This window comes from Bos indicus x Bos taurus, chromosome X (genome assembly GCF_003369695.1).
Source record: "Bos indicus x Bos taurus breed Angus x Brahman F1 hybrid chromosome X, Bos_hybrid_MaternalHap_v2.0, whole genome shotgun sequence".
NCBI lineage: Eukaryota > Metazoa > Chordata > Mammalia > Artiodactyla > Bovidae > Bos > Bos indicus x Bos taurus.
In genome coordinates, this window is record NC_040105.1 from 52,977,432 (window position 1) to 53,101,964 (window position 124,533).

A 124,533-nucleotide genomic window follows, 5' to 3' on the forward strand; every position below is an offset into this window, starting at 1 on the left:
GAAGGACAACAGGACTTTCCATTCTGTTAGGAAAGGGGTCAACCGAGAGGACCCAGGACACCGTGTAGGTGAGATAAAGACCATCGCTTTGTCACCATCTTGTCATCCCTGTATATGTCCCTAGCAGAATCTTTAGCGTGTTTAGCTATGCCTCTCTCAACAAGTTTAAATTTGCTTTTTCATTCCGACATTCATTCATCCTCTCCACAGTTTCTGTCAAGCACAGCTATGTGTGTTAGGAAAGAGAAAATCAACTTGGCTTCATTGAACTTACATTGTGTTGGGGTCATACAGCCCCAAAGATAAGTAATTTATCAGGTGTTCATAACTGCTGTGATTAACATTAAACCGGGATAGTGAAATAGAGAGAGGGGATGATATCTAGAAAGAGTGGCCAGGGGAATTTCTTCTAAGATTGTGACATTTGAGCAAAAGCCTAGAGGAGATGCCTATCTGGGAGAAAAGTATCCCAGACAGAGTTAAGCCAGTGGAAAAACTGGGAGTGGAACTCAGTGTAGTGTGTATAAAAAGAATGAGGAGGGCTATGTGGCTGTCACAGCATGATGGAGGGAGAGCCAGGAGATCAGATGAGAGCAGTGGTGATGAGGGGCCGTCCCCTAGGGCCTTCTGGCCATAGCGGGGACTTCGACTTGAGCCCACAGGAGGGTTCTTACCAGAGAAGCCCCAGGGTTCTTTCAGAGGCCCAGATCACCCAATGCTTGTTGAGGAGCTCTAGATTCATCCCAGGAAAACCACAGACCCTCTGCAGCTGAACATGCCTTTCCTGGAATCCCCTACACTCAAGGGGAATCCCCCCTACTGCTCCCAGTGAACAAACCGTGTCAATTGGTGATACCCTCAGGAGAGACAGAGGAAGAACCTCACGGTAGTGTGAGGTCACGGTCAGTCTCATAAAGGCAAAGAGGGAGGATGTAACAGGCACAGAGATGGCAGGGAGAAAGACAAGATGGAACATTGGACAGGGACAGAGAGACTATTTCTGGCAGCAAAGGATCCCCAATTAGCACCCACATGTGGGCCCCCAACCCTGCTACTGGATGATGTACCTATCTCTAGAGGAGAAAAGAAACTGCTCCCCCTGCCCCCCCCCCCAGGGACTGTCTCTTGGAAATGACTCAGTTGCCCATGGGCTGGGTCTTAATTATGCTCCCTTGGCACACATTAGGTTCCTCTGCTCTGATCAAGACATGGAGATGTTCCAGTCATGGGGAGGCTCATGCTGTACACAGGGTCCCTCACAACCTGTCCAGCCCTCTCTGCCCTCCTGCTGACCTCAGTGCCAAGGAAGTGCTTGAATGGGGGAAAGAGAGGCATGGATCTCTGCATTTGTGGTGGAGCCTCATGCAATTGGTGAATGTGAGGTTTCTCCCCACCTGCTTGGAGGCTCACCTCTGTATTTTCCACCAACCATGGCCCCAGGGAATGTGCAGATTACATTCCAAACATCAGGTAAGAAGCTGGGTGTGTGAAGGGAGACCACAGAGACATATCCTGACAGTGAGACAGTCACGAGGTCCTTGGGGCCCTGTACCAACGCCTCCCTCCCCCACTACCTGCCAGGGTTCTGCTGAGTCTTCCCTGCCTCCTCAAGGAGCCCAAGCCTGCATCCAGTTTCTCCTGTCCTCATGAGCCGCGACCTTCCGTCTGCATCGGGCCTTGGGCTCCCATCTGCAAATGGTGGCCTCTTTGTCGTGGGTTGGGCAGATTGTCTGAGTGAGTGTGTGTACACAGTGTTTCACAGGGCCCCTATCAAGGGTGGTAGTCATGTCAGGAAGTATTGTTCTTATCAGTATTGTTACCGCGGGCTGCTGTGTACTGCACATGACTTTCCCTCCCTGAGGATGGGGCCACAAGCTTTTATCTCTGTAGGGAGGCATGGTAGAAATCGTAGCGAATGTGATATCACAGGTCTACTTCTAAGACCCATCAGAGTGGGGTCCATCCAGCCTTCCTCTTAAGACTACTCTCATATGCGGATCCATGAGCAGCTCAGAGACCAACCCTCTGGACAAAAACCCTCCCAAATAGTTCAGAGACTTCATGCCTGGGGCAGAGATCCATGAACAGTTCAGAGAGCACTCATCCTGGAGAGCAACACAAAACAGCTCAAATACGTCACACCTGAGGACACAGACCCTAACCATCTTAGACAATTCCAACTCTCAGTTCAGTTCAGTCGTTCAGTCGTGTCCGGCTCTTGGAGAGCCTGTGGACTGCAGCATGCCAGACCTCCCTGTCCATCACCGACTCCCGGTGTTTACTCAAACTCACGTCCATTGAGTCAGTGATGCCATCCAACCATCTCATCCGCTGTCATCCCCTTCTCCTCCTGCCTTCAGTCTTTCCAGCATCAGGGTCTTTTCAAATGAGTCAGTTCTTCACATCACGTGGCCAAAGTATTGGAGTTTCAGTTTCAGCATCTGTCCTTCCAATGAATATCTAGGACTGATTTCCTTTAGGATGGACTGGTTGGATCTCCTTGCAGTCTAAGGGACTCTCAAGAGTCTTCTCCAACACCACAGTTCAAAAGCATCAATTCTTCAGTGCTCAGCTTTCTTTATAGTCCATCTCTCACATCCATACATGACTACTGGGAAAACCATAGCCTTGACTAGATGGACCTTCGTTCGCAAAGTAATGTCTCTGCTTTTTAACATGCTGTCTAGGTTGGTCCTAATTTTTCTTCCAAGGAGCAAATGTCTTTTAATTTCATGGCTGCAGTCACCATCTGCAGTGATTTTGGAGCCCCCCCCCCCCTGCAAAATAAAGTCTGTCATTGTTTCCACTGTTTCCCCTTCTATTTGCCATGAAGTGATGGGACCAGAGAGAGAAGGCAATGGCACCCCACTCCAGTACTCTTGCGTGGAAATCCCATGGATGTAGGAGCCTGGTAGGCTGCAGTCCATGGGGTCGCTAAGAGTCAGACACAACTGAGCGACTTAACTTTTACTTTTCACTTTCCTGCATTGGAGAAGGAAATGGCAACGCACTCCAGTCTTCTTGCCTGGAGAATCCCAGGGACTGGGGAGCCTGGTGGGCTGCCATCTATGGGGTCGCACAGAGTCGGACATGACTGAAGTGAACTTAGCAGCAGCAGCAGATGGAACCAGATACCGTGATCTCAGTTTCCTGAATGTTGAGTTTTAAGCCCACTTTTTCACTCTCCTCTTTCACTTTCTTCAAGGGACTCTAGTTCTTCTTCACTTTCTGCCATAAGGGTGATGTCATCTGCATATCTGAGGTTATTGATATTTCTCCTGGCAATCTTGATTCCAGCTTGTGCTTCATGCAGCCCAGCCTTTCTTATGATGTACTCTGCATATAAGTTAAATAAGCAGGGTGACCATATACAGCCTTGAGTTACCCCTTTTCCTATTTGGAACCAATCTGTTGTTCCATGTCCAGTTCTGGTTGTTGCCTCCTGAGCTGCATATAGGTTTCTCAAGAGGCAGGTCAGGTGATCTGGTATTCCCATCTCTTTCAGAGTTTTCCAGAGTTTCTTGTGGTCCATGCAGTCAAAGGCTTTGGCATAGTCAATAAAGCAGAAGGAGGTGTTTTTCTGGAACTCTTCCTTTTTCTATGATCCAAAGGATGTTGGCAATTTGATCTCTGGTTCCTCTGCCTTTTCTAAATCCAGCTTGAACATCTGGTCTCAGGTAAATTCAGATCCTGAAGACAAACAGCATTACTCACAGCCAATTCTACAAGTGTTAAGTTGTAACCACTGTGGTTGCTGACCTAAAGTGCATTCTGAAGGAATTTAGGGTGAAAAACAGTGTAAGGCACACTGTGCTTTGGACAAGTTGGCTCAGGAAAAGGTTCGGTGACCCTAGAGTCTTGCATCTTCCACACACAGAAAAGCATGAAAATAAGGAACTTGTGACATCTGATCTCTGTGTTTCACAGTAATCTTTTACCAGTATGCACGCTTGACTGCATGTACTTCCTAGGCAAAAATCATACTGACTTCTCTGCTACCTCCTCCAAGCCATTTCCTCAGAGCTAACGGAGGAGCTGTGTCCTGGGTTGTAGTTCCCAGGAGACTCCAAATCCAACTTAAACTCATAACTCTCCTGTTGTATGCTTTTCTTTTCTTTTTAATTTTATTTATTTATTTATTTTGCTGTTGACTGGTTTTTCTTAAAGTCCGTAAATAAGAGAGTAATTCATACCCAAAATGTTACAGACATTGTTTACATAGTGAAACTCTGAAAACTGATTTGGTGTTTTCTGCTCTTCTCTACTTTTCAATTTTTGTTTAATGAGTATGGAGTTCTTTCATATTTTTTTCTTTTGAAAGAATATATTTTATTCATTTATTTTTTTACTTTACAATATTGTATGGGTTTTGCCATACATCAACAAGAACCCGCCACGGGTGTACACATGCTCCCCATCCTGAACCCCTCCTCCCACCTCCCTCCCCATCCCATCCCTCTGGGTCATCCCAGTGCACCAGCCCCAAGCATGCTGTATCATGCATGGAACCTGGACTGGCGATTTGTTTCACATATGATATTATACATGTTTCAGTGCCATTCTCCCAAATCATCCCACCCTCGCCCTCTCCCACAGAGTCCAAAAGACTGTTCTATACATCAGTGTCTCTTTTGCCGTCTCGCATACAGGGTTATCGTTACCATCTTTCTAAATTCCTTATATATGCATTTGTATACTGTATTGGTGTTTTTCTTTCTGGATTACTTAACTCTGTACAATAGGCTTCAGTTTCATCTACCTCATTAGAACTGATTCAAATGTATTCTTTTTAATGGCTGAGTAATACTCCATTTTGTATAAGTACCACAGCTTTCCTATCCATTCATCTGCTGATGGACATCTAGGTTGCTTCCATGTCCTAGCTATTACAAACAGTGCTGTGATGAACATTGGGGTACACACGTTTCTTTCAATTCTGGTTTCCTCAGTGTGCATGCCCAGCAGTGTGATTGCTGGGTCGTATGGCAGTTCTATTTCCACGTTTTTAAGGAATCTCCACAGTGTTCTGCATAGTGGCTGTACTAGTTTGCATTCCCACCAACAGTGTAGGAGGGTTCCCTTTTCTCCACACCCTCTCCAGCATTTATTGCTTGTAGACTTTTGGATGGCAGCCATTGTGACTGGCGTGAAATGGTACCTCATTGTGGTTTTGATTTTGTATAGTTTTAAGTAGACACTACTCTAGCTAACAGCTCTCCTTTAGCTCGGAGGCTTCACCCCCCTCCCCCAGAGCCTACAGCCTGCACCCTGGGACAGAGAGCCCCACATCTTTCCCTCTGGGCTGCTGTGTTGGCATTTGCACTGAATATCTGTTCCGTCAACCCCAAGGGAGCGAGCCCTCCAGTTCTGCAGTCCCTGCAGTCTGCATTCATCAGCATGTCATCCTGAGGAAGGCAGATTCATCCCAGGGGTGGGGATTGCCTGAGAGCTGAGGGGTTCTGAAATTGATTTCCCATGTCTGGGTCCTCGGAATGGACTTAACCCACCCTGGTCACCTCTGGTCTTGGCAACATTGTATCCTGCCCCACGGGAGGTTCAGAGTGAATCCCAGATTCACAGAACGAGTCCCAGGGACCTGCTCCTCTCTGTCATGTCTCAGCACACACTGTGGGCCACTGAATTCTGGAGATAGGAGAGGTCTTCCCCTCACTGTGCCTATGACAGCTCCCTTACATCCCTCTAATCAGCTGTCATTTCCCAGAGTCCCTCTCCTGGTGACAGCTGCCACAATTCCTCTCTATCCCCAAATCCCCACCCTCTCCCCTCACCTTCCACCAGGCCTCCCTCCCACTCCAAGAGCCTCTTTAGCCCCTCTCCTAGCCCTGCTCACAGGGCCTCAGGTACATCCTCACCCCATTTGTGGCCTCTCACCCAGCACCTGCACTGCCTCAGACGATCCCCTGAGGACCTTGCCTGGTCCCTGCATTCTGCAGGACACCTCTCTCCTGCTCACACACAGGTGTCTGTCTCAAAGTCCTGGTGAGGGCTGAACTGAAAATCTCTCCAGAATCCAGAGAAAATCCAGACCCAGACCAGGCATCCAAGCACTTCCCTCAGGGCTGGGGGGAAAGGGAGGGGGTCTCTGAGAGAAAGAGCTGGGCTCAAGGTCCTGCAGGGGTGACAGGGTTTTCTTCAAGTGAGATGGCACCTTAGAAGTGCTTAGGGCACTGCAACTCAGACGATTGATTGCCTAGAACTCAGAGATGCGCCCATAGATGCCAGCTGACTCCTAGAGTGACCTCACTAAAGTAGCCACTGACTGGGGAAGCGTCTGCAGCGTGTTTACTAGGCGGTGAACACTCCTGGAGACTGGGTTCCACTGGCCCTCCAGTGCTCAGGCCCAAGACCCCCACAGTGGACTCTTGCCCATAAACTTCAGCACCTAACTGTGTGAGCCCTGGTCTGATCTGGGGTCTCTGTCCCTGTACCCCGTGAGAGCCTGAGCCTGTGTTTTCCACGTGGACTCCCCAGAGTGGTCTAGGATTCCTTGCCTCCCATGCCCCACAACCAATGGCTGCTGCTTGTGAATTCAAATCTGCAGTGGGCGGGCATGGCCAAAATGGGGCTGGAGCATCCTCCTGGACATCTGAGAAAGGGGACTCCCCTTGGTCCAGGTTTGAGGCCTGGGTCGCAGGGTAGCAATCTCTCCATCTGTGTCAAAGGCTGCAGTTGGTCACCCTGGGCAGTGGGGGACTGTTTGTCCTTCCATATGCAGTACTTGCATTGGTACCAAATGGAACCCTCTCCCCTGTAGTGCCTTCTGCTTCCTGTGGTTGTGCTTCCCATCTCTGCGGGCACAATGGAGTGTTCCAGTCTCACACCTCACCCTCCAACACCCCCAGGAGGTGAGACCCTTGGGGAGCCATTTTGCACTCAGGCTTGTTGGTATTGGCTGGGACCTGACTATTTGCATGTCTAACCGTGGTGTGATCACTCACCTAGAGCCAGACATCCTGGAATGTGAAGTCAAGTGGGCCTTAGAAAGCATCAGTACGAACAAAGCTAGTGGAGGTGATGGAATTCCAGTTGAGCTATTTATATACTGAAAGATGATGCTGTAAAAGTGCTGCACTCAATATGCCAGCAAATCTGGAAAACTCAGCAGTGGCCACAGGACTGGAAAAGGTCAGTTTTCATTCCAATACCAAAGAAAGGCAATGCCAAAAAATGCTCAAACTACCACACAATTGCACTCATCTCAACACTAGTAAAGTAATGCTCAAAATTCTCCAAGCCAGGCTTCAGCAATACATGAACCGTGAACTTCCAGATGTTCAAGCTGGTTTTAGAAAAGGCAGAGGAACCAGAGATCAAATTGCCAACATCCGCTGGATCATCAAAAAAGCAAGAGAGTTCCAGAAAAACATCTATTTCTGCTTTATTGAATATGCCAAAGCCTTTGACTGTGTGGATCACAATTAACTGTGGAAAATTCTGAAAGAGATGGGAATACCAGACCATCTGACCTGCCTCTTGAGAAATTTGTATGCAGGTCAGGAAGCAACAGTTAGCACTCGACATGGAACAACAGACTGGTTCCAAATAGGAAAAGAAGTACGTCAAGGCTGTATATTGTCACCCTGCTTATTTAACTTATATGTAGAGTACATCATGAGAAACGCTGGGCTGGAAGAAGCACAAGCTGGAATCAAGATTGCCGGGAGAAATATCAATAACCTCAGATATGCAGATGACACCACCCTTATGGCAGAAAGTGAACAGGAACTAAAAAGCCTCTTGATGAAAGTGAAAGTGGACAGTGAAAAAGTTGGCTTAAAACTCAGCATACAGAAAACGAAGATAATGGCATCTGGTCCCATCACTTCATGGGAAATAGATGGGGAAACAGTGGAAACAGTGTCAGACTTTATTTGGGGGGCTCCAAAATCACTGCAGAGGGTGACTGTAGCCATGAAATTAAAAGACGCTTACTCCTTGGAAGGAAAGTTATGACCAATCTAGATAACATACTGAAAAGCAGAGACATTACTTTGCCAACAAAGGTTCGTCTAGTCAAGGCTATGGTTTTTCCTGTGGTTATGTATAGATGTGAGAGTTGGACTGTGAAGAAGGCTGAGCACTGAAGAATTGATGCTTTTGAACTGTGGTGTTGGAGAAGACTCTTGAGAGTCCCTTGGCCTGCAGTCCATTCTAAATGAGGTCAGTCTAAATGATTTCTTTGGAACAATGATGCTAAAGCTGAAACTCCAGTACCTTGCCCACCTCATGCGAAGAGTTGACTCATTGGAAAAGACTCTGCTGCTGGGAGGGATTGGGGGCAGGAGGAGAAGGAGACGACAGAGGATGAGATGGCTGGATGGCATCACCGAATCGATGGACATGAGTCTGAGTGAACTCCAGGAGTTGGTGATGGACAGGGAGGCCTGGCGCGCTGCGATTCATGGCGTCGCAAAGAGTCTCGCACGACTGAGTGACTGAACAGAACTGACTGAACCATGCTCAGCCTCCCTCCTACACAACTGGTTAAGTCCATGATGAGCAGAGGTCTAAGTATCTTGTTTACTGCAGCAGAGTGTCTGCTCCAAGAATGATGTGCCAGGGTAGTAAACAAGCTTTATTTCTCCTGCCTTAGTGATGGGCATCAGCTTTACTGATGGACAGCATTTGGGAAGCATCTATGAAAGTGAAAAATCCTTACAAAATCTTTGTCCTTGTTGATTTAATATTAAGAATCAATTAATTTAATATACCACATCAGTAGAATAAGGGAGAAAAAACCACATCATCATCTCAGTAGCTACCTAAAAAGCACTGGACAAAATTGAGCATGCGTTCAAGATACAAAGACTCAAAATAGAAGTAGAAGGCAACATTTTCAATCTGATATAAAACATCTATGAAAATCCCACAGCTATCACCGTACTTAATGATAAAAGGCAGAAGTAGTTCCCCCTGAAAATCAGGAACAATAGAAGGATATCATCTCTTACCACTTCTATTCCACATTGTCCTGGAGGTTCTGGACAGGGTAATTAAGCAAGGGAAAGAAATAAAATGAATCTACATTGGAAAAGAAGTAAAACTATTCTATTTGCAGATGATGTAATCTTTTGTGGGAGCTCTCAATGACCTTTTATATATTCCACAGACACAGAGTCTGCCTAGTTGATTGTGTGCATTTCATCTGCAGCTTGTACAGCTGGTGGGAGGGTTTTGGGTCTTCCTCCTTAGTCACACTGCCCCTGGGTTACACTTTGGGTTTTATTTCCACCTCTGCATATGGGTCGTCCACTGGGGTTTGCTCCTGAGGCTGCCCTGGAGGACTTGGGTTTGCCCCTGTGAGGGCCAGGTGTGGAGGTGGTGCAGCTGCTTGAGTCACAAAGGTTCTGGTAACACCTGGTACTCAGGGGAGTTGGTGGCTATAATTCCTCAGCAGGAATTATAGTGCTGTAGAAAGGTATGGCAACCAGTATTGGCCAATACGCTCCAGTATTCTTGCCTGGTGGACGCCTCTCCCTGACAAAGAAGCCTAGAAAGCCACAGTCCACAGGGTCGGTGAGAGTCGGACACTACCGAAGTCACCCTGAATGCTTAGATGTAAGACATTTTTTTGCCTGTGGCAGCTCTGCCCCAGTGGATGTTGAGTGTGAACGTTGCACAGCAGCTTGGCTTGTGGGGACCCTGGCGGTGCCAAGTGTGCGGGGACACGGACTGCTTCCGCCGCAGGAGTTATGGCCCTGAGAGTCTTTTTTTCAAGCCTCTTGTAGCTTGCAATCAGAAGGCCTCTTTGGCCAGTCCTTCACCATAGCTCCGCCCATTCAGGCACTTAGAGGGCTTCCTTACCTGGGGTCCTTCTCTGTTGTTTGCCCATCAGGCACTTAAAGGGGCACCCTCGGTGGAGTCCTACTCTGTAGTTCAGTGCATCAGGCATTTGATGAGCCAGCCTCTCTATTGTTCAGCTGCCAATGCTGGCATGTGGGGGTTGAGAGGCTATGGTGATGGCTCCACCCCCTACACATGACTCAGCAGTATCACCTTACTTCCACGGCTGCCAGGATTTCCTCCACAAGCATTTCCCACCACAGTCTCCTCCCTCACATCCCCTCCATCTGTCTCTCTGCAGTCAACAGCAGCCCTCGCCCTGGGATTGCTCCACAATCCCTAAACTCCAGCTACCAGCCACTGTGCCATCTAGGGCATGTGTAGCAACAGCAAGGATGTCTGATTCTCATTCCATTTAGGCTGCCACAGATGGGCTGTTTCACTCTCAGCCTTAAATGTTTCTCCTCTGACTCAGACAATTGCCCCGATGTGGGGATCCGACCCCTGCTTCAGTTCCTCCACCCGCCGAGAGTAGGTCCAGCCCTACTAACACTCCCGTTTTCCCCCCTAGTTTCTTCATCCTACTAAGTTTTGCGTGGGTCTATGTATTCTTTTCCACTGGTCAGGTACTCCTGTCCGCACTCAGCTGGTGTTCTGCATGCACTTCTGTGTCTGAGGGTATATTCCTGATGTATCCGTGGAGAGAGATGTATTCCCCATCCACCTACTCCTCCGCCATCTTGTCAATCCATGATATAACCATGCGTATAGAAAATCCTAAAGAAGCACCCTCTCCCCACAGAGACTATTAGACCTAATACAGGGGCTGCACAGGTTTACAGAATACAAGGTCATATACAAAGAGCAAATAGATCTCTATACACGTTCAAGACTTGTACATTACAAACTACAAAACGTTGCTGAGTGAAATCAAAGACCGTCTAGATAAGTGGAAACTTCAGTTCAGTCACTCAGTTGTGTCCGACTCTTTGCGATCACATGGACTATAGCACGCCAGGCTTCCCTGTCCAGCACCAACTTCTGGAAACCAGATTTTATGAATTCGGGAGATCACATTTATGGGTTGGAAGACTTACTATTGTGTTAAGATGGCAGTACTCCCCTAATAGAGGCCTATCAAAATTCAAACTGCTCTTTTCCCCCAGAAATCAACAAACTGATTCTAGAATTGTAAGAATTAAAAGGGTCCTGGGAGAGCCAAAACAGTGTGGAGAAAGAACAAATACTTACACTTCCCAATTTCAAAACCCACTTCAAACCTATAATAATCAAGACATTATGGTACTGACATTCAGATCAGATCAGTTGCTCAGTCGTGTCCGACTCTTTGCGACCCCCATGAATCGAAGCACGCCAGGCCTCCCTGTCCATCACCAACTCCTGGAGTTCACTGAGACTCATGTCCATCGAGTCAGTGATGCCATCCAGCCATCTCATCCTCTGTCGTCCCCTTCTCCTCCTGCCCCCAATCCCTCCCAGCAGCAGAGTCTTTTCCAATAAGTCAACTCTTCCCATGAGGTGGGCAAGGTACTGGAGTTTCAGCTTTAGAATCATTCCCTCCAAAGAAATCCCAGGGCTGATCTCCTTCAGAATGGACTGGTTGGATCTCCTTGCAGTCCAAGGGACTCTCAAGAGTCTTCTCCAACACCACAGTTCAAAAGCATCCGTTTTTCTGCGCTCAGCCTTCTTCACAGTCCAACTCTCACATCCATACATGACCAGAGGAAAAACCATAGCTTTGAATAGACGAACCTTTGTTGGCAAAGTAATGTCTCTGCTTTTGAATATGCTATTTAGGTTGGTCATAACTTTCCTTCCAAGGAGTAAGGGTCTTTTAATTTCATGGCTGCAGTCACCATCTGTAGTGATTATGGAGCCCCCCAAAATAAAGTCTGACACTGTTTCCACTGTTTCCCCATCTATTTCCCATGAAGTGGTGGGACCAGATGCCATGATCTTCGTTTTCTGAATGTTGAGTTTTAAGCCAACTTTTTCACTGTCCACTTTCACTTTCATCAAGAAGCTTTTTAGTTCCTCTTCACTTTCTGCCATAAGGGTTGTGCCATCTGCATCTCTGAGGTTATTGATATTTCCCTGGCAATCTTGATTCCAGCTTGTGTTTCTTTCAGTCCAGCTTTTCTCATGATGTATATAAGTTAAAGAAACAGGGTGACAATATACAGCCTTGATGTACTCCTTTTCCTATTTGGAACCAGTCTGTTGTTCCATGTCCAGTTCTAACTGTTGCTTCCTGACCTGCATATAGGTTTCTCAAGAGGCAGATCGGTGGTCTGGTATTCCCATGTCTTTCAGAATTTTCCACAGTTTATTGTGATCCACACAGTCAAAGGCTTTGGCATAGTCAATAAAGCTGAAATAGATGTTTTTCTGGAACTCTTTTGCTTTTTCCATGATCCAGCAGAAGTTGGCAATTTGATCTCTGGGTCCTCTGCCTTTTCTAAAACCAGCTTGAACATCAGGAAGTTCGCGGTTCATGTACTGCTGAAGCCTGGCTTGGAGAATTTTGAGCATTACTTTACTAGCATGTGAGATGAGTGCAATTGTGTGGTAGTTTGAGCATTTTTTGGCATTGCCTTTCTTTGGGAGTGGAATGAAAACTGACATTTTCCTGTCCTGTGGCCACTGCTGAGTTTTGCAAATTTGCTGGTATATTGAGTGTAGCACCTTCACAGCATCATCTTTCAGGATTTGGAATAGCTCAACTGGAATTCCATCACCTCCACTAGCTTTGTTCGTAGGGATGCTTTCTAAGGCCCACTTGACTTCACATTCCAGGATGTCTGGCTCTAGGTCACTGATCACACCATCATGATTATCTGGGTCGTGAAGATCTTTTTTGTACAATTCTTCTGTGTATTCTTGCCATCTCTTCTTAATATCTTCTGCTTCTGTTAGCTCCATACCATTTCGGTTCTTTATCGAGCCCATCTTTGCATGAAATGTGCACTTGGTACCTCTGATTTTCTTGAAGAGATCCCTAGTCTTTCCCATTCTGTTGTTTTCCTCTATTTCTTTGCATTGATCGCTGAAGAAGGCTTTCTTATCTCTTCTTGCTATTCTTTGGAACTCTGCATTCAGAAGTTTATATCTTTCCTTTTCTCCTTTGCTTTTCACTTCTCTTCTTTTCACAGCTATTTGTAAGGCCTCCCCAGACAGCCATTTTGCTTTTTTTGCATTTCTTTTCCATGGGAATGATCTTGATCGCTGTCTCCTGTACAATGTCACGAACCTCATTCTGACATTAGGATTGTATATAGATAGATAACGGAATAGAATGGAGAGTCAAGAAACAAGCCCATATCTCTATGGGCATTTGATTATTGTGAGGGGTGTAGAGGCCATTCAGTGGCTAAGAATAATGTTTCAACAAATGGTTTTGGGATAACTGGATATTCACATGCAAAAGAATCAGTTTCGACCTATACCTCACACTGTAGATAACAATTAACTAAAAGTTGATAAAACACCTAAATATAAGAGCTAAAACTATAAAGCACTCAGAAGAAAACAGAGATGTAGATGTTAATCTTGGATTAGGCAATGATTTCCTAGATATGATACAAAAAGTGCAAGCACCAAAGGAAACAAAAATAGGCAATTTGGAATCATCAAAATTAAAACTTTTATCCTTCAAGCGATACTATCAAGAATGTGAGACATCTAGGGCAACTACTGGATGCTGGCCTGGAGCCTTGAAACCCAGGCGGACCAGAGGAACACCAGAGCAACCCTGTATGATGTGGGGGTGGGGAGCGAGGGGGAGTTGTGGAGGCTAGTTGGGGTTACTGTTCCTGACGGTCAGCTAGGGGAGAAAAGGGTTTCCTACGCCTGCAGAGGCACTGAAGGGGATCAGTGGGGATGGCGAGAGACCCTTGGGTTTTTTTTTTTTTTTAATTAATCTATTTATTTTAATTGGAAGCTAATTACTTTACAGTATTGTGGTGGTTTTTGCCATACATTCACATGAATCAGCCATGAGTGTACAGGTGTTCTCCATCCTGAGCCGCCCTCCCACCTCCCTCGCAATCCCATCCCTCATGGTCATCCCAGTGAACCAGCCCTGAGCACCCTGTCCCATGCATCGAACCTGGACTGGCGATCTAATTCCCATATGATAATATACATGTTTCAGTGTTATTCTCTCAAATCATCCCACCCTCGCCTTCTACCACCAGGTCCAAAAGTCTGTTCTTTACATCTGTGCCTCTTTTGGACAGAAATGTTATGGACCTAACAGAAGCAGAAGATATTAAGAAGAGGTGGCTAGAATACAGAGAAGAACTATACATAAAAAGATCATAATGCCCCAGATATCCACGATGGAGTGCTCACTCACCTAGAGTCAGACATCCTGGAATATGAAGTCAAGTGGGCCTTAGGAAGCATCACTATGAACAAAGCTAGTGGGATAGCTTTTGCACCAACTCGATGGACATGAGTTTGAGTGAGCTCCGGGAGTTGGTGATAGACAGGGAGCCCTGCCATGTTGCATTCCATGGGCTCACAAAGAGTGGGACATGACTTAGCGACTAAACTGAAGTTGTTTAGGGTAGACTATAGGTAAGGAAATAACTTAAAAATAGTGGGAAAATCAGTAAAGAATTTTAAATGCTACGTTAGAAAATACCCATTTAATGCAAAAGAAAGCTGTAACATGAGACCGTAGAATAAAACAGCATGAGACAGAAAAATATATTGGCAGATGTAAATCTGTATCAACATTAAATGTGAATAGATACAATAACACAATCAAAAGGCAGACATTGAGATACCAGTTTAAAAATCAAAACAAGATCCAACCCTATGTTCTCTACAGAGGACACAGTTTAGATTTTAAGATAATAAATTACTGTGTGTGTGTGTGTGTGTCTGTGTCTGTGTCTGTGTGTGTGTTCAGTTGCCCAGTCGTATCCAACTCTTTGGGCTCCCATGGACTATACCTGCCAGGAATCCTGTTCATGGAATTTTCCAGACGAGAACACTGGAGTGAGTTGCCATTTCCTACTGCAGGGGATCTTTCAGACCCAGGGATCATACCTGAGTCTCCTGCATTGGCAGGTGGGGTCTTTATGACCAGCACCAATGTGAAGCCTTATATGACCCAGCAATTCTACTCCTAGACCATTTTAACCAAGAGAAATGAAAACATGCTCACACAGTGGCCTGCACTCAAATATTCCACACATGTATTCCCAATAGCCACATGTAGAAAGAGCCCAGTTATTCAACAACTGGTATACAGATGGAAGAAAAACAAAAGAGTATACCTGGACAAAGGAATACTACATGGTTAAAAAAAAAAAAAAAGAAAGAAACTACTAATGCATGTAAGAGCAAGGATGTGTCTCCACTGTGCAAATGAGAGAAACCAGACACAGAAGGCTACATATTATGATTTCACGTCAATTGATTTGTGGAAAAGGCACAACTATTCGCACAGAAATGTATCTGGGGTTGCCAGGGTACAGGAGTGGAAGAAGGAGTCTGAATGCAAACACGCCAAGGGAGCATTTTTGAATGATGGGCCGTTTTCTACATTTTTATTGTGGTAGCATTTATACCACAGTATAAATTTGTGAAAACTCTACAAACTATAATGTTTAGTTCAGTTCAGTTCAGTCGCTCAGTCGTGTCCGACTCTTTGCGACCCCATGAACTGCAGCACACCAGGCCTCCCTGTCCATCACCAACTCCTGGAGTTCACTGAGACTGACATCCATCCAGTCACTGATGCCATCCAGCCATCTCATCCTCTGTCGTCCCCTTCTCCTCCTGCCCCCAATCCCTCCCAACATCAGAGTCTTTTCCAATGATTCAACTCTTTGAAGGAGGAGGCCAAAGTACTGGAGTTTCAGCTTTAACATCATTCCCTCCAAAGAAATCCCAGGGCTGATCTCCTTCAGAATGGACTGGTTGGATCTCCTTGTAGTCCAAGGGACCCTCAAGAGTCTTCTCCAACACCACAGTTCAAAAGCATCAATTCTTCAGCGCTCAGCCTTCTTCACAGTCCAACTCTCACATCCATACATGACCACAGGAAAAGCCATAGCCTTGACTAGACAGACCTTTGTTGGCCAAGTAATGTCTCTGCTTTTGAATATGCTATTCAGGTTGGTCATAACTTTCCTTCCAAGGAGTAAGCATCTTTTAATTTCATGGCTGCAGTCACGATCTGCAGTGATTTTGGAGCCCCAAAAAATAAAGTCTGACACTGTTTCCATTGTTTCCCCATCTATTTCCCATGAAGTGATGGGACCGGATGCCATGATCTTCGTTTTGTGAATGTTGAGTTTTAAGCCAACTTTTTCACTCTACACTTTCACTTTCATCAAGAGGCTTTTTAGTTCCTTCTCACTTTCTGCCATAAGGGTGGTGTCATCTGCATCTCTGAGGTTATTGATATTTCTCCTGGCAATCTTGATTTCAGCTTGTGTTTCTTCCAGCCCAGCGTTTCTCATGATGTACTCTACATATAAGTTAAATAAGCAGGGTGACAATATACAGTCTTGACGTACTCCTTTGTATACAAATTATACGTTAATACTTTCTTTTTAAGGAAAAGGAACATTTAAGTTTTAAATATTGGTTATTGTATCCATTTAGACCATGGGCCCCAAAACATAAAAATCTTATTTTGGAATTCTTCCCAGACCTGGCCAACTTCTAGGATTCCCCATGACATTTTCATACTCCTATGACAGAACACATAAACGTGTTCTTAACCACGTTTACAACTCCCTCTCCTTCACCTCAAGTCCAAATTCTTGCTGAGTTCTGTCCATTTTATTTCGTAAACGTCTAATGTGTCTCCTTTTACCCATGTCCATCACATCTGCTCTAGTCCAAGCCTCCCTCCATTTAATTGTCAACCCCTCTTCTCACTGGTCTCTTACATCCACTGAGTGTGTCTGTCTCCCTATTCCCGCCCTCTCCCTCCCTCTCTTACAGTTGCAGAGCTGTCTATGTGTTTCTAGATAAAGGCTACTCTCCTATACAAGGACTTGAAGGCATGGTCTAGCCCCTGTCTACCTTGCTAGCAACATCGAAAGTAGAGCTTCAGTTTCTTGTCCCTCTTATCAGACTTCCTTCGCATCTGCCAATTTCCTAAGCTTCGCCACTTAGATTGTCCCCAAGTTCTGAAGCCTCCTGGTTTGTAAACTCCTTCAAACTAGGCTTCAACAGTACGTGAACCGAGAACTTCCAGATATACAACTTAGGTTTCGAGGAGGCAGAGGAACCAAAGATCAAATAGCCAAGATTTGTTAGATCATGGGGAGAGCAAGGGAAATCCCACAAAACATCTGCTTCTGCATCATTGACTACGCTAAGACCTCTGACTCTGTGGATCAAACAAATTGTAGAAAATTCTTAACCACAGCGGAGTACCAGACTACCTGACCTGTCTCCTGAGAAACCTGTATGCGGGTCAAGAAGCAAGTTAGAACCAAACATGGAAGAGGTGACTGCTTTAAAAGTGGGAAAAAGTATGACAAGGCTGTATGTTACCTGGTAACAGTGGCCTCATAATATGAGACAAAGGAATTAACTTCCTTGGGACTTCCCAGGTGGCGCTAGAGGTGAAGAACCTGCCTGCCAATGCATGAGAGAGTCTGGTTCAGTCCCTGGGTCAGGAAGATCCCCTGGAGGAGGCCCTGGCAACTCACTCCAGTATTCTTACCTGGATAATCCCAGGGACAGAAGAGCCTATTGGGCTATGGTCCATAGGATCGTAAAGAGTCAGACACAATGGAAGTGACTTAGCATGCACACACATGAACTTAATAGATAGCAAGGTACTATTCAACTTTATTACTTTGTTTTTTTTTTTTAATTTTCTTTTTTTTTAATTTATTTTTAAACTTTACAAATTGTATTAGTTTTGCCAAATATCAAAATGAATCCGCCACAGGTATACATGTGTTCCCTATCCTGAACCCTCCTCTCTCCTCCCTCCCCATACCATCCCTCTGGGTCGTCCCAGTGCACTAGCCCCAAGCATCCAGTATCGTGCATCGAACCTGGACTGGCAACTCGTTTCATACATGATATTATACATGTTTCAAAGGAAACTATTAGCAAGTTGAAAAGACAGCCTTCAGAATGGGAGAAAATAATAGCAAATGAAGCAACTGACAAACAACTAATCTCAAAAATATACAAGCAGCTCCTACAGCTCAACTCCAGAAAAATAAATGACCCAATCAAAAAATGGGCCAAAGAACTAAATAGACATTTCTCCAAAGAAGACATACAGATGGCTAAGAAACACATGAAAAGATGCTCAACATCACTCATTATCAGAGAAATGCAAATCAAAACCACTATGAGGTACCATTTCACGCCAGTCAGAATGGCTGCGATCCAAAATTCTACAAGAAATAAATGCTGGAGAGGGTGTGGAGAAAAGGGAACTCTCTTACACTGTTGGTGGGAATGCAAACTAGTACAGCCACTATGGAGAACAGTGTGGAGATTCCTTAAAAAACTGGAAATAGAACTGCCTTATGATCCAGCAATCCCACTGCTGGGCATACACACTGAGGAAACCAGAAGGGAAAGAGACATGTGTACCCCAATGTTCATCGCAGCACTGTTTATAATAGCCAGGACATGGAAGCAACCTAGATGTCCATCAGCAGATGAATGGCTAAGAAAGCTGTGGTACATATACACAATGGAGTATTACTCAGCCATTAAAAAGAATACATTTGAATCAGTTCTAATGAGGTGGATGAAACTGGAGCCTATTATACAGAGTGAAGTAAGCCAGAAAGCTTCATTACTTTTTGAGGGAACTTTGCTCCTCAACATTTTTAAAGAAATGTTCTCGTTTTATGTAAGTATCCATTTTTTGGAGACCATTTTTCTGCTCTCCTTTTTTACATGTCTTTATTGAAATAGAATTGATATACAGCAAATTGTATATTTAATGTGTACAATTTGATGGGTTTGGACATATGCAAATAATGATACTAACATCACCACAATCAATGTAATAGACATACCCAACACCTCCTAAAATTTCCTTGTGTCCCTTTAGTTTTATATTAGACTTTGTGTGTGTGTGTGTGTGTGTGTGTGTGTATGAGTGTGTATGTGTGTAGTGAGAACACAATATTAGGTTAACTCTCAACAAACGTTGGGGCTACCCAGGAGGCTCAGTGGTAAAGTATTCACCTGCCAGTGCAGGAGATGCAGGAAATGGGGGTTTGATCCCTGGATAGGCAAGATCCCCTAGAGGAGGAAATGGCAACCCATTCCAGTATTCTTGCCTGGAGAATGCCATGGACAGAGGAGCCTGGTAGTCATGACTCAAGAGAATTGGCACACACTTGGCATGTATGCACAAGCACTTATAAGGTACCATTTCACTTCATTTCACTAGGACCCTGGAAGAAAACCCTTTCACCCCTTCAGGATTCTGAAACCAGATGCTCCTCTCGGAGACCCTCTCCTTTTCCTTCCAGCCCCACACGAACTGCCCTGGACTGCTGGTCTGCGTCTGAATTTTATCTGGATCCTGAACAGATTTTTCAGTTCGGCCCTCACACGGACTTTATGACAGACCCTGTGTGTGGGCAGGAGACAGGTGTCCTGCAGAATGCAGGGAGCAGGCAGGGTCTTGAGGGGATCTTCTGAGGGAGTGTGGATGCTTGGTGAGAGGACACAAATGTGGTGAGGCCCTGTGAGTAGGGCTGGGGGAGGAGCTAAAGAGGCCCCTGAAGGGGGAGGGGAGGCCTGGTGGAAGGGGAGGAGAGGGGTGGCAATTTGGGGAGAGAGAGGAATTGTGGCAGCTGTTACCAGGAGAAGGACTCTGGAAAATGACAGAGATGATTAGAGGGATGTAAGGGAGTTGTCATAGGCACAGTGAGAGGAAAACCTCTCCTATCTCCAGAATTCAGTTGGATAGAGTGGGTGCTGCAATAGAGAGGACCAGTCCCTGGGGCTTCTTCTGTGGATCTGGCATTCACTCTGAATCTCCCATGGGTCAGGATACAGAGTTACCATGACCAGAGTTGACCAGGGTAGGGTTAGGGCCATTCTCAGGACCCAGACATGGGAAATCAATTTCAGAGCCCCTCAGCTCTAAGGCACACCACACCACTGGAATGAACCTGCCTTCCTCAGGATGACATGCTGGTGACTGCAGGCTGCAGGAATTGCAAGACTGGAGGCCTCTCTCCCTTGGGGTTGACTGAACAGAGACTCAGTGCAAATGCCCACGCAGTAGCCAAGAGGCAAAAATGTGGGGTCTCTGTGTCCCAGGGTTCAGACTGTAGGCTCTGGGGGAGGGGTGTGAAGCATCTGAGGTAAATGGGAGCTGTTAGCCAGAGTAGTGTCCACTTAGAGAAAACCATACAACAGAGGAGTTGTGAGTTTAAGTTGGATTTGGGGTCTCCTGGGGATTATAGCCTGGGACACAGCTCCTCCGTTAGCTCTGAGAACACTGCTCTGAGGAGGTAGCAGTGAAAACAATATGAGTTTTGCCTAGGAGATACATGAAGTCTAGCATGAGTACTGGCAAAAGACTACTGTGAAACACAGAGATCAGACATTGCAAGTTAATCATTTTCATGCTTTTGTGTGTGGGGCAAGGATCTGGGGTCACTGAACCTTTTCCTGAGGAAGCTGTGTGACTAAATAAGGGCCAGTTTGTCCAAAGCACAGTGTGCCTCTTCCTGTTTGTCACCCAGAATTCCTTCAGATTGCACTGTCATGCAGGAACTACGGACGTTACAAGTTAACCCTGTGGAACTGGCTGTGAGCAATGCTGTTTCTCTTAGGGATCCTAATTCATCTGAAGCCACAGTTGGCATTTCTGAGCTGGAGTGCATCTGTGTCCTCAGGCGTGACCTATTAGAGCTGTTTTGGGTTGGTGTCCAGGATGAGCAGTCTGAACTGTTTGCACATCTCTGTCCCAGGGCATGAAATCTCAGAACTATTTCGGGGGCCTTTGTCCAGAGGGTTGGGCCTCTCAGATGTTCATGTATCTGCACATGAGAATAGTTTTAAGAGGAAGGCTGGATGGACCCCAGTCTAACAGGGAATAGAAGCAGGCCTGTGATGTCACATTTGCTACGATTTCTACCATGCCTCTGCACAGAGATAAAAGCTTGGGGCCCCATTCTCAGAGAGGGTAATAATGCACAGTGCACAGAAGCCCAGGTAATAATCCTGTTAAGAACAATACTTGCTGATATGACTACCACCCTTGATAGGGGCCCTGTGACAGAAACTGTGTACACACACTCCCTCAGTCCATCTGTCCAGCCAACAACAAGGAGGGCACCGATAGCAGATGGGCACCCGAGGCCCAGGGCAGATGGAAGGTCTCAGCTCATGAGGAGGAGAGACTGCATGTAAACTTGGGCTCCTTGGAGGAGGCAGGGAAGAATCAGCACAACCCTGGCCAGGTAGTATGGGAGGGGGGCGTTTGCACAGGGCCACAAGGACCCTATGACTGACTCACTGTCAGGATATGTCTCTGTGTCTCTCCATCACACACCCATCGATGTGGTGGGGGAAGGTACAGAGGTGAGCCTCCAAGCAGCTGGGGAGAAATCTCACATTCACCAATTTGCATGAGGCTCCACCACAAATGCAGAGATCCCTGCCTCTCTTTCCTCCATTAAATCAGTCATTGGCAGTGAGATCAGCAGGAGGGCAGTCTGGGCAGGATAGGTTGTGAGGGACCCTGTGTACAGCATGAGCCTCCCCAGGAATGGAGCATGTACTTGTCTTGATGGGCAGAGGCCCCTGATGTGGATGAAGGGAGCATGATTAAGGCCCAGGCTATGGGCGACTGAGTCATTCCCTAGAGAGAGTCCTAGCGGAGGAGCTTCTTTTCTCCTATAAGGAAAATGTACTGTACATCATCCAGTAGCAGGGCTGGGGGCCTGTAGGTGGGTGCTAACTAAGTGGGGACAGGTTGCTGCCAGAAGTAGTCTCTCCGTCCCTGTCTAATGCTCTATCTTTGTCTTTCTCCCTGCCATCTCTATGCCTCTTATATCATGCCTCTTTGCCTTTGTAAGACTCAATGTGCCTTCAGTCACACCAAGATGGTCCTTTCCCTGTCTCTCCTGAGAATACCTTCGGTTGACATGGATGTTCACTAGAAGCAGGAGGAGGCATTCCCCTTGAATATAGGGGATTCCAGGAAAGTCATGCTCAGCTGAAGAAGGGGTGGGGAAGGGTTTTTCTTCAAATCAACCAAGAGCTCCTCAGCAATCATGTGCGAACTGGGCCTCGGAAAGAAGCCTGGGGACTTCTTTGATAAGAACCCTCCTGTGGTTCAAGTCCAAATCCTCCCAATGGCCAGAAGGCCCAAGGGACCTGGCCCTCATCACTTCTGTCACCCAATCTCTTCACTCTCCCTCCATCATGCTGTGCCTGTCACATTGCCCTCCTCACTGTTTTCATACACACTACACAGGGTTCTACACCCCAGCTTTTCCACTGGCCTTACCTCTGTCTAGGATACTTTTGATAGGCATATCTCCTCTAGGCTGTTGCTCAAATGTCACAATCTTAGAACTTCCCTGACTACTCTTTCTAAATATCACCCCCTCTCTCTATTTCAGTATCCCGATTTAATTTTAATCACGGCACTTACAAACACCTGATACATTACTTGTATTTGGGGACCACATGATCCCAACAGAATGTAAGCTCCATGAGGAAAAGGTTGATTTTCTCTGTCCTAACACACACAGTTGTGCTTGACACATACTTTGGAGAGAATGAATGAATGATGGAATGAACAAACAAATTTAAATTTGTTGAGAGAGGCATAGCTAGACAGGCTGAGGATTCTGCTATGAAACATATTCAGGGATGACAAGATGGTGACAAAGCCATGGTCTTTATCTCACCTACGTGGTGGTGTCCTTGGGTTCCCTCGGCGTTGACCCCTTTCCTAACAGAATGGAAGGTCCTGTTGTCTCTTCCACATATTACTCGCAGTGAGCGAAAGAGGGCTTTACCACACCAGGCCTGCAGATTCCAGTCTGAAGCTTTATCTATCCTGCCCCTTGGGGGACTGCAGCTGGCTTTCCCCCATGAGACCTATTTTGTATTGAACAGGAAAGCACAAACAATCACAATGCCCAGCAAAGATAAAGTGTTTTCCATGCTCTGTTACGACAGTGATCCCCATAGAGACGTTATCTTCAGTTTACGGAGACTTTTTTCTGAGTCCCAAATTGCAGGAATCTGTGGGGTTTTCCCCCTAACCTTGCCCTTCCGGCCTTTGTGGATCCTCCTGGAATGGTCCACGGGCATCTATATCTGCTGTTCCCCAATCCCACCAGCAAGGGGCGCGCGAGATGAAACAGTTCTGTCCTGGGATGTACCACCGAGGGTAGCGGAAAGACCACCCACTCTGGAAGGTACCATTGGGAGAGGGCGTGTGACAACAGAGAGGGTCCCCTTACACCGCGTCGGGCATGGACCACAGTTCCCAGCAGCGGCACTCATGGCGCCACTAGGTCCATCCCCACTCGCTCCTCTTCGTCTTCCCACTGCTTTTGAATCCGAGTGGACACAGGTATTAAGCGGAAACTTTTTCCGTCTCTTTTTCAACTCCACCCCTTCGTTTGTGGGACGACTACAGAGCGAGAGACTGGCTGTCGGTTTGGGTGTGGAGTCAGGGAAGCGTTCTGGGCAGTGATTGGCCACCGCGTGATTGCAGGCAGTGTGGTCGTAGAACAGGAACTGAGGGCGAGAGGCGCCTGTATACACGTGCTCCTGCGTTGGCGTGCGCGACTTTTCAGAGCATACAATTTCCCTCCGAGTCTTATTGCTTTTCCCAAAGGGGTCGAATAGCTGCCCTGGTTAGTGGCGAGGTTTGGCGCAGTCGCTGGTTGTGTATGGTGACAGCGTTTCATTCTTGTTTAGCTCTCGCTCAATCTGGATCGTGTGGCAGTGCACGGCCATTCACACAGCTGCTGCTGCTAAGTCGCGTCAATCGTGTCCGACTCTGTGCGACCCCATAGATGGCAGCCCACTAGACTCCCCGTCCCTAGAATTCTCCAGGCCAGAACACTGGAGTGAGTTGCCATTTCCTTCTCCAATCCATGAAAGTGAAAAGTGAAAGTGAAGTCGCTCAGTCGTCTCCGACTCTTAGCGACCCCATGGACTGCAGCCTACCACGCTCCTCTGTCCACGGGGTTTTCCAGGCAAGAGTACTGGAGTGGGTCGCCAGTGCCTTCTCTGGTCATTCACACAAATGCATGCAATTCATGTCCAGGGAGAGGTCTCTGAGTTTGGTGTCTCTCCCTGGAGAATAAACTGTATCTGGCAGCTTGGGATTGTGTATTGCTTCGTGTGACAACACAGGTGTTGTTTGGGTACATTTGATCTTCTTGAGGCTTTTGGCAAGGTTCTGAGTGTTGGGATATTTGATGTGAGTGGATTTTGTGAGCCATAGTACAAAGCCTCTAGGATGTGTGCCTGTATACCGGGATGTGCATCTTTGGAGCTTGCTGGCTTTTCAGTCCCTGGGTGAGAGATCTCTGTGTAGGCGTCTGAACCCCAGAATGTGAGATCACTGAGCTTTTGATTCTGCGTTCCAAGCTGTGATGCCTCTGTGCTGCTTTAAGGATGGGTCAGTGTAAAGGTGTAAACTATCAGCTGCTTGGGGATCTATGCACAGGTTGCAAGTTTTTCATTTGCCTGGGAAATTAATCTTAAGATTACATGATGTTCTTGAGTTATTATTAAAACTTCTGTCTTTCTGTTAGAGGGTTTTGTATTGGGTCAGTAAGCATCCCAGTGGTTTGGGAGTCAGTCTCCATGATGTGAAGTATCTGTGCAATTCTCATTTGTTTCTGTCTGGAAGACTTTGGTCTGTTTGGAGGGTCTTTGTCACAGTGTGTATGGTTATGGTTTCATTGTGTTTGAGGATCTGAGTCTCGAGTTGTACACTCTCTGTGCAGAGATTCAGTGAGCTCTTTTTGGTGTCTCTGGGTATCTATGAGCTGTTTGGAGTCTTTGTGTTAGAAATAAAACCTCTTATGTTCTTGGCTGTGAGGTCTCTGTCCGGGAACTGAGGATTTGGAAGCTGGCAGATATGATTCTGAAGCCTGGAACCTGACATGCTGACTGTGTGTTGTTGAGTGTATCACTTGTCTCCTGAAATCTCAGTTCATATCATAATTAATACAGTGGGGCCAGTGCCCATCTTGGAGGGTACCTGTGCATGTTAGCAATGTGTGTAAAGGGCCTGGCTCCAGACTGTACTTCAGCAAATGTTTTCTGAGCACCTGCCATAGACCTGAGCACTATTGGAGGAGTTTGGGACAGGACAAAACCAACCAAGTCTCTCATTTCATAGACTTGGTGGTCAGTAAATAATCAAGGGTGGCAGGCGCTATGAAGAAAGATATTGCTAGATAGGGGAAGCGGTGTATGTAGGTATGATGTTATTGTTTTATTCAAGATAATGAGGGAAAGACTTCCTGAAAGATGGCAAGTAAGCAGAGATCTGGAGGAAGTAAGGGGAACAGGCTGTGGGGTTACCTAAGAGAAGAGCATTCCAGACAGAAGGAACAATAAATGCAACAGTCCTGGCATGGAAATCTACTTGGCGTGCTCCTGAATGTCAGGAATCCTGTGATGTGCTGGGTTTGGCACGTAGCTCTCATCAAAAGGGGCCTTGTGCTGCTATTTCAGTTTCTCCCACAGTTTGTGGTCATCCGCATCTGTAACCTATTTCTTTCCTGAAAGTGGTAAGTTTTGTCTTTAGTTATCTTTTTTTTTTATTCTTCTTGGTGGAAACTTATGAATTCATATTGACCTTTTGAAAGAGCCAGCTTTGGGTTTTGTTGATTATCTATATATTTTTTCTAATATCTGTTCCGATCTCTACTTTCCTTATTTTGCTGACAATCTCACTACCAAAGGGGTTTAATAAAGTCCCTGAGAGTTTCCCAAGTGTAGTGAAATCTCACAGATTCTAGGGCACTGTTGTGGCCACACTGAGTGAGATTCACTGAGTGTAGATCATGGAATCTGCACTTTTTAAAAGAATTCCTCAGTTCTGATTAACATGGACAACTTGTCTAGGCACTACCAGAGCAGAGGCATGGTCTGATTTTGCCTGCTGCCAGGGTCTGTCTCCATTGAGAGCATGTGACAGGGGTTTCCTGCTTTCTCTGATGCACAAACCCAAGACCACCAGCCTAGGAGACTCACTGACATGCTGTCTGCTGTTCTGAGGAGGCTCTGAGACCATCGTGTCTACAAAACATCCTGATGCCAGTCTTGTCAAGCCTCCATTTGAAAGATTTCTGAAGAAATCAGATTTCTATTTAGTGTGCATTTCTATGATGTAAGATCAATTTATGTTATGTGGTAGCTGTTATTCTATATATTTTGCCACAGCCATTGGATCTTACTCTTGACTGATAAATACAGAACACACAGTTTTCCACAGTGCATCCAGACCTCTGGCTCCCTTAATGCTGGAGACACTGAACAAGTTACGTAGTGCGTCTGTACCTCATTCCCCGTTTAACCACATGGAAACACTCAGTTGAGTTCAGTTCAGTCACTCAGTTGTGTCCGACTCTTTGCGATCCCATCAATCACAGCACACCAGGCCTCCCTGTCCATCACCAACTCCCACAGTTCACTCAGACTCACGTCCGTCGAGTCAGTTATGCCATCCAGCCATCTGATCCTCTGTCGTCTCCTTCTCCTCCTGCCCTCAATCCCTTCCAACATCAGGGTCTTTTCCAATGAGTCAACTCTTCGCATGAGGTGGCCAAAGTATTGGAGTTACAGCTTCAGCATCATTCCTTCCAAAGAACACCCAGGACTGATCTCCTTTAGAATGGACTGGTTGGATCTCCTTGCAGTCCAAGGGGCTCTCAAGAGTCTTCTCCAACACCACAGTTCAAAAGCATCAATTCTTTGGCACTCAGCTTTCTTCACAGTCCAACTCTCACATCCATACATGACTACTGGAAAAACCATAGCCTTGACTAGATGGACCTTTGTTGGCCAAGTAATGTCTCTGCTTTTGAATATGCTATCTAGGTTGGTCATAGCTTTCCTTCCAAGGAGTAACCGTCTTTTAATTTCATGACTGCAATCACCATCTGCAGTTATTTTGGAGCCCCCAAAAATAGTCTGACACTGTTTGCACTGTTTCCTCATCTCTTTCTCATGAAGTGATGGGACCAGATGCCATGATCTTCGTTTTCTGAATGTTGAGCTTTAAGCCAACTTTTTCACTCTCCTCTTTCACTTTCATCAAGAGGCTTTTTAGTTCCTCTTCACTTTCTGCCATAAGGGTAGAGTCATCTGCATATCTGAGGTTATTGATATTTCTCCAAGCAATCTTAATTCCAGCTTATGCTTCTTCCAGCCCAGCATTTCTCATGATGTACTCTGCACAGAAGTTAAATATGCAGGGTGACAATATACAGCCTTGACGTACTCCTTTTCCTATTTGGAACCAGTCTGTTGTTCCATGTCCAGTTCTAACTGTTACTTCCTGACCTGCATACAGGTTTCTCGAGAGGCAGGTCATGTGGTCTGGTATTCCCATGTCTTTCAGAATTTTCCACAGTTTATTGTGATCCACACAGTCAAAGGCTTTGGCATAGTCAGTAGAGCAGAAGTAGAATGTTTTCTGCTACTCTCTTGGTTTTTCGATGATCCAGCGGATGTTGGCAATTTGATCTCTGGTTCCTCTGCCTTTTCTAAAACCAGCTTGAACATCTGGAAGTTCACGGTTCACGTATTGCTGAAGCCTGGCTTGGAGAATTTTGAGCATTACTTTACTAGCATGTGAGATGAGTGCAATTGTGTGGTAGTTTGAGCAACTTTGACATTGCCTTTCTTTGAGATTGGAATGAAAACTGACCTTTTCCAGTCCTGTGGCCACTGCTGAGTTTTCCAAACTTGCTGGCATATTGAGTGTAGCACTTTCACAGCATCATCTTTCAGGATTTGAAATAGCTCAACTGTAATTCCATAACCTCCACTAGCTTTGTTCGTAGTAATGCTTTCTAAGGCCCACTTGACTTCACATTCCAGGATGTCTGGCTCTAGGTGAGTGATCACACCATCGTGATTATCTGGATCGTGAAGATCTTTTTTGTACAGTTTTTCTGTGTATTCTTGCCACCTCTTCTTAATATCTTCTGCTTCTGTTAGGTCCATACCATTTCTGTCCTTTATCGAGCCCATCTTTGCATGAAATGTTCCCTTGGTATATCTAATTTTCTTGAAGAGATCTCTAGTCTTTCCCATTCTGTTGTTTTCCTCTATTTCTTTGCATTGATCTCTCAGGAAGGCTTTCTTATCTCTCCTTGTTATTCTTTGGAACTCTGCATTCAGATGCTTATATCTTTCCTTTTCTCCTTTGCTTTTCTCTTCTCTTCTTTTCAGAGCTATTTATAAGGCCTCCTCAGACAGCCATTTTGCTTTTTTGCTTTTCTTTTCTATGGGGATTGTCTTGATCCCTGTCTCCTGTACAATGTCACGAACCTCCGTCCATACGTCATCAGGCACTCTTATCTATCAGATTTAGTCCTGTAAATCTATTTCTCACTTTCACTGTACAATCATATGGGATTTGATTTAGGTCATGCCTGAATGGTCTAGTGGTTTTCCCTACTTTCTTCAATTTAAATCTGAATTTGGCAGTAAGGAGTTCATGATCTGGGGAGTTCCTCTTTCAGTATCCTATCATTTTGCCTTTTCATACTGTTTATGGGGTTCTCAAGGCAAGAATACTGAAGTGGTTTGCCATTCCCTTCTCCAGTGGACCACATTCTGTCAGACCTCTCCACCATGACCCGCCCATGTTGGGTGGCCCCACACTGCATGGCTTAGTTTCACTGAGTTAACACTAGCTTGGGGTAAATTTAACTACTTCACGGGGCAATGTAGACTACTGACCATGTTAAGACATGGGAAATTGTCAGGACAGTATGTGCCATATGGTATATTCCAAGGCAATTCTAGCTGTTGTCATTTCTGTTGACAAGTAGTAGTTGGAGGAAGCTGCAGCAGTTGCAGGAGTTTGAGCAACCATTTGCAACTTAAAAGCCTTCATGTGGCTAGAAACAAATCCAGCTACACAGTTACAGGTGCAGGGAGCAAACAGCAAAAACAGAACAATCAGAATTATTGTAATCAAGATAGTTTTCCACCATGGGGAACTAGTTAACATCTCCCAAAGTGAGGAAATTGAGGCTTCAGGAGCATCCATGGCCTGAATCATCTTGTTCATGTGTTTAGTAAAATGAGTACCATTAGTACTCATATCAGGTATATATGTACAGCACTGGGTATGAATAATGGCACAACTTCCTCCTCGTGCAGCTGTCAGAATATCTAAGGCCAATCTGTTTTGTAAAACCACCTTTCTAATTTGTATTTGTTCAGCATTAAGAGATGAAATGTGGCAATAAGGAGCTCATGATCTGAGCCACAGTCTGCTCCCGGTCTTCTTTTGCTGACTGTATAGAGCTTCTCCATCTTTGGCTGCAAAGAATATAATCAATCTGATTTCGGGGTTGACCATCTGGTGATGTCCATGTGTAGAGTCTTCTCTTGTGTTGTTGGAAGAGGGTGTTTGCTATGACCAGTGCGTTCTCTTGGCAAAATTCTATTAGCATTTGCCCTGCTTCATTTCATATTCCAAGGCCAAATTTGCCTGTTACTCCAGGTGTTTCTTGACTTCCTACTTTTGCATTCCAGTCCCCTATAATGAAAAGGACATCTTTTTTGGGTGTTAACAACCAGTCCATTCTAAAGGAGATCAGCCCTGGGTGTTCTTTGGAAGGAATGATGCTAAAGCTGAAACTCCAGTACTTTGGCCACCTCATGCGAAGAGTTGACTCATTGGAAAAGATGACTCATTGGAAACTCTGGTGCTGGGAGGGATTGGGGGCAGGAGGAAAAGGGGACGACAGAGGATGAGATGGCTGGATGGTATCACCGACTCCATGGACGTGAGTTTGAGTGAACCATGGGAGATGGTGATGGACAGGGAGGCCTGGTGTCCTGCAACTCATGGGGTCGCAAAGAGTTGGACACAACTGAGCAACTGAACTGAACTGAACTGAACTGAAGAGCTGAAATAGCTTTTTGAGAATCTTGTAATGCCTGTTGAGTAAAATTAGTCAAAGCATCCGCTCATAGCAGAATATCTGTAGTTCCCAGAGAGGGAACAAACACTGCAGCCAAAAAATCATACCAGTGAAATACAGACCTTGCCCACAGAGTTGTAAGGTGTGGTAAATTAGCAGGCTTTTCTGGAAGCTCTGGAAATATAAAGCCGTGAGTAAAAGCTAGACCTTGGGTGCATCTCCGTATCCAGCCAGGGGGAAGCCTTGCCCATAGGTAAGAGCCACATATCCAGTAGGTACCGTTTGGAGCAAGCCAGTGTGACTGAGATATCCAGTCCCAATCAGTGCCTGGCCAGGCAAAGGGAGGACCTGAACTGGGGTTGGAAAATACGGGAATGATTACCTTGCATATTTCCTGAGGCAAAAGTCCCAGTTGTTTCCAATCATTACAATTAAGTTGTTGGCTAACTTCTGGGGATGGCTCTATTTGTCCCCAGCATATATGGGCAGTAGACATTAGACGTCCTTTTTCAGGAGTTAGCCATATAACCTCAATCATCCCATATTTGATAAACGTCAGGTAAAAAGCCACTAGATCTAGACCCATTTACCTTCTGTGTAGCAAAATAGTCATTAAACCAAGACAATGTATAATCAAAATTAAAAGCCACGTTATGTCCATAATTAAAGTACAAAGTGTTGCGCCAGTCCATCTTAGGGTTGTTAGATGTCATCAGATTAAGAAGAGGCATCACATACGATTGTTGTCGAAGGTATTCACAGAGTTGGAGAAAGTCTTTTCCTTGAAGTGGAGATGTCCACCATGGGAAGCCTTCCACTGATGAAGAGGGGAGCACTCTGCACACCCAGCAGTTAGACTGATTGTGGAATGCAGCATAGGAGTGAGCCCAGGACAGGAAGGCATTGTCTTGAGGATCAAACGGCAAACTCAGGATTTTTGGAGTCAGCAGAAGTAGGCTCACATAGATTATCAGGGCCATCTGAAAAGTACAAAGTCAGAGCATAGAAAGTAAAGACATAAAATGACGTGACTTAGTTCTGGTCAGGATGCCACCTCTTAACTTGAGTGTGATGCACCCATGAATCTATTCCTGGCACTTTGACGGCTGTGGGAGAAGAAAGTATAACCTGGTAAGGGCCTTCCCAGAGGGGTTCGAGGGATTGGCCCCCAGATCCCAGTGTTTTTATCAGGACCTCTGTTCCTGGCTCAGATAGAGGCTTGCTTAACGCAGAGGCTGGGTCAGGAGTCACCTGCTGGAATTCCATTAATGTCTGCTGAAAAATTGAGAGCTGAGTTACATAATTAGTTAATCCTAAGGCTTCAGCGTCTATAACAATGTCCTTGCATAATAAAGGCCTTCCTATAAATACATTAAAAGGGGGGCAATCCCTCCTTTTGGGGGGCAGTCCCAGCCCTCATTAAAACTATGGGTAGAACTTTAATCCAATTGTCCTGTGTCTCTTGAGTTAATGTGCACAGATGTCTTTTGATAATGTCGTTAGCTGTTTCAACCTTTCCTGAGGATTGGGGTCTCCAGGAACAGTGTAAGTGAGCTTCTATTCCTAGAGCTTTAGACACCCCCTGAGTTAGAGCAGCTTCAAAGGTGGTGCCATTGTCACTCTGAAGCCTCCATGGCAGCACAAACCTGGGGATAATTTCATGGATTAAAATTCTTATAACTTCCTTAGCCTGTTCACTGCAACAGGGAAAAGCCTCAATCCATCCAGGAAAAGTATCCACCCAAACTTGTGAGCAAGAATATCCCTTAGCTTTTGGCATATGAATAAAATCAATTTCCCAGTCTTCTCCAGGATATTTTCCACTTCATTGTAATCCAGATTTTGCTAGCTTTTCAGTCTTTGGGTTATTTTTCTGACAAACCTCACATCTTTTGATAATGTCCTTTAAAGTTTTCACTACATTTTTACCTTCAAACAAATGAGAAGCTATCTGGTAAGTACTCTCTACATCTCAATGAAACTGTGGTGTAAACCCTTAAGAATTTTCCATTGAGTCTTTTCAGGAATTGTTAATCGTCCATCCTCAGACTGTAGCCATCCTTTATCAGTAATCTTTGCTCCTCTTTTCACATATCTTTCTAATTCTTCCTCAGTATATTGCGGTTTTTCCTGTTCCACAGGACCTGTCCAGATCAAAGGCATCTGCAGTGAAGGGGTTTCCTAAAGTGCCACTTTTCTGGCTTGACAATCAGCCAGGTGATTACCTTCAGCTACTTTACTCCCATCCCTGCTGTGCCCTTTGCAATGCCTAACAGCTACTCCTTTAGGACAATGTATAGTCGTAAAAAGTCTCTGGATCTCTCTGAAATAAATGCTAAATAGGTTCTCCTGTTGCCCTTTTAAACTGTTTTTCTTTCCATATTGCAGCATGAGCATGTAAAGTCAAATAAGCATACTTAGAATCAGTGTAGATATTTGCTCGCTGCCCTTCGCTTAACTCTAGAGCTCGGGTCAAAGCCATAAGTTCCGCTAACTGAGCACTGGTTCCCTGGGGGAGAGATTTTGCTTCTAAAACCTGTTCAGCAGTCACCAGGGCATAACTTGCTTTACGCTTCCCATCCTGATCACCAGTATCAGGGTCTTTTCCTGTGAGTCGTCTGTTCCCATCAGGTGGCTAAAGTATTGGAGCTTCCACTTCAGCATCGGCCCTGCCAGTGAATGTTCACAGTTGGTTTCCTTTAGGATTGGCTGTTTTGATATCCTTGTGGTCTGAGGGATTCTCAAGTGTCTTCTCCAGCACCACAAACTGAAAGCGTCAATTCTTTGTCACTCAGCCTTCTTAATGATCGAACTCACACGTCTGTACATGACTACTGAAAAAGCCATAGTTTTGACTATATGGACCTTTGTTGGCAAAGTGATGTCTCTGCTTTATACTATGCTGTCTAGGTTTGACATAGGCTTCCCTGGTGGCTCAGTGGTAAAGAATCCGCCTGCATGGGTGTATCTGCCAGGAGCCAGCATGGGAGATCCCACCCATAACAAGGTCATGGGGAAGAGACCTGACGAGCAAGGTGGATCAGGACTCGAGGGACCCCCTGGACCTGCTCGAGCATCTACCCCCAAACCAGAATCTGTCTGTCTTACTATTTTGTGCCTTTCACCAACTCTTCTGACATTAACAGGGGGCTGTCCCCGACCACCTTTCTCTGGAAAAAGTCACTTAGGGCTTCAGTTCATAAGTCTCCTGGGCATGATAGGAGTGTTTCAATTCAAACCCCTCTGTTGACGTTGCATGACAGGTTTATCCATACTCTTGCAATTAACACACATGATTATTCACAACTCCCCAACCTTGAAAGGCATGGGAAGCCAAAACATTCTAAAAGTCCTAATGAGCATAGAGTCCTTTAAGGGGTGAAAAATTATTAAAATAGTACTGGTAAAGGGCTTCATTGTTGGGCCAATGTTTGCTGCCAAGTGCCCACATCCCTTATCCATTGTGCACCTGGGAGTGCATTGGTTAGCATAGTTGGAATGTAGGAAAACAAGCAGCAGCCTTGGAATTAACCACATCAGACCTTTGAGCTAATTGGTTCTTTCTTTGTTGTAACTCACTGCAGCTTTGCTCCGTGAGAATGTAACTCTGTTTAGCACTTTCTGAGGCTGACATAGATTAGAAATATAAATATTTATAATTTTTTATATAATTATAAAAATTATAATTTTCAAACCAGAAAATAAGTTTTCCGGTTGAGCAGCCCTTATCAAAAAAGGGTCATAAAATGTCCACAGGCCTCCAAGGCCAGAAGATAATGTACACAACATTGTTTATGGGAAAGGTATGCAGAAAAAATCCTGGTTTCGATAAAGACAAGACAGATGTAATGTTTGGGCTGACTCTGCATGACTTTGCATTTTTCATTTCCCTCTATGTACAAGTCAAGGTATAAAAGTTCCTTTTGAAAACAAAGTTATGGGCCTTGCTCACTGAAGCTTGGTCTCCCTGTGTCATTCTTTCTTTCTTTCCTTTTCTTTCATTATCTCTCTCTTCTTCTTTCAGGATGACTCCTTGGGGCCCAGGGGCTCTCTGAGTTCACTATTTTGCTTGGGCTTCTAAGACCTGATCAGATCTAAGACCAGATGCAGGAAGGCGCCCTGCATCTTCACCTGGGAGGGGGCGTCCTGCGTCCTCACCCCACCAAGGGGTGCCTGCGGCCTCCGTGAACAGAGCAAGTTCCATGTCAAGAGGCTTATTGGCTTTCTGTGTAGATCAAGGAAGATCAAGCCTCTTTCTCTCCTCTTTACTTTCCTTATCACCGACGCCATCCTCCTGAGGGAATCCCTGGATCCTGCTGGGTCTGGACCCCGGTATGTATCTATGGCTGATGCTTGTTGATGTTTGACAGAAAACAACAAAATTCTGTAAAGCAATTATCCTTCAATTAAAACATGAATACATTGGCAAAAAAAAAAAAACAAAACCTTCCTGCAATGCATGGGATGCAGGAGTCATGGGTTTCACCCCTGGGTTGGGAAGATGCCCTGCCATGCCCCATGGGAGGAGGGCATGGCAATCCACTAAGGTATTCTCTCCTGGAGAATCCCATGGACAGAGGCACCTGGCAGGCTACGGTCTGTGGAGTCATAAAGAGTCAGACACGACTGAAGCAATGAGCTTGCATGCATACTATCTTTGTCATAGCTGTTCTTCCAAGGATCAAGTGTCTTAATTACATGGCAGCAATCACCATCCACAGAGATTTTGGAGCCTCCAAAATTCAATCTGTCTGTGTATCCACTTCCCCGCTTCTGTTTTCTGTGAAATGATAGGAGTAGATGCCATAATCTTATATTTTTGAATGTTGAGTTTTAAGCCAGCCTTTTCATCCTCCTCTTTTACCCGCAGCAAGAAGTTCTTTAGTTCCTCTTCAGTTTCTGCCATTAAAGTGGTATGATCTGCATATCTGAGCTTGTTGATATTTCTGCCAGCAACCTTGATTCCAGCTTGTGAGTCATCCAGCCCATCATTTCCCATGATGTGCTCTGCATGTAAGTTGAATAAGCAGAGTGACACTATACCACCTTGTCTTAGTCCTTTCCCAATTTTGAGCCAGTCTGTTGTTCCATGTTTTATTCTAACTGTTACTTCTTAACCCTCATACAGGTTTCTCAGTAGACAGGTCCGCTAGTCTGGTACTCCCATCTCTAAGAATTTTCCACAGTTTTTTGTGATCCACACAGTCAGAGGCCTTGAGGTAGTCTAGTCAATGAAGCAGAAGTAGATGTGTTTCTGGAATTCCCTTGCTTTCCGCATGATCAAATGAAGGTTGCACTTTTATCTATTGTTTCTCTGCCTCTTCAAAACCAACTTGTATATCTGGAAGTTCTCGTTCCATATACTGTTGAAGCCTAGCTTGAAGGAGTCTACTAACTGGAGGCTTCAGAAATATGGGACAATCTAAGCTTGAGAAATTGGAGGGTATGAATGAAGCCCAATAAGAGAGACAAAAAGGGAGTTCTCTACTTTCCATGATGTTAGCAAGCTGGGCAAGGGCTAGACCATACCTTCAACTTCTTATGTAGGACAGTAGCCTTTATCTAGAAAGTCATGAACAGTTGTGCAACTGTAAGAGAGGGAGGGAGAGGGCGGTGAGAGGGAGACAGGCACCCTGAGTGGATGTGAGAGACCCGTTAGAAGGGGGTTGACTATTAAATAGAGGGGGGCTTTGGACTAGAGGAGATGTGGTGGTCATGGGAAAAAGTCGATGCATTAGACATTTTTGAAGTAGAATTGACAGAACTCAGCAAGAATATTGACTTGAGGTGAAGGAGAGGGAATTGTAAACCTGGTTAAGACCAAGTTTCTGTGTGCTGTCATAAGGGTACAAAGGTGTCATTGGGAATCCTGAAAGTTGGCCGAGTCTGGGAAGAATTTCAAATAAGATTTTTATGTTTATGAGCTCAAGGTCTAGATGGATACAATAACCAGTATTTACATACTTAAAAGATCCTTTTCCTTTTTTAAAAAAGTGAGAAGTATTGAGATATAATTTATATACAATAGAAGTCAATGCATTAAAGCATTACCATTTGTCGAGTTTTGTCATATGCATTACGGTAAAGATCGCTCAGTCGTGTCCGACTCTTTGCAATGCCATGGACTATAGCTTACCAGGCTCCTTTGTCCATGGGATTTTCCAGGCAATAGTACTGGAGTGGATTGCCATTTCCTTCTCCAGGGAACTTCCCGACCCAGGGATCGAACCCGGGTCTCCCGCATTGTAGACAGACGCTTAACCGTCTGAGACACCAGGGAAGTCATACCATTGTGTAAATGCCAGCACAATAAAAATGTAGAAAACGTCCCATTGGTTTGAAAATGCTCCCTTGGGCTATTTCCTTTCAGACTCCTTCCTCCACTCCTATACCCTGGCAACCACAGACATATTTCTCTGCCTATAGTTGTGCTTTTCCAGAAATCCATTGACATGAAATCATGTAATACATAACATACAATCATATAATACATATGTATCATGGGTTTTGTAGTAAGGTACCAAGAGAGAAGTGGACTGGTTGCTCTGCATGCAGACTCCCCTCAGCCACAGACACTGAGAAAATCCCCATAGTCAGGCTGTAAAGACTGAGCCTTTCTTCGTGTTCCAACTGAATTCCAAGGGAGTTGGGGGAAATAGGTCTGGTGAACAGGAGTGTGACAAGAACAATAGTCCTGAATTTTTAAATTCCTAGCAGTATTTCACTAAATATCTTCATGATGGAGAATTCTGTTGTGAAATCAAACTTCCTCACAAAAATTCAGCCTTCCTGTGTACCTTAAGGTGATTTCTCTGCCAGCATAGCAAAGACAAAAATGGCTTTGCAAGCAACTGTATTTGGTGTAATTGGAATGCATGTACACTCTAACTTAACCAGAATTTTCTTTTGAAAGTATTATCACATTAAAAAAAAATAATAAGTCAACATATGGTCATAAAAGTGATCAAATATAGCTGTGCTCTTAAACACATTTTCTAAATCACTATATTCTACTTTCCAGGAGAAATATCAGTGGGCAAGTAGCATCAACATTGGGACCTATAGATCAGGATCGCCCAAGCTGGATGAACCTGTGGTTGTGAGTACCTTACCATTTGATGTTTTCTCTTAACACAAGTTTATTTTTGAGAAAATCATGTTAAGTAGTACAGATGCAGTGATAAAGGTCTTCCATGCTGATAAAGGGTGACAGTTTGTCTTAGGAAGGAACATTGATCCAGATATATTACAGTCTGGCATTGCTTATGAGTATACTGTTACATTCCCTGGAAATGTGCCCAGTGACTCCCTCCTCCTGCTTATTAACAACAGGCTGCATACTTCCATCCCAACATAGATTTAAATAACTTTCAAAGTCTTTCTGGGTAACTCTTTTGGGAGCTAACTCTTCTCTGTGGGAAGAATAACTTTATTAAAATAAGTACATAGAATTGTGTTGGGAAAATGTTGTTAGGTGTACTTATGATCAGATATATCTATATATTATGTATATTTATGCTATTAGATGTATTAACAACAAAAAGTTTTTATTTGCATGCACACTCTACTAGGACCAGCAGCCCAGTGTTGAGCAACCTCAACAAGAGGAACCACCAGCTGGGATTCAGGATATCATACCTGGGAAGGAGGAAGTAAATGGAGAGGATCCACTGAATCATAATGAAGAGAAGGAAAAGGATGCCTCTGGAGGTAAAGTGTATGTGTGCATCATGTCTTAAGACATAACCAGTAAGAGGAGGAAAGGAAACATTAGAAAAGGACTTCAGACAGTTCCTAAAAAACTGAGCAGAGTATAGTTTGCAGGTCAGTGTGGTCGCTCAAATTTTCCTTTGTTTTCAAGACAAAGAGAGGGGGCAACTAAGTTGTCTGAGGACAACCCTGGGAAAAGAAAATGGTAATAACATTCGGAAAATTCTGCTTTCCTTTTTCTCCAGCAAAATGTTCCTGGAATAATGCTCCTGAGGTTCTTATTCATCACATTTTTACCATAATAGCCTAAGACTTTTAAGTCATAATGCTGAGGGAATCAATATCATCATTCCCTACTGTATGCTTTACAGCTGAATTGATACATTTTTTTTAAAGATTCTGACCTGGAAACTGATCTCCAGGAATTGGCTGAGGCAAAGACTGGGGGTAAAGGTGGAGATGGTCATGATGTCAGGGAGGAGTTTGCATCAAATACAGAGCCTGTTGAAATGCCAGAAGCAGGTATGTCATCCATTCAGAAAGTAATTTATGTGGTTTCTGTTTTTCAGAATATTATATCTTTAACAATATAGAGGGAACATTACTATTATTTTTATAACAGAGTTCACATATTCTTTGAAAGATAGTTCAGACCCCAGATGCCTGAGTGCCTGACTTACAGACTTTCAAATAAAGAAGCAGACAGGATCAAAGCCATATCGAATTGAAAATAGGGAACTATTTTCTTCTCTTGTATTAGTACTTTAAGCAACAGCTAATAATTTTCAGGTTCTTTTATAATTTCTGCTTGTAGCAAATATGGCATTTATTTGTAATAAATATCAGTTTATATGAAACATGCTCGGGCATTCAAGTAGGTTCTAGTACAAGCTTTAACATAACGTGTGTGATTCTGTGAAATCCCTTAACTTCTGAACTCAACTTTACTCATGTAAGTTGTGAATTCAGAACAGATACACTAAAAAGCTAATTTTTCAATGCTAACTTTTGCATTCTCTGATTCTCTTCGATGGAATGCATAGAAGAATACTCTTTTTATGATTTATTTATCATAAAATATTTTCTTGAGTCAAATTATAACAGGGGAATTGAGATTTCATTTTCTTATGGGGGACACATGTTCACCTGTGGCTGATTCATGTCAATGTATGGCAAAAAGCACCACAATATTGTAAAGTAATTAGCTTCCATTTAAAATAAATAAATTAATTTTTTAAAGAAAATGAGCCAACATTCTTCTTGATATTTGTTAAATTCTCTCAAATTCTGAATTCTCTAGCTCTTAAAAAAACAGTTGTATTTTAAATCCTTTCCCCAGGGAAGCATGAAATGACTGAATAATAAAATGGCAAAAGGTAGTCTAGTTTCCTGTTTCTGTGGCTAATCTAGTTGAGAGAGTGCATTTAGTCGGTGATATTCAAGGCAGGTGTGAGTAAGATACATATGCTAAGCACACTACCTGCCCCTATGTTTGGTATTTTTTGGGGGGCAGGGGTGTTGCCTATTTTATTTGGAGGATCATTACTTTACAATACTATAATGGTTTTTGCTCTACATCCCACTTTCACTCTTAAAGAACTAATAAAAATCTAAGCCTCATGATATAATCATCTCTAACCATATCAAGTATGTTATTTTTCCTTTGATACATGAATTTAAAAAGTTCTGAAGGTCAAAGATTGTAACTCTAGTTCTTCCTGCGTAATCAACTTAGTATCTTTCACATACGTGTTTTCCCAATTGCTGACAATGAATTGCATGGTTCTGATTTTAAAGGAAGAACTTCATAGTTAGGGAAGAATTTACTGTGTATTAGCCTTCTAAATATTTTCACTTTACATTTTTGTTCCATTTCATTAGAACATTTAGACAAAAATACAACTTTCAGACTACGTTCAAGTAACTACAGAACATGAGTAAAATGTTCTCATAGAAAATTCTTAGCCCTAAATATGTGTGGTATTTAAAAAGAAAAATACATAAATTACAAGGTACATAAATACAAAATCCTACATCCAACATAAAAGGTAAGAAAAAGAGCAACAGAATAAACCTAAGGGAAAAGGAAAAGATACTTAATAAAAGACAGTTATGAATTGTTAGGAAGAGGAAAATAAACTCAACTAATAAATAAAGACAATGTGCTAGTTTCCATAATTTTTAATATATATATATATAGACACACACAGACACATACATTTTAAAATATTCTTTTCCGTTGTGATTTATCACAGGAGATTGGACATAGTTCCCTGTGCTGTATAGTAGGACCTTGTTGTTTATCCGTTCTGAATGTAATAGTTTGTATCTGTCAACCCCAAACTGCTAGTCCACTCCTCTTAGTTTACATAACTGTGAAGAAAATGGAAAGAGCCCAAGTATACATAATAAGAAATATGAACAAGACACTAACAGTATATTACAGACTTAAAACTGAGTATAATCTGGAACTCAGATATTTTCATAATATTAATGAAATGGCTAATAGGGTAGAAAAACAAGTATTATTTAACATACCCCAGTAACTAAATAACTAAACATCACCAATACTGGTAATATGCTTAAAAAGTCTATAGAATCTCAAGAGGATTAACTGAAGGTAAGCCAAAGGGTCGCCCTTAGTGTTCTTGTTTTAGTCCATTTTATAAAACTACAACTGCAGTGAGCTTTGTATACCTCTCCTGTCATCAAAGTTCTGCTGAGGAACTTTTTTAAGGTTTATATTATAGGTGAAGGGCAACCATTTGCTTGAAAGAAGATAAACTGAAACGATTTATGCTGTTCTTATGTTGTGTATTTGACTGTTAAAGTTCTGTGAATAAAGTTTCATTTTCTACTTGCACATTTTTGTTAAATTTATCCCTGGCTATTTAATGTTATTGAAAATTGATGGTTTGTGATTTTTATTGTCTAGTTGAGGATGTATGTAGAGATGGAATGTTTGTATATGGACTTTCTGTCCAACAGTTCCTCTAAATATGCATATTAATTCCACAAATTTAGATCTAGATTATTTTTGCTTTTCAAAATATACTATTATATTTGAATATCAACAGTTTCTACTGGCTTAAACCTTAAACCTGTCCTCATTTTGCAGCATTGAACAAACCTAGCCAGAATAGTCTTGACTAAAGCAGGTGATAATTGGCATTTTTCCCAATAGGAAATGAAAAATCTTCTCCATTTCAACCTGTTTATGTTGCGTTTTTTGTACATATAGTTTATCAGAGTAAGTTCCATTCTATCCCTAGTTTGCCATCTTGAATATAGATTAATTTTCATCAAACACGTATAATGTATCAATAGTGATGATCATAGAATTGTTTTCCCTCCATTTTTCTATTAGTGTGGTGAATTGCATTGGTAACCTTATACATGTAAACCACCCTTGCACTTCTAGGGTTAAAAAAATTTGGTCATAACATGTTCTTTAGGTGTAATCTACATGTTAATGCATATACATACATATATATATATATAGCGACACATAAAAAATTCGTAAAAGCCTTTGGTCTTCTCTTGAATAAATGGGTTTACAAAATGTGCTACCCAAATCTCATATGGTGTCCCTGATGAAATCATTGACAGGGAAACATTTTTTAAAACTTAATATGATTGTATTGTCCTATAGAGAAATGGAATGCCAAAGCCATTGTTAAAGGTTGTAGGGAGACAGGAAAAAAACTGCTGTCAAATTCCATGGCAAATGCCACACCATATCTTTCACACACTTCTGACTTGCCTTCCAAGATTTTTGGGGTGCAGGGAGAGAGCAGCCACAAACATATTTTCTTCTCCATGACATCCTCTATTGGCTTGATAGTCACCAGATCTCAGAAGCCCTCCAACTGTCTGTGTGTGAATCACTCAGTCATGTCCGACTCTTAGTGACCCCATGGACCGCAGCCTACAAGGCTCCTCCATCCATGGGATTTTCCAGGCAAGAGTACTGGAGTGGGTTGCCATTGCCTTCTCCAATTAGCCTCTAATTAAAATCAATTAATTTTTTAAAAATTTCAAGTAACACCAGCTGCTCCTAACGTAGACAGATGACAACACAAATTACCAGGCAATCAGGGAGAAGCCACCGACCTCCAACCCCAAGAGCCAACCATCACCAGGTGTCATCTGTGAGGGCATCTCCAGTACCCGAAAACTCTTCTTGTGACTCCTGATGTGATCGTCCCTCCTAGCCTCCAAGCTGCTGGGAGAGGCCCTCGGGGCACACGGTCCAGAGGGCCCCGCACTACCTTCTCACCTCCGAATCACCCCCACCCTACTGCCACCATCCCAGGGGAACACCTACTTTTCTTCAGGCCACTCCGGGCTCCCTCTCAATTCACCACAACCAAGGGAATACTCAGGAAGGTCCTTCTATAAGGAAGGGAGGGGTAAATGTCCCATCTTTGTGCTGTCAAAGCCAGGCCCACAGACTCCTCCCCTGTGAAGGGCAGGTAGCCGCTACAGGACCCTGGATGACTCCTCCTCTCGGTGGTCTTTACCCTTCTCTTCCACACACACTGAGGATGGGAGACCGACCCCCCACTCCAGGCTTCTTGACTGGCCTGAGGATGGGAAGCACTGCATTGGCATTCTGCTAGTGAGAACCTGATCCTGAGAAAGAACGTGTGAGAGCAAGAGATAGACACAGGCACAGACACGCAGACAGAGGGAGACATCTATCGCTCTAGGACCGACCAGGTGTGCGTTAGTGCCACAGGACCACAATCCTCTTCAGTCAAGTGGGATCCCAGCTCTCTCAGAACTGTTGTTTTCCACAAACACCCCCACCTCTTCAGGATCAGATGGCGGTTGGACAGTCTATATGACTTATTTCTCTTTCTCTCGATGGGAATTGACACTGTTAAGCCGATACTGAATCTTCCTATGGACATTGGTCGATCCGGAATAATTGGGCTCAAATCGGTGTTCACCAGGTTCAGAAGTAGGCTGTTTCCTTGGCATCACCTCCCTCCCCACCTAATGCACCACTTCACAAAATGAAACAATATAATGAAACATTTTCAGGCGACATTCGTTTCCCGTATTGAAATCATCACAAGTGTTCTTTCTCAAGAGTGTGTGAGTTAGGCCCTGATGTGACATAGGAATAAGAACATACTTTTAATAGGCTCCTTGAATCCTGCCTTGGTGTGCAATGCTTTTGAAAACTTTTATCTCCTGAATCGCCCAGCAGCGGTGTATAGTAATTCTAAAAGGAAGGTATCTTTTGTTGTCTGGATTCCTGGAGTACAGCTGATCCTGGACAGTAGACCTGTGCTGTGGTCAGAAATTTGGATATATGATTAGTTACGGGTTTCCATTTATATTTCAATTGTTCATTAGTCCCTAAGTTATGTCCCATTCTTTTGCGACCCCATGGACTGTACCCACCAGGCTTTTCTGTCCATGGGATTTCCCAGGCCAGAATACTGGAGTGGGTTGCCATTTCCTTTTTCAGGGGATCTTCATGACCCAGGAATCAAACCCCAGTCTCCTGCATTTGCAAGTGAATTCTTTACCACTCAGCCACCATGGAAGCCCTTGTATTTCCGATACCATTGCCTTATATTTGACCTACCTCTATTGGGTGTATTACATACATCTATGCACCTGTGTGCCAGGGTTGCTTTGCTTGTTTGTTTTGTCAGAAACAGAAAAGTGAAGTGGCTTGGCTTGCTTAAGTCTCTCAGGGCACCAGCAATAGAGAAAATGTGTAAAGAGAAAGGGTTTCCTTAACTTAAGGAAAATAATTTCCACAACTCCCTATGAAAGGGGTTTAGCCTCCTGACTAGAACCTATTAATATTCAATGAAATCTTTCTTGACTGCTCATTTTAGGAAAGCAATTGTTCTACTGTTTTTACTTGAATATTGGCTACATTTAAAATTATGCTTGAGATTGTGTGAAATAGATAAGTAAAACTACAGATCCCAGTGATCCATTGGCTTTACCCTGCATATGGGTGCAGTACAAGCTCAGTGAAAACCATCAGATTGGGTGAGTACAATGTGCCCTGCAAGGAAATATTTTTTATACAGTAGACAGACTGGATGTGCTAACAGGAAATCTATACTTTGCTCACCAGATTATTTATCTAATAAACAAGGACTTAGAGCCAAGGGAATGTATAAGGTGGTGATTGTGAGTGAAAATAGGTGACAACATTGAGAGAGACAGAGAGTGGTGTAATGAATGGTGCAGAGACCTTCACATTTTAACAGATGTGGCACCCACTCCAGTACGCTTGCCGGGAAAATCCCATGGGCGGAGGAGCCTGGTAGGCTGCAGTCCATGGGGTGGCTAAGAGTCAGACATGACTGAGCGACTTCACTTTCCCTTTTCACTGTCATACATTGGAGAAGGAAATGGCAACCCACTCCAGTGTTCTTGCCTGGAGAACCGCAGGGACGGGGAAGCCCTGTGGGCTGCCGTCTATGGGGTCGCACAGATTCGGACACGACTGAAGCGACTTAGCAGCAGCAGTAGCACATGAAAGATGGTTAGGACCACTACCAAGAAGTGTGACCTTGAGTAAGATGGTCACCATCTCTGATCCTCGGTTCCCTTGCCTGCAAATGGGGACAATAATATTATATATTATCCCACCCCCAGGCAAAGCCATTCCTCACGGCCTGATCCCAGCCTCCGCTGGCTCCTGTGGCCAAGGCTCTCATCACAGTTGTTTCACCATGGTCTTCAGTCTGGCTTCCTGCCCACCCCACCATGAGCTCCTTGAGGACCTGTACAGGGGCTCAGTACACGTTTACCATCTTATGAGTCATGATAAAGTGAGGTACACAGCAGTGCAGCTGCTGTTATGCTGTCAATTTGTTGCAAACAACACATAGGAAACGAGTGGCTGGAGCAAATCTCTCCACTCAGGTTTCTGTTGCTCCAGGGCCGTTCGTGTTTTTTATCCCCACATCGTCCAGAAGCTTATTGTACGAGGGAAACACCCTCCTTTCCCCTTCCTAGTGCATAATCATTATAGCAGCCGTTTCTCAACTGAATTGTCAGTGAGTGAACCCTGAAAATCCTCAGCTCAAATTTTGGTTCCTTTGAGTGGGTGAGGGGAATCCTGTCGTCTCTCCCCACTCTGACAGGAGTGTCTAATGTCCGTCTCCCTTTATTCTGATATAATAAAGGCTTCCCCTTTATTCTGTATCTTGGACACTCCTTTACCTCCTGAGACTGAGGTCTGTCCTAGGCTATGGCTGCTTTCAGCACTGTGCTGAGGGCATTGATGACCAGGTAGACGCTGGGGGATACTTGTTGGTTGAATACAGCTCAGAGAGCCAGGCTACTTTATTTCACGGGTGAGAAGTGTAACTTCCACGCAGGCTGCCATCAGCAGGTTGGACGGTTTGAACCTGCTGATCAGTGTCCTTGGGCAAGTCCATAGGCTTTCTGTCACCCTGCTCTCCCCTCTTCCTCTTGCTTCCATAGCTTCTTCTACTCCGTACTTTCCCCGTGCCCTCCTTTGTGCTCCCTCTGCTCTCCGTGTACATGTACACCGTGCCAGAGACCACCCTGTCTCGGGGCTTGATGTTGTGTGATTCTCAGTTCCCTTTCTAAGTAGACCGATTTGAGGAGTTTTCTCTTCGCTCACAGTCCATGGTGGACACCCCAATACAGTAAGCATCATGGGTCTCCTTTTATTCTTTTTCCTTTGTTTTACCCTTGCCCCCACCTTTTTTTCTCCTTTTTTGAGGAATCAATATGGTATTGTGAGTAAGGACACTAGCTCTGATTCAGATAACCTTCCTTTCCACCTAGTTCTGCCTCTTGTTATCACATCATCTTGAGAAATTAAACTGACCCACTGTGCCATATGAGCCTCACCTGAAAATGGGTGAATTATTCTTAATAATGACATGAACTGAGCAGGTGGGTTTTGTATTGAATGAGGTTCATAGAAATGTGTTGGCACGTTCCCTCTTGTAACAAATACTGAGCTGCAGTAGGGCAGGTTTCAGGTCCGGCCTTACCCTCAAGCTTCACGAAGCACTTCAAGGTCACATTAGACATCTGTGTCCAGACCTAGGGGCTCCTTCCTTCTCAGCCACAGTCCTCGAGCTTTTCCCTCACAGCTAGACAAACCCTGACCAGGAGGCTGGCTTTTCTGTTACACCTCTCCCACCTGGAAACCACTCACAGACTTCATCTCTGTTGCGTGCATCATTCTCTTCCTGGTAATTTTGTCCTCAGATGGATTGAGGCTCCTCCTATTGCAAGGGGATGCCCAGGACTGATAACAAGGGTGTGATGTTTCCCTGCTCCCCCATGGCATGGAAACTCTCTGGGACCTGTGCCCAAACTCCTCTCCCCATGTCATCTCCCTCCATCCCACAGTTCACAGTTTACACTCAAGTTGGGTTCCAGTGCAGGCCCTACCAGCCCAGGCACTCTGCTTCAGCCTCAAATTCCTTATCTGTAAAGTGGCAATAACTCTACCTGTTGGTGAGGTTTATTGGGAGACCTAGTGGGGATAACAGATGTAAAACACCTAGCGCCCATGACCTGGCAGGTGGAAGGCACTAAATAAACGGCTGTGTCCTCTATCAGCTCCTGTAATGCACAGCATCTGGTGTGGGATAATACTGTGACTCAGTCGATGTCTTTGGACTGAAGGGTCTAGCCTGTGCAAGGGGCAAAACAAGAAATGAAATTATGGAATAATAAGAAAGAAAGAAATGAAACCTATGTCCACACAAATACTCGTCCTTACGTGTCTTTCACAGCAGCACTGTCTGTATTCTCCAAATAGTGGAGCAGCCTAGAAGTCTGTCAGCTGGAGAGTGGTAAACAGAGTATTCTGTAGCCATTCAGTGGAACAGCATAGATGGATGAAAAGTGATGAACTTCTGCTTTCTGCTGCTACATGGGTGAGCCTCCAAAGCATTATGCTCAGTGAAAGAACCCAGACACAAAAGGCCACTTCTTGCAGGAGTCCTTTGATATGAAATGCCCAGAAAGGGCAAATCTACAGAGACAGAAATTAGATGAGAGGTTGCCTGGGCCTGCAGATCCTGTTGGGGATCGACTGCTGATGGGTACATGGATGCTTTTTGTGGTGCTGGCAGTGTTCCACAACTGCACTGTGGTGGTGGTTGCACCACTGTGTGAAGTTACTAAAAGTCACTGCCCTGGAAGTGATGGGTGTGATTTGTGGTGTGTAACTATACCTCAGTAAAGCAGTTTAGGAAGGTAATGCAGATGTCCAAGTGAGACCTGTGGGAAAAGATATGCCATTGCTTTTGTAACAATGATGAGTGCTCCTGCTCCTTCCACGTTCTGGGTCCGGCTTCCTTCACACGTGCTAGATGCTCCCTCCAGAGACAGTCGCTGTGCACGTCAGGACGGAATCCCCAGTGAGCACACGTCTAGTGTGTCTCTGTGTTTACTCACAGGCGCCTGTTGTGTGACCACAAGTCAGTGGCTCTGGACAGGCTCCCAGAACCCACCCTGCATCTGAAATTCTACTTCGTTGTTTTCCCATTCTTCTCAAATCACGTGGACCCAGCTTCCGTTTCCGTGGTAATGGATCTCAGCCCTTAGCTCCAACCTCTGGTCACAGGAATACCTGTTAACCTGGTGTGAGGCCCCCTGCCCGAGCTCAGCAACCCAGGAGGGATGCTCAGCAGAGTAGTGACCAAGACAGTGGAACTCCACCCATCCTCCTTCTGCCGCCAGGACTCAGGTGCGTTCCCTCCCCTCCACCTGCCTGAGTGTCTGGTAAGAAAGAGGACTTGGGGGCATAACACACCACTGATTTATTGAAAATGTTCCAAATATGGCTGTGAATAAATATGTCAAAATCCCTCTCAGAAGGGAAGACATGTAATTACAAATTTTTTTAAATTTCATTGTAGCAAACATGGCTCTTCAGTTCAGGATTATATTAAAACCAGGATGGGTGAAGCATCACGCGATTGTGCTTCTCAATCTTAACTGCGCATCAAATCTCTCCTGTAGAGCCTTTAGGAGAGCTGATGCTGGCAGGACAGCCCCAGAGAGTCTGAAGTAGTAGGTCTGGAATGTGGCCCTGGCCTGAGCATTATCTGAAAACGTTCTCTTATGAAAGCCGAGCCTGCAGCTGTGGAAACAGAACCCACTCTTACAGGAGGAAATCGAAGATCGAAAATTTGCAACTCCTCTCTACAGTGAAGGCTGAGGAAAGGGACGACTTGTTTGAAGACTGGCCTTGTGCTTGCCCTGCTGTGTGTTCCTGAATCCAAAGTTTTACAGTTAAAACCCTGCTGTTGTTAGTGAAACTCAGTACGTTTTAGTTCTTGTCAGGATCCCTTGTGCCTAGTTAATTGAATACATTTCTAAAACACTGTGGAGATAACTTCATTCAACAGATCAGAATAGTGCTTCAGAGATCAAAGATGGCTGAGAATTGTAGCTGCTGATGTTAATGTAGCAGGATCGGCTGTCTGCGTATCTGCTGTCTGTGCTCAGTGGCAGTTTTAAACTGTTTCCTGTGTTATCAAATTAACTCCCGTGCTCAGATGAAGACCAAATAAGAACAGGACGTTTACTGGGGAAAATACAGTTAAGCAATCCCTTGTTTGATAGACACCGATAAAGACTAACCTCTCGAAATGTTCTACTTTAGGGATCTCTTCTGGATATTCTTTGGCATGTTCCCCAATGATGGGCTTACCCTGCTGTGTCCTGACTCACAGTCCTGTTAAAGACAGGGCTTCAACCTCTCAGGTGTATTACAGTGGCCAGGTTCTCCCAGAGATCCAAGAGGGTCATGGCGTGTGCTCAGGATACCCTCAGAGTGTGTATGTAGGAACAGGGCCTCTGAGAGGCAGGTATCCCCACCTGTGGCAACAGGAAGATCTTGGGCCAGTCTTTTCCAGAGCAGCTCCAGGGGAGTCATGGCTCGGTGAAGACCACACCCAGCAGCATGCTCTGGATTGTGGTTTAAGGAACTGGGTGGATGGCGGTGCCCATCCATGAGACACCCCAGGGAACACTAGCCTGGGGCTACTAGCAGGTCTGCAGTGCTTATGGGACATCTGAGTTCAGATGGCCTGTATGTCTCAGCCTGTGGGGGAAGTGGGGGCCCAGTTGAGTCATCTTAGGTAGATCTGGTGATAGGAAAAGCCATCAGCATAGAGGGATACTAATGAAAACAAGTCAGATGGGTAAAAGCTCTAGGGGGTGACGTGGTCACCCAAGGATCATGTATCGAATGGAAGAGTACAGGGCAGAGGTTGGAAACCAGAGGAAAACAAAACCAAGATTTAAGAGGGGATCAAAGTAAATGGACAGACAGTCTTAGAAGTAATGAACTAAGAGGGAGGAAGAAAGCCAGGATGGGCTGCTCTCACAGACTCTGACCAAGGAAAGTGTTTTTGAAGACGGAATGTGTCTGTGGCCAATACAGCACTAGGTACTATGGTTTGGTCCATGGAGCTCTTGGGATACGTTAGCAAGGGGATGTTCTATGGATGGGCACTCAAGAGGTAACCAGATAAGGATGCTCCTGGAGTCTATTCCTTCAAGAAGCATGGCTTGAAAGGAATGAAAGACTCAGGGTATTGGAAGTAGAGGCCTTTGTGCTTGCAGGGTATGCTATTTTCTATTCCCCAAACCAAAGAGACCAGGATGCCAGTTCCAAAAGAATCGTCAGGACAGAGTGGAGAATTGGAATGATCTTCACAGCTGAGTATTCATGTTGAGAGGGGAGTGTGGTATTTTCAAAGCAGCAGTGGAGTTCCAGGAAGACCTCCTTCCTCTCCCTCTGGGCACCACTGGTGCGGGGCCGGGCGGGGGGGGGAAGGGGGCGGGGTGGGGGGACGTGGGTTGCTGAGATCACAGTCTCAATGTATGCTCCTTAGACTCCACGGACACTTTAATGTATTTTTTCTCCCTGAATGATCTGATCTTCCTCATGAGTGTTTACCCTTCATACTGGTTAGTAACGGGAAAACCCAACTGAAGTTGCTTCTGACTTGGAAAGTGTGGTTGCATGCAACCAACAGAATATCCACAGATACAAATGCTCAGTCTATTCTGTTGAGAATGCTCTCTACTTCTTTCAGCAAAGGAGAAAGGGTATATGTCACTTACAAGGCTCGCAGTCATGTGGGAGAGGGAGTCTATAACACGGCATAGGTTTGTTCCTCACAGAGGCCTCAGATTTCCCTGAGGGAAAAATGACTGTCCTCTCCTGGCACCAGCTGTTGATGCTGACCTATACCGCCCATGGGTGGGGGTGGTGGAACTTGCATTTTTGTCTCCCTCCTCTTGCTGTGGACCCAGTGCTCCCTGGCTGACTGAGTCTCAGCCACCCTGCTCGCATCTGCAGACCCCTCTAAATCTGGCTATCATCGTCCAGCCCATCCCCGGGAGGGGACGTCCACTCCTCGGCTGGAAGGTCCCCTAGCCCATTGCCATCTTAGGCTTCATCTGGATTCAGTCCCTTTCCACATTTCTCCCTAAAGTGATGCAGATCCCTCCCTTGGATCTCACCCGCACCACAGCAGGAACCAAGATCAGCTCCAGAAAATGAAATTCCTAAACTGCAGCCACCCTTCTGCCCAAAGACTCTGTTCGGTCATTGTACAGTGTGCCCCTGGAGTCCCAAGTGTGAATGGGGTGGAACCCTCCTGTCCCTGGTGTTGATTTCTTGTCACACCTCCCTTGTCTGAGCTCTCTCACCTCTGCCTGCCACTGCCTCTGTGGGCCATTCCCCATTGTGACTGGGACGCTCTTTCCTTTGGCTTGTCTTTCATTTGACCCAAGACTTCCCATACAATACCCGGGTCAAAGGGGGCATAGTGTAGAATGTGTACCTTGTGGAGTTCAGTTAGGATACTTTGGTGTCACATAAGCCCACGCCCCTGAAATATAAAAACAGAGGGATAAAGAACACAAGAGTCAAATATGCAAAAGATGCCTGAGATGTTGTCTTAGATGAGCACTGAAGAGTGTGTGTGGGAGCAGGAAGTATGGATATTAATGATGGCCATGACGAGACCAGTTACAGTGGAGTGACTGGGACAAAACCTCCACGGAAGTGGGCTGAGGACAGAATTATCTCTGCAGAATTTGAAGCAGTTTTGCTTTGAAGGGCAACCGGTAATGTGCCAGGAGCTGCAGAATAGGGTGGAAGATGGTGGGTTTCCCCCTGTGCTGTGGAATGCTGCGATGAAGAGGGAACAGGTTCTGGTTCAGGACAGAGGAGTGATAACTGCAGGTGCAAAATCCCTGGGAAGGTGCAAGGCATGGGATCCTGAGCAGAGGTGAGGGGCTGGTGTAGTCAGGAGCACACATGCAGAGGGGCAGCTGACTGCCAGGGCAAAAACATGGAGATTGGGACTGGGAAACTTGAGAAATCCCACGGGATTGCTTCTTCCTTCTCCACGAATTATTGGCCTGTGGAGTTGGTGGTCATTAGGATGGAGGAAGGTTTCTTCTCCAGGAATTATTGCCGGGTGGGGCTGGTGGTCATCAGGATGGAGGAACGTTACTACTGTGTAGTGTAGTAGTGTAGGTAGGTGAGAGTGAAAATGAACAGCAGTTCTACTCCGGCCACGGATTTAAGATAAAACACTTCTGTAAAGTTGTAAAGTTTGCTCCTCAACGCTCCGGTGCTCAGACACTGGCAGGGCGTGGGTAGGCAGGAGGGTGCAAGGAGCACAAGAGATGTGTTTGCGGAGGACAGCTTCCAGCCCTGGATCAGCCGATCCAGGAGGGGCCTGGCAGGTAGTGTTGAAGGACGTGTGGTAGGTGAGGTGGGGGTTTCCAGGAGGTTCTGGTAACAGTGCACTGGCACTAGAGCAAGGGAGCTGGAGGACAGGACATCATGTTGAGGGTGATGAGAGGGAGGAAGGCTAGAAACAGGACACCATGAGGGGCGCGGTCTTTGCTGATGCCCAGGGAGGGACCATGGGCAGGGAGATGCTCGGGTGGGGAGGAGGGGAACATCGAAGAGGACGGAGAGTCTCCAGGATGACCGGGTGAGCCTCGTGGGCACTGAGGACAGAGGGCTGAGAGAACAGTGAGTGTACCACGGGAGGAACGCGTTCACAGGCCTGGGGTGGGCGGGAGGAGAAATACAGGGGACTTTTACCCGTCCCGCACTTTGGGGGCTTCGGCAGTGGGCGACAGGACCCGGACATACCCCGTCAGGTTGCTCAGTGAATGAAGACTTAGAAACATGGTCCAGGAGAAAACTCCCAACCGACCCCGGCCAGGAGGCTAGCGCTGGGCTCACTAGGTTCCTGCGCGCAGGCCCAGAACCAGCCAATCGGAGCGCAGCCCCGCCCACCAAGCTCCGGATTTCCCGGATTCCCTGACCTCCTGTCTGTGTTGCCTTGGTTCCGTGGGCCAGTGGAGAGGAGCCCGCGGTCCACGGGTGGTTTGGCCGGGCCCCTTCGAGAAGGCACCTCCCTTTCTCTGGTCCTAATGGGCATCCCCCTCAACTTCCGCATCCACTCTGTCCAGTCCTCTGCGCGAAAACCCAACAGAAAGGATGCATTTTCTTTCGGCCTTGTGGCGTTCTGGTTTCTGTGGTCTGCAGGTGGCAGTGTTGCTCCAAGTATCGACATTCTGTTTCTCCCCCGCCCTTCGCCGTTGAAAAAACGCGAGGAAGCCTTTTGCCACAAGAAGTATTGTATATTTTTCTCTGCTTGCACTGGTTGGCTGGTTCAAACTGCATCTGAGCCCTTCAGACAGCCCTTTGTGGAAACTTTGAACAAACCCATTGACACTTAAAATTACAATAAAATATTATAAGCTGATCGATTGAATAATGGGGGAGGGAGTGAGCTCCCTTGTCTTGCTTCTGATCCTAGAGGAAATGCTGTATTTAAAAAGAACTTTATTATAAGACAGTGAGTTTTGACTTGAAAATGTTTATGTGAAGTGTAAATGAAAGTTGCTCAGTCCTGTCAGATTCCTTAAGACCCCTTGGACTGTGTAGGCTGCCAGGCTCCTCTGCGCATGGGATTCTTCTTTCAAGAATATTGGAATAGGTTGCCATTTCCTTCTGCAGCGGAGCTTTCCAACCCAGGGACTGATCCTGGGCCTCTTGCACTGCAGGCTGACTCCTTACCATCCGAGCCACCTACGACAATAACATGACAGGGACAAGTGCCAAGCTAAGATCCTGCTGGGTAATTGATGCTGGACACCACCCAGGAAGCAGGTGGTGTTACTGTCCTCATTTTTGCCTTTGAGAGCTGTGGCACATAGAGGAAGAATCAGCTGCCAAGGTTCTCCGGGTTCCTCCAAGAGTGTGCCTATGTTCAGGTCTCAAGTCTGTCAGATTGTAATTTGCACACTGGTTTGCAGGATGCTTTCCTATCCCCAAGAGAAGAATGAAATAAAACAATGGGAATGAGGGTAAAGTGAAAGTGTTAGTCGCTCAGCCCTGATTCTTTGAGACCCCCTGGACTGCAGCCCATCAGGCTTCTCTGTCCATCGGGATTCTCCAAGCAAGAATATTGGAGTTGGTTGCCATTCCCTTCTCCAGTGGATCTTCCTGATCCAGGGATTGACCCTGGGTCTCACAGGGATTGCACCGAGGTCTCCCAAATTGCTGGCAGATTCTTTACACTTTGAACCTCCAGGGAAGCCCAAATGAATGTAAAATAGCCTGAAAATTTTTTTAAATGTATAATAACCTAGTTATTATAATAAGATGCTAAATGAAAAGGGAGGGTGCCACATAGAAAACAATTCATGTACTGTATCAGTATCATGGCACAACACAATGATAAAGTAAAGCACCTGGAACAAATCAGGTACTTTTCATTTGCTCTATATTTGACCAGATTTATATTGAGAACAGACTGCGGGTCATTTCTTGGTTGATAATGGAAATACTAGTGTGAGGAAAAACACAGCCAAAGGTACAGCACATGTCCTTAGACAGTTCTATTATATTTCCCATTCAGGTAGGGGATCAGAGATGAGAAATATAGCTTTGGGAACTACCTGAGAGACAGATGGACAGACAGCAGAATTCATTTTTACTTCTAAAGAATCTCATGGGCATTTGCTGGGTACACAACATTGAGCTCTGAGGGTGGGGAGTAAAAGTAGATTTCATCACTCATGTCTCCTGTAATGAAAAGGGAAGCTATTTGTTATTAGGGGAAAGATGTTTGTGAATCACAAGTATGAGAAAGGTCTTATATTCGGAATACATAAGGAATTTTAAAATTGCAAAGGACAAAATATAGTGAAGGCAGACAGATCCTTTTGTCAGGAATTCAGGTGTGGAAGGAGAAACGAGAAAGTGGCAGCTCCTGGGCATTTTCAAGGTGATGGACGTGGCCTATTCCTGGTCATGGTGGTGATCACTGGAATTTGCCGTGTGTCAGAGCTCAGAAAGCTTCACACCCAAAGACAAGCAGGCCAGGACTTACCTGGTGGTCCAGTGGTTAAGAATCCACCTGCCATATAAAATTAATACACAGAAATCCCTTGCATTCCTATACACTAACTGAAAAATCAGAAAGAGAAATTAAGGAAACAATCCCATTCACCATTGCAACAAAAATAATAAAATACTTAGGACTAAATTTATGTAAAGAAACAAAAGACCTGTACACAGAAAGATAAAAAAAAAAAAAAACTGGTGAAAGAAATCAAAGATAACACAAATAGATGGAGAAATGTATCATGTTCTTGGGTTGAAGAATCAATATAGTGAAAATGATTCTACTACCCAAAGCAATCTGTAGATTCATCACAATCCCGAGCTACCAATGGTATTTTTCACAGAACTACAAGACATAATTTCACAGTTTGTATGGAAACACCAAAGACCCCGAATTCCCAAAGCAATCTTGAGAGAGAAGAGTGTAATGCAGGAATCAACATTCCTGACTCAGACTATATTACAAAGCCAGTCATCAAGATGGTATGGTACTGGCACAAAGACAGAAATATAGATCAATGGAACAAAACAGAAAGTTCAATGATAAATCCCTGCACCTATGAACACCTTGTCTTTGACAAAGAATGCACAAATATGCAATAGCTAAAACACAGTCTGTTCAATGCATGATGCTGGGGAAATTGTTGAACTATGTGTAAAAGAATGAAACTGGAAGACTTTCCAACACCATACACAAAAAGAAAGTCAAAATGGATTAAAGACCTAAATGTAAGACCAGAAACTATAAAACTCTTAAGAGGCAAACATAGGCAGAACACTCTGTGACATAAATCACAGCAAAATCCTCTAGGATATACATCCCAGAGTAATGGAAATAAAAACAAAAATAAACAAATGGGACCTAATTATACTTAAAAGCTTTTGAACAGCGAAGGATACTATAAACAAGGTGAAAAGACAGCCCTCAGAACAGGAGAAAATAATAGCAAATGAAACAACTGACAATGAATGAATCTCCAAAATGTACAAGAAGCTCATGCAGCTCGATATCAAAAAATGATCAACCCAATAAAAAGCAGGCAAGTGACCTAAACAGACATTTCTCCAAAGACATACAGATGGCTAATAAACACATGAAAAGATGTTCAGTATCACAGATTATTAGAAAAATGCAAATCAAAACCACAATGAGGTATCATCTCACACAGGTCAGAATGGCCATCATCAAAATGTCTACAAACAATAAATGCTGGAGAGGGTGGGGAGAAAAGGGAACATCATTTCACGGTTGGTGGGAATGCAAACTGGTATAGCTACTATGGAGAATAATGTGCAGATTCCTTAAAAAACTGGGAATGGAACTGCCATATGACCCACTGCAGGGCATACACCCCAAGGAAACCAGATTTGAAAGAGACATATGTACCCCAATGTTTACTGCAGCACTATTTACAATAGTTAGGACATTGAAGCACCCTAGATGTCCACATTTGTAGAAATGGGATCCGAGGATCAGAGAGGGTGAGCATCTTACTCATGGTCACACTGTTTGGTAGTGGTCCTGACCATTTTTCATCTGTGTGGGTTCAAATGTGAAGGTTTCTGCACTATTCATAATACCACTCTCTCAATGTTGTCACCTATTTTAGCTCACACTCACCACGTTACACATTCCCTTGGCTCTAGGTCCTCCTTTATTAGATAAATAATCTGCTGAACAAAGTATAGATTTCCTGTTAGCACATCCAGTCTGTCCACTTTATAAACAAAATGTCCGTGCAGGGCATGTTGGCTCTACCCAAACTCATTGTTTACACTGAGTTTGTATTGCACCCACATGCAGGGTAAAGAAAATGGATCACTGGGATCTGTAGTTTTACTTACCTATTTCACACAATCTCAAGCATAATTTTAAATGCAGCCAATAATCACTTAAAAAGAGTAGAACCACTTTTTTCCTAAAGTGACCACGCATGAAAGAGTTCATTCAGTGTCAGTACGTTCTAGGCAGGAGACTAAGCCCCTGGATGTAGTCACCGACGGGATGGACATGAGTTTGAGTAGGATCCACGAGTTGGTAACAGACAGGGAAGTCTGGTGTGCTGCAGTCCATGGGGTCGCCAAGAGTCGGATACGACTGAGCAACTGAACTCAACTGAAGACTGTCCAACCGCCATCTGCTACTGAAGTGGTGGGGCATCTGGGGAAAATAACTTTTCTGAGAGAACATGGATCCCACTTGGCTAAAGAGGATTCTGGTCCTGTGACACTAAGGCACACCTGGTTGGTCCTAGAGAGATAGATGTCTTCCTCTGAGTGTCTGTCCCTCTCTGTACCCCTCGCTCTCACACATTACTTCTCAGGATCAGGTTCTCAACAGCAGGACGCCAATGCAGCGCCTCCCATCCTCCGCCCGTGCAAGAAGCCGGGAGTGGGCGGCGGTCGGCCTCCCATCCTTAGTGTGTGTGGAATAGAAGGGTAAAGACCACCGAGAGGAGTCCTCCAGCGTCCTATAGAGCCTACCCGCCCTTCAGCAGTGAGGAGTTGGCGGGCCTGGTTTTGACGTCACAAACATGGGACGTTTGCCCCTCCCTTCCTTATAGAAGGACCTTCCTGTGTATTCCTTGGGTTGTAGTGGATTGAGAGGGAGCCTGGAATGGCCCTGAAGACAAGTAGGTTCCTCCACGGGGACGATGGCAGTAGGGCGGGGGGATTCAGAGAAGAAGAGTTAGTGCCGGGTCCTCTCGACCGCGTGCCCGGAGGTCCTCTCCCAGCAGCTTGGAGGCTAGGAGGGACCATCCTTGCCAGAGTCGCAGGAAGTTTCCTTCCACACAGATGACAGCTGGTGATGGTCGTCTCTTGGGATCGAAGGCGGGGGCTTCTCCCCGATTGCCTGGTAATTTGTGTTGTCTCCTGTCCACGTGAGGAGCAGCTCCTGTTACTTGCATGTTTTTCTACCAATTGTTACTAGTAACACACTAGGAAAGAGTAAAAGCAAACTATTGGAGAAACTTGCTGTATTTCTACCGATTGCAATTGGGAGAGCACCACAGCCCTGAAGATCAGACTGCCAGCAAGGTGGTTTTGCACTGTACTTCATTCCACAGAGAGTAGTAGAGAAGTGACAGTGGGGACCTTTGCAGGTGGGAAAACATTTAGGGGGAAATCTCGTCGACAAAAGAGGAAACAATTATCTTTGTGACTAGCTAGTTTCAGTTGAACTGACTTTTAATCACCGTTCCTAGTCATGAGACAGAAAACAAGGAGTTGGATGGTCTGTGTCTGCCCTTTAATGACAAGGAGGAAGGTCTGTACTTGACCTTGTAGTAGGTAAACCCAGGAGTCACTGGATACTTTGGATGAGTCTTACCGAAGTCCGACGGGGAAGGGTGGTCCTTTGCATTAAGTCATTTTGGGGACATGAAAGTCTGCAGAGATTTCTTTACTGTGGCTTTTCTTAACAGCTCAGGTGAAGTTGAACTTTGTCATCATGGTAAATATGAGCATCTTTCATGCTGGTCCCAGTAGATAAGTATAAAGGCAGAGAGGTTCGAACACCCCTCACCTTTGAAAATTGGATTATAACTGCTTTAAATGTTGTGCTAATTTTTGCTGTAGGACAAGGGTGAATCAGCTATAAGTGTATACATATATCCCCTCCCTCTTGAACTTCTCTTCCCCCGCCGAACCCCACCCCTCTAGGTCATTACAGAGCACCAAACTAAGCTTCCTGCGCAATACAGAAGCTTGCCACTAGCTATTTTATACATGGTAATCTGTATATTTCAGTACTACTCTCTCAATTCAATCCATCTTATTCTTGCCTGCTGTGTGCATAATTCTCTTGTCCATGACTGAGACTCTAATCTTGCCCTGCAAATAGGTTCATCAGTACCGTTTTTCTAAATTTCACATATGTGTGTTGATGTAGGATATTTGTTTTTCTCTTTCTGATTTATTTCACTCTGTATAACAGGCTCTAGCTTCATCCAATTCAGTAGAAATGACTCAAATTCGTTCCCTTTTATAACTGATGAATATTCCATTGTATACATGTACCACAACATCTTTATCCATTCACTGACAGACATCTATGTTTCTTCCATGTCGTGTATATTGTAGATACTGGTACAAGGAACATTTGGGTACATGTGTCTTTCTGAATTATAGTTTTCTCAGGGCGTATGCCCAATAGTGTGATTTCTGGGTCATGTGGTAGTTTTATGGGCTTCCGTGGTAGCTCAGCTGGTAGAGAATCCATGTGCAGTGTGGGAGAACCCAGTTCAAATCCTGGGTCAGGAAGACCCCCTGGAAAAGGGATAGGCTAGCCACTCCAGTATTTATGGGCTTCCCTGGTGGCTCAGAGAATAACGGATCCGCCTGCACTGCAGGAGACCGCCTTTGGTCCCTGGGTTGGGAAGATCCCCTGGAGGAGGGCATGACAACCCACCTCGGTATTCTTGCCTGGGGAATCCCCATGGGCAGAGTAGCCTGGTGGGCTACAGTCCATGGGGTTGCAAAGAGACGGACACAGCTGAGCAACTAAGCACAGCACTGCACGTGGTAGTTTTATTCCCAGTTTTAAAGGAAACCTCCATACTGTTCTCCATAGTGGCTGTATCAGCTTTCATTCTCACAAACAGTATAGGAGGATTCCCTTTTCTCCACATCCACTCCAACATTTATTGTGTGTAGCTTTCCAATGATGACCATTCTGACCGCTGTGACAAGATACCTAATTGTGGCTCTGATTTGCATTTTTCTCACGATGAGTGAGGTTGAGCATCTTTTCATGTCTTTGTTGACAGGTTCCGTTTTTACTCTGGAAGTAATCGACACTTGAACATCACTGTATAGTTCTCAAAAGGTTTTTTTTTTTTTTTTTTGGTAATCTAAATGAAGGCAGCAAAAAGGAGTCATTATCGCAGAATAGGATCATCCTCCTCTTCAATTCAGGAAACTAAGTCACGGAGAGTGTAAGTAACTTGCCCACGGTCACAGAAGGAATAAGTGGTGGGACCTTGATTCAAATCTAGGTATCTGTGGCTTCATCACCTCCCAGCTTGGCACCACAGGCTGATGGTTTCCAGATCCACATATCAGGCTCAGCACTCTCTTCTTGACTACAGACTCCCCTAGTCAACTGACAGGCCTGCAGGGAGACTGCACTCAACAAGTGCTAGGCAACATCTGGGACACCGGAGATGCCTTCACAGGGAAGAGAAGTGAAAGACACGCTGGGTCCCACAGGCCTCTACCCACCCCCTGGAGGGAGTGAGGAGCTACAGGAGGTTCTAAAGGGGGCTGTTTCTCTGAGAGACAGGCTGATGGACTGCCGTTCTGCATGCATGTGACAAGAAACACTTGTTCCGTTGAGTTTATTTCTCTTTACGGTTGACAATACATACCACATGGTGAAAATACACAAAGCAGATATGTAAAACCAAGCGGATATATGGATAAGCAGATACATTCCCATTTTACCGACAGAATACCTGACAGTAAGACAGCACTTCTCTGTAAAAGGAGAATATTCTCCTAGACTAAAGCAATGAAACAGGAAATTAGTCTTTTTCTTAATTATTAGTCTCATTCCCCCATCACAGATGAGGCATCATGGGCACAGAGAAGTTAGGTCAGCTCCCCTAAGTCGTTCTGATAGTGTGTGTTTGAGTCCCCCAGGCAAGGAATATTCAACATGTCCAAACTGCACCCATACCCCCAACCCCCACTCCCCACACAGCTGCACCTCCTTTACTGTCCCCTGACTCAGTGCAAGGCAGCCTTCTCCCCAGCTGCTTAGGCCAGAGATGCTTAAAGCCATCCTTGCCTGCTGCCTCTCTCTCACCACACTCTCAATCATCAAGCCTCACCTCTCTGCCTCCTAAGTCTAAGTAAGATCCTGTTCCTTCTGCCCATCAGCACAGTGAGTTCCTTAGGCCAGGTCACCCTCGTCTCTCCCCTTGACAAGCACCAGCAATCCTGATACTTTCCAACACATGGTCTGTCCTGCTGCCTAAGGAAGGGAAGCTTTCTTCAGTGCAATCTGGGCATGACACCCCTGCTCAAAACTCTGCACGGGCTGCCTGCTGCTCTTAGGATACTGTCCAGCCTCCTGGACTAGGCACAGTAGGTCTTGTCTGCCCCCAAATGCCGGATCTTCACCAGACACCCTCCTTCTGCTCCACGCCCCACTTGATATTTCAGCCACCCAGACCTCTCTCTGTTCATCAGATGGCCGGTGTGCTCACACTCCTACTCCCTAGCCGCCCCCCGCCCCCTCTCACTCCCTCCGCACCCACCGAATTCACAATCTCACTCCTGCCTTTGCCTCCATCTTAACATGCCCTTACTCCCTCTTCATCTGCCTGATTCCTTCTTAAGTTCAGCTGTCAGGCTCGGTAGAGCAATTTCCATTTTTCCTGAGAATTACCTGGGAGAAAAGTCACAGTTGACAGATTGATATTTTACCAAATGGAAGGTGGTGGGGATTTCACTATGAATCCCTGCTACACGATGAGCTGACGAGAAATGCAATCAGATGGCAGAGTTTGCTGAGAAAGGCTTCCTTGCTAATCATAGGATACAGACAGAAAAGCTCTCCTCGTGCTTTAAATAGGCCTGTTTTTGTGTTTGAATATGGCCTTTTGAATTTGGTCACAGAGTTGGAAGCATAAAGGGATCCAGGGTGACCACCTGCTTCACAGTGAGGAGGGATAAGCCGAAGCATGGAAATTTCACAATGTCACTTTACCGTGTCTGTGACCCAGTACATTGAACAGGATTTGAACCGCCCTACCCATACACTATGTTTTGATGAGATTTTCACTATTTTTCACTCTATAGTCTGAGTTTCTGTTAGGACAAGATGAAGTATATTAACACATCCTCCCTATGCAGGGGTTTGATTTACTAGTCCCTGTGGTCATCAGGGAGGCAAGGATGAGCTGCCAGCTCAGTATGGGGACCCTCCTAGGGAATGTCACAGCACCTTCTTGCAACTTCTCAGGTGTCTCCACCTGGTGACATCAACCCATGGAAGAAACTGCCAGTTCCTGTGATGGCCAGTGGAGGGAGCGACCCCACTGCTGCTTCTACCTGCTACAGATTCAACTGTGATGACTGACTTCCTTCACTACAACTCCTCTGAGCAGAACACACCTAAATATGAAATGAAGTGTGTGCCTGTGGTATGTAAAGCCAATTAAATGGTAGGACATGGCACCAGTTCCACCACCCCCACCCCAACCCTCACCCCAGCCAGAGGATGGAGTAGACTCTCAGGGGCTCTGGCATGCCTCCCTCTCCACTGATGTGTCCGTAACACAGGGTGCAGTGTAAATGACTCACCTGGAGCCTACTTATGGAGTTTGTGGGAGCCGGGCATGTGGGATTTTATTCCCCACAGACCCAGAGGGGTCAGGATGTACCCCAGCCTTCTCACAGACAAGGAAGCAAGTTGAAAGAACTTAGGTGGCTGATGTAGTAAAAGCTGGATCTGGGAGTCATGCCCTAGTTTCTCTTGAGTGCAAAGCCAGTCTTCTCTGCAGTCACAACAACACGCGTGGCTTGTGTGTCAGTTACCGAGATGCAGATGTTGTTCCATGAGAGGAGAGCCATCAGTGTCCCAATCTCCTGTCCGCTTGTGAAACGCGGGTACCCAGTAGGGCAAAGCCACCCTGAAAGGTTCTAACCCCCTTTGTGTGTGCGCCTTAGGAGGAGCTGCCTTGCAGCCAAGAAACTGGAGTCCGCTGGTAGGAAAGGGTTGCTCCAGAGGCAACACCAAGCAGGACTTTAACTTCCCCTGTGGGGAGGCACTCTGCCATATCAGAGAGGCTTTGCACCAACCCCCACCCGAGTTATGTCTCCAGCAGTCTCACTCTGTTTATCAGATATAAGGAATCGGGAGGCATGCCAAAGCACAGGAAGTGTTTTTAGTGGCTGCAAGACAGCGCTGGAGATGACCCAGCTGCCATGGTGCTCTGGAGACAACTGGGAATGAAATCTGTCTGGCTCTACCTGTGTCCAGGTCTGTGCTCTTCTGCTCGTGTGTGTGTAAACTGTGGAAGGTCAAAGTGCCACCTCAAGAAATCTCCCCGTCCCTCCAAGAATGTGTCCTCACTATGGACCCACACCACATCCCACCCCCGGACATATGGCAGGGGTCAGATGCTCTCTTCTGTGTTGCCAGAGTTCTATAATTTAAATCCTGTCATCGCTTTTGCCACAGAGCTCGTGGCAGTCATCTGCTTGCAGGGGACAGTCCCCATCATCCCTAACCAATCCAGCCGCAGTAGGAGGAGACATAGGGTCTGGTCCCTGCTTAGAACTACTTCCTCAATGAATGAAGGACGGGGACTCAAGGTAAATTCTCAGTCAATAAAGCGTAGCCAGTAAAGGCACATTCACTCCCCTGCCCCAGTGAGGCCAGAGTGAACTGGTAAAACACCTTTGCACGGGTCTGTGGCAGCACCCATCAGAATTTACATTCCATCCTGCCCTCACCCTCAGCAGCATTTGCCTTCATGACAGAGGGACATGTGTCAGTCCTATTCTGTGATGCCTCCTCGGCATTTAGAACAGCGTCAGGCACATGCACATAGTAGGTACTCCACAGATGTGTGTTTAGCCAAGGAAGTCGAATACAGGCCGACATGCATTTTAGAAACTTCATAAGCTGCCATGGAGAAACCCAACTGCACAGAGCACTGGTATGGTGAACGCATACAGCTCTTTCACAATGTTCCATGCAGCCACCACAAAGACACCTCAGACCATGGTACCCCAGCATTTTACATGTCACACATACCACAATAAAGTGGTTTAAGAAAATAAAAATGAAAGCAAAGAAAAGGTATGCCCAAATTAAAAAAAAACTCAGGGAATGTGTTGGTAGAACTGGCTTACAAGAAAAACTAAAGGAAGTTCTTCATGCTACAATAAGTGAATTCAGATGTTAATCTGAATCCATGTGAAAAAGTAAAGAGCACAGGTAAAGGTAATTATATGAAGAAAAATTCTTTATGGACACATATTTCCCTCCTTTCTTCCTGTATTTAAAAAGCAACTGTCTAAAACAATATCACATAATTTATTGTTGTGAAAGCAGTAGTTGCTCAGTCACGTCTGACTCTTGGCAAGCCCATGACTGTAGCCTGCCAGGCTCCTCTGTCCATGGGATTCTCCAGGCAAGAATACTGGAGAGGTTAGCCATTCCCTTCTCCAGGGGATCTTCCTGACCAAGGGATTGAACCCGCGTCTCCTGTATTGCAGGTAGATTCTTTATTGTCTGTGCCACCAGAGAAGCCCAATTATTGTTGGGCCAAGAACATATGGAATGTAATATATTTGCAGTAGCAGCACAAAGGAGGTGGTTTGCATCAAAGTTGTATTAGGTAAGGAAACAAATCTGGATGGTGTCAAATCCATACAAACATATGCAAAGTATCAGAAATCATGACAAAGAGGGTGAATATAACAAGTTATAAATAGATACCTGATATCCTGCCATATATTAGCTTTTCATCATATAACATTATATATAATTTAATAATAATAATGTATTAATGGGCTTACCCTTTATAGATTTATGATATATGTGACAATATGAGGAAAAGAGGGAAACCTGATTAGAGCGATATAGGAGTAATGTTTCTGTATCTCATTAGAATTTGTGTAAATTTCAAGCTGATTGTGATAAAGTAAGATGTTTACGGTGGCATACAGCTAGGAAATAACTTAAAAGTAGTGGAAAATCAGTAAAGGGTTTAAAATTCTACATTAGAAAATATCCATTGAATGGAAAAGAAAGCAGTAATATGAGGACCATAGAACAAAATGACATGAGACAGAAATATACATTGGCAGATGTAAGTCTGTATCAACATTAAATGTAAATAGATAAAACAATCCAACCAGAAGGCAGACACTGCGAGAACAGTTAAAAAAACATCCATGTGTATGTTGTCTACAGAGGACACAGTTTAGATTCTAAGATACACAAATTACCATGTATGTATGTGTGTTCAGTTGCTTGCTCAATAAGTCACTTCGGTCGTGTCTGACTCTGTACAACCCCATAGATGGCAGCCCACCAGGCTCCCCTGTCCCTGGGATTTTCCATTCAAGAACACTGGAGTGGGTTGCCATTTCCTTCTCCGATGCAGGAAAGTGAAAAGTGAAAGTGAAGTTGCTCAGTCATGTCTGACTCTAGCGACCCCATGGACTGCAGCCTACCAGGCTCCTCCGTCCATGGGATTTTCCAGCAAAAGTACTGGAGTGGGGTGCCATTGCCTTCTCCAACAGAGGACACAGTTTAGATTCTAAGATACACAAATTACCATGTATGTGTGTGTGTGTTCAGTCGCTCAGTCGTGTTTAACTCTCTGGGGCCCCATGGACTGTAACCTGCCAGGACCTCTCTTCATGGCAAGAATACTGGAGCGGGTTGCTATTTCCTTCTCCAGGGGATCTTCCAGAGCAAGGGATTGAACGTGAGTCTCCTGCATTGGCAGATGTGTACTTTACCACTAGCTCCACCTGGGAAGCCTTATATGACCCAGCAAGTCTACTCTTGGCAGTTTTCCCAAGAGAAATGAAAACATGCTCACACAGTGGGCTGCACTCAAATATTCCACACGGGTATTCCTAATAGCCACACGTAGAAACAACCCAGTTATTCAACAACTGGTATACAGATGAAAGAAAAACAAAAGAGTTTACCTGTACAACGGAATATTCAGTTCAGTCAGTTCAGTCGCTCAGTTGTGTCCGACTCTTTGTGACCCCATGAATCGCAGCACGCCAGGCCTCCCTGTCCATCACCAACTCCCGGAGTTCACTCAGACTCACGTCCATCGAGTCAGTGATGCCATCCAGCCATCTCATCCTCTGTCGTCCCCTCTGTTGTCCCCTTCTCCTCCTGCCCCCAATCCCTCCCAGCATCAGAGTCTTCTCCAATGAGTCAACCCTTCACATGAGGTGGGCAAAGTACTGGAGTTTCAGCTTCAGCATTATTCCCTCCAAAGAAATCCCAGGGCTGATCTCCTTCAGAATGGACTGGTTGGATCTCCTTGCAGTCCAAGGGACTCTCAAGAGTCTTCTCCAACACCACAGTTCAAAAGCATCAATTCTTCGGTGCTCAGCCTTCTTCACAGTCCAACTCTCACATCCATACATGACCACAGGAAAAACCATAGCCTTGACTAGATGAATCTTTGTTGGCAACGTAATGAATGTCTCTGCTTTTGAATATGCTATCTAGGTTGGTCATAACTTTCCTTCCAAGGAGTAAGCGTCTTTTAATTTCATGGCTGCAGTCACCATCTGCACTGATTTTGGAGCCCAAAAACTACATGATAATTTTTAAAAAGTAACAAATGCATGTAAGAGCAAGGATGCATCTCAACTGTGCAATTGACAGAAACCAGACACAGAAGGCTACATATTATATGATTTCATGTCAATGGATTTCTGGAAATGGCACAACTGTTGGCACAGAAATGTATCTGTGGTTGCCAGGGTACAGGAGTGGAGGAAGGAGTCTGACGGAAAATACCCCAAGGGAGCATTTTTGAACATTGAGACATTTTCTACGTTTTTATTGTGGTAGCATTTACACCACGGTATACATTTGTCAAAAATCTACAAATGGTAATACATTAAAGTGATGGCTTTTGTTGTATATAAATTATACCACAATACTTTTTTTAAAGGATAAGGAAATTTTAAGTATTTAAATACTGGTTATTGTATCCATGTAGAACATGAGCTCAAAAACATAAAAATCTAATTTGGAATTCTTCCCAGGCCTGGCCAACTTCCAGAATTCACCATGACAGTTTTGTACTTTTATGACAGGACACACAAATTTGGTCTTAACCATGTTTACGATTCCCTCTCCCTCACCTGAAGTCCAAATTCTTGCTGAGTTCTGCCCATTTTACTTCATAAACGTCTAATGCATCTACTTTTTCTAAAACATCTAATTCTGTGTCATTGACTATGCTAAGACCTCTGACTGAGTGGAATACAACAAATAGAGAAAATTCTTAAACAGAGGGCAGTACCAGACTACTCGACCTGTCTCCTCAGAAACCTGTATGGGGGCCAAGAAGCAAGTGTTAGAACCAGAGTTGGAACAAATGACTGCTTCATAATTGGGGAAGGAGAACAACATGGCTGTTGTCATGCTGCTTATTTATCTTATACACAGAGTATGTCATGCAAAATGCTGGACTGCATGACTCAAAAGCTGGAAGAAGATTGCTGGGAGAAATCTCGACAAGCTCAGATACACAGATGATACCAGTCTAATGGCAGAAAGTGAAGAGGGATTAAAGAACCATTTGATATGGGTGAAAGAGGAGAGTGAAAAAACTGGCTTAAAACTCAACTATTAAAACACTAAGATCATGGCATCTGGTCCTATCACTTCATGGCAAATAGAAGGCGGGTAAGTGGAAGCAGTCCATCCTAAAGGAGATCAGTCCTGGGTGTTCATTGCAAGGGCTGATGTTGTAGCTGAAACTCCAATACTTTGGCCACCTGATGCAAAGAACTGACTAATTTGAAAAGACCCTAATGCTGGCAAAGATTGAGGGAAGGAGGAGAAGGGGACGACAGAGGATGAGATGGTTGGATGGCATCACCAACTCAATGCACATGAGTTTGGGTGAACTCTGGGAGTTGGTGATGGACAGGGAGGCCTGGTGTACTGCGGTTCAAGGGGTCACAAAGAGTCAGACACGGCTGACCGACTGAACTGAACTGAAGTGGAAGCAGTGACACATTTCATTTTCTTGGGCTCGAAAATCACTGCAAATGGTGATTGCAGCCATGAAATTAAAAGACGCTTGCTCCTTGGAAGGAAAGCTATGACAAACCTAGCTTACATGAATTCTCAGGCATGTCAGTAGTGTCCGGCTCTTTATGACCCCATGGACAGAGGCCCACCAGGCTCCTCTGTCCAGGGTAATCTCCAGATGAGAATCCTGGAGTGGGTTGCCATGCCCTCCTCCAGGGGATCTTCCTGACCCAGGGATTTAACCCATATCTCCTAAGTGTGCTGCATAACAGACAGATTCTTTACCGATGAGCCCCCAGGGAAGATCAATGCAAACCTAGACACCATATTAAAAAGCAGAGCCATCACTTTGCTGACAAAGGTCTGTAGAGTCAAAACTATGGTTTTTCCAGTAGTGATGTACAGATGTGTGAGTTGGATCATTAAGAAGGCTGAGTGCCAGAGAATTGATGCTTTTGAATTGTGGTGTTAGAGATGAGCCATGAGAATCCCTTGGACAGCAAGGAGAACAAACCCACCAATCCTAAAGGAAATGAACACTGAATATTCACTGGAAGGACTGATGCTGAAGCTGCAATACTTTGGCCACCTGGTGCGAATAGCTGACTCATTGGAAAGGACCCTGATGCAAAAAGATTGAAGGCAGGAAGAGAAGGGGGTGACAGAGGGTGAGATGATTAGATAGCATCACCAACCCAATGGACATTAATTTGATCAAACTCAGGGAGATAGTGTAGGACAGAGGAGCCTGGCATGCTGCAGGCCATGGGTAGTAAATAGTTGGACACGACTGAGCGACTGAACAACCACCACCACCTCCCCCTTACCTTGAAGCTTCCCTAAGTTTCCAGAGCCCCACTCTCAGCAGGACTAAGAAGCTTTCTGTATATGTCAGTAGTAAAGGCTGAGAGTTCTCTCTTCATACACTCAGTGCCCCCTGCTTAGGGCTGATGGTGGGTCCTTAGAATGCTCATCACTCCCTCCCAGAGCTCAGACCAGGGAGCCTTCTCATGACAGTAATGGAGCACCTACCCTGGTACATAAATGGGAGTTGGAGCTGTTTACCCCTTCTCCACGTGTTTTCTCCCTTTACATTCATTTGCACATTTCTTCTTGAGTCACCGAATCCAACTCCGCTCATCCCCACCTGGTAACTGTAACAAGCTGCACCTGCATCTCTGTCAGGGCAGGTGCACGTACCCCCTGCACTATGTATTTTCCTTCTCTCCCTTCAGAATCTCTAGACTCCCAGACACCACCCTCAAAAGGGGCATTGATGCAGTGGAGGTTGTGACTCTCATCCACAGCCTGGGTCAAAGCACGGCTGTGTTATATATAACCTCTTTCACTCTTAGAATGAACCTCATCTTCTAGCTTTCCTCCTGCTTCTTGGCCACCCTGCTCACCGTTTTGCTTTGCTTTTCCCTTAGGTCCATTCCCTGTGTTTCTCCTTTGCACTTCTTTTCTGTTTATGTGTCTGTCTGGTTCACCAGTGTGATATTCCCATCATCCACCGCACATCACTGGTCTTGTTATTTCAAGCATTGCAGACACGTCCTAAGACATGCTAGTAATCAATGTGTGTGTACTCAATGAAGGAATATTTTTAATGACTGACAGGAAAAGCATCTCCTCCATGTAGGAGTCAGTATATAGGTGTCATATTTGTAGCATCATACATAAAGCCTTGTGTCTTGTTCCAAAAAACACTGTAGGAGTGTGACTCTGTCTTGGTGCCCTGGTGCCCTTGCATGTCCCCACTTAGGCTACGTAGGCAAGGCTAAACTACAGGCTGGCTTGAATCTTGGCAGAGAACCTCCTGATTGCTCTTGCAGCAAGGGGAGATAAGCACCCTGATGAAGAGCTGCTATGAGGCCATTTCTCACCTGCCTCCTCATCCAGCTGGAGGTGACACAAAGTTGTTACTCATCCACCTGTGGTTTCAGTTGAACATAGGATGGTCTGCCTAGCCCCAGCTGAGTACAGCTGTGGACTACACAGCTGCTCAGTGCCATAGGGCACAACTGCGGGCTCCTTCCTGGCAGAGACCCACCACCTGTAGTGCCTGTTACTGAGGCCTTCCAATTCAGTGGCAAACCGCGGGACTAGGGACAAGGTAACTGACACCAGGGTCATATTGCTTCTGCACTGTCTGTAAGGTAGAATCTGAATCCATTCGGGTTCATTGTCTCTTTACTGGCCAAGCCCGTAGAAGGTGACAAGCCAAACTAACAACTGCAGTGGTGCCCTGAGGCCCTGTAGCTCCTGCGCTGTGACTTAGGGACTGGCTGCCTGACTACGTGACACAGTCTGGTGTTGTGTGATGTTGTGTGACCAGAATACTGGCTTATTTTCTTTGTCATCACACACAGCAAGGAGCACAGTTTTCATTACATACTATGACTTAGGGTAGCCTTGTCAGTCCTCATTAACAAACCAACCTTAGAATGGATGCCATGTCTGATACCAGCTATTTTATCTGCTATTGAATAAATATATTTATTTAGACAAAATATGTTTCTGAAGTCCAATTCATTTTAAAAGTTAACCTTATAGTCTACTTGAAATTCAAAATCTGTATCACTTGTGAGAGAATTGTAATTGTAAAGGTAAATGTTTAAATGAAAAAATGGAGTAGAATAAGCCAAATCCATTTGCAGTGTAACGCCTACTTCACGTTATCTTGTTTATTCTTCATAACAAATATTTAGTGTAAAATTGTAATTTCCATTTTAGAAATGGGGAAACAGATCCAAAGGATGTAAATACCTTTCTCACCTTCACTCAGTATGTGTCAGAGCCAGTACTGATACTCTTAGTTATGTCACGTGCTGTGCTTAGTCGCTGAGTCGTGTCTGACTCTGCGACCCCATGGACTGTAGTCCGTCAGGCACCTCTATCCATGGGGATTCTTCAGGCAAGAATACTGGAGTGGGTTGCCGTGGCCTCCTCCAGGAGATCTTCCCAACACAGGGATCAAACCCAGGTCTCCAGCACTGCAGGTGGATTCTTTACCATCTGAGCCACCAGGGAAGCCCAGTTATGTCATGTCATAGCCAATAAGGAGACAGAGCAGATAAGACTCAAGTCATTTTGTCTCACGAAGTTCCCCTCATTCCTTTCCCTTTTCTTCTAGCTAGGATCTAATCTTGTCAGACAGCTCCATGACCTAGGGGCTTTTTCACATACTTTTTGTTAAGATGGGATACTGTCTAATGGTAGATTTGAACCTCCCATTTTCAATCCTTTTGGACCTGGATTTTCATACCTCTATAAGGGCACAACAGCTGCTATTTATAATCCCCTGTTATTCGCTAAGCAGAGTGAAGTCTGAATAGGTCCTTTGTTGCAGAAATATATTTTTTTGGTGCATGAGGATGCAGATGGGGGCTCAGAGATGTAAGCGTTTTGTTATTACGTTAATAAAAAGGATATAAGGGAGGAATCAAACAGCTGGAGGACTTCCCTGTAGCTCAAACGGTAAAGAATCTGCAGGAGACCAGGGTTCGATCCCTGGGCTGGGAAGATCCTCTGGAGAAGGGAATGGCAATCCACTCCAGTATTCTTGCCTGGAAAATTTCATGGCAGAGAAGCCTGGCGGGCTACAGTAGTTCGTGGGGTTGCAAAGAGTTGGACACGACTAAGTGGTTCACACACACACACTCACAGACAACTGGAGGGTTTCTGAGATCTCGTGACTATCAAGCCAATGGAGGACGTCATGGAGAAGAAAAGATGTTTGTGGCTGCTCTCTCCCTGCACCCAAAAAAAGTTGGAAGGCAAGTCAGAAATGTGTGAAAGATATGCTGTGCCATTTGCCATGGAATTTGACAGCAGTTCTTTTCCCGTCTCCCTACAACCTTTAACAATGGCTTTGGCATTCCATTTCTCTATAGGACAATACAAATATATTAAGTTTTTAAAAATGTTTCTCTGTCAATGATTTCATCAGGGACACCGTATGAGATTTGGGTAGCACATTTTGTAAACCCATTTATTCAAGAGAAGACCAAAGGCTTTTATGAATTTTTTATGTGTGGGTATATATATGTATGTATATGCATTAACATGTAGATTACACCTAAAGAATATGTTATGACCCAATTTTTTTAACCCTAGAAGTGCAAGGGTAGTTTAAATGTATAAGGTTACCAATGCAATTCACCACATTAATAGAAAAATGGAGGGAAAACAATTCTATGATCATCACAATTGATGCAATATAAGTGTTTGATGAAAATTAATCTATATTCAAGACAGCAAACTAGGAATAGAATGGAACTTACTCTGATAAAGTATATCTACAAAAAAGCAACGTAAACAGGTTGAAATGGAGTAGATTTTTCATTTCCTATTGGGAAAAAAGCTGATTATCACCTGCTTTAGTCAAGACTATTCTGCCCAGGTTTGTTCAATGTTGAAAAATGAGGACAGGTTTAAGGTTTAAGCCAGTAGAAACTGTTGATATTCAAATATAATAGTATATTTTGAAAAGCAAAAATAATCTAGATCTAAATTTGTGGAATTAATATGCATATTTAGAGGAATTGTTGGACAGAAAATCTATATATAGACATTCTATCTCTACAGACAGCCTCAACTAGACAATAAAAATCACAAACCATCAATTTTCAATAACATTAAATACCCACGGATAAATTTAACAAAAAATGTGCAAGTAGAAAATGAAACTTTATTGACCTAAATTTAATAGTCAAATACACATCATAAGAACAGCATAGATGGTTTCAGTTTATCTTCTTTCAAGCAAATGGTTACCCTTCACCTATAATATAAACATTAAAAAAGTTACTTAGCAGAACTTTATTTTGATGACAGGAGAGGTATACAAAGTTCACTGCAGTTGTAGTTTTATAAAATGGACTAAAACAGGAACACTAAGGGCGACCCTTTGGCTTACCTTCAGTTAATCCTCTATAGAGATTTTATAGAGTTTTCAGGCACATTACCAGTATTTTTAAAAACACACTACTCTTCCTAGTTATACAAGAAAAGAAGGACACTGAGTTCAGAAGAAATGAAATCAATGGAGCCTATCAGAAGGTAGTTTTCAGTAGAAGGCAAAACTGTGTACACATTCAGTAAAATATCTAACAACAAAAAGCACCCTAAAGGAGAACAAAATACACAAAAACTGAAACAAAAAATCCCAAAAAAGTATCATTTAAATGCGTTGGTTTGAAATAATATTCCGAATATAGGATAGCTAAACAGTTGTTCTCTCTGTTACTGCTTAAGTGAAGTAAATAAAAAGGCCAGTATTACATTTGTTTCTTCTCTACTGTGGAAAACTGCAGAAATTTTCATTTGTTCTAATTTATCCCTGATATGGTGGTTTTAAGTCGGTTAAACATTTGTCCCCTTTTTTACCTGTGGCCCTCATGTAATTCTAAATGTTTCTTTTCACCCTGGAAAGCATTCCAGTTGGTATAATACATTATATGTGACACTAATTTTAAGTCATTACTATCACTGGTGACATGGTGACATCAAAATGTGAAGCAGAAAAAGGACTGTTTCTCACAACCACACGGAAAGAAAAAAAGGAGAAAAGAAAAGGGAGAGCAAGAGGTAGTATGAGTGAGAGAGTAAAGCAAGTAGGAGAGAAAGAAAATCTGGAAAAGCAAATTTTTTTGTTTCTAAATGATAATGGCTTTTGAGAGAAAACTCTGACCAATTTCAAAAGTTCATCCACGGTATTTGTGATGTTTAGTTATTTAGTTACTGTGGGGTATGTTAAATAATATGTTTTTCTACCCTACTAGCCATTTCATCAATATTCTGAAAATATTTGAGTTTCAGATTGTATTGTTTTAATTCTGTACTATACTAACGGTTAGTGTAGAAGGCAATGGCACCCCACTCCAGTACTTTTGCCTGGAAAACCCCATGGATGGAGGAGCCTGGTGGGCTGCAGTCCAAGGGGTCGCTAGAGTCGGACACGACAGCGACTTCACTTTCACTTTTCACTTTCATGCACTGGAGAAGGAAATGGCAACCCACTCCAGTGTTCTTGCCTAGAGAATCCCAGGGACAGGGTAGCCTGGTGGCCTTCCATCTATGGGGTCGCACAGAGTCGGACACGACTGAAGCGACTTAGCAGCAGCAGCAGCAGTGTCTTGTTCATATTTCTAATTATGTGTACTTGGGCTTTGTCCATTTGCTTCACAATGATGTAAACTAGAGGAATGGATTGGCAGTTTGGGGTTGGCAGATACAAACCATTACATTCAGAATGGATAAACAACAAGGTCCTACTATACAGCACAGGGAACTAATGTCCAATCTCCTGTGATAAATCACAATGGAAAAGAATATTGAAAAATGTGTGTGTGTGTGTATATATATATGTTAAAATCTATGTAAACTAGCACGTTGTCTTTATTTATTAGTTGAGTTTATTTTCCTCTTCCTAACACTTCATACCTGTCTTTTAATAAGTATCTTTTTCTTTTTCCCTTAGGTTTATTCTGTTGCTCTTTTTCTTACGTTTTATATTGGATGTAGGATTTTGTATTTATGTACCTTGTAATTTATGTATTTTTCTTTTTAAATACCACACATATTTAGGGATAAGATTTTTCCATGAGAACATTTTAATCATGATCTCTAGTTACTTGAAAGTCGTCCGAAAGTTGTATTTTCATCTAATTGTTCAAATGGAATGGAAAAAAAAATGTAAAGTGAAAGTATTTAGAAGGCTAATACATAGTAAAATCTGCCCTAATTATGAAGTTCCTTCTTTAAAATCAGAACCATGCAATTTATTGTCAGCAAGTTGGAAAACAGGTATGTGAAAGATAGTAAGTTGATTACACGGGAAGAACTAGAGTTACAATTTTTGGCTTTCAAAACTTTTTAAACTCATGTATCAAAGAGGAAAAGTAACATACTTCATACGGTTAAGAGATGATTATATCATGAGGCTCAGATTTTTATTAGTTCCTTAAGAGTGAGAGTGGGGTATATGGCAAAATCTTCATAGTATTGTAATGATCCTCCAATTAAAATAAGCAACCTCCCCCCCACCAAAAAAACAAAACAAAACAAAACAAACGTGGGGGCAGGTAGTGTGCTTAGCAGATGTATCTTACTCACATCTGCCTTTTGGCCATTTTATTATTCAGTCATTTCATGCTTCCCTGGGGAAAGGATTTAAAATGCAACTATTTTTTAAAGAGCTAGAGAATTCAGAATTTGAGAGAATTTAACATACATCAAGCAGAATGTTGGCTCATTTTATAAAAAAAATAATTAATTGATTTTAATTGGAGGCTAATTACAATCTTCTGGTGGTTTTTGCCATACATTGACATGAATCAGCCACAGGTGTACATGTGTCCCCCGTCAGAAAATGAAATCTCAATTCCCCTGTTATAATTTGACTCGATGATATTTTATGATAAATACATCATACAAAACAGAGTATTCTTGTATGCTTTCCATCAAAGAGAATCAGAGAATGCAAAGTTAGCATTGAAAAATCAGCATCTTCGTGTATCTGTTCTGAATTCACAACTTACATGAGTAAAGTTGAGTTTAGAAGTTAAGGGATTTCACAGAATCACACACATTATGCTAAAGCTGGTACTAGAACCTACTTGGATGCCTAAGCTTATTTCATATAAACTGATATTTATTACAAATGCATTCCATATTGGCTACAAGCAGAAATTATTAAAGAACCTGAAAATTATTAGCTGTTGCTTAAAGTACTTATACTCAAGAGAAAAAAACCGTTTCCTATTTTCAATTCGATATGGCTTTGATCCTGTCTGTTTATTTGAAAGTCTTTAAGTCAGGCATTCAGGCATCTGGGGTCTGAACTTTCTTTCAAAGAATATGGGAACTCTGTTATTAAAATAATAGTAATGTTCTGTCTATATTAGTAAAGATATAATATTCTGAAAAACAGAAACCACATAAATTACTTTCTGAATGGACGACATACCTGCTTCTGGCATTTCAACAGGCTCTATATTTGATGCAAACTCCTCCCTGACATCGGGACCATCTCCACCTTCACTCCCAGTCTCTGCCAGAGCCAATTGCTGGAGATCAGCTTCCAGGCCAGAATCTTTAAAAAAAAAAAAAAAAAAGCATCAATTCAGCTGTAAAGCATACAATATAAACAAGGGAATGATGATATTCATTCCCTCGGTGTTATGAATTAAAAGCCTTAGGTTAGTATGCTAAAAATGTGATGAATAAGAACCTCAGGAGCATTATTCCAGGAATGTTTTGCTGGAGAAAAAGGAAAGCAGAATTTTCCGATTGTTATTACCATTTTCCTTTTCCAGGGTTGTCCTCAGACACCTTAGTTGCCCCCTTCTCTTTGTCTTGAAAACAAGGGAAAATTTGAGCGACCACACTAACCTGCAAACTATACTCTCCTCAGTTTTTTAGGAATTGTCTGAAGTCCTTTTCTAATATTTCCTTTCCTCTTCTTACTGGTTATGTCTTAAGGCATGACACACAGATACACTTTACCTTCAAAGGGATCCTTCTCCTCTTCTTCATCACAATTCACTGGATCCTCTCCATGTACTTCCTCCTTTCTAGGTGTGATATCCTGAATCTCAGCTGGTGGTTCCTCTTGTTGAGGTTGCTCAACACTGGGTTGCTGGTCCTAGTAGAGTGTGCATGCAAATAAAAACTTTTGTTGTTAATACATCTAATAGCGTAAATATACATAATACATAGATATATCTGATCATAAGTAAACCTAACAACATTTTCCCAACAGAATTCTACGTACTTACTTTTAATAAAGTTACTCTTCCCACAGAGAAGAGTTAGCTCCCAATGAGAGTTACCCAGAAAGACTTTGGAAGTTATTTAAATCTATGTTGGGATGGAAGTATGCAGCCTGTTGTTAATAAGCAGGAGGAGAGAGTCACTGGGCACATTTCCAGGGAATTTAACAGTATAATCATCCAGGCAACGCCAGACTATAATATATCTGGATCAATGTTACTTCCTAAGACAAAGTGTCACCCTTTATCAGCATCGAAGACCTTTATCACCGCATCTGTACTACTTAACATTTTCTCAAAAATAAACTTGTGCTAATAGAAAACACCAAATGGTAAGGTTACTCACAACCACAGGTTCATCCACCTGGGAGCAATCTGGCTTTGTAGGTCCCAATGCTGATGCCACTTGCCCACTCATATTTCTCCCTGAAAGCAGAATATTGTGATTTGGAAAATGTATTTAAGAGTACAGCTATATTTGATCACTTTTATGACCTTATGCTGACTTACTTTTTTTTAATGTGAATACTTTCAAAAGAAAACTCTGGTTAAGTATGACTGTACAAGCATTTCAATTACACCAAATACAGTCTTTTGCAAAGCCATTTGTGTCTTTGGGAAGCTGGCAGAGAAATCACCTTAAGGTACACAAGAAGGCTGAATTTTTGTGAGGACGTTTGATTTCACAACAGAATTCTCCATCATAAAGATCTTTAGTGAAATACTGCTAGGAATTCAAAAGCTCAGGACTATTGCTCATGTCACACTCCTATTCACCAGACCTATTTTCCCCAACTCCCTTGGAATTCAGTTGGAACACAAAGAAAGGCTCAGTCTTTACAGCATGACTATGGCGATTTTCTCAGTGTCTGGGGCTGAGGTGAGGCTGCATACAGAGCAACCGGTCCACTTCTCTCTTGGCACCTTACCACAAAACCCGCAATACAGTCACAACCCCACTGTGGTCCGGTTTCTAGGCCTTTCCTTAATCGCCCACCCCAACCCCTGCCCAGGTCCCACTGCCGGCCCCAGATTCTGTGCTCTGTCGTCAGTTCCAGGGCCCCAATGAACCAAATATCTCAAATAGCACCCCCAAGTCTCCCCCCACCATCATCCTACCCCCTGCCCTCCTCTGCCCACTGCCCTTCCTCTCCCGCCACCAAGGCAAGAACTATGGCGTCGGGACACCTGTGAGGAGAAAGATGACTACCTTGAGGGCCTTCCTCCTCAAAGGCCCCAGATCTCACTGCCCGACCCGCCCGAAACTCGCTGGCTCCCCCTCACACGCACACATACTTAAACTCCAGACAGGACAGACCTGTGAACCTACCTGGTGAGTCTCAAGTAGTGAGAAAGAACCGGGACTGAATAAACAGACCCGTCTCAGGCCCAACGCTCCTCACAGAACGCTCAGGAAGGCGTATGCGCACCAAGGCGCATGCGCAGCAACGGATGCGCACGCACACACTGCGCATGCTCACTGAGTTGGGCATGTGCAGTGCAGGTTGCGGTTTTCCTGCCATTGAGGTAGAGTCTTGGAACCGCAGGGTCTCTGGAGGATGAAAAAGGGGCTTGAAGAGTGTATTTTTTTCCTTCCACTGCAGTCTTTCTTATGCATCCACAAACTGTGGTGATAGGTAGTCCCAGGTTACCCTTAGTGGAGAATGTGTCTCAGAAAGACAGTCATGACAGAAATAGATATTACGTTTTTAAATATCTATTTTTATGCATGCTTGGATGAACCATTTCCTTCTCTGCTTCTGGGTTTTCTGTCATACTCCCAGTGGCTTTACTCACTTCCATGGAATAAGTACATAAATAGATGCCTCTGTTTCCACTTTTTGCTTGGTGCACTGCACATTTAAATCTCTGAACTGGTAACTAGTTTCTCTGAATATACCTCTGGTTCCTATACGGTATTGTTCTTTTAGCATCGGACTTCACTTTCACCACCAGACACATCCACAACTGGGCATTGTTTCCACTTTGGCTTAGCCTTTTCATTCCTTCTGTAGCTATTTCTGCACTCTTCTCCAGTAGCACGTTTTTCTTTTTCAATTATAGCAGGAATTTTCGTACTCCCTAGGAGTTTTAAATTTACCCAAGAGAAAGGAAAACATGTTCCCACAAGGACCTTTACTCAAATATTCTACTCATGTACTCCTAATAGCCAAAACTAGAAACAGCCCAACTATTCAACAACTGGTATAAAAATGAAAGAAAAACAAAAGAGTATACTCGTACAAAAGAACACTACACAGTCATTTGAAAAGGAACTACTAATGCATGTAACAGCAAGGATGCATCTCAGCTGTGCCAATGAGAGATGTCAGACACAGAAAGCTATGTATTATATGGTTTCATGTCAATGGATTTCTGGAAAAGCACAACTATAGGCAGAGAAATATATCTGTAGTTGCCAGGGTATAGGACTGGAGGAAGGAGTCTGAATGCAAATAGCCCAAGGAAGCATTTTCAAACGAGTGGGACGTTTTCTACATTTTTATTGTGGTAGCATTTACACAATGGTATGCATATGTCAAAACTCGACAAATGGTAATGCTTTAAAGCATTGACTTCTATTGTATATAAATTATATCTCAATACTTCTCACTTTTTTAAAAAAGGAAAAGGATCTTTTAAGTATGTAAATACTGGTTATTGTATCCATCTAGACCTTGAGCTCATAAACATAAAAATCTTATTTGAAATTCTTCCCAGACCCGGCCAACTTCCAGGATTCCCCATGACACCTTTGTACCCTTATGACAGGACACAGAAACTTGGTCTTAACCAGGTTTACAATTCCCTCTCCTTCACCTCAAGTCAATAGTCTTGCTGAGTTCTGTCAATTCTACTTCAAAAATGTCTAATGCATCGACTTTTTCCCATGTCCACCACATCTGCTCTAGTCCAAAGCTCCCCTCAATTTTATTGTCAACCCCCTTCTAACGGGTCTCTCACATCCACTCAGGGTGCCTGTCTCCCACTCACCACCCTCTCCCTCTCTCTCTTACATTTGCAGAACTGTTTATGACTTTCTAGATAAAGGCTACTGTCCTACACAAGAACTTGAAAGTATGTTCTAGCCCTTGTCCAGCTTGCTAACAACATGGAAAGAATCCCCTTCTTCTCTCTCTTATTGGGCTTCATTCATACGCTCCAATTTCTCAAGCTTAGATTGTCCCATATTTCTGAAGCCTCCGGTTAGTAGACTCCTTCAAGCCAGGCTTCAACAGTATATGGAACGAGAACTTCCAGATATACAAGCTGGTTTTGAAGAGGCAGAGAAACAAGAGATCAAATTGCAACCTTCGTTAGATCATGGGGAAAGCAAGGGAATTCCAGAAACACATCTACTTCTGCTTCATTGACTAGACTACCTCAAGGCCTCTGACTGTGTGGATCACAACAAACTGTGGAAAATTCTTAGAGATGGGAGTACCAGACAAGCTGACCTGTCTCCTGAGAAACCTGTATGAGGGTTAAGAAGTAACAGTTAGAATAAAACATGGAACAACGGACTGGTTCAAAATTGGGAAAGGAGTAAGACAAGGTTGTATAGTGTCACTCTGCTTATTCAACTTACATGCAGAGCACATCATGGGAAATGCTGGGCTGGATGACTCACAAGCTGGAATCAAGGTTGCTGGCAGAAATATCAACAAGCTCAGATGTGCAGATCATACCACTTTAACGGCAGAAACTGAAGAGGAACTAAAGAACCTCTTGATATGGGTGAAAGAGGAGAGTGAAAAGGCTGGCTTAAAAGTCAACATTCAAAAATATAAGATTATGGCATCCAGTCTATCATTTCACGGAAAACAGAAGGGGGGAAGTGGATGCACGGACAGATTGAATTTTGGAGGCTCCAAAATCACCGTGCATGGTGATTGCTGCCATGAAATTAAGACACTTGATCCTTGGAAGAACAACCGTGACAAAGTTAGTATGCATGCATGTTCATTGCTTCAGTCGTGTCTGACTCTTTATGACTCCATGGACCATAGCCTGCCAGGTGCCTCTGTCCATGGGATACTCCAGGTGAGAATACTTAAGTGGGTTGCCATGCCCTCCTCCCATGGGGCATGGCAGGGCATCTTCCTAACCCAGGGGTGAAACCCATGACTCCTGCATCCCATGCATTGCAGGGAGATTCTTTTTTTTTTTTTTTTTTTTTTGCCACTTTATTTACTTTTTAATTGAAGGATAATTGCTTTACAGAATTTTGTTGTTTTCTGTCAAACATCAACAAGAATCAGCCATAGGTACACCCATGCAGGCGAATTCCTTACCACTGAGCCACCAAGGAAGCCCATGTCACACCATAGTATAAAGCAGAGACATCACTTTGCCGACAAAGGTCCGTATAGTCAAAACTATGGCTTTTTCAGTAGTCATGTACAGATGTGTGAGTTCGATCATTAAGAAGGCTGAGTGACAAAGAATTGACGCTTTCGGTTTGTGGTGCTGGAGAAGACACTTGAGAATCCCTCGGACAGCAAGGATATCAAAACAGCCAATCCTAAAGGAAACCAACTGAATATTCACTGGCAGGGCCGATGCTGAAGCTGAAGCTCCAATATTTTGGCCACCTTAAGGGAAGAGCTGATTCACAGGAAAAGACCCTGATGCTGGTGATCAGGATGGGAAGCGTAATGCAGGTTATGCTGCGGTGACTGCTGAACAGGTTTTAGAAGCAAAATCTCTCCCCCAGGGAACCAGTGCTCAGTAGCGGAACTTGTGGCTCTGACCCGAGCTCTGCTGCTGCTGCTGCTGCTAACTCGCTTCAGTCGTGTCCAATTCTGTTCGACCCCGTAGACAGCAGCCCACCACGCTCCCCCATCCCTGGGATTCTCCAGGCAAGAACACTGGAGTGGGTTGCCATTTCCTTCTCCAATGCAGGAAAGTGAAAAGTGAAAGTGAAGTTGCTCAGTCGTGTCTGACTCGTAGCGACCCCATGGACTGCAGCCTACCAGGCTCCTCTGTCCATGAGATTTTCCAGGCAAGAGTACTGGAGTGGGGTGCCATCGCCTTCTCCTGACCCGAGCTCTAGAGTTAAGCAAAGGGCAGCGAGCAAATATCTACACTGATTCTAAGTATGCTTATTTGACTTTACAGGCTCATGCTGCAATGGGGAAGGAAAGACAGTTTAAAAGGACAACAGGAGAACCTATTAAGCATTTCAGAGAGATCCAGAGACTTTTAACTACTATATATCGTCCTAAAGGAGTAGCCATTACGCATTGCAAAAGGCACAGCAGGGATGGGAGTAAAGTAGCTGAAGGTAATCAGCTGGCTGACTGTCAAACCAGAAAAGCAGCACTTTAGGAAACCCCTTCACTGCAGATGCCTTTGATCTGGACAGGTCCCCTGGAGCAGGAAAACCCACAATATAGTGAGGAAGAATTAGAAAGATATGAGAAAAGAGGAGCAAAGATTACTGATAAAGGATGGCTACAGTCTGAGGATGGACGATTAATAATTCCTGAAAATACTCAATGGAAAATTCTTAAGGGTTTACACCAGAGATTTCGTTTAGCTGTAGAGAGTACTTCAGGTCAGTTCAGTTCGGTTCAGGCGCTCAGTCGTGTCCGACTCTTTGTGACCCCATGAATCGCAGCACGCCAGGCCTCCCTGTCCATCACCGACTCCTGGAGTTCACACAAACACATGTCATGACCATCGAGTCGCTGATGCCACCCAGCCATCTCATCCTCTGTCGTCCCCTCTCCTCCTGCCCCCAATGCCTCCCAGCATCAGGGTCTTTTCCAATGAGTCAACTCTTCGCATGAGGTGGCCAAAGTATTGGAGCTTCGCCTCAGCATCAGTCCTTCCAATGAACACCCAGGACTGATCTCCTTTAGGATGGACTGGTGGGATCTCCTTGCAGTCCAAGGGACTCTCAAGAGTCTTCTCCAACACCACAGTTCAAAGCGTCAATTCTTCGGCCCTCAGCTTTCTTCACAGTCCAACTCTCACATCCATACATGACTACTGGAAAAACCATAGCCTTGACTAGACGGACCTTTTTTGCCAAAGTAATGTCTCTGTTTTTAATATGTTGTCTAGGTTGGTCATAACTTTCCCTCCAAGGAGTAAGCGTCTTTTACTTTTGAAAGGTTGTTGCTGAAGGAAAAGACGCTGGGATTCTTGGCCTCTGGAGAAGAATTCATTCCAGGGCCAGAGACGAGGCTTGATCACTCAGAGCTTTTGTGTAATAAAGTTTTATTAAAGTATAAAGGAGACAGAGAAAGCTTCTGACATAGGCATCAGAAGGGGGCAGAAAGAGTACCCCCTGCTAGTCTTCAGCTGGATATTATATATAGTCACTAGCAGTCTGTTAATGAAAGAAAAGAATGTCTTAAAACTCAGAATGGTACCAGGCCCCTCATCCATAAGATGTATTTTGGGATAATCTTGGCACCAGAGGATTCATCCCTGGCCGTAAAATGATGGACTTGAATGTTGTAGAAGGGCAGATTACCATACAAATAGTTTCATTTACATAGATTAGGGGAACAATGTCTGAGTATAACATACTGGTTTGTCAAGTAGGTTCTGAGCCATTAGGTGGAACAGACTTGAAGACAGAGTTTGGGGTAAATGCATACTACATTAACAGAGCTTAAGACAAACATCTCCATAAGAAAAAATGCATTGGTTAACTCAAGGTTTGAGAATAGTTAACTTCAGGTGAAACCAGGTGTCATTATGGCAACACAGTATTTTAAGAGAAACCTCCTTTGAAATTTGTAAAGAGAAGGAAAAAATATCAGTAGTTTGTTTCCTTCTGCCGCTTAACAGAGATAAAAAATGTCTGACACTTGCAGCCTATTTCCTCCATTTGGAGATCCCTGGCCTTCCTGCCTGTTACCCTCTCTATTTCATGGCTGCAATCACCATCTGCAGTGATTTTGGACCCCCAAAAAATAAAGTCTGACACTGTTTCCACTGTTTCCCCATCCATTTCCCATGAAGTCATGGGACCAAATGCCATGATCTTCGTTTTCTGAATGTTGAGCTTTAAGCCAACTTTTTCACTCTCCTCTTTCAATTTCCTCAAGAGGCTTTTTAGTTCCTCTTCACTTTCTGCCATAAGGGTGGTGTCATCTGCATATCTGAGGTTATTGATATTTCTCCCAGCAATCTTGATTCCAGCTTGTGCTTCCTCCAGCACAGCATTTCTCATGATGTACTCTGCATATAAGTTAAATAAGCAGGGTGACAATATACAGGCTTGACGTACTCCTTTTCCTATTTGGAACCAGTCTTTTGTTCCATGTCCAGTTCTAACTGTTGCTTCCTGACCTGCATATAGGTTTCTCAAGAGAGTACTTACCAGATGGCTTCTCATTTGTTTGAAGGCAGAAATGTAATGAAAAATTTAAAGGACATTATCAAAAGATGTTAAGTTTTTCAGAAAAATAACCCAAAGACTGGAAAGCTAGCAAAATCTGGATTACAACAAAATCGAAAATATCCTAGAGATGACTGGGAAATTGATTTTACTCATATGCCACAAGCTAATGGATATTCTTGCTCACAAGTTTGGGTGGATACTTCTACTGTCTGGATTGAGGCTTTTCCCTGTCGTAGTGAACAGGCTAAGGAGGTTATAAGAATTTTAATCCATGAAATTATCCCCAGGTTTGGGCTGCCACAGAGGCTTCAGAGTGACAATGGCTCCACCTTTAAAGCGGCTCTAACTCAGGGGATGTCTGACGCTCGAGGAATAGAATATCACTTACACTGTTCCTGGAGACCCCAACCCTCAGGAAAGGTTGAAACAGCTAACGACATTATCAAAAGACATCTGTGCACATTAACTCAAGAGACACAGGACAGTTGGATTAAAGTTCTACCCATAGCTTTAATGAGGGCTGGGACTGCCCCCCAAAAGGAGGGGCTTTCCCCCTTTCAATGTATTTATGGAAGGCCTTTCCTATGCACAGACCTTGTTATAGACCCTGAACCCTTAGAATTAACTAATTATGTAACTCAGCTCTCAGCTTTTCAACAGGCATTAATGGAACTCCAGAAGGTGACTCCTGACTCAGCTTCTGAGTCAAGCAAGCCTCTATTTCAGCCAGGAACTGAGGTCCTGATAAAAACACTGGGATCTGGGGGCCAATCCCTCGAACCCCTCTGGGAAGGCCCTTACCAGGTTATTCTTTCTTCTCCCACAGCTGTCAAAGTGCCAGGAATTGATTCATGGGTGCATCACACTCGAGTTTAAGAGGTGGCACCCTGACCAGAACTAAGTCACGTCATTTTATGTCTTTACTTTCTATGCTCTGACTTTGTACTCTTCAGATGGACATGATAATCAGTGTGAGCCTACATCTGCTGACTCCAAAAATCCTGAGTTTGCCGTTTGATCCTCAAGACAATGCCTTCCTGTCCTGGGCTCACTCCTATGCTGCATTCCACAATCAGTGTAACTGCTGGGTCTGCAGAGTGCTCCCTTCTTCATCAGTGGAAGGCTTCCTATGGTGTACATCTCCATTTCAAGGAAAAGACTATCTCCAAGTCTGTGAATACCTTCGACAACAATCGCATGTGATGCCTCTTCTTAATCTGATGACATCTAACAACCCTAAGATGGACTGGTGCGACACTTTGTACTTTCACTATGGACATAACGTGGCTTTTAATTTTGATTATACATTGTCTTGGTTTAATGACTATTTCGCTACACATAAGGTAAATAGGTCTAGATCTAGTGGCGTTTTACCTGACGTTTATCAAATATGGGATGATATGAGGTTATATGGCTACCTCCTGAAAAAGGACGTCTAATGTCTGCTGCTGCTGCTGCTGCTGCTGCTAAGTCGCTTCAGTTGTGTCTGACTCTGTGCGACCCCATCAGGTGGCCAAAGTATTGGAGCTTCAGCTTCCACATAGGCCTTGCCAGTGAATATTCAGTTGGTTTCCTTTGGGATTGGCTGTTTTGATATCCTTGCTGTCCGATAGATTCTCAAGGTCGTTTTCAATCACTCAGTCGTGTCCAACTCTTTTCACGAGACCCCGTGGACTGTAGCACCCCAGGCTCCTCTGTCCTCCACTATCTGCCATAGTTTGTTCAAATTCATGTCCGTTGAGTTGGTGATGCTATCTAACCATCTCATCCTCTACTTTCCCCTTCTCCATTTGCCTTCAATCCTTCCCAGTGAAAGGTTGTTGCTGAACCATGGAAGACGGTGGGATTCTTGGCCTCTGGAGGAGAAGACTTCATTCCGGGGCCAGAGACAAGCCTTGATCGCTCAGAGCTTTTGTGTAATAAAGTTTCACTAAAGTATAAAAGAGATAGAGAAAGCTTCTGACATAGAGGGGGCAGAAAGAGTGCCCCCTGCTAGTCTTTAGCTGGATGTTATATAGCGACTAGCAGTCTGCTAATTAAAGAAAGGCAATGTCTCAAAACTCAGAGAATGGCACCAGGCCCCTCACCCACAACATGCATTTTGAGATAACATTGGCGCCAGGTGAGTCATCCTGGGCCATAAAACGATTGACTTGAATCTTGAAGAAAGGCAGATTTCCATACAAGTATATAGTTTCATTAACGTAGATTAGGAGAACAAGGTATGAGTTTAACATACTGGTTTGTCAAGTGGGTTCTGAGCCTTTAGGCAGAACCGCCTTAAAGACAGAGTCTAGGGTAAATGCATAAAACATTAACATAGCTTAAGACAAGCATTTCCATAAGAAAAATGCATTGGCTAGCCCAAGGTTTGAGAAAACTTAAGTTCAGGTGGAAGCAGGTGTCATTATGGCAACTCAAAATTTTAAGAGAAATCTCTTTTTATATTTGTATAGAGAAGGGGAAAAAATATAACACTAGTTTGTTTCCTCCTGCCGCTTAAGAGAGAGAGAGAAAAGTGTCCGACACTTGCAGCCTATTTCCTCTGTTTGGAGACCCCTGGCCTTCCTGCCTGTTACGCTCTCATTCCCCTCTTTTCCTTTAGGAGAATTATGTTGCCTAGGGAAAGGGGCATCATTTTCATTCCATAACTGCTTCCGAGCTGATAAGGGGCAGTGTCCCAAAATTGGTGAGGCAACATATTGTCCTAACCCTCATATTGAGGGTCTCTGATCCAGGGGTCCCAAATCGTAGCTGGAGGAAGCTGCAGCAGGCGCAGGAGTCTGAGCAAACATTTGTAACTTAAAAACCTTCATGCGACTAGAAACAAATCCAGCTACATAGTTACAGGTGCAGGGAGCACACAGCAAAAACAGAACAATCAGAATTATTGTAATCAAGATAGTTTTCCACCATGGGGAACTAGTTAACGTGTCCCAAAGTGAGGCAATTGAGGCTTCAGGAGCATCCATAGCCTGAATCATCTTGTTCATGTGTTTAGTAAAATGAGTAACATTAGTGCTCATGTCACGGAGAAGGCAATGGCACCCCACTCCAGTACTCTTCCCTGGAAAATCCCATGGGCAGAGGAGCCTGGTAGGCTGCAGTCCATGAGGTCTCGAAGAGTCGGACACGACTGAGCGACTTCACTTTCACTTTTCACTTTCCTGAACTGGAGAAGGAAATGGCAACCCACTCCAGTGGTCTTGCCCTGGGATTCTCCATCCAAGGGACCGGGGAGCCTGCTAGGCTGCCGTCTATGGGGTCGCACAGAGTCAGACACGACTGAAGTGGCTTAGCAGCAGCAGTGCTCATATCAGGTATATATGTACAGCACTGGGTGTGAATAATGGCACAAGTTCCTCCTTGTGCAGCTGTCAGAATATCTAAGGCCAATCTGTTTTGTAAAACCACCTTTTTAATTTGTATTTGTTCAGGCTTAAGAGCTGATAGAGCTTTTCGAGAATCTTGTAATGCCTGTTGAGTAAAACAAGGGGGAAGTAGAGGATGAGATGGTTAGATAGCATCACCGACTCAGTTCAGTTCAGTCGCTCAGTCGAGTCCGACTCTTTGGAACCCATGAATCGCAGCACACCAGGCATCCCTGTCCATCACCAACTCCCAGAGTTCACTCAGACTCATGTCCATCGAGTCAGTGATGCCATCCAGCCATCTCATCCTCTGTCATCCCCTTCTCCTCCTGCCCCCAATCCCTCCCAGCAGCAGACTCTTTTCCAATGAGTCAACTCTTCACATGAGGTGGCCAAAGTACTAGAGTTTCAGCCTTAGAATCATTCCTTCCAAAGAAATCTCAGGGCTGATCTCCTTCAGAATGGACTGGTTGGATCTTCTTGCAGTCCAAGGGACTCTCAAGAGTCCTCTCCAACACCACAGTTCAAAAGCATCAATTCTTCGGAGCTCAGCCTTATTCACAGTCCAACTCTCACATCCATACATGACCACAGGAAAAACCATAGCCTTGATTAGACGAACCTTTGTTGGCAAAGTAATGTCTCTGCTTTTCAATATGCTATCTAGGTTGGTCATAACTTTCCTTCCAAGGAGTAAGCGTCTTTTAATTTCATGGCTGCAGTCACCATCTGCAGTGATTTTGGAGCCCAGAAAAATAAAGTCTGACACTGTTTCCACTGTTTCCCCATCTATTTCCCATGAAGTCATGGGACCAAATGCCATGATCTTAGTTTTCTGAATGTTGAGCTTTAAGCCAACTTTTTCACTCTCCACTTTCACTTTCATCAAGAGGCTTTTTAGTTCCTCTTCACTTTCTGCCATAAGGGTGGTGTCATCTGCATATCTGAGGTTATCGATAATTCTCCCGGCAATCTTGATTCCAGCTTGTGTTTCTTGCAGCCCAGCGTTTCTCATGATGTACTCTACATATAAGTTAAATAAGTAGGGTGACAATATACAGCCTTGATGTACTCCTTTTCCTATTTGGAACCAGTCTGTTCTTCCATGTCCAGTTCTAACTGTTGCTTCCTGACCTGCATACAAATTTCTCAAGAGGCAGATCAGGTGGTCTGGTATTCCCATCTCTTTCAGAATTTTCCACAGTTTATTGTGATCCACACAGTCAAAGGCTTTGGCGTAGTCAAAAAAGCAGAAATAGATGTTTTTCTGGAACTCTCTTGCTTTTTTGATGATCCAGCAGATGTTGGCAATTTGATCTCTGGTTCCTCTGCCTTTTCTAAAATCAGCTTGAACATCAGGAAGTTCACGGTTCATGTATTGCTGAAGCCTGGCTTGGAGAATTTTGAGCGTTACTTTACTACCGTGTGGGATGAGTGCAATTGTGCGGCAGTTTGAGCATTCTTTGGCATTGCCTTTCTTTGGCATTGGAATGAAAACTGACCTTTTCCAGTCCTGTTGGCCACTGCTGAGTTTTCCAAATTTGCTGGTATATTGAGTGCAGCACTTTCACAGCATCATCTTTCAGGATTTGAAATAGCTCAACTGGAATTCCATCACCTACACTAGCTTTGTTCATAGTGATGCTTTCTAAGGCCCATTTGACTTCACATTCCAGGATGTCTGGCTCTAGGTCAGTGATCACACCATCGTGATTATCTGGGTCGTGAAGATATTTTTTGTACAGTTTATCTGTGTATTCTTTCCATTTCTTCTTAATATCTTCTGCTTCTGTTAGGTCCATACCATTTCTGTCCTTTATCGAGCCCATCTTTGCATGAAATGTTCCCTTGGTATCTCTGATTTTCTTGAAGAGATCTCTAGTCTTTCCCATTCTGTTGTTTTCCTCTATTTCTTTGCATTGATCACTGAAGAAGGCTTTCTTATCTCTTCTTGCTATTCTTTGGAACTCTGCATTCAGATGTTTATATCTTTCCTTTTCTCCTTTGCTTTTCACTTCTCTTCTTTTCACAGCTATTTGTAAGGCCTCCCCAGACAGCCATTTTGCTTTTTTGCATTTCTTTTCCATGGGGATGGTCTTGATCCCTATCTCCTGTACAATGTCATGAACCTCATTCCATAGTTCATCAGGCACTCTATCTATCAGATCTAGGCTCTATCAGATCACTGACTCAACGGACATGAATTTGAACAAACAATGGCAGATAGTGGAGAACAGAGGAGCCTGGGGTGCTACAGTCCATGGGGTCTCGTGAAAAGAGTCGGACACGACTGAGCGATTGAAAATGAACCACCACCACCACCTTACCTTTGAGTTTCCCTAAGGTGCCACAACCCCACTCTCAACGGGGCTAAGCTTTCTCTGTCTGTCAGTGCTAAAGGCTCAGACTTATCTCTTTACACACTCAGCGTCCCCTGCTTAGGGTTGATGGCGGGTCCTTAGAACACTCATCACTCCCTCCCAGAGCTCAGAGCACGGAGCCTTCTCACAACAGTAATGGAGCACCCTGCCTGCTACTAAAATGGGAGTTGTAGCTGCTTAGCCACTCTTAATATGTTTTCTCCCTTTGCATTGAGTTCACTTCCACATTTCTTCTTTGAGTCACCAAATCAAATCTTCTCATCCCCAACTGGTTACTGTAACAAGCTGCAGCTGCATCTCTATCAAGGACGGTGCATGTACGCCCTGCAGTATGTATTTTCTTCCTTGTTTGCCGTCAGAATCTGTCGACTCCCAGACATCACAAAAAGGGCTCCAGATCACCCACAAAAGGGGCGGTGCTGCAGGGGAGGCTGTGACTCTCGTCCACAGCCTGAGTCAAAGCAGGACTGTGTTATAAGTGTCACAAGCTGCCCCACTGCATCATGGGAGCCAAAAGAGCAATGGTCTGAAAGTCCTAACACAGACATTTATGTGGATAGAACACCAGTGTCTTCCTAGGGACCTGTGACTTGTTGTTTGGTTTGGGCCTATAGAGTCAGTGACCTTTTTCACAACACTTGCAGGCTTAGCTAACCTTCCATCAGGACCTCTCTCCTCCCCTACAGCCCCTTACCTACTGTACCAAAAATCATACTTCTGACTTCAGTGTGCCGATTGGGTTTTCACCTGGCAGGGATACCAACACAACTTTTTGTGCTGAAACCTCAAGATACCTGAAGAGAACGAGTTTTCAGAAAGTCCATCTTTCAATTATAATAGAAAAACTGCCTATGTAACAATGAAGATACAACAAATTAAAATACTAATAAAATGTTATTTGGAAATTATCTAGAATGTCACACTTAAGAGAAAAAAAATTTAACACGTGGTCTATTGCCTTTCAGGTCAAATCAGCATTTAAGAAAATTAGGAGATGGGCGAGGTAATGTCTTCATGATATTGTATTTGTTGTTCTGTTTATCATTACATTATTTCTATGGTTATGCTACTTTCCAGAATGATGAGGGTGCTCCACTAATGTCTGTCACGGCAAATACATGTTTAGAGCTTGATATGGACTAGGAACTGTTCTCTGTGATTTTTGCATGTTGACATGACACCCCACAGACTTTCATGCACTTAGGAGAAACTGTGTTCAATCCACATGCAGATCCATCATAGTGTTTCATGCGGATGGACATGTTGATCTGCCTTCTGACCCACAGTAGACTAGACACTGCACTGTATTCCAGACTGGGAGTCAGATACCACGCCTGTCTGTTTCTTTCTGGCCTGGGCACCAATCTGACTCAGCTCTTGCCAGCTAGGTGACTTTGTGCAAATGCATTCACCCATTAACATCTGTGCGTCTCTGCTCCTCAACTGCAGAAAGGGATGATAGCATTAAAAATGCTCACCTTAAATTTTGCTATGAGTACTCAAAGACATTTGAGTACATATGGAGTACATATGCACATTGTGTACATATGGAGAGCTAAGCACGATCCAGAAGGGTGAGCTCTCTCTTCACTTCCGTTTCTGCTTCTACTCATATGCCCCTGTCCCTGCCCCCATGCCTTTACCTCCCCAATCCCAACTGATCTGTGTCGTCTCTGATCTGTGCTCCTGTCTTCAGACTCTGCATCCCAAAACACAGCTGAACATCTCCTCATGATTTACCTCAGAAAATATCCATATCATCACCCTTGGATTAAACAATCATGAGTATTAGTGGAAGAAATAAGAAACAACAAAACTGGAAATGTGAAAACTACGCAAGAAATAAAGCGTTACTGATGATCATTTGACTACTAACATTTTCATATCTTTATCAGATTCAGATCTTCAGAATTTGATTGAGAATTAGACTTGATAAAAATAATGGCAAAAAAAGGCCATGTGATAAGGTTTCTTGGCCTTTTAATTTCCCTGGGCAATGTTTTTTAAAATTTATATACTCATGTTCTATAACTGTCCAGTGGTAACTTGCTTTCCCGTCATGATGCAAATCCTATGAAGAGGTCATTAGACGCCTAACTTCACATAGAATATTCACTAAACTTTTTCATACGAGCACATGATGAAACCCAAATATTTCCTTTAAGCTTCACAATATCCCCATAAGAAGAGCAGGATACTCACTGTGCTAAAAACAAAAACAAAAACAAAAACCCCCCCTCATACCTCATACACTCCATTCTTGAGGCCCTGAAAGGCCTGAAATGATAGTGCAAGGTCCATGCAGTGTGTCAAAGGTGGTCTTGACATTGTGTCTCTGGAACAATCTCCAGGGAAATGTGGAACAGCAATAATATTAACAACAGTAATGACAACAGTTAGAACTGACTTGGAACGTACCACATGGCACGTACTGTCCTGACAATTTCTCATGTCTTAACACGGTCAGTGGTCTACACTGCCCCATGAAGTAGTTAAATTTAATTGAAGCTAGTGTTTCCATGTGGTTAAAAGAGGAATGAGGCACAGAGGAGCTACATAACCTGTTCAGTGTCGCCCAGCAGTAAGGGAGCCACAGGTCTAGACACACTGTGGAAAACTCTGGGTGTATTTATTTATTCAGTCAAGGGTAAGATCCAACGGCTACAGCAAAATATGTAGAATAACAGCTACCACATAACAAAAATTGATCTTACATCATAGAAATGCACACTAAATGGAAATCCGATTTCTTCAGAAATCTTTCAAATGGAGGCTTGACAAGACTGGAATCAGGATGTTTTGTAGACACGATGGTCTACAAACAAGAGCCTCCTCAGAACAGCAGACAGCATGTCAGTGAGTCTCCTAGACTGGAGGTCTTGGGTTTGGGCATCAGAGAAGGCAGGAAACCCCTGTCACATGCTCTCAATGAAGACAGAGCGTGGCAGTTGGCAAAATAAGACCATGCCTCTGCTCTGGTAGTGCCTAGAAAAGTTGTCCATGTCAATCAGAACTGAGGAATTCTTTTAAAAAGTGCAGATTCCATGATCTACACTCAGTGAATCTCATTCAGTGCGGCTACAACAGTGCCCTAGAATCTGTGAGATTTCACTATACTTGGGAAACTCTCGGGGACTTTATTAAACCCCTTTGGTAGTGAGACTGTCAGCAAAATAAGGAAAATAGAGATCAGAACAGATATTAGAAAAAATATATAGATAATCAACAAAACCCAAAGCTGGCTCTTTCAAAAGGTCAATATGAAATCATAAGTTTCCACCCACAAGAATAAAAAAAAAGATAACTTAAGACAAAACTTACCAATATCAGGAAAGAAATAGGTTACAGATTCCACATTTCCTAGTTCAATCATTTCATCAAGGTGAAATGGGCCAAATCCAAGCAATGTGATGAAACCACTTGTTTTCTCATTGTCCTCCAGCTTCCCCTTCCTGCCTCTCTCCTTTGCCTCAGTTCCTTTCTCCTTCTTAAGCCCTGCCCTCCATCAAGAGGAGCAATGTTTTGAGGCGTGATTCCCATGCCTCATAATCCCATGATTATAACTGATGTCCGCTGCTTGGCTGAGATTCAGCGTGGATGCTATCATCCCTGTAGCTGGTACACTGAAGCTCTCTGTCTCTCATGATGGACCAGAAGGTTTCACTTTAATTTCAAGTATAGGTAAGAGAAAAGGTGCAGGGCACATGTTGGAGCCTTGAGTCCTTCATCTAAGAAATGCAGAAGACCACAAACTGGGGGAGAAACAGAAATAGCAGCACCAGGCCCCTTTCAATGAGAGCTATGTGCCAAACACAGCACATCACAGGATTCCTTGACATTCAGGAGCACGCCAAGTAGATTTCCATGCCAGGACTGTTGCATTTATTGTTCCTTATGCCTGGAATGCTCTTCCCTTAGGTAACCCCACAGCCTGCTCCCTTACTTCCTCCAGATCTCTGCTTACTTGCCATCTTTCAGGGAGTCTTTCCCTCATTATCTTGAATAAAATAATAACATCATACCTACATACACCTTTCCCCCTGATCTAGCAATATCTTTCTTCATAGCTCCTGCCACCCTTGATTATTTACTGACCACCAAGTCTATGAAATGAGAGACTTGGTTGGTTTTGTCCTGTCCCAAACTCCTCCAATAGTGCTCAGGTCTACAGCAGGTGTTCAGAAAACATTTGCGGAAGGAGAGTCTGGAGCCAGGCCCTTTACACACATTGCTAACATGCACAGGTACCCTCCAAGATGGTCACTGGCCCCATTGTATTAATTATGATACAAACTGAGTTTCAGGAGACAAGTGATACACTCAACAACACAGTCAGCATGTCAGGTTCCAGGCTTCAGAATCATATCTGCCAGCTTCCAAATCCTCAGTTCCCAGACAGAGCCCCCACAGACGAGAACATAAGGGGTTTTATATCTAACACAAAGACTCCAAACAGCTCAGATAGATACCCAGAGACACCAAAAAGAGCTCACTGAATCTCTGCACAGAGAGCACACAACACGAGTCTCAGACCCTCAAACACAACTGAGACCATAACCATACACACTGTGACAGAGACCCTGCAAACAGACCAAAGTCTTCCAGACAGAAACAAATGAGAACTGCACAGATACTTCACATCATGGAGACTGACTCCCAAACCACTGGGACACTTACCGACCTAACACAAAACCCCCTAAACAGAAAGACAGAAGTTTTAATAACCCAAGAACATCATATAATCTTAAGATAAAGTTTCCAGACAAATGAAAAACTTGCAACCTGTGCATAGATCCACAAGCAGCTGATAGTTTACACCTTTACACTGACCCATCCTTAAAGCAGCACAGAGGCATCACAGCTTGGAACGCAGAATCAAAAGCTCAGTGATCTCACATTCTGGGGTGCAGACGCCTACACAGAGATCTCTCACCCAGGGACTGAAAAGCCAGCAAGCTCCAAAGATGCACATCCCGGTATACAGGCACACATCCTAGAGGCTTTGTAGTATGGTTCACAAAATCCACTCAGATCAAATATCCCATCACTCACAACCCCGCCCAAAGGCTCATGGAGATCAAATGTACCCAAGCAGCACCTGTGTTGTCACACGTAGCTATACACGATCCCAAGCTGCCAGATACAGGTTATTCTCCAGGGAGAGACAGCAAACTCAGGGACCTCTCCCTGGACATGAATTGCATGCATTTGTGTGAATGACCCTGCTTTGCTACAGGATCCAGACTGAGCGAGAGCTGAACAAGACTGAAACGCCATCACCATGCACAGCCAGAGACTGCGCCAAACCTCGCCACTAACCAGGGCAGCTTTAGACCCCTTTCGGAAAAGCAATAAAACTCGGAGGAAAATTGTATACTCTGAAAAGCTGCGCACGCCAACGCAGGCGCACGCGTACACAGGCGCCTCCCGCCCTCAGTTCCAGTTCTGCGACCACAGTGCCGGCAACACGCGGTGGCCAATCACTCCCCAGAACGCTTCCCTGACGCCACAACCAAACCGATAGCCAGTCTCTGGCTCCGTAGTCGTCCCACCAACGAAGGGGTGGAATTGAAAACGAGACGAAGGAAGTTTCTGCTTAATACCTGTGTCCACTCCGATTCGAAAGCAGTGGGAAGATGAAGAGGACCAAATGGGGGTAGGCCCAGGGGCGCCATGAGTGCCGCCGACGCGGTGTAAGGGGACCCTCTCTCTGTTGTCACACGCCCTCTCCCAATGGTACCTTTCAGAGTGGGTGGTCTTACCGCATCTCCTCAGTGGTACATCACAGGACAGAACTGATTCATCTCCTGCGCCCCTTGCTGGTGGGATTGGGTAACAGCAGGTGTAGATGTCTGTGGACCATTCCAGGAGGATCCGAAAAGGGCAGAAGGGCAAGGTTAGGGTGAAAACCCCACAGATTGCAGCAATTTTGGATTCAGAAAAAAGTCTTCATAAACTGAAGATTACATCTCTATGGGGATCATTGTCGTCACAGAGAACATGGAAAGCATTTTATCTATGCTGGGCATTGAGACACATCCTTGCTGTTGCATGCATTAGTTCTTTTTTATTATTATTATTACCGTGTAGTATTCCTTTGTACAGGTACACTCTTTTGCTTTTCTTTCATTTGTATACCAGTTATGGAATAGTTGGGTTGTTTCTACCTGTGGCTACTATGAATACATGTGTGGAATATTTGAGTACAGGCCACTGTGTGAGCATGTTTTCATTTCTCTTAGATAAAATTGTCTAGGAGTAGAATTGCTGGGTCATATAAGGCTTCCCAGGTGGCGCTAGTGGTAAAGAACCCACCTGCCAATGCAGGAGACTCAGGTAGGATCCCTGGGTTTGAAAGATCCCCTGGAGTAGGAAATGGCAACCCGCTCCAGTATTCTCATCTGGAAAATTCCATAAACAGGGGTCCTGGCAGGTACAGTCCATGGGGCCCCAAAGAGTTGGATACACCTGAGCGACTGAACACACACACACACACACTCACATACATGGTAATTTACATATCTTAGGCTCTAAACTGTGTCCTCTGTAGACAACATACAGTTGGATCTTGTTTTTATTTATTTATTTTTTGGATGCTGAATTTTATTTATATATATATATATTTTTTTATTTTACTGATCTTGTTTTTATTTTTAAACTGGTCTCAATGTCTGCCTTGTGGTCATATTGTTTTATCTATTCACATTTAATGTTGATACAGACTTACATCTGCCAATATACTTTTCTGTCTCATGTCATTTTTTTGCATTAAATGGGTATTTTCTAGTGTACCATTTTAAATTCTTTACTGATTTTCCCACTATTTTTAAGTTATTTCCTTAGCTATAGGCTACCATAAACAACTTCAGTTCAGTTCAGTCGCTACGTGGTGTCTGACTATTTGTGAGCCGATGGCATGCAGCACGGCAGGGCTTCCTGTCCATCACCAACTCCCAGAAGTTGCTCAAACTCATGTCCATGAAGTCGGTGAAAAAGCTACCCCACTAGCTTTGTTCATAGTGATGCTTCCTAAGGCCCATTTGACTTCACCCTCCAGGATCTTTGCCTCCAGGTGAGTGATCACACCATCGTGGTTATCTGGATCATTAAGATCTTTTTTTTTTTTTTTTGTATAGTTCTTGTGTGTATTCTAAGCCACCTCTTCTTAATATCTTCTGCTTCTGTTAAGTCCATACCGTTTCTGTCCTTTATTGTGCCCATATATGCATGAAATGTTCCCTTGGTATCTCTAATTTTCTTGAAGATCTCTCTAGTCTTTCCCATTCTATTGTTTTCCTCTATTTATTTGCAGTGATCACTGAGGAAGGTTTCTTATCTCTCCTTGCTGTTCCTTCAAACTCTGCATTCAGATGGGTATATCTCTCCTTTTCTAAAGTAAGGTGTTTATTACTAATGACACTAATAAACATCTTACTGTATCACAATCAGCTTGAAATTTATACTAATCCTAATGAGATATAGAAACTTTACTCCTATATTGCTCTATTCCAATTTCCATTTTTCCTCATGTTGTCACCAGTAGTAGATCTATAAAGAGTACATCTCATTAATACACTCTTATCATTATTATATTGCTATAATGTTATGTCTATGAAAAGCTGATATAAGACAGAATATCAGGTATATATTTACAACTTCTGTTCTATTAACCTTCTTTGTCATGATTTCTGATATATTCGTATATGTTCATGTATGTTTGTGTGGATTTGACACCATCCTGGCTTGTTTCCTTACCTAATACAGCTTTGCTCCCAACTTTGTGCTGCTACTGCAAATATATTACATTCCATATGTTATTGGCCCAACAATAATTGGGCTTCTCTGGTGGCTCAAACAGTAAAGAATCTGCCTGCAATGCAGGAAACTCAGGTTCAATCCCTTGGTCAGGAAGATGCCCTGGAGAAGAGAATGGCTAACCACTGCAGTATTCTTGCCTGGAGAATCCCATGGACAGAGGAGCCTACAGAGGCGGGCTACAGTAATGTGGTTGCCAAGAGTCAGACACGACTGAGCAACTGCCACATTTACAACAATAATTTATGTGATATTGTTTTAGACAGTTGCTTTTTAAATACAGGAAGAAAGGAGGGAAATGTGAACTCATATTTTTCTTTACATAATTACCTTTACCTATGCTCTTTGTTTTTCCACATGGGTTCTAATTAACACCTGAATTCACTTATTGCAGCCTGAAGAACTTCCTTTAGTTTTTTTCTAGTAAGCCAGTTCCATCAACAAATTCCCTGAGGTGTGTTTTTTTTTTTTTTTTAACTTGGGAATGCCTTTATTTTGCTTTCATTTCTATTTTTTAAACCACTTTATTGTGTTATGTTTGACATGTAAACAGCTGTGTACACACCTGTGAATTCATCACCAGCTTCAATATACAAAACTCAACTGTATTTCTATACTAGTGGTGAATACTCCTAATAAGTAAGAAAATTCCAGTTAGAATAAAAAAAACAATATACTTAGGAGTTAATTTAACCAAGGAGGTGTAAGATTTGTACACTGAAAATGACAAAACACAGTTGAAAGAAATGAATGAAAATTGAAACAAATGGTCACTGACTATCAATGGGCACTAGAGTTTCCCCTAGAAATTTGCTGTCATTGTACACACATCTCTGAGCATGTGGGAATATTTTCCTAAGGCACTTTCACAGCAGGGAGACTGCTGGATCAAAGACTTCCTTGCCTAAACAGACATCTCTATAGAGTGCCTACTATGTGCATGTGCCTGACGCTGTTCTAAACGCCAAGGAGGCATCACAGAATAGGACTAACACATGTCCCTCTTTCATGAAGGCAAAGGCGGCTGAGAGTGAGGGCAGGATGGAATGTAAATTCTGATGGGAGCTGCCACAGACCCCTGCAAAGCTGTTTTACCAGTTCACACTGGCCTCAGTGGGGCAGGGGAGTGAATTGCCTTTACAGGCATCTTGGCACCATTTGTAGGGTGGGAAGTTTAGACAAGAGGCTGGACTCCTTATGTCCAATTCCCTAGAAGAGCTTCAAGTCCACAACTAGGAATGATCCATGTAGGAATTTCAACAGACGTGAACACCCTAGGTGTCCATACCCTTGGTTGTGACATCACAAAGTGTATTTGACAAAGCACGGGAGGTATCTGCCCCATCGGTGGCTCTGCACTCTGAGTGTGCCATCTTTGACCTGGAGATAAGTCTGTGAGCCAGGGATTGAGGGTGCTGAAACCTTCAGGGGTTTACTATGTCTTAGGCTGTGAACTTTGGGGTTTGTAGGATGCAGGGTACCATGGTCTGAGGTCTCTTTGTGGTAGCTGCATGGAACACTGTGAAAGAGCTGTATGCATTCACCATACCAATGCTCTGTGCAGTTGGTTTGATGGTGTCCTGTGGTGTCACCTGTGTGATTGCAACTTCTGTGTCCAGGGTGTGAGGTCTCTGAGCTGTGGGATTTCTCCATGGCAGCTTATGAAGTTGCTAAAATGCATGTCGGCCTGTATTCAACTTTCATCTCAGCTGATTTCGTGTGTCTTACCTCACTTATTGAGTCTCCAGGAGTTTCAGTTTGGTGGATTGTTTGGTGTTGGGTGTTCAGTGCAGTGAGAAACAGCAGTTCAGTGCTGTTTCCTTGGTCCGTATCTGGCCGAGTGTATCATTGAAATTTGGGTTTTGTGACCCATAGTGTGAAGTCCCTGGGGTATTTGTGAGTCTGGATCCAGGCTCTGATGCTGCACAGCTGGCGGGAGACCAGGGTCCCAGAGGGAGTTGCTCTGTCTTTGGTCCTGTGCTGCAGGGATTGAAACCCTGAGCCACTTGGGCATTTATGTCTCGATTGAGATACTTTGTCACTTGCCAGGGTTCAGACATGAGGTGTTTGTGACCTCCTGATGTCTCCATCTGACAGCTGTCTAGAAAGAAAGTGAGAGGTTAATTAATCTGAATTGACTGTGAACTTGTCCGCTGCTGCTTCCATCAACCAGGCTTACTTGTCTAGACCGTTGAGGTATGGGGTTGCCTTCCTTGAGGCCCTCCGTGGGGGCCAGTTTCTTGCTATTGTTTTGAAGGTCTCCCTCAGGCACAGTGGTGGAAATGCCATTGTGGAGGACAAGTGTTTTCTGTGACTCTGACAAAATGCAGCAGGGACACCCTGCTGTTTCCTAATATATCCTCTGTGTGACATAAAGCTGCCCCTCTCTCTATCTTAACTTATTCCCAAACCTGCAGAACATCATCACCTCCACACCAAAGCTGTCAGCTTGGAGCCCCACTGTACACCCAGCCCTGGGAAACCTTCCTTGTCATTGACGTGTCTGCTTTCCCCAAACCTGCCTCTGCTTCTGAGCCCTGCTCTCTGGTGAGGCCCCTTGGCTCAGCTGTCTGGTGGCCTGAAGTCTGGGGAAGCCTTCCAACTTGAGAAGGGCAGGGGAACTGGAGGTCACACCCCAAGGGGAAAACGACAAGGCCATTCTAACTTTTCCCAACATTTCCTGTCATTCCAAAATGTAAACGAATGCCTGTTAGCCTCTCCTTTGCAAAAGTAATTGAAGTCTTCCTGCAGTTGTGTGTCAGGCAGGAGTGCATTGAACACACTGGGAACAAGTCACCTGAATGTTGGGGGTGGGTGCATGGGTGATCAGTCCTGTCTGCCTCTCTGTGACACCGTGGTCTTCAGCCTGCTGGGCTCTTCTGTCCATGGGATTTTCCAGGCAAGAATACAGGAGTGGGTTACCATTGCCTCTCCCTGGGAATCTTCTCAATCCAGGGATCTAACCCGTGTCCTCCTGTCTCCTACATTGGCAGGCACTGTGCCACCTGAGAAGCGCTTTTGGGGCTGGGGGCAGGCAGGGAGTGTGTGGAAAACTTCCTCTTGTCTTTTGAAATAGAAGGTTGACACGTGAGAATAAGACAGGGGGGAAAACAACTACTACACCTGCTGAAAGTGAAAGTCGCTCAGTCGTGTCTGACTCTTTGTGACCCCATGGTCTATACAGTCCATGGAATTCTCCAGGCCCGAATACTGGAGTGGGTAGCCTTTCTCTTCTCCAGTGGATCTTCCCAACCTGGGGATCAAACCCCGGTCTCTGCATTGCAGGCAGATTCTTTATCAGGTAAACAATAATGGAAGCCCAAGAATACTGGAGTGGGTAGCCTATCCCTTCACCAGCAGATCTTCTTGACCCGGCATTGAACCAGGGTCTCCTGCATTGCAGGCGGATTTTTTACCAACTGAGCTATCAGGGACTGAAACATTTCACATTGTTGTTGTTCAGTAGCTCAGTCATGTCCAAATCTTTACAACCTCACGGACTGCACCATGCCAGGCTTCCCACTCCTTCACTATATCCCAGCGTTTGCTCAAACCCATGTCCATCGAGGCAGTGATTCCATCCAACCATTTCATCCTCTGTCACCCCCTTCTCCTCCTGCCCTCAATCTTCCCCAGCGTCAGGGACTTTTCCACTGAGTCAACCCTTTGCATCAGGTAGCCAAAGTATTGCTGCTTTAGCTTCAGCATCAGTCCTTCCAATGAATATTCAGGTCTGATTTCCTTTAGGATTGACTGGTTTGAAGTCCTTGCAGTCCAAGGGACTCTCAAGAGTCTTCTCCAACACCACAGTTCAAAAGCATCAATTGTTCAGTGCTCAGCTTTCTTTATAGTCCAAGTCTCACATCCATACATGACTACTGGAGAGATCATAACTTTGACTAGATGGACCTTTGGTGGCAAAGTAATGTCTCTGCTTTTTCATATGCTGTCTAGTTTGGTCATAGCTTTTCTTCCAAGAAACAAGCCTCTTTTAATGTCATGGCTGTAGTCACCATCTGCAGTGATTTTGGAGCCCAAGAGGATAAAGTCTCTCATTGTTTCCACTGTTTCCCATCTATTTGCCATGAAGTGACGGGACCAGATGTCATGATGTTAGTTTTCTGAATGTTGAGTTTTAAGCCAACATTTTCACTCTCCTCTTTCACTTTCATCAAGAGGCTCTTCAGTTCTTCTTTGCTTTCTGCCATAAGGGTGGCATCTGTTTGATCTAAGGTTGTTGACATTTCTCCTGGTAGTCTTGATTCCAGCTTGTGCTTCATCCAGCCCAGCCATTTCGCATGATATACTCTGCGTATAAGTTAAATTAGGAGGGTGACAATAAAGAACCTTGACGGACTCATTCCCCTCTTTGGAACCTGTCTACTGTTCCCCATCCAGTTGTAACTGTTACTTCTTGACCTGCATACAGATTTCTCAGGAGGCAGGTAAGGTGGTCTGGTAGTCCCATCTATTTAAGAATTTTCCACTATTTGTTGTGATCCACAGAGTCAAAGGATTTGGTGTAGTCAATAAAGCAGAAGTAGATATTTTTTCTGGAATTCTCTTGCCTTTTCAGTGATCCAAAGGATGTTGGCAATTTGATCTCTGGTTCCTCTGCCTTTTCTAAAACCAGCTTGGTAGTTCGAGCATTCTTTGGCATTGCCTTTCTTTGGGATTGGAATGAAAACTGACCTTTTCCAGTCCTGTGGCCACTGCTGAGTTTTCCAAATTTGCTGGCATATTGAGTGCAGCACTTTCACAGCATCATCTTTTAGTGTTTGAAATAGCTCAACTGGAATTTCATCACCTCCACTAGCTTTCTTTGTAGTGATGCTTCCTAAGGCCCACTCGACTCTGCATTCCAGGATGTCTGGCTCTAGGTGAGTGATCACACTGTCGTGGTTATCTGGGTCATGAAGATCTTTTTTGTATAGTTCTTCTGTGTATTCTAGCCACCTCTTCTTAATATCTTCTGCTTCTGTTAGCTCCATAACATTTCTGTCCTTTATTATGCCCAAATATACATGAAATGTTCCCTTACTATCACTAATTTTCTTGAAGAGACCTCTAGTTTTTCCCATTCTATTGTTTTCCTCTATTTCTTTGCACTGGTCACTGAGGAAGGCCTTCTTATCTCTTCTTGCTATTCTTTGGAACTCTGCATTGAAATGGTTATATCTTTCCTTTTCTCCTTTGCCTTTAGCTTCTCTTCTTTTCTCAGCTATTTGTAAGGCCTCCTCAGACAACCATTTTGCCTTTTTCCATTTCTTTTTCTTGGTGATGGTCTTGATCACTGCCTCCCATACAATGTCACGTACCTCTGTCCATAGTTCTTCAGGCACTCTATCTATCAGATCTAATCCCTTGAATCTATTTGTCACTTCCACTGTATATTCTTAAGGGATTTGATTTAGATCATATCTGAATGTTCTAATGGTTTTCCCTACTGTCTTAAATTTAAGTCTGAATTTTGCAATAAGGTGCTCATGATCTGAGCCACAGTCATCTCCTGGTCTTGTTTTTGCTAACTGTTTAGAGCTTCTCCATCTTTGGCTGGAAAGAATGTAATCAATCTGATTTCATTACTGACCATCTGGTGATGTCCATGTGTAGACTCTTCTCTTGTGTTGTTGGAAGAGGGTGCTTGCTATGACCAGTGCGTTCTCTTGGCAAAACTCTGTTAGCCTTTGCCCTGCTTCATTTTGTACCCCAAGGCCAAAGTTGCCTGCTACTCCAGGTATCTCTCGACTTCCTACTTTTGCATTCCAGTCCCCTATGGTGAAAAAGACATCTTTTGGGGGTGTTAGTTCTAGAAGGTCTCGTAGGTCTTCATAGAACCATTCAACTTCAGCATCCCTGGTTGGGGCAAAGACTTGGGTTACTGTGATATTGAATGGTTTGCCTTGGAAACAAACAGAGATCATTCTGTCGTTTTTGAGATTGCACCCAAGTACTACATTTCGGACTGTTTTGTTGACTATGAGGGCTACTCCATTTCTTCGAAGGGATTCTTGCCCACAGTAGAAGATACAATGGTCATCTGAATTAAATTCGCCCATTCCAGTCCATTTTAGTTCACTGATTCCTAAAATGTTGATGTTCACTCTTGCCATCTCCTGTTTGACCAATTTCAATTTGTCTTGATTCATGGACCTAACATTCCAGGTTCCTATGCAATATTGTTCTTTACAGCATCGGACTTTACTTCCATCAGCAGTCACACCCAGAACTGGGCGTTGTGTTTTCTTTGGCTCCATCTCTTCATTCTTTCTGATATTATTTCTCCACTCTTCTCTAGTAGCATATTGGGCACCTACAAACCTGGGACATTCATTTTTCAATGTCATATCTTTTTGCCTTTTCATACTGTTTATGGGGTTCTCAAGGCAAGAATACTGAAGTGGTGTGCCAGCACCTTCTCCAGTGGAGCATGTTTTGTCAGAACTCTCCACCATGACCTGTCCATCTTGGGTGGCCCTACACAGCCTGGCTCATAATTTCACCGAGTTAGACAAGGCTGTGGTCCATGTGATGAGTTTGATTAGAAGTGCTTAGGACACTGCAACTCAGAAGAATGATTACCTAAAACTCAGAGACGCACCCCCGGATGCCAGCTGACTCCTTGAGTGACCTCACTAAAGCAGCCACTGACTGGGGATGTGTCAGTGAGAAAGAGGTTTCACCTCGGTCCAGATTTGAGGCCTGGGTCGCCAAGACAGCAGCCTCCCTATCTGTGTCAAAGGCTGAGGTTGATCACCTTGGCCGTGGTGGACGTTTTGTCCTTCCATACGCAGGACTTGCATTGTTGCCAAATGGAAGTCTCTCCCCTGTAGTACCTTCCACCTCCTGTGGTGGTGCCTCCCATCTCTGCAGGCACAATGGAGTGTTCCAGGCTCACACCTCATCTTCCAGCACCCCCAGGAGGTGAGACCCCATGGGGAGCCATTTTTCACTCAGTCTTGTTGGTCCTGGCTGGGACCTGACTGTTTGCATTTCTGTTGCTGCTGCTGCTAAGTCATTTCAGTCATGTCTGACTCTGTGTGACCCCATGGATGGCAGCCCACCAGGCTCCCCTGTCCCTGGGATTCTCCAAGCAAGAACACTGGAGTGGGTTGCCATTGCCTTCTCCAATGCATGAAAGTGAAAAGTGAAAGTGAAGTTGCTCAGTTGTGTCTGACCCTCAGCGACCCCATGGACTGCAGCCTTCCAGGCTCCTCAGTCCATGGCAAGAGTACTGGAGTGGGGTGCCACTGCCTTCTCCATTTGCATTTCTAACCCTGCTCGATCTCTCTCCTACACAACTGGTGAACTCCATGATGAGCAAAGGTCTACGTTTAGACCTTTAAACTCTAACAAGTTTCCTCTTGTTAACTGTAACAGAGTGTCTGCTCCAAGAATGATGTGAGGAGGGAGTCAACAAGCTTTACTTCTCCTGCACCACTGATGGACAGCATTGTGGCAGCATCTATCAGGGTGAAAAATCGTTATAAATCCTTGTCTTGTCTCAGAGGGAACTTGTTCAGGTCGTGTTGTTAATATTTGAGGGAGGGGAAGCAAAAGCATTTTGAAGCCCAAAGTGGGGCCTCTTCTGTGTGAGTGTGTATGTGTGCGGTTTAAATACACAGAAACGTGTTTGAAAGGAACAGGGAGGCACCAATAACTAACCCCTGTGATAGGCCCTGGAAGCAGAGAATGTGGAGTGTGATGACCTGTGTAGTCCATGTACTGATACACTAATGAAATCTTTCTCCAGCCCCGTACTCATGTAATATTTGAGTAAACGAGGGGACTACGACAGGGCTGTCTGCTGTCACCCTGTTTGTTTAATCTATATGCTGAGTACATCATGAGAAATGCCGGGCTCGATGAGTTACAAGCTGGAATCCTGACAGGCAGGAGAAACACCAACAACCTCAGATATGCAGATGATACAACACTAATGGCAGAAAGCAAAGAGGAACTAAGGAGCCTCTTGATGAGGGTGAAGGAGGAGAGTGAAAGAGCCGGCTTAAAACTAAATATTAAAAAAACTAAGATCATGGCATCTGGCCCCATGACTTCATGGCAAATAGAAGGACAAAGGTGGAAGTTGTGACAGATGTCCCCATCTTGGGCTCTAAAATCACTGCAGAAGGTGACTGCAGCCATGAAATCAGAAGACATTTGCTTCCTGGCAGGAAAGCTCTGAGAAACTTAAGTGTGTTAAAAGCAGAGACATTACTCTGCCAACAAAGGTCCGTATAGTCAAGGCTATGGTCTTCCCAGTAATCATGTATGGTTGTGACAGCTGGACCGTAAAGAAGGCAGAGTGCTGAAGAATTGATGCCTTCAAACTCTGGTTTTGGAGAAGACTCCTGAGAGTCCCTTGGACAGCAAGGAGATCAAACCAGTCAATCTTAAGGGAAATCAACCCTGAATACTTGTTGGAAGGACTGATGCTAAAGCTGAAACTCCAGTATTTAGGTCATCTTATGTGAACAGCTGACTCACTGGAAAACTCTCTGATGCTCAGAATGATTGAGGGCAGAAGGAGAAGAGGGCATCAGAGGATGAGATGGCTGGATGTCATCACCGATGCAATGCACATGAACTTGGGCAAACTTTGGGAGATGGCGAGGGACAGAGAGGCCTGGCATGCTGCAGTCCATGGAGTCGCAAGGAGTTGGACACAACTGAGAAACTGAGTATATTGTAAAATTCCTGGAACACAGGTTAACAGAATGTGAAGATGCATGGAAGTAAGGAGGACCGCAGAGAGAGAAAGAGAAAGAGAGAGACAGCACAGGATCGAGCACTACAGATATTTGCACAGGGTTCTCTGGGAGTCCCCCCACACATTCTGATCAGCTTATGTGTGTGTGGGATGCACCTAAGGCCAAGAAAGGAACCACGGAAAAGGATTGGGTGGAGGAATCCCAGAGCTCAGAGAGAGATGGAGACAGTTCTTCTTACTTGCCAGAAGGAAGAAAACACTCAGAATATGCAGGTGTCTTGTACATTACTCAGCAACTTATTACCTCAGTAGTGGGGCTAATTAGCCCCAGATTAGTGACTGCTCTTGTCCAGTCTAACAATGATTGAAATCAAGCCTGAAAAGGATTAATCTCCTTCTAAGCATCTGAAATGCATCACAGGATCAATGCCAACATCACTGAAAGGAATTATCATTATTGCTATTACTCTTATCCTAAAATCCAGAACCCAACAAGGTAAAATTCTCCATGTCTAGCATATAGTAAAAAATTGTATTGGATTGAAAATAGCTATAGTCAGAAAATAACTGAAGGTCAGCTCAACAAATGGGAAGACTGACTCAAACATCAGCAGTGATTCTGATGTGACACCAGCAGTGGCAGAAAGAGAAACAAAAAGCTGCATTTCATACACAGGAACAAAATTAAGAAAGGCAGAAAAATTCTCATCAGAATTTATGCCATCCAGAATTATATAACTAGTGGAAAGACCTTTTTGAAAATGAAGATGAAGTGGAAATACTTAAACCGATGATTATTAAACTAAACATCTGGGAATATTCTTTGCTAACAGATCTGCCCTATAAAGTTTGTTAATAAAGTTCTTAAGGGAAAAGGAAGATAATATCAGAAGCAACTTTGTATCTATACAAAGAAGTGAATAATACTGGAAATGGTGAAAACCTTTTTATAAATACACATTTTAAAAATATTTAATGTCTTGAAATGATAATCGTCTAAAGCAAAATATTAATAGCGCAATGTGTGTTTGTTACACATGTAAAAATAAAATGTGGAAAACAATAGCACAAAGGATAGCAGGAAGGAAAGGGAAATACACCATGTACCAGACCACCTGACCTGCCTCTTGAGAAACCTACATGCAGGTCAGGAAGCAACAGTTAGAACTGGACGTGGAACAACAGACTGGTTCCAAATAGGAAAAGGAGTTCGTCAAGGCTGTATATTGTCACCCTGCTTATTTAACTTATATGCAGAGTACGTCATGAGAAATGCTGCGCTGGAAGAAGCACAATCTGGAACCAAGATTGCCAGGAGAAATATCAATAACCTCAGATATGCAGATGACACCACCCTTATGGTAAAAAGTGAAGAGGAACTAAAAAGCCTCTTGATGAAAGTGAGAGAGGGGAGAGAAAAAGTTGGCTTAAAGCTCAACATTCAGAAAACGAAGATCATGGCATCTGGTCCCATCATTTCATGGGAAATAGATGGGGAAACAATGGAAACAGTGTCAGGCTTTATTTTTGGGGGCTCCAAAATCACTGCAGATGGTGATTTCAGCCATGAAATTTAAAGACGCTTACTCCTTGGAAGGAAAGTTATGACCAACCTAGATAACATATTCAAAAGCAGAGATATTCCTTTGCCAACAAAGGTCTGTCTAGTCAAGGCTATGGTTTTTTCTGTGGTCATGTATGGATGTAAGAGTTGGACTGTGAAGAAAGCTGAGCGCCGAAGAATTGATGCTTTGGAAGTGTGGTGTTGGAGAAGACTCTTGAGAGTCCCTTGGATTGCAAGGAGATCCCACCAGTCCATCCTAAAGGAGACCAGTCCTGGGTGTTCATTGGAAGGACTGATGCTGAGGCTGAAACTCCAATCCTTTGGCCACCTTATGCTAAGAGTTGACTCATTGGAACAGACTTTGGTGCTGGGAGGGATTGGGGGCAGGAGGAGAAGGGGACGACAGAGGATGAGATGGCTAGATGGCATCACTGACTCGATGCACATAAGTTTGGGTGAACTCTCGGAGTTGATGATGGACAGGGAGACCTGGTGTGCTGCGATTCGTGGTGTCGAAAAGAGTCAGACACGACTGAGTGGCTGAACTGAAGTTAACTGAAGGCTCTTATGTAAGAAATGGGTATAACATTAATTGAAGGCATATTGTAAGAAGTATAAAATGCATATTGTAAACTCTAGAGTCACCCTAGAAAGAATTTTTTGGCTATACATGCAGCTCATGGGATCTTAGTTCCCTGGCTAGGGACTGGACCTGGGGCCGTGGCAATGAAAGCACCGAATCCTAATCATTGGACCACCAGGGAATACCCTAGATATATTTTTAATAAGATGTATATCTAGAAAGCTAATAGTGGCAATATAATGGACTAATAAAGAAATAACCAATCTAAATGAGGAGAAGAAATGGGAAACTTGTCAATAAAAAATATACGTGATATAAAGAAAAACATATCCAGATAGTAGATTTAAAACTGAACGATTTAGCCACTAATTGTAAGTTGCCTACACACGTCAATTATAAGACCTACTTTGGGGGACTCCCTTGGGTGTCCAGTGGTTCAGGATCTGCTTTCCAATGCAGGGGACACAGATTTGATCCTTGGTCTGGCAACTAAGCCCTTGTGCCGCAGCAAGAGAAGCCCACACACTGCAACTAGAGAGAAGCCTGAGTGCAGCAGCAAAAACCCATGAAGCCAGATAAAAAATAAAGACCTTCCTTGTCAGATCACATTTATGTATGGTAAAAAAATAATCTCACCTTAAATAAGCTAATAATTTAAAATTAAATGTGTGGAAATACTTATACCTCCAAATCCCAAATCAAACGAAAGCTGGAGAGGCTGAATTAACATCATAAAAGTATACTTCAGAATGAAGATTTTTTGCAGAAGATAAAGGGCAGTACATAATGATAGAGAATTCAATTCACTGAGGAGACATAATAGTCAGGAATGTGTATGCAATTTCAGAATACAGGAGCCAAAATCTGATAGAATGGAAAGGAGAAACAGACAATCCACAGTTGTAGTTGAAGACTTTCACTTTTCACGCTCAGCCATTAATACAGTAAGTGAGCAACACAATGAAAAAATATATAGAAGACTTGAACAATACTATTAACCGACTTGACCTAATTGATATTTATAGAACGTGCCCAGTCCCAGTTGTGTCCGACTGTTTGAGACCCCATGGACCGTAGTGTCCATGGAATTTTTCAGGGAAGACTACTGGAGCGGGTTGCCATTTCTTACTCCAGGGGACTTTCCAGACCCAGAGATTGAACCCGCGTCTCTTGCCTCTCTTGCATTGGCAGGCAGATTCTTTACCACTGCGCCACCTGGGAAGCCCATTTATTGAGCAACAGCAACTAAATACATATTCTTCTGAAGTGAATATGGAAGTTCAACCAAATATGCCAGTTAAAAACCTTACTAAGTTCAAAAGGACTGAAATCACACAAAATATATTTCCTGACCAAAAAATAATTAGAATAAAGATTAACTATGGAAAGTGACCTGGAAAATCACAAACTGCTTGTAAATTGAACAAAACTTCAAATTAATTCAAGGATCAAAGGAGAAATAGAAAATACAATATATCAAAATTTTGAGGTGATGCCAAAGCTTCACAGAGGGATATTTATAGCATTAAATGTTTGTATTAAAAAAGGGAAAAGGCCAATTATCATTTGAAGATTGATAATCCTCTTTAAGAAACTAGAATACAGCAAAATTTAACCTAAATCCAGCAAAAAAAAAAAAAAGAATAACAAACATCTTGGCAGAAATCAATTAAATAGAAACCAGAAAATCAGTAGTACCAAAAAATTCAGTTGAAACCAGTGGCTGATACTGTGAATAGATTAATATGATAATAAACCTATAGCCTGATTGATTACAAAAGAGAGAGACAAAGAAGGAAGAGTGACACTAATTACCAATTTCAGTAATACCATAGGAGACAGCAGTACAGAGCTCTCAGATATTAAATGCACAATGAAGGAAGATTTTAAAAATGTTATTCAAAATTTTTTGCATGGTTGGTCGTATTGGACTCTTTGTGACCCTGTGGACTCTAGCCCACCAGGCTCCTCTCTCCATGGGATTTTCCAGGCAAAAATACTGGAATGGGTTGCCATTTCCTCTTCCAGGAGATCTCCTGATCCAGGAATCGAACCTGCATCTCTTATGTCTCCTGAATTTGTAGGTGGTTCTTTACCACTGAGCCATCTGGGAAGACCCAAAATTTGTTGAATGTAAATCTAAAAGTGTGTTCTCACTACACACACACACACACACACACACACACACACACTTAAACAAAAAAAACAAACAAAGAAAGGGACACAAAGACATTTTAGGATGGGTTGGGTATGTCTATTATCTTGATTCTGGTGATGATATTATCATTGTGTGCATATGCCCAAACTCATCAAATTGTACACAGTAAATATATACCATTTGTTGCATATCAATTATGCTTCAATAAACTATTTAGGAAAGGAGAGCAGAAAAATGTTATCTAAAAAATTGATACTTAGATAAAATGAGAACATTTCTTGAAAAATACTGACTAACCAAGGTCACTCAAAAATAAATAAGGATGTGTTCCTCCTTATCCTTATTTATTTTTGAGTGACCTTGGTTAGTCAGTATTTTTCAAGAAATGTTCTCATTTTATCTAAGTATCAATTTTTTAGATAACATTTTTCTGCTCTCCTTTCCTAAATAGTTTATTGAAGCATAATTGATATGCAACAAATGGTATATATTTACTGTGTACAATTTGATGAGTTTGGGTGGTGGATTCATTTTGATATTTGGCAAAACTAATACAATTATGTAAAGTTTAAAAATAAAATAAAATTAAAAAAAATAAATAAATAAATAAGGATGAATAACTTTATTAAGGAAGTTAATGTGCACGCACGTCATGTCTGACTCTTTGCGTTTCTATGGACTATAGGCCTCCAGGCTTCTCTGTCCATGGGATTCTTCAGGCAAGAATAGTGGAGTGGGTTGCCAGGCCCTCCTTCAGGAGATCTACCTGTCCCAGGGATTGAGCCCGAGTATCTTACCTCTCTTGCATTGGCAGGCAGGTTCTTTACCGCTAGTACAACCTGGGAAGCCCCAAAGAAGATAATTCTTCTGCTTCATTTTATGAGGCCATTGTTACCCTGATACCAAACCAAACCAAAAAAGACAACACAAGAAAAGAAAACCACAGACCAATATTTTTATGAATATAGACACAAAGATTCTTAGTAAAATACTGCTGCTGCTGCTAAGTCGCTTCAGTCGTGTCTGACACTGCGCGACCCCATAGACGGCAGCCCACTAGGCTCCTCTGTCCCTGGGATTCTCCAGGCAAGAATACTGGAGTGGGTTGCCATTTCCTTCTCCAATGCCTGAAAGTGAAAAGTGAAAGTGAAGTCGCTCAGTCGTGTCCGACTCCTAGCAACCTCATGGACTGTAGCCTACCAGGTTCATCCGTCCATGGGATTTTCCAGGCAAGAGTACTGGAGTGGGGTGCCATTGCCTTCTCCAAGTAAAATACTAGCAAACCAAATTATATAGCATGAGGAAGTAGGATTCTTCCCAGGAATGCAACTTTGATTTAATATTAAGACTGAAATAAGTTAATCAGTCATCATCATCAGTTCAGTCTCTCAGTTGTGTCCAACTCTTTTCGATCCCATGAACCACAGGACTCCAGGCCTCCCTGTCCATCACCTAGTCCTGGAGTCCAAACAAACCCAAGGCCGTTGTGTCGATGATGCCATCCAACCATCTCATCCTCTGTTGTCCCCCTCTCCTCCTGCCCTCAATCTTTCCCAGCATCAGGGTCTTTTCCAACGTGTCAACTCTCTGCATCAGGTGACCAAAGTATTGGAGTTTCAGCTTCAGCATCAGTCCCTCCAATGAAAACCCAGGAATGATCTCCTTTAGAATGGACTGGTTGGATCTCCTTGCAGTCCCAGGGACTCTCAAGAGTCTTCTCCAACACCACAGTTCAAAAGCATCAATTCTTTGACACTCAGCTTTCTTTATACTCCAGCTCTCACAACCATACATTAATATACCACATCAACAGAATAAAGGACAAAAACCACATTATCATCTCAGTACCTACATAAATAGCATTGGACAAAATTCAGCGTCCCTTCAAGATAAACAGACTCAAACTAGAAGTAAAAGGCAACAGTTTCAACCTTATGTAAAACATCTCTGAAAAACTCACAGCTATCATCGTACTTAATGATAAAAGGCAGAAGTACTGACTTCCCCTGAAAATGAGGAACAATAGAAGGATATCATCTCTTACCACTTCTATTCCACATTGTTCTGGAGCTTCTGGACAGGGTAATTAAGCAAGGGAAAGAAATAAAATGAAGTTACATTGGAAAAGATGTAAAACTTTTCAATTTGCAGATGACATAATCTTCTGTATAGAAAATCCTTAAGAATCACCCTCTCCCCACAGAAACTATTAGACCCAATACAGGGGCTCAACAGGTTTACAGAATACAAGGTCATATACAAAGAGCAGATATATTTCTATACACAGTCAAGACTTGTACAATAAAAACTACAAAACATTGCTGGGTGAAATTAAAGACAGTCTAGATAAGTGGAAAGGCATCTCACATTTATAGATTGGAAGACTTACTATTGTGTTAAGATGGCAGTACTCCCCTACTAGAACCCCATCAAAATTCAAACTGTTCTTTCCCCCCAGAAATCAACAAACTGATCCTAGAATTGTAAGAATTGAAAGGGTCCTGGGATAGCCAAAACAGTGTGAAGAAAGAACAAGTACTTACACTTCCCAACTACAAAACCCACTTCAAAGCCAAAATAATCAAGACATTATATGGTGTTATAGCCACACCTTCCACGAAACAAACTCACTCAGAAGGACAATACAGATAGTGGAGTGCAGTTTATTACACCGGCGCACCCAAGGCAGAGTCTCCTCTTGGCGGAGGACCCAGACCAGTTTTTGTGAAAACCTTGTATACCCTAAGTGTATGTGCCCAAATCCACTTCCCCAAATTCCCTGAAATTAGTCTGAACAAAGGAAAAGAAAGATATAATCAAACTTAACCCGTGATTCATATGCCTTAAGCCTAGGTAGTTAAAAGTGAACAATTATCAATAGGGCTGTGGTCATACCCCAATAAGCATAATAGAATTTATGATTCTCTTCAGTTACACAGAAAATTAGGGTATTATTTTAGGTGATGGAGAGTCTAGGTATGAGCCCTGGGGCTCTTCCACCCAGGGGCTCTGGTTTTCCAGTTGGTATGTCGTTTCCATAGATACTGGGCATATAGCTCAAAGTCCACAGTCCAGCGCAAGATGGAGTCCTGCTTTCAAGATGGAGCTGGTTCTGTCTGTTTCCTCCTTCAATGGTAGTGACATAAGGATTGTATATAGACAGATACCAGAATAGAATGGAGATGCAAGAAACAAAACCATATCTCTGTGGTCAATAGATTATTGTGAGTGGTGCAGAGGCCATTCAATGGCAAAGAATAATGTTTCAACAAATGGTCTTGGGATAACTGGATGTTCACAACCAAAAGAATCATTTTAGGCTTATACCTCACACTGTATACAACAATTAACTAAAAATTGATCAAAAACCTAAATATAAGAGTTAAAACTATAAAGCACTCAGAGGAAAACATAGATGTAAATGTTAATGTTGGATTAGGCAACGGTTTCCTAGATATGCTACAAAAGTACAAGCACCAAGAGAAACAAAAGTAGACAATTTGGAATCATCAAAATGAAAACTTTTATCCTTCAAAGGACACTATCAAGAAAGTGAAACATCCTGGGCACCTACTGGATGCTGGCAAGGAGCCTTGAATCCCAGGCAGACCAGAAGAACACCCAAACAACCCTGTATGGTGTGGGGAAGGGGGAAACGAGGGGGAAGGAGATGTGCAGGCTAGGTGGGATCAGTGCTCCTGAGGTGCAGCTAGGGGAGGACAAGTTCCCACACCTGGAGAGGCACTCTTACCTCGAGGGGATCTGTGGGGATGGGGAAGGACCTTTGGGGTTATGGAGGAATGCACCTGGTGTTTCTGCCCCCACTCCCCCCATTCAACCTCCAGGAACCTGCTGAGGCCTGAGGCTTACTCCTCTGTACTCTGAAACTGGAGGCACTCTGGGGCCCCCTCCAGGCCACACTCAGCATAGGCCGCACCCCTGCCTAAGCCCACCCTGCCTGAGCTCCACCACACCTAAGCCCTGCCCTTACAGCAAAGGTTTTTTCTACCTTTTTTTTAAAATTTCCCTATTTTGCTAGTGTAGCTGTGTCTTACCTTCCAGTGATTGTTTCATTTATATGTTTAATTTTTCTAATTTACCTGTTAGTTTTCTTATTTATTTTATTTTTTATTATTTGTCATTGTCTTCCACATTTCTTTTCTTTTCCTTTATTTTTTGGTGTGCTATACAGCTTGAAGGATCTTGATTCATGGGCTTGAGCTCCTGTGGTGGGAGGACCAAGTCCAAACTGCTGGATTAACACAGACAGTCAGACCTCATGGAATATTATTTGGAGTAAGGTCTCCTGGAGGGCCACATCTAAACACCTGGTCCCGGCTCTACTTAACTGCCTGCAAACTCCAGTGCTAAAATTCTCAGGCCAATCAATCCTGGAGGGCCACATCTAAACACCTGGTCCTGGCCCTACTTAACTGCCTGCAAACTCCAGTGCTAAAATTCTCAGGCCAATCAATCAGTGAGAGAAGAACACAGTTCCGCCTAACAAAAAAAATAACTGATATGACAAAAAATATGTTACAGACAAAAGAGCAAGGTAAAAAAAAACTAAAAGACCACATAAATGAAGAGGAAATAGGGAAACTACCTGGAAAAAAATTTAGTAAGGATATTAAAGATGATCCAAAATCTTGAAAATGCAATGGAGGTATGGATTTAAAAAAATACAAGAAATGTTTGACAAAGATTTAGAAGAAATAAGGCACAAACAAACAAAGTTGAAAACACAATAACTGAAATGAAAAATACACTAGAAGAAATCAATATGAGACTCAATGAAGCAGGAGAACAAATAAGTGAGTTGTAAGACAGAATGGTGGAAATAACTGCTGAAGAGCAGAATAAAGAAAAAAGAATGAAAAATCATAATATCTATTTCTGTCATGACTGTCTTTCTGAGACACATTCTCCACTAAGGGTAACCTGGGACTACCTATCACCACAGGTTGTGGATGCATAAGAAAGATTGCACTGGAAGGAAAAAAATATAGTCTTCATGCCCCTTTCTCATCCTCCAGAGACCCTGCAGTTCCAGGACTCCACCTCAATGGCGGGAAAACAGCAACCTGCACTGCTGCTGCTAAGTCACTTCAGTCGTGTCCGACTCTGTGCGACCCCATAGACGGCAGCCCACCAGGCTCCCCCGTCCCTGGGATTCTCCAGGCAAGAACACTGGAGTGGGTTGCCATTTCCTTCTCCAATGCATGAGAGTGAAAAATGAAAGTGAAGTTGCTCAGTCGTATCTGACTCTTAGCGACCCCATGGACTGTGTAGCCCACCAGGCTCCTCCATCCATGGGATTTTCCAGGCAAGAGTACTAGAGTGGGGTGCCATTGCCTTCTCCGGCAACCTGCACTGCACACGCCCAACTCAGTGAGCATGCGCAGTGTGTGCGTGCGCATCCGTTGCTGCGCATGCGCCTTGGTGCGCATACGCCTTCCTGAGCGATCTGTGAGGAGCGTTGGGCGTGAGACGGGTCTGTTTATTCAGTCCCGGTTCTTTCTCACTACTTGAGACACACCAGGTAGGTTCACAGGTCTGTCCTGTCTGGAATTTAAGTGTGTGTGCGTGTGAGGGGGAGCCAGCAAGTTTCGCACGGGCTGGGCAGTGTGATCTAGGGCTTTTGAGGAGGAAGGCCCTCAAGGTAGTCATCTTTCTCCTCACAAGTGTTGCGACGCCATACTTCTTGCCTTGGTGGGTGGAGAGGAAGGGCAGTGGGCAGAGTAGGGCAGGCGGTAGGATGATGGTGGGGGGAGACTTGGGGGTGCTATTTGAGATATCTGGTTCACTGGGGCCCTGGAACTGACGACAGAGCACAGAATCTGGGGCCGGCAGTGGGACCTGGGCAGGGGGCGGGGTGGGCGATTAAGGAAAGGCCTAGAAACCGGACCGCAGTGGGGTTGTGACTGTATCGCGGGTTTTGTGGTAAGGTGCCAACAGAGAAGTGGACCGGTTGCTGTGTATGCAGCCTCACCTCAGCCCCAGACACTGAGAAAATCGCCACAGTCAGGCTGTAAAGACTGAGCCTTTCTTCGTGTTCCAACTGAATTCCAAGGGAGTTGGGGAAAATAGGTCTGGTGAATAGGAGTGTGACATGAGCAGTAGTCCTGAGCTTTTGAATTCCTAGCAGTATTTCACTAAAGATCTTCATGATGGAGAATTCTGTTGTGAAATCAAACATGCTGACAAAAATTCAGCCTTCTTATATACCTTAAGGTGATTTCGCTACCAGCTTTGTAAAGACACAAATGGCTTTGCAAAAGACTGTATTTGGTGTAATTGAAATGCATGTACACTCATGCTTAACCAGAGTTTTCTTTTGAAAGTATTTTCACATTAAAAAAAAAACAAGTCAACATAAGGTCATAAAAGTGATCAAATATAGCTGTACTCTTAAATACAATTTCGAAATCACAATATTCTGCTTTCAGGGAGAAATATGAGTGGGCAAGTGGCATCAACATTGGGACCTACAAAGCCAGATTGCTCCCAGGTGGATGAACCTGTGGTTGTGAGTAACCTTACCATTTGGTGTTTTCTATTAGCACAAGTTTTATTTTTGAGAAAATGATGTTAAGTAGTACACATGCGGTGATAAAGGTCTTCCATGCTGATAAAGGGTGACACTTTGTCTTAGGAAGAAACATTGATCCAGATATATTATACTCCTGGATGTTGCCTGGATGATTATACTGTTAAATTCCCTGGAAATGTGCCCAGTGACTCCCTCCTCCTGCTAATTAACAACAGGCTGCATACTTCCATCCCAACATAGATTTAAATAACTTCCAAAGTCTTTCTGGGTAACTCTTATGGGAGCTAACTCTTCTCTGTGGGAAGAGTAACTTTATTAAAAGTAAGTACATAGAATTGTGTTGAGAAAACGTTGTTAGGTTTACTTATGCTCAGATATATGTATGTATTATGTATATTTATGCTATTAGATGTGTTAACAACAAAAGTTTTTATTTGCATGCACACTCTACTAGGACCAGCAGCCCAGTGTTGAGCAACCTCACCAAGAGGAACCACCAGCTGAGATTCAGGATATCACACCTAGAAATGAGGAAGGAGAGGATCCAGTGAATCGTGATGAAGAAGAGGAGAAGGATCCCTTTGAAGGTAAAGTGTATCTGTGTGTCATGCCTTAAGACATAACCAGTAAGAAGAGGAAAGGAAACATTAGAAAAGGACTTCAGACAGTTCCTAAAAAACTGAGGAGAGTATAGTTTGCAGGTTAGTGTGGTCGCTCAAATTTTCCCTTGTTTTCAAGACAAAGAGAAAGGGGCAACTAAGGTGTCTGAGGACAACCCTGGAAAAGGAAAATGGTAATAACATTCGGAAAATTCTGCTTTCCTTTTTCTCCAGCAAAACATTCCCGGAAGAATGCTCCTGAGGTTCTTATTCATCACATTTTTAGCATACTAACCTAAGGCTTTTAATTCATAACACCGAGGGAATGAAGATCATCATTCCCTTGTTTGTATTGTATGCTTTACAGCTGAATTGATGCATTTTTTTAAAGATTCTGGCCTGGAAGCTGATCTCCAGCTATTTGCTGAGGCAAAGACTGGGGATGAAGGTGGAGATGGTCCTGATGTCAGGGAGGAGTTTGCATCAAATACAGAGCCTGTTGAAATGCCAGAAGCAGGTATGTCATCCATTCAGAAAGTAATTTATGTGGTTTCTGTTTTTCAGAATATTATATCTTTACTAATATAGAGGGAACATTACTATTATTTTAATAACAGAGTTCACATATTCTTTGAAAAATAGTTCAGACCCCAGATGCCTGAGTGCCTGACTTATAGACTTTCAAATAATGAAGCAGACAGGATCAAAGCCATATCGAATTGAAAACAGGAAACAGTTTTCTTCTCTTGAGTATAAGTACTTTGAGCAACAGCTAATAATTTTCAGGTTCTTTTATAATTTCTGCTTGTAGCAAATATGGAATGCATTTGTAATAAATATCAGTTTATATCAAATATGCTTAGGCATCCAAGTAGGTTCTAGTACCAGCTTTAGCATAATGTGTGTGATTCTATGAAATCCCTTAACTTCTAAACTCAACTTTACTCATGTAAGTTGTGAATTCAGAACAGATACACGCAGGTGCTGATTTTTCAATGCTAATTTTTGCATTCTCTGATTCTCTTTGATGGAGTGCATACAAGAATACTCTGTTTTGTATGATGTATTTATCATAAAATACCATCTTGAGTCAAATTATAACAGGGGAATTGAGATTTCATTTTCTGACGGGGGACACATGTACACCGTGGCTGATTCATGTCAATGTATGGCAAAACCCACCAGACTATCTTAATTAGCCTCCAGTTAAAATCAATTAATTAATTTTTTTATAAAAGAAAATGAGCCAACATTCTGCTTGATGTAGGTTAAATTCTCTCAAATTCTGAATTCTCTAGCTCTTTAAAAAATAGTTGCATTTTAAATCGTTTCCCCTGGGAAGCATGAAATGACTGGATAACAAAATGGCCAAAGATAGTCTAGTTTCCTGTTTCTGTGGCTGATCAAGTTGAGAGAGTGCATTTAGTCAGTGATATTCAAGGCAGGTGCGAGTAAGATACATATGCTAAGCACACTACCTGCCCCTACGTTTGGTCTTTTTTTTGAGGAGGGGGGAGGTTGCTTATTTTAATTGGAGATCATTATTTTAATATACTATGAAGGTTTTGCCATATACCCACTCTCACTCTTAAAGAAGTAATAAAAATCTGAGACTCATGATATAATGATCTCTAACCGTATCAAGTATGTTATTTTTCTTCTTTGATACATGAGTTTAAAAAGTTTTGAAGGCGAAAAATGGTAACTCTAGTTCTTCCCGCGTAATCAACTTAGTATCTTTCACATACATGTTTTACAACTTGCTGACAATAAATTGCATGGTTCTGATTTTAAAGGAGGAACTTCATAGTTAGGGAAGAATTTACTGTGTATTAGCCTTCTAAATATTTTCACTTTACATTTTATTCCCTTCCCTTTGAACAATTAGATGAAAATACAACTTTTAGACGACTTTCAAGTAACTACAGAACATGATTAAAATGTTCTCATAGAGAAATCTTAGCCCTAAACATGTGTGGTATTTAAAAAGAAAAATACATAAATTACAAGGTACATAAATATAAAATCCTACATCCAACATAAAAGGTAAGAAAAAGAGCAACCGAATAAACCTAAGGGAAAAAGAATACGATACTTATTAAAAGACAGGTATGAAGTGTTAGGAAGAGGAAAATAAACTCAACTAATAAAGACAATGTGCTAGTTTACATAATTTTTAATATATATATATATATATATACACACACACATTTTTTAATATTCTTTTCCATTGTGATTTATCACAGGAAATTGGACATTAGTTCCCTGTGCTATATACTAGGACCTTGTTGTTTATCCATTCTGAATGTAATAGTTTGTATCTGCCAACCCCAAACTGCCAGTCCATTCCTCTAGTTTACATCATTGTGAAGCAAATGGACAAAGCCCAAGTACACATAATTAGAAATATGAACAAGACACTAACAGTATATTACAGAATTAAAACAGTATAATCTGGAACTCAAATATTTTCAGAATATTGGTGAAATGGCTAGTAGGGTAGAAAAACATATTATTTAACATACCCCACAGTAACTAAATAACTAAACATCACAAATACCGTGGATGAACTTTTGAAATTGGACAGAGTTTTCTCTCAAAAGCCATTACCATTTAGAAACAAAAAAAATCTGCTTTTCCAGATTTTCTTTCTCTCTTCCTACTTGCTTTTCTCTCTCACTCATACTCCCTCTTGCTCTCCCTTTTCTTCTCTCCTCTTTCTTTTTTTTTTCTTTTTTCTTTTTTTTGGTATGGCTGTGAGAAACAGACCTATTTCTGCTTCACATTTTGATGTCACCATGTCACCAGTGATAGTAATGACTTAAAATTAGTGTCACCATATAATGTATTATACCAACTGGAATGCTTTCCAGGGTGAAAAGAAACGTTTAGAATTACATGAGGGCCACAAGTAAAAAAGGGGACAAATGTTTAACCGACTTAAAACCACCATATCGGGGATAAATTGGAACAAATGAAAATGTCTACACTTTTCCACAGTAGAGAAGAAACAAATGTAATACTGGCCATTTTATTTACTTCACTTAAGCAGTAACAGAGAGAACAACTGTTTAGCTATCCTATATTCGGAATATTATTTCAAACCAATGCATTTAAATGATACTTTTGGGGATTTTTTGTTTCAGTTTTTGTGTATTTTGTTCTCCTTAGGGTGCTTTTTGTTGTTAGATATTTTACTGAATGTGTACACAGTTTTGCCTTCTACTGAAAACTACCTTCTGATAGGTTCCATTGATTTCATTTGTTCTGAACTCAGTGTCCTTCTTCTCTTGTATAACTAGGAAGAGTAGTGTGTTTTTTAAAAATACTGGTAATGTGCCTGGAAAGTCTATAAAATCTCTATAGAGGATTAACTGAAGGTAAGCCAAAGGGTCGCCCTTAGTGTTCCTGTTTTAGTCCATTTTATAAAACTACAACTGCAGTGAACTTTGTATACCTCTCCTGTCATCGAAATAAAGTTCTGCTAAGTAACTTTTTTAATGTTTATATTATAGGTGAAGGGCAGCCATTTGCTTGAAAGAAGATAAACTGAAACCATCTATGCTGCTCTTATGTTCTGTATTTGACTATTAAAGTTCGGTCAATAAAGTTTTGTTTTCTACTTGCACATTTTTTGTTAAATTTATCCCCGGGTATTTAATGTTATTGAAAATTCATGGTTTGTGATTTTTATTGTCTAGTTGAGGCTGTCTGTAGAGATAGAATGTCTATATATAGATTTTCTGTCCAACAATTCCTCTAAATATGCATATTAATTCCACAAATTTAGATCTAGATTATTTTTGCTTTTCAAAATATACTATTATATTTGAATATCAACAGTTTTCTACTGGCTTAAACCTTAAACCTGTCCTCATTTTGCAGCATTGAACAAACCTGGCCAGAATAGTCTTGACTAAAGCAGGTGATAATCGGCATTTATCCGAATAGGAAATGAAAAATCTTCTTCTCCATTTCAACCTGTTTACGTTGTTTTTTGTAGATATACTTTATCACAGTAAGTTCCATTCTATTCCTAGTTTGCTGTCTTAAATATAGATTAATTATCATCAAACACTTATACTGCATCAATTGGGATGATCATAGAATTGTTTTCCCTCCATTTTTCTACTAATGTGAATTGCATTGGTAACCTTATACATGTAAACCACCCTTGCACTTCTAGGGTTAAAAAAATTGGGTCATAACATATTCTCTAGGTGTAATCTACATGTTAATGCATATACATACATATATATACCCACACATAAAAAATTCATAAAAGCCTTTGGTCTTCTCTTGAATAAATGGGTAATCAAAATGTGCCACCCAAATCTCATACGCTGTCCCTGATTTAATCATTGACAGAGAAACATTTTAAAACCTTAATGTATTGTCCTATAGAGAAATGGAATGCCAAAGCCATTGTTAAAGGTTGTAGGGAGACAGGAAAAGAACTGCTGTCAAATTGCATGGCAAATGGCACAGCATATCTTTCACACATCTCTGACTTGCCTTCCAAGGTTTTTTGGGTGCAGGGAGAGAACAACCACAAACATCTTTCTTCTCCATGACGTCCTCCATTGGCTTGATAGTCACCAGATCTCAGAAGCCCTCCAGTTGGCTGTGAGTGCGTGTATGTGTGTGTGTGTGTGTCTGTGTGTGTGTATGTGTGAATCACTTAGTTGTGTCCGACTCTTTGCGACCCCACGAACTGTAGCCCACCAGGCTTCTCTGTCCATGGAATTCTCGAGGCAAGAATACTGGAGTGGATTGCCATTCCCTTCTCCAGAGGATCCTCCCAGCCCAGGGATCGAACCCTGGTCTCCTGCAGATTCTTTACCGTTTGAGCTACAGGGAAGTCCTCCAGCTGTCTGATTCCTCCCTTATATCCTTATTATTAACATAATAACGCTTACATCTCTGAGCCCCCATCTGTATCCTCATGCACCAAAAAAATATATTTCTGCAACAAAGGACCTATTCAGATTTCACTCTGCTTAGTGAATAACGGGATTATAAATAGCAGCTGTTGTGCCCTTACAGAGGTATGAAAATCCAGGTCCTAAAGGACTGAAAATGGGAGGTTCAAATCTACCATGAGACTTAAATAAGAGTATCCCATCTTACCAAAAAGTATGTGAAAAAGCCCCTAGGTCATGGAGCTGTCTGACAAGATTAGATCCTAGCTAGAAGAAAAGGGAAGGGAATGAGGGGAACTTCGTGAGACAGAATGACTTGAGTCTTATCTGTTCTGTCTCCTTATTGGCTATGACATGACATAACTGGGCTTCCCTGGTGGCTCAGATGGTAAAGAATCTGCCTGCAGTGCTGGAGTCCTGGGTTTGATCCCTGTGTTGGGAAGATCCCCTGGAGGAGGCCACAGAAACCCACTCCAGTATTCTTGCCTGAAGAATCCCCTTGGATAGAGATGCCTGACGGGCTACAATCCATGGGGTCACAAAGAGTCAGACACGACTGAGCGACTAAGCACAGCATGTGACATAACTCAGAGTATCAGTACTGGCTCTGACACATACTGAGTGAAGGTAAGAAAGGTATTTACATCCTTTGGATCTGTTTCCCCATTTCTAAAGTGGAAATTACAAGTTCACACTATTTGCTAGGAAGAATAAACAAGATAACATGTGAAGTAGGTATTACATTACAAATGGATTTGGCTTATTCTACTCCATTTTTTCATTTAAACATTTACAATTACAATTCTCTCACAAGTGATACAGATTTTGAATTTCAAGTAGACTATAAGGTTAACTTTTAAAATGAACTGGACTTCAGAAACATATTTTGTCTAAATAAATATATTGATTCAATAGCAGATTCAATAGCTGGTATCAGACATGGCATCCATTCTAAGGTTGGTTTGTTAATGAGGACTGACAAGGCTACCCTAAGTCATAATATGTAGTGAAAACTGTGCTCCTTGCTGTGTGTGATGACAAAATAAGCCAGTATTCTGGTCACACAACATCACACAACTCAACACCAGACTGTGTCACGTAGTCAGGCAGCCAGTCCCTAAGTCACAGCGCAGGAGCTACAGGGCCTCAGGGCACCACTGCAGTTGTTAGTTTGGCTTGTCACCTTCTACGGACTTGGCCAGTAAGGAGACAATGAACCCGAATGGATTCAGATTCTACCTTACAGACAGTGCAGAAGCAATATGACCCTGGTGTCAGTTGCCTTGTCCCTAGTCCCGCGGTTTGCCACTGAATTGGAAGGCCTTAGTTAAGGCACTACAGGTGGTGGGTCCTCTGCCACGAAGGAGCCCGCAGTTGTGCCCTATGGCACTGAGCAGCTCTGCAGTCCACAGCTGTACTCTCAGCTGGGACTAGGGAGACCATCCTATGTTCAACTGAAACCAGAGGTGGATGAGTAACAACTTTGTGTCACCTCCAGCTGTATAAGGAGGCAGGTGAGAAATGGCCTCATAGCAGCTCTTCATCAGGCTGCTTATCTCCCCTTGCTGCAAGAGCAATCAGGAGGTTCTCTGACAAGGTTCAAGTCAGCCTGCAGTTTAGCCTTGCCTACGTAGCCTAAGTGGGGACATGCAAGGGCACCAGGGCACCAAGACAGAGTCACACTCCTACAGTGTCTGGAACAACACACAAGACTAGGTATGGCGCTACAAATATGACGCCTATATACCGACTCCTACATGGAGGAGATGCTTTTCCTATCAGTTATTAAAAATATTCCTTCATTGAGTACACACACATTGATTACTAGCATGTCTCAGGACGTGTCTGCAATGCTTAAAATAACAAGACCAGTGATGTGAGGTGGATGATGGGAATATCACACTGGTGGGCCGACAGACACATAAACAGAAAAGAAGTGCAAAGGAGAAACACAGGGAATGGACCTAAGGGAAAGCAAAGCAAAACGGTGAGCAGGGTGGCCAAGAAGCAGGAGGAAAGCTAGAAGATAAGGTTCATTCTAAGAGGAAAGAGGTTATATATAACACAGCTGTGCTTTGACCCAGGCTGTGGATGAGAGTCACAACCTCCCTGCATCACTGCCCTTTTGAGGGTGGTGTCTGGGAGTCTAGAGATTCTGAAGGGAGAGAAGGAAAATACATAGTGCAGGGGGTACGTGCACCCGCCCTGATAGAGATGCAGGTGCAGCTTGTTACAGTTACCAGGGGGATGAGCGAGTTGGATTCTGACTCAAGAAGAAATGTGCAAATGAATGTAAAGGGAGAAAACACATTGAGAGGGGTAAACAGCTCCAACTCCCATTTCTGTACCAGGGTAGGTGCTCCATCTTGTTGTGAGAAGGCTCCCTGGTCTGAGCTCTGGGAGGGAGTGATGAGCATTCTAAGGACCCACCATCAGCCCTAAGCAGGGGCACTGAGTGTGTGAAGACTTAAGTCTCAGCCTTTACCACTGACAGACACAGAAAGCTTCTTCGCCTGCTGAGAGTGGGGCTCTGGAATCTTAGGGAAGCTCAAAGGTAAGGTGGTGTGGTGGTGGTTGTTCAGTCGCTCAGTTGTGTCCAACTATTTACTACCCATGGCCTGCAGCATGCCAGGCTCCTCTGTCCTCCACTATCTCCCTGAGTTTGATCAAATTAATGTCCATTGGGTTGGTGATGCTATCTAATCATCTCACCCTCTGTCGCCCCCTTCTCCTCCTGCCTTCAATCTTTTTGCATCAGGGTCCTTTCAATGAGTCAGCTATTTGCATCTGGTGGCCAAAGTATTGCAGCTTCAGCATCAAGTCCTTCCAGTGAATATTCAGAGTTCATTTCCTTTAGGATTGGCGGGTT

At 43.6% G+C, this 124,533-nt stretch overlaps 2 protein-coding genes and 1 long non-coding RNA gene across 5 annotated transcripts; 2 read left to right on the top strand and 1 right to left on the bottom strand.

Annotated features, from left to right (window-relative positions):
• Window positions 1–22,630: 22,630 nt before the first annotated feature.
• LOC113887266 lies at window positions 22,631–120,370 on the top strand. 3 transcript variants are annotated; one of them, XM_027534306.1, is made up of 8 exons: window positions 22,631–23,392; window positions 36,976–37,053; window positions 37,526–37,664; window positions 38,061–38,186; window positions 116,040–116,119; window positions 116,598–116,730; window positions 117,134–117,259; window positions 120,258–120,370. In XM_027534306.1, exons 1-8 carry the CDS (start codon window positions 22,703–22,705, stop codon window positions 120,278–120,280), a joined length of 1,395 nt encoding a protein of 464 aa, XP_027390107.1. In that variant the 5' UTR covers window positions 22,631–22,702; the 3' UTR covers window positions 120,281–120,370. The 3 variants fall into 3 exon arrangements, with proteins under 3 accessions (XP_027390107.1, XP_027390108.1, XP_027390109.1); XM_027534307.1 differs by having other exon boundaries at window positions 36,979–37,053; XM_027534308.1 differs by lacking the exon at window positions 36,976–37,053 and having other exon boundaries at window positions 22,632–23,392.
• On the top strand, window positions 51,625–63,127 carry LOC113887268. The gene is made up of 3 exons (XR_003509691.1): window positions 51,625–51,670; window positions 58,869–59,036; window positions 61,070–63,127. It is a non-coding gene; the product is annotated as an uncharacterized LOC113887268 (long non-coding RNA).
• LOC113887267 (P antigen family member 3-like) lies at window positions 71,539–77,646 on the bottom strand. Its single transcript, XM_027534309.1, has 5 exons — window positions 76,973–77,646; window positions 75,989–76,068; window positions 75,377–75,515; window positions 74,838–74,963; window positions 71,539–71,651 (listed from the first exon to the last, which is right to left on the bottom strand). Exons 2-5 carry the CDS (start codon window positions 76,058–76,060, stop codon window positions 71,641–71,643), a joined length of 348 nt encoding a protein of 115 aa, XP_027390110.1. The 5' UTR covers window positions 76,061–76,068; window positions 76,973–77,646; the 3' UTR covers window positions 71,539–71,640.
• Window positions 120,371–124,533: the final 4,163 nt, after the last annotated feature.

Excerpts from the sequence above, each read along its gene's own strand:
- LOC113887266 (XM_027534306.1), top strand. The coding sequence starts at position 22,703 with ATGGTCTTTATCTCACCTACGTGGTGGTGTCCTTGGGTTCCCTCGGCG. Across the intron at positions 37,054-37,525 it reads AGCTGGATGAACCTGTGGTT|GACCAGCAGCCCAGTGTTGA; the intron begins GTGAGTACCTTA and ends ACACTCTACTAG. Across the intron at positions 117,260-120,257 it reads TGTTGAAATGCCAGAAGCAG|GTGAAGGGCAGCCATTTGCT; the intron begins GTATGTCATCCA and ends TTTATATTATAG.
- LOC113887267 (XM_027534309.1), bottom strand. The coding sequence starts at position 76,060 with ATGAGTGGGCAAGTGGCATCAGCATTGGGACCTACAAAGCCAGATTGC. Across the intron at positions 75,516-75,988 it reads AGGTGGATGAACCTGTGGTT|GACCAGCAACCCAGTGTTGA; the intron begins GTGAGTAACCTT and ends ACACTCTACTAG. Across the intron at positions 74,964-75,376 it reads GGAGAAGGATCCCTTTGAAG|ATTCTGGCCTGGAAGCTGAT; the intron begins GTAAAGTGTATC and ends TTTTTTTTAAAG.